At 43.1% G+C, this 142679-nt stretch overlaps 9 protein-coding genes and 4 long non-coding RNA genes across 31 annotated transcripts in view; 8 read left to right on the plus strand and 5 right to left on the minus strand.

Annotated features, from left to right (window-relative positions):
* Positions 1 to 2731, plus strand: part of mdm1 (Mdm1 nuclear protein) — a 9818-nt gene extending 7087 nt beyond the window's left edge. For 2 of the 3 annotated variants that reach the window (XM_077004995.1, XM_077004996.1), the window contains 4 exons: positions 425 to 558; positions 974 to 1205; positions 1925 to 1993; positions 2347 to 2730. In XM_077004995.1, coding sequence (XP_076861110.1) covers positions 425 to 558; positions 974 to 1205; positions 1925 to 1993; positions 2347 to 2459 — 548 coding nt within the window. In that variant the 3' untranslated portion in view covers positions 2460 to 2730. Of the gene's footprint in view, positions 1 to 424; positions 559 to 973; positions 1206 to 1924; positions 1994 to 2346 lie in introns of all 3 variants that reach the window. The other variant, XM_077004997.1, reaches the window with a different exon arrangement.
* Positions 2732 to 4066: 1335 nt separating this feature from the next.
* il22 (interleukin 22) lies at positions 4067 to 5856 on the plus strand. Its single transcript, XM_077004499.1, has 5 exons — positions 4067 to 4505; positions 4595 to 4660; positions 4746 to 4889; positions 4985 to 5059; positions 5389 to 5856. The coding sequence occupies exons 1-5, from the start codon at positions 4362 to 4364 to the stop codon at positions 5479 to 5481; spliced, it is 522 nt and encodes a 173-aa protein (XP_076860614.1). The 5' UTR covers positions 4067 to 4361; the 3' UTR covers positions 5482 to 5856.
* A 3780-nt stretch (positions 5857 to 9636) lies between these two features.
* il26 (interleukin 26) lies at positions 9637 to 12505 on the plus strand. Its single transcript, XM_077004501.1, has 5 exons — positions 9637 to 9990; positions 10128 to 10175; positions 10497 to 10637; positions 11075 to 11149; positions 11429 to 12505. Exons 1-5 carry the CDS (start codon positions 9823 to 9825, stop codon positions 11546 to 11548), a joined length of 552 nt encoding a protein of 183 aa, XP_076860616.1. The 5' UTR covers positions 9637 to 9822; the 3' UTR covers positions 11549 to 12505.
* Positions 12506 to 19889: 7384 nt separating this feature from the next.
* LOC143514144 (uncharacterized) lies at positions 19890 to 43630 on the minus strand. Of its 4 annotated transcripts, none has more exons than XR_013130769.1 (4): positions 43498 to 43630; positions 25350 to 26026; positions 24947 to 25152; positions 19890 to 21516 (listed from the first exon to the last, which is right to left on the minus strand). It is a non-coding gene; the product is annotated as an uncharacterized LOC143514144 (long non-coding RNA). The 4 variants fall into 4 exon arrangements; XR_013130767.1 differs by lacking the exon at positions 19890 to 21516 and adding an exon at positions 24700 to 24845; XR_013130766.1 differs by lacking the exon at positions 19890 to 21516 and having other exon boundaries at positions 24700 to 25152.
* Positions 23982 to 25495, plus strand: ifng1r (interferon gamma related). The gene is made up of 4 exons (XM_077004998.1): positions 23982 to 24448; positions 24852 to 24914; positions 25022 to 25222; positions 25368 to 25495. The coding sequence occupies exons 1-4, from the start codon at positions 24332 to 24334 to the stop codon at positions 25461 to 25463; spliced, it is 477 nt and encodes a 158-aa protein (XP_076861113.1). The 5' UTR covers positions 23982 to 24331; the 3' UTR covers positions 25464 to 25495.
* Positions 30528 to 32373, plus strand: ifng1 (interferon gamma 1). 3 transcript variants are annotated; one of them, XM_077004502.1, is made up of 4 exons: positions 30528 to 30749; positions 31295 to 31375; positions 31578 to 31778; positions 32077 to 32373. In XM_077004502.1, the coding sequence occupies exons 1-4, from the start codon at positions 30636 to 30638 to the stop codon at positions 32203 to 32205; spliced, it is 525 nt and encodes a 174-aa protein (XP_076860617.1). In that variant the 5' UTR covers positions 30528 to 30635; the 3' UTR covers positions 32206 to 32373. The 3 variants fall into 3 exon arrangements, with proteins under 3 accessions (XP_076860617.1, XP_076860618.1, XP_076860619.1); XM_077004503.1 differs by having other exon boundaries at positions 31298 to 31375; XM_077004504.1 differs by lacking the exon at positions 30528 to 30749 and adding an exon at positions 31078 to 31166.
* Positions 43631 to 47832: 4202 nt separating the features above from the next.
* On the minus strand, positions 47833 to 62846 carry LOC143513773 (uncharacterized). The gene is made up of 3 exons (XR_013130649.1): positions 62770 to 62846; positions 49481 to 49635; positions 47833 to 48833 (listed from the first exon to the last, which is right to left on the minus strand). It is a non-coding gene; the product is annotated as an uncharacterized LOC143513773 (long non-coding RNA).
* Positions 51657 to 52487, plus strand: LOC143513772 (uncharacterized). 2 transcript variants are annotated; one of them, XR_013130647.1, is made up of 3 exons: positions 51657 to 51788; positions 51888 to 51921; positions 52065 to 52487. It is a non-coding gene; the product is annotated as an uncharacterized LOC143513772 (long non-coding RNA). The 2 variants fall into 2 exon arrangements; XR_013130648.1 differs by having other exon boundaries at positions 51658 to 51755.
* A 6914-nt stretch (positions 62847 to 69760) lies between the features above and the next one.
* dyrk2 (dual-specificity tyrosine-(Y)-phosphorylation regulated kinase 2) lies at positions 69761 to 87969 on the minus strand. Of its 8 annotated transcripts, none has more exons than XM_077005004.1 (3): positions 87640 to 87966; positions 77798 to 77928; positions 69761 to 74467 (listed from the first exon to the last, which is right to left on the minus strand). In XM_077005004.1, the coding sequence occupies exon 3, from the start codon at positions 74444 to 74446 to the stop codon at positions 72875 to 72877; it is 1572 nt and encodes a 523-aa protein (XP_076861119.1). In that variant the 5' UTR covers positions 74447 to 74467; positions 77798 to 77928; positions 87640 to 87966; the 3' UTR covers positions 69761 to 72874. The 8 variants fall into 8 exon arrangements, with proteins under 8 accessions (XP_076861119.1, XP_076861115.1, XP_076861120.1 ...); XM_077005000.1 differs by lacking the exon at positions 87640 to 87966 and adding an exon at positions 78729 to 79007; XM_077005005.1 differs by lacking the exon at positions 87640 to 87966 and adding an exon at positions 78889 to 78907.
* An 8114-nt stretch (positions 87970 to 96083) lies between these two features.
* On the minus strand, positions 96084 to 99997 carry LOC143513774 (uncharacterized). 3 transcript variants are annotated; one of them, XM_077004507.1, is made up of 6 exons: positions 99743 to 99997; positions 99114 to 99171; positions 98841 to 98961; positions 98358 to 98557; positions 98075 to 98197; positions 96084 to 97104 (listed from the first exon to the last, which is right to left on the minus strand). In XM_077004507.1, the coding sequence occupies exons 2-6, from the start codon at positions 99167 to 99169 to the stop codon at positions 96483 to 96485; spliced, it is 1122 nt and encodes a 373-aa protein (XP_076860622.1). In that variant the 5' UTR covers positions 99170 to 99171; positions 99743 to 99997; the 3' UTR covers positions 96084 to 96482. The 3 variants fall into 3 exon arrangements, with proteins under 3 accessions (XP_076860622.1, XP_076860623.1, XP_076860620.1); XM_077004508.1 differs by having other exon boundaries at positions 99852 to 99936; XM_077004505.1 differs by having other exon boundaries at positions 99114 to 99997.
* A 1161-nt stretch (positions 99998 to 101158) lies between these two features.
* On the minus strand, positions 101159 to 114990 carry cand1 (cullin-associated and neddylation-dissociated 1). The gene is made up of 15 exons (XM_077005008.1): positions 114850 to 114990; positions 112427 to 112570; positions 111533 to 111687; positions 111244 to 111367; positions 110388 to 110644; positions 109179 to 109284; positions 108298 to 108443; positions 107056 to 107348; positions 106776 to 106917; positions 105071 to 106564; positions 104708 to 104803; positions 104421 to 104590; positions 104172 to 104336; positions 102540 to 102647; positions 101159 to 102440 (listed from the first exon to the last, which is right to left on the minus strand). The coding sequence occupies exons 1-15, from the start codon at positions 114915 to 114917 to the stop codon at positions 102216 to 102218; spliced, it is 3693 nt and encodes a 1230-aa protein (XP_076861123.1). The 5' UTR covers positions 114918 to 114990; the 3' UTR covers positions 101159 to 102215.
* On the plus strand, positions 114201 to 119410 carry LOC143514147 (uncharacterized). Of its 2 annotated transcripts, none has more exons than XR_013130771.1 (4): positions 114201 to 114372; positions 117002 to 117119; positions 117769 to 117944; positions 118118 to 119410. It is a non-coding gene; the product is annotated as an uncharacterized LOC143514147 (long non-coding RNA). The 2 variants fall into 2 exon arrangements; XR_013130770.1 differs by lacking the exon at positions 114201 to 114372 and adding an exon at positions 115166 to 115298.
* Positions 119411 to 125110: 5700 nt separating this feature from the next.
* Positions 125111 to 142679, plus strand: part of grip1 (glutamate receptor interacting protein 1) — a 187332-nt gene continuing 169763 nt past the window's right edge. Inside the window, exon 1 of the mRNA XM_077005013.1 lies at positions 125111 to 125525. Within this exon, the coding sequence (XP_076861128.1) occupies positions 125468 to 125525 (58 nt within the window). The 5' untranslated portion in view covers positions 125111 to 125467. The remainder of the gene's footprint in view (positions 125526 to 142679) is intronic.

Raw genomic sequence — 142679 nt, forward strand, 5'->3', positions numbered from 1 at the left:
TATTTCACACCCGTTGCACAGACATGTACCACTAACCCAGCATTGGAAGACATAAAATAGCAAGCTAGAAACAACCTTGCATCCACAGGCAACTGGTGTATAAAGTATATAAAGGTTAAATTCTGGGTCATTTTTGCATGGGGAACAGAAGCGGGTATGACTATTATGCCAACTTGGCCACTGGCAACCTATGTGCTTAAATTCTTGTTTGACTTTGGCATTTGTTTCACTCTGACTGTAAAGGTTATCAGAAAAGAGGCAGATTAAATTGGGTCCTCGGCGTTTAAGTCTTGGGTTGGCGTAAATGGTGCTAAATGTTACAGCATTACGTCATCACATGAACCGAATTTAGGCATCTGTTCCCATTATTTGGTCCTCACGATGTACATGCACAGAAATAAATCAATGTTGTTTTTCCAAATAGGAGGTGCTGTACTAGTTTCTCCTCCAAAGACAAATTGTAAAAGGAGAGAGAGGAGGAGTGAACCACCACTGGGTAAAGTCCATTCACCATACAGACATCTTAGCCATGGGTCACCTCCACAAGCACACAGCAAGGTACTCACCGCCCTCTGTACATGTACCAAGAGTGATGATAAAGTTACTCCTGAAATGTCATTAAAGCCGCTGGAAACATTCTTAAGAACATGTCTGCAAAACAGCCTTGAATGTGTGATGGATATCAAAACACAACTCTAAAAGAGTTGCACTTTGTGACTGTCCTGGACTTTGTAATCAGCAAATATATGGTGAAACACCATCTGTATGGATGCATACAGCACATAGAAGGGTGGACCCAGCACTAGACATGCATGTCTTTCTATGGAAGGGCCTTTGGAGATTACAAGTCGTAACACTGGTATAACATGGTTATGCCTGTAACTCTACGAGTGATAATATGACGCTGGTATAACACGGTTCTGCGGACATACATTAGATTAAATATTAGATCCTTGGGTGCTCCATCCCACAGGCTGAGAATGGGGCCCTGCCGTATTCTGCCCAGGCTGCAGGGATGGCCACTATAGACCCACTGCCCCTGAACGAAGACCTGTGTGCAGCTGACTGTCCTCCCGACTCCCCTGAGCCAGCACCAGTCAGACGACCTCACAAACGAGCAACCAGCTTCTCGCCCTCAGCCGCTAGCTCACCGCAGAGCAACAGAATCCAGGGCACGTTGAGGAACCCTGAGTTTCAGCATAACGGTACGATTCATGTGGTTTCGAACTCCGGATTTCTGCAGTAAGTGAATATGCCGGTCACAAGGTTGTTCACCTGAGCGCTATTACATCACCGTGACCGTCCCACCACGTGGGTGGTGCACAGAAGCCAGACGACCAGAATGGTCATAGAAACGTGATAATGAGTCATTTACCGTCTAGGCGAAGAGAGAGAGGTTAAGTTACCGCCACTAGTGTCGAGAGAGTAAACGAGGTCAGTCTCCCATCCCTGCACTCGGTTTTTTTCCATTAACATGTTAACATGTGATGTCTTGTCTTTTTCCATTAATGGTCTACCTCTCCGTGCATTGTGGGTCTTAGGCTATCTGGCTGAGTTCAAATCTGGTTCAGTGTCATGCCCGTGGGGATTCGTTTTACGTCATTCTCTGAACAAAAACTTCCATGAAAGGTCCTGTAGTGGAATCCCCAATTCAGATTTTTCCCATCACAAGGATCATTTTACACATTTTAGCTGACCCACTAAAACATAACATCCAAAGCATAAATTGTGGCACAGATACCGTTTGCTCTTAACAGCATTATATACATTAACAATTAACAGAGGCTGTATACAACTTTTGCTTAATGTAATGTAATTTAATGTACATAATAACTTCAGCAGATATACAGTATTATTTGAATTACATTATCTATGGACCACTCCGGAATAAAATTATCTTGACTGTTGTTCACCTTTATTAAAGGTAACCTGGGATTACAACGGTCAGGGATATTTTTGCTCCCTTCAAGTGATTCTGGCGTGTCCGACAATGGTAAAACTCTCACTGACATTATTACCCTCTTCAGCATGAAAGAGTGCGTATAAAGCCATCTCTAGCTAGTGATTAATTTACTAAAGAAGATGTCAGCATGTCATCACAGAGGTTACACATGAAACAAGATTCTGGTTGTCTTCCAGAGTGCAGAGCAACCTAGTTTAGTCAGGTTTTATACTTTGATGTGGTTTGCATACCACAAAAAATACATTTTAAATACGAGAAATGAAAGGACACAACTCTTACGTTCTATATAACCAAAGCTTTAATGCAAACCTTTTTTTTGTTGTTGGAGTATTTCAAACTGTTTTAAATAAACATTGAATGACGTGATTCTTTCCTTAATTTAGATGACAAGATGTCTGAGATCTCGTGCAGGTCAGCAACCTCCTGCCTCAGGGCTGCCCGGGTCCTGGACCGAGCTCAGAGGAGGAAAGAGGACTTTTGGGGGAAGAGCTGTTAAATCAAAGCTCTGAATTCTGCAGTGCACACGGAAATTGGAAATCACACCTCTGCAATAGTGTATGCATTTGTAATTGGTCTCTACATTCCATTAAAAACCATGAACAAAATATTGTAAAATAGAGGATAGAAATAGCAATTTTCTATTTGATTTACCCTTTGATATCACCAGAATATCATGGACATATGGACAAACTAATGTGGCATAGTCAACGTTTGGATGATTGCTTTTGGCTTTTTCTTCAATTGTTTATATGAAGTTTTTTTTTAAGGCCTTTGTACATCACTAAGTGAATAGTATTGTGCTTTAATTTATTAATTTAATTATACATATATATATATATATATATATATATATATATATATATATATATATATATATATAATTTTTTTTTTTTCAAACTTTCGCACTAAGACTAATGATCTAGACAAAAATTATATATACAACATAAACATACAAAATCCAATTTCTACTAAATCTGATTTCTACAAATCTTTGGACATTTCTACATCTTTATATAGTATGTACAGTACATCTATATACTGGCAAAGTCATGAGCAATCATGGCTTCATTCACACGGGGCCAAAGGCTTCTTCATTTGATCCAACCCCATAGAAGAGCTACCGTAAAACAACTTGCAGAAAAGGTTCACGCTGGCCGTGATAGGAAGGTATCAGAACGTAATGCATCCCAGTATACAGTGCATGGGGTCACACCGATGTGGACAGGGCTGCCACCCCGTCGGTCTGCCCCAGGAACCAAGTGGCCTGACCTCTTGAGTTACATATTCTTTAACATCCTATTAAATCTTAGGTCCTGCCATTTGTGTGGGTGTTATTTTGACAAAGGTCAAGTACTGCCATTCAAGGAAATGGTGTCCTCTAATGAACAGTCCTCTTTCAGCAGGATGCATGTCCAGGAATGGTTTAGGGACCACTACAGAGTTCTCCAAATTCTCCTCAACTCGATCTAGTCTAGAACCTGTGAGATGTATTGGAAAAACAATTCCAATCCAGGGAGGCCCCGTCTTGCAGCTTACAGGACATAATGTCTTACAGCTACTAATATCTTGGTACCAGATACCACAGGACACCTTCAGATGTCTTCTGGAGTCCATGCCTCGTAGGGTCAGACCTTTTTGGTGGCCTACAGAAAATTATTAATATTATATCTGATCATGTTGTATGTTGTACCATATATTCTTAATATCATTTCACACCTATCCTGATATGAACGCAGCCTTTATAACTGTTGGTCTTGCAAACAGACGCGTCTAACGACGTCACAGTGACGTCATGTTACACGTTTCAATAAAGCTTGAACAAATTAAATTTTTATTGAACGTCTGAAGTTTTGAAATAGTTAATATGGCACTCTTTCCAGGACATTATACATCTCTTAGCAACACCGCACTGTGAAGAAGAAAAAAAAACTCCCCCACTTTGGAACTGTACACATAATAAAGAGTCTGTATTATAACCATGTAAGCATGAGAAAAGAAATCATCATGGGGAATTCACAGGAAGTATCCTGCCTATTGATTGCTTCAATATTCCAACGGCACTAAAATGTCAGCAGTAATAGGAACGTTAGCAGCTTCCTTGTAACAATAGGTTTCAGGAACTATGGTGTAACTAATTCAAGTCGCAAATTTCCCGTCCCGTCTAATAATCCTTGTCAGCGATTACGTGTCAGCGACTACGATTAAATGAATATGACCTGTTGGAGTAGGTGCGTTGCGTCGTCTCAAAGAGATGATACCGCAGTGACGTGGCTATCAAATCTGGGCCAAGGCGGGTGGATATAAAAGCTACCTTGGTAAGCCAGAGTACAAGAAGACAATCAAGACAGTCGGCTCAGGTGATCTATAAGAAACCTCCAGAAGCTAAACCTTTGGAAAGATGAAGTACATTGCACTACTAGCCGTAATATGTTCTTATTTTTTGAGTGGAATTGCAACACCAGTTTTGCGCACTGCGCGCCATCGTCCTCGTCCTCTGGACAACTCCGAAACTTGGAACAACGTGATTGTGATGGCAAAGCACGTAAGTCTGGATGGCGCTATAACTGAGCTACAACTTTCACTTTCCACGCCTTGCAGTTTTACTCTTTAATTATCCGTTCTGATGTACAGGCGCAAGCGAGAGATCGAGATCACGAGACCCGCTTGATCCCGGAGATTCCAAGCGGTAAACTTAAAGTGAGTGTGCAAATAACAGTGTAACAAAGCAGAATAATCAATAGCATCTTAAAAGCACGTGAGTACATAACTGTTTTGTATGCAGGCTGGGAATGTTTGCTGCATCAACGCCAGGATCTTGGATTACTACCTCAGTGACATTTTGCATGTGGACCAAGCGGAGTATCCACGTCTCCATTTAGTGAAGCCCGATCTGAAGAGGGTTGCTAGAGACTTGGAACCACACTGCGTAAGTATTCCTAACATAAATACTTTATAAACTCGTGACTCCCAAACCTATCCAGTGTCCAATAAAAATGCATATTTTTTATTTATTTTCCAAAGAAGTCCATCCAGGATGACAAAGAATACCTCCAGCAGTTCACGCAGAACCTTGAAAGGGCCGGAGAGATGTATAAGGTATTTTAATCCTTATAATTAATCTTTACATTTTTATAACCATTACAACGTGAATTCTCTAAGAAAGTTATATATATATATATATATATATATATATATATATATATATATATATATATATATATATATATATATATATATATATATATATATATATATCTTATTACTTCCTATATATAATAAGATATATTATATATCTTATATATATTTCTTATTTCTTTCTCATATATATATATATATATATATATTTTTTTTTTTTTCTTATTTTTTCTTATATATAACTTTCTTATTTTATATATATAAACACACTTGTTGCACATTTGTTTCAGAACAAACTTACGGCCACGAACAAGGCAATCGGGGAAACTGATATTCTCTTCCACTACCTCTACGAGTCCTGCACCTCTACAGATGATGCATAGACTACCATTTCTGTTGAAGTTAAAAAAGAAGTTTGAATTTCGAATTTTTGTGTTGTTTTATTTAATATGCAAATTGTTATTTATGAAGGCTCTATTTATTTAGTATATTTATTGTTACATGAGCAAATTATTACATTTTGTACTGACAGTAAACTCACACAATGTGTGAGCTGTGTTAAAAGAAATGTGTCCAGGTGTCCGTGGATATGACTTAGACTGACCATCCACAATCACTGGAATGTAAATGCATTTAAAAGCATTATTGCTTCTTTTTAAGTTAAATTGGTACTTTTTAATAAAGCTTAAATTATTTTTTTACAATTTACTGTAAACATGTCCATATTTATTTATTTGCATACTGGCAATAAACGCTTTAAAAAGATAAAAAATGTTGTGATGTGCTCTACTTAAAATGATGTAGGCTAAATTGATTAAATACATCTGAAGTGGAAATGACGCTAACTCCAACAAAGCGTGCCTGGATTTGGTGCATCTGAGATGCTCTGGAACCTGCCATGCACTGTATTACAAAGGAATTTGATTTATCCTCACTTGGAATGTTGTTATAGTATCTTGTTCTATAGTATAGGTATAGGTACACCATTTAGATACACTATATTAACTATATAATAACTATATTATTATGATCACTAGTTATTTTGCCAGAATTTACAAAGACAATTATGAAACATTCTGCAGATTGCATGATACACATGAAGAGCAAGAGTGAGAATTTTTCTTTCTAACACTAATCACAATGTACTCTTCTACTGGACAAACATGCAGAAACATCCCATTTGCAGTTATCAGGTCAAATTATCAAAAATTACAACAAGAGGAAATACAGACAGTGTAATCATAGACAAAGCTATAATCAAAATGGTCGTAAACACACAGAGATGGACAAATGGTAAATATGGCTTAGATCGAGATAAGGAAATTAGCAGGACTTCAAAAAGAACAACAGGGACTTCTTGAGTAAATACACTTAAAGTGCACATGCTGAAAAGCAGGTGTGGATGTCAGTGTGTTGGGAGGGGTAGTAAGGAATACGTCTCAGTGGCACAAAATGTTTATATAGTTTAAATTGGGACGATCCAGTAATAATGCCTAGAATTGCCATGCTGTTATTAAAGGACAGTATTCTTAAGTTGGTGGACTTATTTTCCAGGTGTTTTAAGGTAGAGAGCATTGTTATGGCAATGGTATTTATTGGAGAGGTACAACATCCAGAGAAGATCTATCATGGCAGACAGGGAGAAATAGGAAGAAGAAAGAAACCAGGACAGTGGTGGTTCTTTTAAACGCATATTTAAAACAAAGACAGCCTGAAGATATCAGGGAAGATGTCTGCAAACTGGTCAGCACATTATTCTGAAATCACACCTGTGAATGCTTCAGGTGTGGGTGCCTTGAAGGATTTTCATATAAACATGGACAGGACTAGCGTGCAACTATCTTTAACTACAAATGGTTTCACCACCACCACTCCGTATTCTTCTGTAATGTAATCACACCCTTGTATGGGTAGCACTGGCCCATAAGTGAACAGGGTGTCTGTGGAGAAGACTGAAGGCCACAATCACACCCAGTCAGGAGGTAAACATTTGTTCTGACCACCAAACCAAAGTGCTAGTTCCCTGACACAGCAGCCAGAGCACACGTTCACCTTTACCTTTACGGACAGGTTACTGTCTCCATCCCACTACCCTCCTACGTAGGGACCATCTGTCATACAGCCACCCTTCGATCAGGGGGTGCACCCTTCATCCCCAGCCTGAAACCACACTGGGTTTTCTCCATCCTCTCACAGCCCAGAGGGTTCGTTAAACCTCGCAGACATTTCAAATGACCTTTTCACAGCAAACCATTTCTTATACCATTTGCAACAAATGGCGACGACCGTCTCAAAGTGTTTGCTGTCCACCTGACCAATGAGCCAGAGCTAGCACACATTTCCATTCCTAAGTCTCTGTCATATTGCCGAATAGCCAATGGTGTAATTTCCTGTTTATACATGGAGATCAACAGTGTGGGTGGACTGAATTCAACCAGAGCCATTCAACTAGAATGGGGCAACACGACACCTACGTGACACCTGAGCTAGGTAAACTTCCTTGTGCATGCCTGTGTGAGACGCTGGAATGCCCAGGCTGATGAAAGGAAATGTACTGTGTAAATCGCCTTGAGCTTGAGTGTCGCAGGTTATTATTACACAAACACAGACAGGAACTTTCCGATCACTCAACTTTTCTATATATAGAGATAGACATACAAATATATATATATATGCTATATATATCTATAGATATAGTATATATATATATATATATATATATATTCTATATTATATTCTATATATATATATAATATAGAATATAGAATATATATATATACTATATCTGTGCTATATATATATATATATATATATATATATATATAAATATATATATATATATATATATATATATTCTATTCTATATAAATCTATCTATCTATCTATCTATCTATCTATCTATCTATCTATGCATATGTTTTTCTGGTTCAAAAAAACTCATGCAATAATGATGCAATTTAATATTACCCAGAATCTTCCACAAGAACAAATCCTGGTTTAAGACACTGAGACTGGTTTTAAAGCACACGTAATGATGTCTGAATGATGGGGCATTTCACCTCATACATAGTACTGGGCATAATTTATATTCCTCTCCAGGAAGTTCTTCATAACATTAATCATTTAACACTAATGAGTGACATCATTTTACACAAATGAGTGACACAGAAGAAAAACTGGAATAAGGGATATTACCAGCACACTGTCTGTAACTCTGTCCATATTTTGTGTTATGGGAACAACAGTAGATGGAAAATTATGAAAAATTATGCAAAGACCTTGATATATAAACATTTTATAAATATAAACAATAATATATTGTTTATAATATAGAATCTGAATCTGAAAAAATTCTGTAATATAAACATTTTTTTCAAAGAAACCTGTGATTTTTGTGTACGTAAAACAACTATTGAAGTCTTTCAAATCCTCGAAATCATCAACCATCAAAACCCAGCAGTTTCATCTGCCTTATACACAGTATATGATCTTATTTCACACCCTACTGACATATTTTTCTGAATCCTTTGGAAGGATGCTCTGGTTGGAACCATACGGAAGCAGAAACCTGCAAGCTACCAATCTGGGTCAGATGAAGCCCTCTGTTGAATCTAGTAGGTGTTGACCTGGTTTGAGAAAACAGCAGAAGCTATAGAAGCCCCTTGCACAATCACTTTTCAGAATGCTTGGTTGTTCAAATGGAAGGAAAATCTGGTAAGAGGGGTTTCAGATTTGAAATGATCTGTGCTTATAAAACACACAAAAAATGTATTCATAATAAGTATGTGATAATTTCTTCAGTAAAACCGAAGGACACAGAACACTGGACACTGAAGAACTTTGAAGAAATGTAACATGCAAAAGATATGTAAAAGATGCAGTTTTGAGTTATATTTTAAATATCATATACTAAGCACAAACTACCTACTTAATAAGATATGAGGCCATACAATTGTTGTCCTATGTAGCCATACTGTGAACTCCAAGTCCCTGACAATATGTAATAATTAAATAATAAAAATTAAATCAAATAATTATCATTATAATAACAATATAATAACGTTTGTTGTTATTCCACTTATTCCACTTGTAAATCTTAAAGCAGACAACTGATTCAGTTTACTCTGCATGTAAAAAATAAAATAAATAAATACGAAAAGAAAAGGGTTATTCTTAAAACTTTCTACATCCTCATTTTTGTACCAGTTAATAATGCAAATTGATATTTAAAAACTCAATACATTATAACATTAAAAGGGAAAATGGAAATCGCTCAGTGTAAAAACAGATGCGTAATAATATTAATAATCACTTTTTTGCTTTTGTTGTTATATTACTAAGGCATTTCCCATGATCTCACGTTTTGTAAACGCTTTGATCCGTCACAGTTCGGAAATGTAGGCTAGGGCGCACGTAGTGCAAACTCCAGGCCTACTGTAACCTAGATTTGTTCCGTCCGGTAATCAAAACGCAAACGCGAACACATACAATGTTTAACCGCAGGGCCGCGAGTCGTGAAACTTCACACTAAAATCAAATTAAAGAAGCTATCTTCAGCACATCCATGTACACGCAGCAAGATAGATAGGGCGTTAACTACTGTGGGAATTTTTAAAAGGTTGGGCTATATAAGGTATGAAAATCGCCAGTCGTTTTCAAAATACCCGACAGTCTCTTCTCAGTGTTATATTCGACTTTACCTAATACAGCACAACTCTACCAGAATGCGTTTGAGGATTTTAACCCTTCTTGTCTTCACTGCCCTGCTGCGCAGTTGTCCAGGTGACAAGAAAGCGAAATGCGCGCAAGTGGATTGCCTAATGAGATATATCTCTTTACCAATGATAAAGGACATGAGTAAGACTTTAAAAACCATCAACAAATCTTTACAAGTAAGTAGAGAAAAGCATCATTTCATAATAAGCTAAATAGCCTAAGTAATGTCACTTACAGTAATAACTCAGAACTAATCTTCATTTATATAGAGTGCTAATGCTAAAACATCTAAAACTAATGTTTATTTCTATAGAGTGAAAACAGACGCCACGTAAGATATTTACCAAAACTGTATATAAAGGTAAGGGTATAACTAATACAAATTTCAAATGTATAGACCAAAACATTTTCAGGATTACAGAATTTTTTTAAAGCACGGAACAAATGGAACCCTAATCCTAAAATATAAAAGCTACTGTACATGTACATGTACTGTACATTGCTACATGTAGCAATAATTTACATTGATAATTAAAATGCACATTACTTTAAAATGCACAAATTCACACACACACACACACATACACACACACACACACACACACACACACACACACACACACACACACACACACACAAAACATTTTAGTAGTGGAGCATTGATGAAAATTTTACTATGCAGAAAATGAATATTGCTGACATCAGCAAGATCCTGGAAATCTATGAAGACTATATATTCAGGAAGCTGTGGACAAGTGATACGGATGGCCCCAGGAGATTTATACATTCTTTCCGTACACTCAAAGATAACGTGGAAAGCTGTGTAAGTAATCATTATGCCAGAACATTACACCAGAGTTATGCCAGAACTATGATTGGCCAGGATGACCACATCCAAACCTCTGTCCCTCTTAACTAATACACTTGTGATTACGGTTCGTTGTAACGGGTTTTGGAATCCAACCACCTGTCCATGGATGCAGTGCAGATCCATTCACAGATCCATTCACAGATCCATTTACAGATCTATTCACAGATCCATTCACAGATCCATTCACATTCATTCACATCCATTCACAGCTCCAACTTGAACTGATTCTAGAGTTCTTTCTCCTTCTTTGCACTTACATCTCAAACCACAGTTTACTAAACTAAAAGACTGATCCAGAGTAGTAGGTGTAAATGTGGTAAGCCTAGTGCTATATAAATATCTGTCAGACCATGTGGTGTTTATGGATGGTCTATGTCCTGTTCCATTAGAAACACAGAGGTCCAGCAACATTCAGTAACCACGCAAGGAAGAAGATCAAAGAAATGGAGCAAGACTACCAGAAGGTATGACAGATGTTGTCCAAATGGTGTTTTAATGCCTTTGTAGTGACAGGATTTAAAATGATTGTGTTTTTAATGAATATGATCAGTAATGGGCATAATATGGACATGTTGTGTATGTCCATTGAAGGAGCAAGTAAACTGAAATGCAACAGGAATTATTACTGATTATTGATATTACATTCATGAACTTTTATTTTTTTACATTGTATCCATGATTTTGGGCTATGCACATGTGAATTAGCTGTTGCATCGATGACCGTGTATTTCTGTCTGTGGTAGCTGGAAACAGAAGAGATACTGAATGCATTACGGGACTTTGAGATGGTGCTGCACTGGATTAGTGTCTATATCGACAAAAAGTTGTCGCATAGAAAATGCCAGATGTCTTCTTCAAATTAACTGGAAACACAACATTCACACATCAGTGCACAAGCGTGCACATGCATACACCTCACTGCAATATGTGAACTGCCCTGGTGCAGAACTAGTTGTTAATTTGAATTTTAAAAATGTATATTTTATTTAAAATTTTATTTAAAGTGTAATAACGCAGCACTTCTAAATATGACTTAAAATTACTTCTTCAGAAATTGCAATAGTACGTTTAGCATTGAGCTGTCTGTTACTCCCACCCACTGTCAGGATATTCATAAAGCATGCTGTCTCAGCTGTGTGGATAACTGAATTATCCAGCAAAGGTTATTAATGGACAGTCCAGGTCTAAATTCATGTGGATAACCGAGACGGTGTGTGTGATCAATAAACCCTAGTCGCATCAATCACATTTATTGCCATAAAAAGGAAAACATCACATACCACATCACGTGGAACATCAACTCAGACCATGGCAGAAGTTGATATGACTTTAGCAGTTGTGGGTTTTCACTCAGATGTGTAACTTTGAAGGCAGTGTCCTGATGAGCCTATGTGCATGAAGTGACAAAATGGAGCTGTTGTGTTGTTATTGCTCTGTCAGTGTTTTAGGTTTATGCATTTTCGCATTTTCATAGAAATATTTCATTACTGTATGCATATTTATTACCTCTAACATGATAACTTATTTGTTTTTAACTTATGTTATTTATTATATCAGCAGATGTTACTTTTTCTTAGTTCCTCTTAGTAATATATCCAGTTTAATGTGAATATAAACAACTTACCAGACTAAATGGTTAATCCTGCCCTGTTACAAATTGGTACTGTGTAACTTTGTAAGATTTAATATTTTTGAATACTTCTAGGTACTATATGAAGATATTTATTTGATGAATTTAATGGCATAGCGTTCATTCAAATAAAGATTGCTTATCCCATGACTAAACATATTGTGTTTTGCTTACCATTGACCCAGCATGTTAATGTAGCTGTAAAGTACATGGAATGTACCCAATTTAAAAAACCTTAATGAAGTTGTCATGTAAAAAGTATCTGTCTAATTAGGCTGTGATGGAATAATCTTTATTAAAAATGAAAATGCTTCTGCAAAGTAGTTTCCAAATCATTCAAAGTCATCAGTGGGTGTTACATAAACTCGATTGTAAGATCGGTTTATAATATTCAAAATCAGTAGCTATACAGTTCATATAAAACTTTGTGAACATTTGGGCATTATGTGGATTTCTGCAAGAACAGGTGGTATATTACGATTCAGTCTTCATTTAAGTCTTAATGACAACAGATATTGGACATGTTGTTTAATAAAATGGAATAATCTAAAGTAACAATGTGTAAAGTTAGATATTTCACTGCCTTTCTTCCGCTGCTTCAGATCAAGGGTACTTTTGAACTGTTTCCTTCCCAGCAAGCTTCAGCAGGAAGGAGGACAGACTCGGCCATTGAATGAATGATGTTCAATTTATATAATGCCTTTCAGAATACCCAAGGTGCTTTACAATTTTTAACACAGGTACAAGTCTCAGACAACCAATCACACACACACCGGCGAGAAGCGGCAGCCAATTGCGCACAGCATACTCTCTACTGGGATCCAGGAAGGGGAGAGAGGACAGACCCTAGTGACAGAGCACCATCCACCACTGGGCATACAAGCACACACACACACACACATTCATGCACCCACACTCAGACACTGCTTTTTATTGAACAGAGAGACTCAGACTCAAGGAGAATTTGTCAGGGAATCAGGGAAGACTAACTTACCTAACCTCCATGTCTTTGGACCGTGGGAGGAAACCGGAGACCGCGGAGGAAACCCACGCTGACATGGGGAGAACATGGAAACTCCACTCAGATAGGGACTTGAACCCAAGACCCCAGTGCTGAGAGGCAAACGTGCTAACCAAGCCACCATGCTGCCATTCTGAAATAGCTCATTTCTTTTGAGTTTCTTTGTTCTTTGTGTACTGTGGTGTTTAGACTATTGTCTACCTTTACAAATCACATGCACTCTCACATTCTGCAGTCACATTTCTTCCCATCTATTGTAAGCAGGTTCAAAGCACTGTATTCTGTTGAAATTGCTTTACAGATGTAATGATGCTATGGGTTCTGTAAACAACGCTGTGTACGTTTACTGAAAAGTGAAAGTTTTATAATGACCAGCGGTGTGTTGCAAACAAAAGGGTTGTAGTGGGCTTCTGTGAGTTATCTGTAAAACATGAATAATCACATCTTACTAACATACAGTATATGTAAATTCAGAAAGAATATGCAAACATTTTGTGGAAAGATTGTAAGCATCTTATATTTGACTAACATTCGACCAGCAGAAAAGAATCAGAGCATGGGAACGGAAGTACAGGAGGCAATTTAAACAAGGATAAAGTTATAGAAAACATGGAAAGCAAACATGTTGCAAAGGCAAGCCCGAATCACAAGACCAGAACCAGAACAGCACACGAACCCCAAATGTAAAGATCTACACACAAACATACTTAAAATCCACAACCGACAATGAACCTAAGAAAACACACGGCTTAAATACAGAGACATAGGTGAACTCAGTACAGGGCCATGAACAAGGAGGCAGGTAGACGAAACTAAACAAAAAACCAGGAACTGGAATCAAACTGCATCGCCATGGCCACCATGACGCCATGGAAACCACGACGCCATGGAGCGAAATCATGACTCATGACGATGTTAGGGACTCCTCCCTGTTGAAATACACAAAAATACAAGAGACCTCAGGCCTTTAATTTGTATTCATCTGTGAATAACACTCACAAGACACAATGTTCTCTAATATTCTAGCACCTATTGCAGCAAAGCAGCTTGCAAAGCAGCAGGCCGCGAGGAACCAATGCACTCTTCTCAGTGGCATGACACAGTTTCCTAAAACATGAGGAGCAGATGTCCAAATCTTAGACATCAGGCCATAATATATATATATAATAATATTGCAAAACCTGAACTGACTCGATCGCCCTGTTCACCTGACTGCATTTGCTTATTTTCTCAAATGGCGCCACTCTCACACCCCCCATGAGCAACAGTCGTGACTGCGGCCAGGGCCACCACCTTTCAGCCACGTCACACACATGGACACCCTCCTTCGCTTCCATACTGAATACATACACCTGTTGCCAATCACACCAGGGCTGTATAAGCTCACAGTTTTGGCTTATTGGGGGTTTTGTTGCATTGGCCTACCTGGTTAGTTTAGTTTCCATTTCTATGATGTATGTGTCCTTTATTTGTTTTGATTAGTTCTTTAATAAATCTGCTGTCGCTTAACTTCTCAAATCCTGTTCCCGTGACATTTGTGGCATGATTGTGGGGTGAGTGAGTCAGAGACCAAGGCACTACAGTTTTTCACAGTTGATTTGGTACATTTCTCACATCATGGTTTACATTGGCATCACAACTAGTGCAACAGCAACTCAATGAAATACCAGCAAAAGCACATACTTCACTCACAATTCTTTGTTTGTGCCTCAAAAGCTAATACTTAGGTCAGTTAATTTGTCTAGTCTGTGTGTCTTATCTAGTCTGTGTGCCATTGCCTATGAACAAGGCAGTCAAAATACTTAGTCATGTTGTCAGTGCAACTATATGTCACAGTCAGTACAGACTGTGAGTATATTCTGATGGAATCAGATGGTATATTCTGATTTCAAGAATGCTGCACATTCTGTGGTATATCAAATGAAAAAAATACGTTTTATTTGCCACCCCTATGAGCTACTCTTGATAACCTATATGGCAGACATGTATAAAGTATTAGAGACCCATACTTGAGTAAAAGTATAAGTAGCCTACTCTATCAAAAAAGTGACTTGAGTAGAAGTTAAAGTGTTCTTAAAAAGCTTTACTTAAGTGGAAGTAGTGTTCAGAAGTGTTCAGCATTTTTTGTACTTAAGTTTTGCAAGTAGTTTATTCAAAAATGTATTACTCAAGTACTGAAAGTAAAAGGTACCGTGTGTACACGGTATTGTGTTTTGTATTAATTTTAAAAAGTAGTCAAAGTTTGATTATCAATTTTTTTTATATATCACTTACAAATCAAAGCCGTCAAAGGCCACAAATACAAGTGTTCTGTGTGTAAAAACAAGTAGCAACTTAAAAACTGGGCTTAACACTTCGTACACAAAAAAACAGATAACCTATCTCCTGAAGCAGAAGTACAAGTTATTCTTAATTTATCTAACAAAACGAGGTGTATTTTGGACGTAAAATCCATCCATTGGGTTCACAGTAGTGAGCCTACTGTCCTGCGTTCAATAAATGCCCTTACCCTATATAAACACTACACTATAAAATGGACACATGATTAGTCGGCACGAAAAGTACAGACGAGGACTAGGGCCATACAAATAAAATAAAATGGGGTATTGGAAAAAAAGGGCAGCCAGAATTCTGAATTTTTTTCTCACAATTCTGACATTAATCTCACAATTCTGACTTTTTTCTCATAGTTCTGACTTTTTTCCTCACAATTCTGACTTTAATCTCACAATTCTGACTTTTTTCCAAGTACCCACAATTTTGAGAAAAAAGTCAGAATTGTGAGATTAAAGTCAGAATTGTGAGATTAAAGTCAGAATTGTGAGGTTAGTTTTTCTCAGTCGATTTGGTTCATTTCTCAGATCAGAATTGAAATTCTCAAAACAGTTCATTCAGTCTCCACATCTCCTTGTCACTTGTGCACATCATAATTGCATTTCTCTTTGTGTTTAACATTTTCCAAATGCTTTTGTACATATTGCAAATGGACATGGGAAGTTGTCTGTTGTTTTTTACATTATGTGTTGCTTATGTCATGTTTATCAAAATGTGTTGTATGGATTGGCTGTTGAATTGTCTTACCCTCCCAAACATTTAGTCTTTAGGTCATCGCCTAGGTCATTATATGCAAAAGTGCTGAACATGTTGTCATAATCTCTACGGCATCATTTTACATTTATTTAGTTGATTTTTTTGTTACATTTTGGTAATTTATCCTAATTTGATTACATTGTTTGCAAGTGAACATTCAGTTACAGAAAGAAAGGGAATTGGTGAAGGCTTAGATCAACCAATGGTCTCAACCACAGGTCAGAGGTGCGTCTCATGAACCTTTACTGTAATTGGCAAACATTTATAGACGCTAAACATGGCAGTATCACAAAGTCTCATAATGGAAAGGTCGTGTATAGGGTGAACAGTCAATAGGAGAAGTAAGACTGTGGTGTAGAGGGGTAAGACTATATGGTGTAGATGGGTAAGACTGTATGGTGTAAGGCTGAGGGGACAAAACAGTGAAATACAGTAAGGGCAACAATTGTGGACCATGTTTTACATGTAAGTAATGGTCTCACAATGGCTGAAGCTGGTTGCTGGGTGCAGCCGAATATTGGAAGATCAACTGTGTCTATCGTTCAAACATTTCATAATGAAAACATGTATGTAATTCAGAAATGTGCTCTCTGTTGTAATGCTGCACATTGACATACTTTCTGACATGTTATTCATTTTTTTTTTTTGCATTTTTGCATTCTTATACCATATAGGATATCAAGACTAGCTCAGTGGTAGCAGAGGTTCCATTTTCACACAGCAAGAGGAGGCTGTATGTGCTCAGGTTGTTTTGAATGTGTAGAATAAGTTTCTAATTTAGCAGTTTTTCCAGTCAGTTGTCTGTCCTTTCTGAATTTCAGTCAGTGTTTTTGTCAACAAATTGCAGTGCGAACAATACCGTCAAACAATATTGCTGTAAAAATTTGATTCCAGTCCAGTGTCTTGCTATCAGTCTCCCACATACAGTCATGTGTAACTTTGTGTTCCATGTAAGTTTGTATGTGTGTAACATGTATTTGATATACCACAGAATGTGCAGCGTTCTTGAAATCAAAAGCATAGCTAGTTTCCATCAGAATATACAGTCTGCACTGACTGTGACTTATAGTTGCACTGACAACATGACTAAGTATTTTGACTGCCTTGTTCATAGGCAATGGCACACAGACTAGATATTCTGATGGCACTGACAAATTGACTGACCTAAATATTTGATTTTGGGTCAAAAACAAAGAATTTTGAGTGAAGTATCTGCTTTTGCAGGTATTTCATCGAGTTTTGCTGTTTGCACTAACTGTTTTGAGAAATGCACTAGTTGTGATGCCAATGTAAAGCATGATGTGAGAAATGAACCAAACCGACTGGGAAAAACTGTATACCACAAATACCACATACCAACCTCTTGATATATTTGGTAAATTCACCACCTCGCCTCAGGGGGCAAGCCCAAGGTGCCCATTAGTTTATAAATGAACAGATTTAAAGTGGGGAAATTTTGTACGTAACGAACGTAAGTTGTTGACGGGGGATAGCAAACGTAAATTGTTTAAAAATGGACACAAATTAACTATTATATCGCGATCGATCGATCGCCGGTGGTTGGCGCCAGAGCGAACTAGTAACTCATTGAATCATAGATATGGATCAGAGGCAAATAAACAAAATTTTTTTTTAGGCGTGAGATATCGGATGTGTGGCGTGAGAGCGTGTGAAGATGGTCAAATGCGTGTGTCTCACGCTCAATGTGTGAGAGTTGGCAACCCTGTAATGAAACAGTTTTGAAGTTCAAATGTTACATTTTTTTTCATTGTACACCTGTTGTAAATGGTACACTTGTTGCCCTTTATTCTTTATTGTTATAAATAAATGTTAATTTCTAATCCCTTTATTCTTTTGACATGATTACAGTATGTAGGCTGGGGTTAGGCTGGGGGGGCCTGGCTTTTTTTGGACTTGAGTAGGGGGGGCTCCAAGGAAAAAAGGTTGGGAACCACTGACCTAGACAATGTCCTAAAGACTAAATGTTTTGGAGGGTAAGACAATTCAACAGACAATCCGTACAACACATTTTGATAAACATGACATAAGCAATTTGCAAAATGTGAAACACAGTGTGCACAAGTGACAAGGAGATGTGGAGATTGAATGAACAGTTTTGAGAATTTCAATTCTGATCTGAGAAATCAACCAAATCCACTGAGAAACACTGTAATATACCAGATAAAATAAGGGTCAGGGCAAAAATGAAAACCTGTCTGGGGGCAGGAGACCACCAGTAGATGTTTCATGGCATTAGTCGGTAAGCAGGCTAATGAGAAGCATATGGGATGCGCACCTGTGGGAATTAACTGAGAATGAAACAGGTGAAAGGTGATGGAGATCATACTAGTAGGTGATGGGTAGCTAGGAAATAACTGGAGTGTGTGATTGGTGGATATGTGGGAGCTAGCCTGGTTTGAGGGCATGACAGTTCTCCTTCATAGGTCCCTCTAAGAGCTTGTTGCTAGTTTGACTGGGGCCTTCTCCTGATGCTTATCATTTATATGAGCTTCTAGCGATCATGTGGCTCACTTTTGCTCATCACTTGAAAGTGAAGTCATGAGAACTTTGGTAATGCTAGATATCTGTAATTGAAGTCCGTTGGCCTTAGAGTTGTCCTTTGTTGTTTTTTTTAAATATCCTATCTGTTTCAAATAGCACTGAAGAGACAGTGGGAGGGTGGAGTCAGACAGCGTGGGCTGAACTAAAAGAGCCCAAATGGATATCTGACAAAGAGGACATTCCACTGTAATATGTCAAAGCACACTTGCTATCTGTGGCTTTGTTTATCATCCACATGAGGGACAGAGAACCCAGTTCCTTTTCTCGTGTCTATACTGTTGGGATGAGGGTAATGGGACCCAGACACGTCATTTTCTAGCACTCTTCAAGCATCCGGTGGCTAAATGAACCATTCGATGCCACAACGGGGGTTCTTTAAGTAAGACGACTTCAATCTGGAGCCGTCCTGAACCACTCTCAGAGCTGAAGCTTCAGTCTAGGTGTCTTCCCTTAGCACAACGTTAACCTACTAAAACACTGTTGATAAAGATTCTTAGGAGCTGTATATATCAGTCTACTAAAGTAAATTTAAAGTAAAGTTTTTCTTTTTTGCGATATTTGGGAAAACTTTTCCATTCAGGTTTTTTTTTTCTCATTTTCAAAAATCGTAAAAATCGGGGGATGGAAAACCCACTACAGACTTTATAGCTGCACATGCTGCACCTTTGCTATGCATCCGTGTATGTGTCATCACTGATGACACTATGAAATGAAACTAAAGTGCGTAGGCCCCTTTACAGTGGAGTGGGAGGTAGCACTATCTTTGCAGGTGCAAGCATGAGGGGTAACCATCCCCTTTAAAAAGAGGGGAAGACAGAAACAAACACCTACACAAATAAACCATCCATTTTGCATTACACATATTTATTGACAATATGTTACATCTGTGTGGTACTTTTAAAATAGATCAGATGATTAGTGTCAAAATGAACTGCTCAAACTGATGGCATGATTACACATATTTTGGAAATGTCACAGAAACCACAGTCTCTGTGGTGTGTGACTGTATAGTTCTCAGTTCACAAAATAAAAGTCACTGTCACACATTGTTTGACAGCAGTCTGGGCTACATGTGTACTTAATACATGTATTTAATTAAAATAAAATAAATTAATTACATTAATTAATTACATTATTATTAAATTTGTTTCATGGGACTTTTACTATTTGTATGAGTAGGAGTAAACAGCATAGTACACCATAGACAACAATTTATGATAATAGCATACAGTATAACCTCTGTACATAAGAATCAGAAAGAATCAAAGTTGTTTGTAAAATATATTGTCATGATGACTTATTAATATAGCTCTCCTGTTTTTCTCAGTGAAACTTAGCAATGAAATGTAGAATTGATGGTTGTCACGTTTTGTTGCGTGACTGTTTGGACTGTCTCCCTCTAGTGGACAGAAATGTTCATCACTTTCAGTTGTAACTTTTTTTTTTTTTACCTTGCTATATGAACCGAAGTTTACTGCAATTCGCATTCTGAATGAAGATACAAACACTTCCGTCATCGTGCTTTCTTTTGCACCGTTTGATGAGAATACAACCAACAACAAACTGGACTAGTATTTTAGCTCAGGTCACACTGAAATGCATAATGTATCAAGTATACAGATATGGAGGGATGCATAGAAAATATGCAAGCATCTGTTTCTTTAATGTTTAATAATGTATTGGTGCTGTTGACTAGTGAAAAAGTTGTCAATGCAAAGATTATTAGAAAATTTCACATTACAATATAAAGTATTACAAAATAAAGGCACAATCTAAGACACACTGTGTCCTACATGACTCGGTGTTCCTAAAAGTCACTGCAAACTGAAGCAAAAATGCCAACCCAAATGCTTCTCCAATGCCAACCCACAAAGGCCAGTTCTGGTGCAGTAAAAGGGAGCAAGAAAGTGCATGTGCACACGCACGCACGGACGCACTCACACATATATGCACACACATATGCACACACATACGCGCACACGCACAAACTCAAGTGGCTACACAATTTTTTTAACCTAATATGTTACTTCGTTTTCAAACTAAGTATGCATGCAAATATATTGTTATCCTTATCTTATAAAACAAAAACAAATAACAGTAGGCCTAAGTATTTTGCTTCCTTTGCTCAAATCATGCACATACCTTCATACGTTTACATTTAAAGATACCACAAAAAGTAACGTCTGTCACATATAAAACAAAAAAAGTATAATACTGATAAATATGTATTTTATATGAAATTGCTTGTAATGCCACTAAATCATCTAGATCTTCTTGCAATGCCACTAAACCATAGCGTGTACTGGTGCGTGTACTGGTGTAGTATGCTCGTCGTCGGACTGACGCTAATGACCTAATGTTGTTCCACTATGCAGCGTTCAGATGTTCAATCCTCCCTTTCCTCGTAGGAGTATAACAGGCATGACTGAGTCGTCCCACCTGACGCACATCCCACGTTTATGAAGCTGTCTCACGCGCGGAGCCGCCTGACCACAGCGAGCTTGCTGGAAACTCCTCTCTGCTCTGCTCTGCGGTGAGAACAACCAGACAGGAAACCCTTATGTCACTCACTAGTGAGGCAGCCCTAGGACTGGAGCAGAGTCATGCTTTTCTCCACTACAGGGGACAGATGCCTGGTGGTAGTACAACTGCTTAGGAAATGGGTGAATATCCGTTATTCGTGGCTGTTTTTCAGCTAAACACTGTAAAATATGTGCATTTTTAGAAGCTTTAACCATTTTCTTTTTATTTATGGCTGTCAAACACATACACCATAGTTTTTTTTATGTTCATTGTAGAGGCATCATTAGAGAATGCATAAATGTGACAGCTGCTGTTGTACTACTGATTATTTTTAATCAGTACTCTAGTGCTCTAAGTAAATCCCATGTGCAGGCATTAAATAGGTAGGCCTTCCTCTCATTAGCCAAACATTAGCCACATTTCTGGTTTCTAGTGGTTTGCAGTCTTTTGGTTCATGCTGCTGAACTCAGCTGGCCCAAGAATACAGTGCTGAGTTCACCAATAAAAATTAGCACTTCTATCTACAACATTTTGCATGAATGCATTTCCTATGATATCATTGCTCAGTACTTTTAACAGTGCAATCCTGTGATATATTGCTCTATTTACCCCCCATCATTGGCGCAGTAGTCTCTAAGGAGCAACCTTGAATTCCCAGACATGGGTTAGTTAAAGTCTTTATGATAAAGAAAGATAGACATGCACATCATAATCTTACATTTACCTTTTTAATTCACACTGTTCCATTAAACCACACTAATCACTGGCGTATGTATGTGGCCTTACGTATCAGCTCTTCCATTTCAGACAATTGTGGGTTGAGGGTACACATTCTATGGAATCACTAAATACTAAATAACTAACACAGCACCTTTTCACACAGGAGGGGAATTCGTAGTGCAAACATATGCACATAGTGTGGTTATTTTTTTCTTCAGGTTCTTCTCAACAAGTGTGGTTACCCGTCTCAACAAATGGTACAAGCTGCTTACATTTGATTGTTGGGTAGGTGCTTTATGGACTGTTGAAGGCTTTAAAGCATGTGTTTAATAGCTAACACTGCATTCTAAGGGAAGACAAATGTAGACATAACCAAAGCCAAGATTTTGTTCCTCAAGAGTTCAGTCAGACTTTCTAGTATCCGTTCCATGGTCACTGAACACTGAATCAAAAAAACATACATAGCAATATTTAGAAAAACATAAATATAACTTGAACAGTACTAACTCAAAGCATTGCCCAAAGCTTACCGATCTGCCACTGATACTGACATTGATATGAAAGCCAAAGGACCCACCGTTACCACACGGTGGTTTATGTCATACCCCAGTGAGTACTCTGCTGGACCAACTCACAAGTATCCACCAATCACATGTGTGATCACTGTCACCTGTTTGCATCTCTCTTTTAAAATTCACAGGCCCCTAATGCTGAGGCTCTGCTTTAGCCTGCCATACTGATGCTTCGCTCTGGCATCAGTGACGCCAAACACTCATACTGTCATTTTCTCTGTCTTTGACTGTTTGCCTGAATTTTGTGTGAACTGTTCGTTCACCCACGTTCATTGTTTGCACTTGCTCCTCGCTCCCTAACTTTCCCTCTCCAGCCATGATTCAGAATGCACCGGTAAGACTTTGGGAATAATGATCTCTTGCTTCACCCATTCTAAAGAAGCCGCATACATTTTTGTACCTGTAAACGATGTACATGAAATGCACTGAAATGATCCAAAAGTGAAAGTATCATAATAACCGCTCAGTCAGCTGACAAATTCAAAGCCCTCCAGAAATATGTTTCACTGAAAAGACCACTGCTATTCAACGTTCCATTTACATGTTAAAGTGAATAAATAGTATGTTATTCATCCTAAATGTATTTCACCTAAATGCATGAATTATATTCATTCATTCATCTTATGAACTCACTTAATCCATGTTAGGATTGTAGGGGGTCAGAGCATATGCCAGAAGTCCAGATTGGATTGCAAGGCAAGAACTGCTTAAAATAATCTCAACAAATGTCCACACCATCATATGTTGCATACTGTAAATAATATGATCTAAATACATGATGTTTTGAATATTGAAATACAAACTGCAAGGCATAGTTTCTAAGAAACAATCACCTCCATCCCTCCCCCTCACCAGCACCAACTCTCACCACTCTGTGTCATGCTTCAGATGTCTCCCACACTTATCTGATCTTGAGATTAAAGTGTCTAAGACCAGAGGTGACAATTCTGTCTGTGTAAATTACATATGCTTGGTGAGGCAACACCCTGAGATCATGCTTTATGTAATATAAATCCATAAATCAACATGCAATACAATGTGCTCGGGTTTTGTCACACATGCTTGTCTATCTCATTGTACAGTGCTTTTCATATGCTCGCAGCGTACACAGGAAACCGATGGCTATATAATGATAATGCCATGTTGTATTGTTTGTTTTAAGCAAAAGAACAGTTGACCTAATTGTCAGTGGTTTTTCACAGAAATCCCACGCTTCTGAGCCCATACAGTGACAGGGCAACTGTGCCATCTGACTATTTATCCTTCTTTCTATGAATCCTGTTGAGGAAATCACCCATGTTTGGGGCTCTTTAGGAGCAATACACCTCTGATTTAAAAGAAACCTTCGTAGACGAGCAGGCCACAGAAACCCCAAAACCCCAAGAGCAACCCTTGCCGCCTCCATAAGTCGCTCTCTTTCTATATAAACCCCCTAACCCACTCTACTAAACATCATTCACTTGCACAGCCTCCTTGTTCTTAGGTAGCAACAAAGCGCACATCTGCCGTGAGGAAGCCAGCACCGAGAATGGATTCTTACTTCGGTCTCCTACTGACGTGCGGACTTATCGTCGCCTCGCTGACAGAAACGGCTGGACGCTCGCTTAACGTCGACAATGATGTCAAAGCTGTGTTGAAGCATTATGTGAGTATTTTCTTCTGAAGGGGATTGCTGCTGTGATGTGATGCCTGTGTTCTGTGCTATGAGGGAGACGATCTCAATGTTCTGTTTTATGGATCAGTAACACTGAGTAATGAGTAGTAATATTAGGTTTCCAGCTTACACCTGCAGCCATTACCAGTGATGACGGAGTGAACGAGACCCCATGTCCAATGTTCAGGATGCTCGAATCGAATGATTCTTTTCACTGATCCACAACAGAGTCTAGAATGAATTTTGAAACAGATCAATTTGGTGATTGGTGATCTTTGAGAATACAATCTGCTTTCACTTGTACTCAAATATAGAAGCGTGAGTACCTTGTTACATGTGGGAAACAACTGTTTGTGCAACTGTTCTCAGACTTCATGTTTTCTACTTTCTGCAGAAATTAACAGGCCCAGAGTGGGTGGGAAAGGCAGTTTTCAGTCCTTATTTGGGGAAAGTTGACGTAAGTTTGGCAACCGTGCCTGCAGAACATACCTGAGAAGGCTCACGGAAGGAACAACAGTCCTGAAGGGAACATGCGTCGTGATGTCTGTTCCTTTGTCTCATCAGGACTCTTGCACTTGTGAGAAGCTGGTTCTCTTGAGTATGCTGAACGTTTACACGGACATCTTTTCGGACATGATGACCAAGTCCAATGACAAGAAGACTGACTTGGAGAACCTCAAGAAAAATGTGACCTTCTTGAAGGCCAGCAGATACACCAAAGAACAATCAGTGTGGCAGCAGCTTAGAGACATTGAGGCCATAGAGGTATTTTTGATACATCAGTCCAGTTTTACGCTACATGAATTACGACAATACCAAAAATTTATATTACAATATAACAGTATGTTATGTTCAAAGGGGGATTGCTATAACCAACAATTGCAATACTTACATTTTTGTTTTAAATCAGGTGACCAATAGCACGATTCAAGGAGGAGCACTGAACAACTTTCTCTCCGTGTACGACGCAGCTTCAAGAGCTGGACAACAAATGAAAAAGACTTAGATGCCGTACATCGTACACCGTACCGTAGGAATTCTGCGTAGAAACAGCAACAGAGAAACAGAAGTCTAAAGCCTAGTGCCTTTTTGTTATCTTATTTATCAAACTTAATTTAATTGCTAATAAAATGTAATTTAACATATTTATTGTAAAAAAAATGCACAGCACTCTGTACTGTAAATGTACTTGACTAAATTCACTGTACTGTATCACAATAATTTAAACTATAACTTATTATGCAGCACAATGCAATGTTCAGCGTGATGTGTTTGGTTAATGCGTATCTAAAATAAAAGTGAAAGAAATCTGGATATGCTGAACAAACTCTTTGTGATCTGATTTTGTGCAATGCTTTGGGCATTCAGTATAGAACCAGCGACACGTAAACATAATAAAATAAGATCAAGGATATTCGTAATGCCTGGAGCATCCTGGATCAATGAGGCAGACGCATTCACTGAGTAGAGCAAGGTTTAAAAAGGGCAAATCCACCATCGTAGTCACGGTCACGGTCCAGGGTCATTGATTATAGAGAAAGTTCTGTCACGTTTGGCTCCGCCCCATCCCTAGACACAAAACAAAAAAAAAACAGGAGTCTTGAAGACACAAAAACAGAGAGAAAACAGGACAAGGGAACAAGAACAAGTGAGCTGAGTATGTGCAGGACTGCAGACATATGAACAGGGACTAACACAAGATATAGCCTTAGTCTCATCCTCCCTGGTGGAGTCCATACAGGTCTGAGAACCAGGTAGTCCGTGAAAATGGCCACGTGTGGCTATCCCAGAAGCAGGCCGAGTGGTCTCCTGGGCAGGCCCCTCTCTGGCCTTAGGTCCAGGTGACAGGCCACAGGAACATCCCATCTGGGCCACGAGAACAGGAGATCCCTTCTGGACCACGAGAACAGGTGCAGGCCCCAGGCGGGCCCCAGCAACAGGTGCAAGGCCTCTTAATTAAGCCGGGCCACGTCTGGAGGTCTCAGGCGGGCCTTTGGGACAGGCAGGGTGACTGCAGGGGTGAGCCAGGCAGCAACTCCTGTGGAGACATCCAGGGGACATTGCAGCCGCTGGCCTGGTGCCCTGTTGAGCGGAAACCACTGACATGGCACCCTGCTCCCGGACCTGGTGGGTATGTCTCTTACCCCCCCCCCACCCCAAAAATCATCAGCGGAGGGAGTTTGAGGGATGCAGCGGCGATCTCCTGCGGCTGCGGGGTTATTATGTAACCAGAACAGGTGACAGAACTTAACAAAGAGACAGGGCAGGAAACGAGCAGGAGGGACAAAAGACGAAGACCAGAAGGTTCGGTGCCAAACGCGACAATATCTAATACACCAAAGCGATACTAGCATTTATATCTCTGGGGAACCATAGGCCTATAGCATCATTACACTTCATGACTTGATTAATTCACTCAAGTTTGCCATTTCAGATTTCTTCATAGGTACAAATGAAGAGATTTCATGAAGAGTTTTCATTTCACAAGTTATCTGTGAGCCTACTGTGGTAGAAAAAAGTGCATGCTCCCCATTCATAGTAGGAACTTTTAACTGAACATGCAGAGTTTCGGGGAAATTATGAATCAGAGTTTTGTTCCATCACACCTAACTGATGCTACTATAGGTTTGAATAATTTGACAAGGTGTTTAGGACTACAGCCAGATTGGATTGAAATTACACCCATGGATATCCTGAGGGCCAGAGCAGGGCCCCTCTGATTTAAAGAAAATGCTTTAGTATTTCAGATAAAAGTTTCTCTGGTTTCATAATGCTCAAGGCTTAATGGATAATGGATAGAAGCCATTCTTATTCTGTCCACTGGTGTGCCTTGAATGTTCTAATTTAACATGAAAACATCCCATAAAAAATAGTGCTAGAACTTACAAAATCTAATGACATTAAAATCTAATGTTAATTAGGTTGTGAGTAAATCTAAAACACAGGAAGACTGCAACCGCGAGCTCCCTATTGGAAAAGGTGTCTTGTGACTTTTGGATCTAAAATCACTGCACCAACAAAAATAACCAACGAATTGTTCAGTGAAAAGCTGAAAAGAAGAGACACCGTTTTTTTCAGTACTCAAGATGTCAACTTTAAGCACTACAATAAAGGAGAAAACTCCATGGAATATGGTGTTAAGCAATACGTTTCTAAAAAAAAAAAAAAAAAAGCACCTGTAGCACATTTCAGTTACTTCCCAGGATGTAGCTGAAACAGTCAGAGGTTGATCCATTAGTGTCACTTCATTCCCTGTCTTCATGTGTTATCATTAGGCAGCGTGTAGCAGAACTATTTATAGCTTTTTGAATTAGAGTCAATTCAGAAGTCTCAGCTCGTGTCTGAGTCCAATCTGGAGTCAAATCTGATGTTTCGAGTCTCCTTCATGTTTGTTCCATTGCTACTGCAATGCTAAGCTAACAAGTGTATTGTTTAGTAACCTAGATGTATAACAGTGGGGTTAGGCAACAGGGTGGGGTAGAGTTAGGACAATAAACACCTTTCCTTAATGACTCAAGGCTCATAGTAAAGTGAAATCTGAACCTTATTTTCTTGCAACTCTAAGTCACGTACATGAGTAGCGTGTGGTTGGTATAATCCCAAATATGGTCAGTTGTCTGAACAAGTCATCAGATTACTTTTAAGAAAATGTCTAAAATTCTAAGAGCTGAGAAGAGAAACTGAAACTATGCGGCCTGTGTAAAGCATCATGGGGCTTGAGGTGACTTAGAGCTTACCAACCCTATAGCAACTCTAAACCCATGTATTTCAGTAGCTGACATGCCTGCGGAAAACCAGCCACACCGAAGAATCTCCAGAGTTGAAGGTGACGCAGAAAAGCACTGACTGCTCAATTCCAGGCGCAGTTTCAGAATCAGCTCAGGTGCAGAGCCCAATTTCCAGCCCAGCTCAAGTTTCTCCGATATCCTGGAGAGATGACGAAGTGGGAATGATACCCTGACTCAGGTTTTTTTTTTTCCATTATGTATGTGCCACACGCCTAATCAAAACCTTTCAGTTGAATTCAGATGTAAATCAAATTGCATCGCATTATTCCAGAACTGTATAGCACCAAGTTAGCATTATCTGTGGTATTATATAAACTCTCAAGATGTTGTACCCTTCACAACATCATTGTCTGACATGATTTTCACTTTCTACTACACTGCAGTAGCATCACTAATGTGTTGCTAAAACCTCTATGCAACCATGTGGTGCTAAAACCTCAGAACATCCTTTACTGAGTAACACCAGCACATATTCCAATCATGTGAAATAGCAAAGTCCACTTTTGCACTCTTTAACATAGGGTTATGAGGTTGTAGGTGTAGCTATTAGAACATACAACAATATGACTTTTTCAATCATTTCTTGGGATTCTTTATAGTTTTGATTGTTGAGTCGAGCAGATTTCTGCATCACTGAATGCCATGCAGGTTTGGGTTTTAATGTTCACACCTGTTGGTTGACGTCTCTGGGTAAAATCTGAATTGGAAAAAAATGCAACCGAATGCAATTTAAATATGCCCGATCGATACTGACACAACTACCACATATTTAATGTAAAATAACAATTTTAATGATACTGAGGCAAAGACTCTCAATGTTGGGAGAGATGATGTTAATTATTGTGTAATTCATGTCATACATACTGCCAATGTAAAGGCAGGTCAACACCCATAGTGATCAGTGATGGCTTAGTTACTTTGAAAAAGTAACCCGATTTCTGATAACTGATTAATCCTTTACTTAGTTAGTTACTGATTACTTGATTTTAAAAGTAACTACATTAGATAAGTTACTTTAGTAGTTACATTCAGCAGCAAAATAAGTTTCTCCAATAGCCTTCTCACTTTATTGGAAGTGCATTTTAACAGTAACAATCTCCTAACATTTAAATAATGTATCCCCTGACATTACGTTTGTGTATTATTTGTAAATGTAAAAAAGCTATTTGTTGGGAAACGAATTACAGTTACAATTTCAAGCATTTTCAAGTAGGCTTACTTTAGCCTAAATTCCAGCACCTTTCAAACCTGGAACACAACGCAACATTAAAATTCTTCAGGTAAATGTTCATTCCCCTGTTTTTGAGGGGTGTTTCTTTATACTAACACATATTGTTATGGACAACACTGCAAAGAATGACATGTAAAACGCGCTCTCGCTCTCACAGGTTCGCGCGCAGTGTGCGAAGTCGAGCGCTACGGTCAGATGCAAAAGTATAACTGAGCCAAATATATCTATATATTATATATATATATATATATATATATATATATATATATATATATATATATATATATATATATATATATATATATATATTTAGAAAGCAAATATATATATATTTTTTATTAAGGAAAATAAAAATAGTAACGCAGTTACTTGGCTAAGTAACTTCAATCTGATTACTGGACAGGAAATAGTAACTCGGTATATTACTCGTTACTTAAAAAAAGTGGTAAGATTACCTAGTAACGCTTTACTGACATCACCAATAGTGATATAAAGCACATTAGGTGCATATTCAAAAATAAAGCTTTTTGAGAGAGTTATCTCAAAGTGTTTATCACCATCAGAAAATAACGAACTCAAAGTATCCAATTGTCCAAGGGACCGTTGATATGTGTGGCTGTAGTCAGCGATACATGTATGTAGGAGTTACGTCATGGGCAAAATGACCAAGTTTTAACACTTCCACTAGTTCTCTGTTAGGCTAATTTCTAGTAAAAGCTTCAAAGTTGGTGGGATCTTGCGACCCATTAGGGGTCTCAGCAGCTACACACGCTCTACATCATCAGAAAGATACCCAGACCGCAAAACCACCAACAGCTCCACCCCGTGCCATCCTAGAGATTCCAAAAAAGTGGTGTGGTAAAGGTACGAGATGCCGTGCATTATGCATTGTGATTTATAGGAAACTCAACTAAGTCACCAAGCCACAATTTTCACACTTTGGCCCATCTCCTCGCTCTTTTTCTCACTACAGAGAAATCTATAAATACTGTCTCATTCACACAGATAGAGACATTCAGCCTTTGGCAGAGGCAGAGAGAGACAGCAGTGGGCTAAGAGTCAAAAAGAACCGACAGGCGAAGAGAAGGCACAACTGGGTTCGACGAGTCGGATTATCTGTGAGAATTTGGTAGAAGTTTGGCTCAAACTTTGGAAGAAGATGAGGATTGTGCTCTTGGGAATATGCATCCTTGCTTTTGATTGGATGGCAAATTCTGAGGCCTACCTCCCAGAGAATACCAAGAGATACATCAACAAGCTGAATGACCATTATGTAAGTAATTAAAGTGCCATTCACAGCATATGTGAGAACACAAGTTAGACATGATAACACAAAAATACAAAATAACACAAATCAATGAGGTTTGCCAGTCTACTGGATATAAAGTTTTCTAAAAGTTTGCTAAAAGTTTGTTCATTTAGGTTTATAAAAAACAGATGTTAAAATAATACAGGAAGTAGCTTCACCTATCACCCCCAATGTCTGTGAAACCTCTAGCTATGTGGGTAGTGCTTCGTTGGAAGCACATTAGTTTCCAACCTTGTTACACTGGCACTTGTTTACAGGGCAGCAGTCATGAGCTCATACCACAACACATTCAGTAGTATTGTGCATGATGCAGGTCATCAAAAAACCTTATCAGCCTGTACACTAAACTGATGTGAAGCTTGGATGCAAAGATGCAGATTTGTAAATACTAATGACCTTGAAACTCTCTGAGACATTCATAACACCTTGAGAATGTTGGGACTTTACATGAAGTTTACATGATTTACATGATTCTTTACATGAAGTTTACATGATTCTATTCTTTCTAGAAGACCAGCGAAGATGAAAGATTGTATGACGGACATCCCATCTTCCGGAAAAAGCTGGAATACTTGACGAAGAACGCTGAGGTAATCACTTTAATGCCACAATGTGTAATATATTGAAGAGAGTGATTTTGTCTATAGTATTCTATCTGTTTTGCAGGTCTATAACATGTATTTATGATGGACTACCCCTGCCATTGACACAAAACTATACACGTATCATGTCATCCACTTTGTCACAATGCCTACACTAACGCTGCATGTTTTGTCTTGCTCTTGTGTGCAGAGGGGTGAACAGAAACTCCTGATGACAATCATCCTGGATGCATATAACAGAATCTTCACCCGAATGCAAAACGAGACGCAGGATGAATCTGTGCGAAGAGACCTGAAGAATGTAATGGAGAATCTGAATAAGCTCAAAGAACACTACTTCTCCAACAAAAATGACCTCAAGAAATATGCCAGTGAGGTGTTGGCTCTTAAGGTAATTCAAGTGGGAAAAGACTAGTGATTTTTCTATTAATACTCCTAAAACTGTCATACATATGGGAAAAAAGCGTTTATAGGATGAGCCTAAGAATTCTATGGAGAAGCAATGTCTCCACTGCTTAAAAGGAAATGGGTTTTGGAAAGAAATCTTGAGATATCCTGTGTGACATAGTACACTGAAATGACCATAAATGAATTACAATGAATCCAGCCTTTCATCTCTCAGTATTAAAATGCCACCATTTTGATACACATTGATAATAGCCCTGTTCTAACCTACTGTGTCCTTGCAGGAAAGTGACCCACTGGTGCAGCGTAAAGCCTTGTTTGAACTTGAGACTGTCTACAGTGCCGCAGCAAAACTCATCCAGAACCAGAGGAGACGACGACAAGCCAAAAGGGCCCAAAGGCCTCGCTCATAGAGGAGCAGTGGTCTCCTCAAGACTGGTGCAACTGTATTTATTCCAAGATACTTCTTTTTATATTTGTATTTCTAAACCACATAATTTATTACAATTCTTAAATTATTAACTTAAGTGTGTAAATTTTGCTATTTGCATTTACTATTTATTTTGAGAAAGATAAAAATATTGTTTTTTATTATTTGGATTAATGGGTTATTCACTTGCTAAGGCAAGTTTTGTAAGGTCTATGACTGAATAAACTGAAAACATTTATTACAACTTTTGGTTTGATTGCATTTCTTTCCTCCATATACTGTATATAAACATAACTATGGCAAAACTTGTCAGTTTATAGCCTGTAATGTCTGTTAAATCATTATTGCACTATAATCAAATATAAATGAAATATGATGTAACCCCAAAGCTGCCTACTCAAAGCTCGATTTATAGGTGATGTCATCACCTCCACATTTTGCTCAAAATTTGCAGACTTTGTCAGGCTGGGCTGTACAGGATGCTTCCCCAATGGTACACATAAACATAATGTGAAAGTGATTGCACATAAACCTTGAAAGTCCCTACAGGGATTAGTGAACATAGTCCTGACATAGAAGAGTCCGGTCCCGAAGATTTACCTCCATGCAGGATTAAGTTCTAAGCCTAATCTAGCACAACTGCTGCTAACATTAAGACTCAGTTTTAACCTTAAGGCTTTATGAAGCACTATGGGTGTGTAAGAGCGTGTGCTGCATGGCTGGTATTGGGAAGCCCTGCCGTACAGGTCCTGGTTAATGGAAGGATACACGTAAGCACGTAAGGTCCTTCACTTCCTGATCCCGTTAATAAACACACTGCAGAGCCCAAATAGCCCCAAAATATATTTAAAGATTCTGGCTTGCTGTGAAAATCTGCATTTAGAAGAAACAGAATAAAAAGTAAATCTCTGGAAACTCCCTCCCGTAATGTTACACGTGAAGAGGTGCACAATTGACAAACTTTTGAGCTGATACAACAAAATGGAAACCACTAAATAGTAGGGGGTTGTACAGGCAGGTTAATACCTCATCATGTACTGCACCACAGAGACAGCAGAAAAAATATCTGTAAGCTTCACACCCTAAAATGAGATTTACTGAACAGAATCAATATACAACGGATCTGAACCTCTACCAGACATGAAGGGAAAAGTGCATTAAGGTGATTGTTCCTAGCTGATACAGAAGCATTAATGAATTACTGAATAATTACTAAACAATTACATATCTATGCAAATAGCTCTCCTACATGTCTATAGTTTGCACTGTGCTGCATAGAGAAAAGAAAACAGACAATACATTCATTTCACTTTATTAGTACTTTGCATACTACTTTATGTGCTCTTAAAAGTGAGGTCGTCCAGGGAGTTCGCTGATGCACAAATCATGGTGACTGTCTAGTAGTGGAAAAGTCAGGCAGACTAGTAAATACCTTAAAGTTGTAGGCAAATCTCCATTGTTGTAAGGAATGCCACCTGATCTCCACCTAACCAGCCTCACCTGACGCTCATCACCACACCCCCCTGTATCTCTACTTAAACGCCCACATTCCACTTCCTAGTCGCGAAGTATTGCCGACACATGCCCCGTACCAAGCCTTTCTATTACCTGTCTGCTTTCCTGTGTTCTGACCCTCGCTTACGTCCCCGACCTTGTCTCCTGCCTAGTCCCTCTGTACCTCCTGACTTCTGCTCCCCCGGTATGACCCTGGACCGTCCTGACCCCGTCAAGAGAACGCTTTTGCTACTAGTCCTAGTGCTAGTGATTCACCTGCCTGTTTCTGTACCAACGTCTCATTTCAATAAAAGCGGTGTTCTTCCGCATTTGGATCCCTCTCTGCCTGGTCAATACGTTACAATTGTAAGAGATTTTGCTTAGGTTTTAATTTTCTTTGAGTACAGAACAATATCTTCTCTCTCGTATCCAAAACAGATAGATCAAAAAGATTTTATTGATCGATCTGCATCAATTGGGATTAATGAGTTCCAGAAGCACCAGAGTGACCTTAAAATCAAACAGGTCAAACGGGAGTTAATTGCAACCCAACCGGCATGCTTCACTTCAGGCAGGTGAAATTAATACTCTGGCTGCTATGACCGCTCTTTTGTCCGGTGGTCAGGACACGTGTTTATCGCCTGTAGGACCTGGACTTGACACCTGGGTGGGGTTGATGCCCTCTGCCTTCACAACACCTGGTATCAGTAGTGGGATTTTGCTGCCACAGCCAATGAAAGTGCTCTAGTGGTTAAACAACCCGCCCCCTCCCATGAGGGGATGGTTTGAAGCCATGCGTAAACCCTGGTGAAGCAAATGGGCGTGGCCCCGGATTATAAAGGGCTGGAGCAAGACGGACTCGTCACAGAAGGTGTGAAGTGCAGGTGTGTGCAGTCTCTGAGTATCGTAACCGTTATCTGACATTGTTCTATAATTAGAAACTAGGGCATCCTGCCAAGAATCCCATAAATGGCTTGACCTCAATGTGCCAGTCATAGTGCTGGGGAATCATTCGTTTTCATTTTGCCACAAATCAACTTCTACTGTCACAAATGAACTTGACATGTCTGCTGCAATTGTGCCTCAAGGAGAGAGACACAGTCTTCAGTAGACCAAATATATAGCAAACGTCATGTTTCATCCAGGTAGATGTTCAAATACGGCATGCTGCTGTTGGAATGGAGATGCTGACAGGTTGCAAAAACAAGCAGAAAAGGTCAAGAGGGAGAATGAGATGAGCTGATGTCATCAGTAGGAGTCGGCATAAATTCAGTGATATGGGGGAGAGGGAATTTGAGAGAGAATCAAAGAGAGATGAAACCAGTGCCTCCTTTCCACTGCTACAACCACACAGAGGAACAGGCCTTCACTGATCAGATCAGTCAGACAGTCAGACTCAGACAGAAGCAGCGACCAGTGCAGTACATCAAACAGTTTCTAGTGTTACTAGCTGTGGCAGTAAACGTGTGCAGAAATGGAGCACAAAACTGAATCTTTCACAACTACCAGATTTTGACCTACTTGTCATAGAGAGACTCTGCAATTTTCTGCTCTGACTTAGGAATTTGAAAACACTCCTTCTCATCTTAACAATCTTCATACAGTAAGTTGCACATGCATTTGAATGGGTCTCGGAGATTCTGTCTAACTTAAAACATAAGAAGCATTTAAATTCTCTATTAGTCTTGGCATTATCAAATATGATGTTCTACAAAGAGGGTAAACAGAAAGGGTGGGCGTAGAGCGCTGACCTCTGGGGCAGGGGGACCTGGGACACTGCTACTGCCAGATTTGCTCTTGCTCTATGAAAATGCAGTCATGTGACGCGAACATCTGAGCATAAATGATACTGAGCCTGATAGATTTTCCAGAACCATTAAAGAAGGTCTAACTTGAGTACGACTCTATATTTCCAGCAGAGCAGCTGTCTCAGAGCACAAAGTTTGAATAAATTTCAAGCAGATGTATAACGATACAGTCCAGGGAACGCTTCAACTTAAGACAACATAAGAGAGTTCAAACATGCAGGTAGAGAAAGATGAATGACCCATGCACCGCACTGCATGCAAAAGCAACAGTTTACTGACGTGTACACGTATGTGATTGTTCCTCTCTGAGTCATGACATTAGACCATGACGAGGACGCCATTTTTGACCAGCCTGAGCGCATATCATGAGTCACGCACTAAGTTCTTGGGAGCGGCCACGAGGGGGGAAAGACAGTTTTTTTGAGGCAAGCTGTGAACTGTGGCCCCAACACCTACTTCCTTCAAGGGCTCATCGCCACGGATTTACTTGACATTATGAGCTACGCAGTTCCATACTGACTGATTGGGTCTCTGCCATCTACAGAGTGAAGGAGAAATATGCGGCTTGTCTTAAAAAGGTGACAGTGTGGTGGGTTCCTCGTGTCTTTTGTGTTTGGACACACACACTTTTGGGCAGATATGAGGACAGCCAGTTTATTTGGATAGTTCATTTCAAAGCAAGGGAACACAGGTACCGTATAAAGTGCACACAGGTACCGTGAGGAAAATGAAACTTAGTTCTCTTCCTAGCACTAAGTAATTACACGTAGCATGTGGACAGTTTGCAAGGTGAAGGGTTTTCATCATTCCCCACTGATGTCGAGGTGAAACTTCCTCTGTGAATTCCTCTGACATGGACCTGGGCCGCGCTTTTGACGGGTTTGACGGGTGCGGGTTTGTCTCATCTGTTGCGAGGTAACTGAGAAACCCCCACCCCTCGTCATTTCTGGTAAGTAGCAGCTGATGAGACTTCCGATAAGCGCGGCGTGATGCAGACCACAGACTCAGTGCTCCCCTGCACAGCGCGAGTGCAGGCAGAGAGAGACCCATGCCACTGCAGAGACGCCTGACCTGCATGCCTCTCTCGAGCTGGTGGGCTTGGAGCAGACACCCGGGAGGCCGTGAGGGAGGCTGTGCAGTATTGCAGCTTTCACACCAACTAGGCTTTTTGGTGGAAAATGTGTCAGCTACTGGGGGCTGATCTGTGAATTCACAGAGAAATGGAAAGTTAAATTCTGAGGATTCTTTATTGTGATTGCTCTATGGCAACAGAAATGTGATTCTCCCTGATAAAGGCCTGTGTGTGTGTGTGTCTAGACTCAGCAGTTTCTTTTTAACTCAGAAGCTTTCCTACATATAAAGTCAATCACGAGCAATAGGCCCCTAGGACGCTACAGGAGAATGAGGGACAAATGTGGGTAATTCAGGTCAAGAACACCCAAAAACATGAACCTAATCATGCTATAGTTTTCTTACCACTCTTACCAATCTTACCACTTTGGCATTTAAGACTGAACTTAAAACACACTGTATAAACGATCCATAACCAGTCAGGGTTTCTGAACAGAATCGAAATCACTGGCAAGTGGCCCCGCTTTGTGTGTCAAAGGTGTCATGACCCAATTTCATGTCTAAACAATGTGTTGATGTTGCTATGATAAAATTATGAAGCTGTTCACACTTGCTAAGTTTCTTTATTAACTCACACTACAACAGACGGATTAAATTATAAGACAGCATGGTAGCTCGTGTGTGGGTATCTGTGTATACAGCTTGGTGCTTGTCTGAAGTTACAAAGAAGCATTGTGGGAGTTCAGAAAGTTCATATTGAAGCCCCAGAACAGAGGGAGCGAAACATGAAGATAAAGATCAGAAACCAAGGAGGTCTGTATTTGTTGTATATTGTATTGTACATTGTACTGTAAAAACAAGAATACAGAAAATGGAACAAGACAATAAAATCACAGCAAGATAGTGATGATCTGCTTGCTTCAGTGAAATGCAAGCAAGCACAGCTGCAGGTCGATGATGATGATGACGATGATGACGATGAGGATGATCTGTGAGGACGTGAGGAGGGTCCGGGCGTTGGGATGAAGGGGTGTTGTTGTGGGACCTGCTAAATCCTGTGCCTTCTTATCGTATCATGACCTTATCGTATCAAACAAGCTTTGGCATGGACAAACAGACCTGGATTTGAACATCTACAAAGATCAATTCTCATTTTCTATTGATTATCCATTCAGGTTCTTTCACTTAACCTCAGTGTTTCAGTACATTGTTTGTCTTTGAAGACCTAAGAATAAAAGGTGCGTGTTTGCAAATGAACGTGGCTATTAGTTGCGCTCAAACCAAAGAGGCTTAGTTTAATGTTTTGCTCAGTCTCCCAGCATCCTAACTAAAACTTGAACATACATTATCAGCATAAACATAACTCATGCGCTTCACCACTTCATTTGCATATAGAAAAAAGCAGAAGCAAACAGGTTTCCATAAGCTGTCTTCTCATAACAACTCACTTCCTGTGCATTTTCAGTTGCAATGCACCCTGCGTGGTTGTGAAGGTGTGGGGACAGGGCAAGGCAATGAACAAACCCAACACCAAGACAAGAAAGGTTGTGACAGTCTGACACAGTCTTCAGTAGGTGCTGTGAAGTGAAGTGAAGTGAAGTGAAGTGAATGTATGATCACACAAGACAATATGATAAGAAGAGACTGAGGCTCTCTAATGAGTAATGGCTTGAAGCTGATGTGTATATTCATGACACATGAAATCTAAAAACACACAGGTATCTAATGGCTTGACTGTCCCAAGCACGCTGTCTCTCTGTTAGATTTTACAATGTCTTTCTGTCAAAAATGAAAAACTCATCATAGCACAAGAAGACGTTGGGAAATACTGATGATTCAAGTGCTCCATATACCACCCACTGCTGAGTAAACTCTCTCTCTCCCTCTCTCTCTCTCTACCTCTCCCTCTCTCTCTCTCTCTCTCTCTCCCTCTCTCTCTAACTTTCTCTCTCTCTCTCTCTCTCTCTCTCTCTCTCTCTCTCTCTCTCTCTCTCTCTAGCACTCTACAGCCTGAATAGAAATTTTAGCTGAAACTTTAGCTGATACCTTAGCTGAAGTTCAAAGGTTCCTTGTCAGTGATTTGGTTATTCCTGCATCTACAGTGTACACGCGAGAGCCCTTGCATGCATACCATGGCCATGAGAGTGGTACTGTTTTAAAACAGGCATTCCTGTCAGGAATCTATCATCTTCTAAATACAAGAGTCTATGTGTCTTAGTTTGATGCACACAAACAAAAGCACATGCACTCTGAGTCAAAAAACACTACAGTGCTCAGTATGATAAACATTTCAGATGTCTGCTGATAGCCTGAACATCTTTACTGCTTCTAAAACTAAATATACATGAGTTCTGGAAAAATCACCTGTAATTACAATAATTCTGAGATAACTGTGCAAGTACGTTTTTTCTGCTTTAACTGTGTGTCACTGTGGTTATTCTCAAAAAGTGTCTGCTGGTTTGTGGTTGCTTCCGCTCGAAGTGACCTGGACATGGTCATGGTGTTGGTTTTTTAAAATAGTTCTTACAGTTAGTAAGCTCTCAAGGTCACTAGAAAGGGCCTGGTGCGGAGCAGAGGACAGTGTTGAATAAGGGTATTTCCACTCACTGCGTGTTCTTCTGTGAAGACAATGCTCAAGGAACCTGACAAGAATATCCAAAACCAGTCAGCACAAGACAGCAAAGCCTGCCAAAAGACCACACCCGATAAAGCATCATGGCCAGCTCAGTTTTCAGCATGTTGCAAAAGCGCATGAGTTATTTGAATTTCAAAATACTTTGTGTAATATCGTCTTTCGTATGTGTAGTGCCATTGGTGTGTAATGTTTGTATATAACGTTTTGTATGCTTAGCGTAATAGTCTTTGTAAGACGGGAAGAGTAAAACGACTACCTTCACTGTTTAAATTGATTTTTGATTTTAAATCAAAATAAAAAGCATAAAAAATGATGTCAGCATTACAAGAGGATGTCAGTGAAGGTAACAGTATGTGTGGGTTAACTCATGCATGTTACGGTTTCTCTCTCCTCTTCTAGACTACAGATGCTTGGCCATACAGCTGTGAAATACTGAAGCTATAAACACTGTAAAACAAACACTCAGTTGGATGCAGCTCTGCCTATGGCAGTGTTTCTCAACCCAGGCCTCAAGGTTCCAGTCCCAGCAGACAGACCCATGGTTTTTGCTCTGACCAAACTGTGAAACAGTCAGGCAGACCGTGACTGGGCTGAGGAACACCTAGTGCGTGAGAAGGTTCCTTACCATACATTTCATGCTCAGCAATCTTCAAAATGTTCACAAAAACAAGGTCACAAGAACACATGCATAACAAAATCATAAAGCCAACATGCAGTCTCTACCACCATTGCCACACAAGTGTCAATTTAAAATATAATAAAAATCACTAGATTGCACAGAAAGCCGTTGATCTATGAATAGTTTATGAAATCATATCTAGAATGAAAACAGCTGTTAAGGTAGGGGCTTTCCTCTGTTGGGCCACTTCTGCTTAAACAGCATAAATTACTAGTATGTTGTACTACTAAGTTTAATATGAGATTACTTTAATACACAAGGACTTACCCTGGACCTAATCATGCTTGTCAACATAAGTATTTATGGGGCATGTTTGTTAATTTACATGTATTGAGTTTTTTTTTTTTATTACACTTATGGTAATACCTTTTTGTTTTCATTTACGCTCTTTTCTGGCTTGTCTCTGGGATACAGAACCTTTGCAGGTACTTAGGGTAACAGTAAATTAGCTGTACATTTACCTAACTTTTTTTTACTTGATTGAAAATATCATTGAAATATCATATTACTAAAATGTAACAGCTGAATTCAGTTTATCAGTAACTTTTACTTCAACAAGTGCTGATGTCAACAGTTCTGAGGTTGAAACATAAAGGTAAACTCTGCCCTCCAGTGGCCAAACGTGTGTACAGATTTAGGTTACGCACACGATCCTGGTAAAGACCCTCTGTCTAGCGTGTTGTGTTTTCTGATATGCTGATGCATTTTCTAAGGTTTTATCTAGACACCTTGTACTTAAAATTATATATAGACTGGGACACACCTTACTGTCATTCCAATTTATACTTCACCGTGTGTATTCAAATGAAATTCCGTTGCTTTGGCTGATATCGTTCAGGATAAACAGCAGCAGTAGTGCAGGTAGCCCAAAGTATCTATAACAAAGTATTACAACGTATGGCAAGTAGGAAGAAGCTGTTTTTGAACCTGGCTGTTCTGCTATGAAAAACTGCATAACCTCCTTCCGGAAGCCAGCAATGAACAGTCCGTGGTGGAGGTGTGAGGGGTCTCTGTTTATGATATATACAGAGGGTCTATGTATATATATTAATATATTAATCTATACAGATAACACATGTAAAGTGTTACCATCAAGGCAACTGAAACATTCATATTTTATGCAACTATTTGCCCTTAATATTATGTACTACACTGTGATTTAGCAATTATAGAATACAAGAAAAAAATGCTGCTTATACGGACTTGTTCTTTGCCATGCCAATGACTCCCCCTGGTGGGGAAGTGGAATTAAACCACACACAGAACACACACATTTGTTTGCCCTTCATACGGCCTCACTGCCCCACCCGACACCACCAAACGTCAAACTCTGCATTCACACAAGTCATATATCCTCTGTCTGTGGGGTGTAGAATCAGACAGACCAGTGTTTCTTTTGTAGCATAAGTTAGGTTTGTAATGAGCATCGCCATGTTGGTGCCGACAGTAACAGTACAGTAGTGGGAAAATGTTGGCTGGTCAAACGTGTCTGTGGAGCCGTCCTGTGGGATGTCAACAGCATAGGCTGGTGCTGGGGGTGGGTTGATGGAGGGAATGTTTTCCTGTTGTTCAATGATACCTTGATTCTTTATATATTTTCATGGATACATTGATGGAAAGGCTTTTCAAATGAAAGTGATGCAACCAGCAAATATACAGAACTATGCAATTCAATAATTGGTTGCCATCAAGGCCAGTTTCCTTTCTCTAGAATTCGAATCCCATTCATAAAACAAGAAATCATAACTAAAATAACTACAGTGAAAAGAAGCTGTTGTTTTTGTACTAATATATAAAGCAATGCATGTGCTGAATGGGAATTTGCGTGAAAAGGAAGCACCTGCTACTGTCCTCATGAGAGCACACATCCCCCCCCCACCGCCTTGGGGGCCTAGCTCCTGACCTCACCTTGAAGGTCATCTCCTCCTCGCCATCTTCTGCCAAACTTGGGCCTCCCAGGCCATGCATGTTCAGCTGCACAAAGGCTGCTGTTCTCAAGCCTGTCTCAGGTGCACCAGGACTGAGACATAAGCGCCCAGGAAGGCCAGCACAACTTGCACATGAGATGAATGCGACTTCTGGTGGTTCTGCGTTTTGCATTTACAGAGGTCCTCCCCAGATTTCAAAGCCAATTTTACTGTACTCTCAAAATGACTTCAGCAAATACCTTGTAGCTTTTAATTAACTTGCAAATACAATGATCAAGGATGTTTTACACAAATATGGACTAAGAAATACTAATACAAAAATCGTGTCAACAATAGAAAGGCATAGCTTTTAATATTATAAAAGCCATGAAAAATGTAAGGCTTATCATGATTGGAATAGCATAATAACACCACATGTGATAGGCCTCAGTAATAATAACTACTGAAGCGGACTTTGTCATCCCACATTCCAGACGAAGCATTACCTGAATACATTGAAACCTTCTTATAGCTTAACCCCAACACAGGCTTGAAGAAGCTTTGTAGATTCTCTAGCTTAATACACACAGTGACAGTGACACACTGTATGGGCTAAAGCTAACAGGCTTTTTTTGTACAATGTTCTCTTTATGAAATTCAGCAGCCTCAATGTAGGAAATATTAGAAAAACTTAATTTTGCAAGCTCCCTCTGAATGAAAAATGGCCATTATAAAATCTGATTGGTCTAAAGAACTAAAAAAAATGTTGCTAGCATTACCTTTTATTCAATTGCCGACAAACATGTGAATAAAGTTATACCCAAGGCAGCTATCTTATGACAGACATTCCAAAAATGTTCTAACCACATCATGAAACGTATCCAAACACACATGGACAGACTGACACGGATGGATGGATGGATGGATGGATGGATGGATGGATGGATGGATGGATGGATGGATGGATGGATAACTTATTCACTAAGAGCCTCAGAGATCAATATACAAAGGGGCAGAGCAAGTTAGCAAAGCTGCTTGCTGCAAAGCTCCCCCTTTGCACACCTTTGCAAAACAAAGCCACATGACTCTTGCTCATTAGGTGAAAGGGGAAGAGACAGACACAGCCACACTCCAGACTGTACTTGGTCCCTAAGCCCTTTAAGCAAATCAGATCATAGAATCTTTGAGTTAAACAGTGACAGTGGAATCACTATGGCAACAAGATGCAGATGAGCTAGCAGGGCCGAGCACTTGCAAAACAACGGGGAGGATCTTTATTGAGCTGGTGAGACCAGAGGATGTAATAAAGCCCATCTCTGACCAAGAGAGCCTGCATATTCATTCAACATGTACACAATAATTGACTGTTGATCAATACAGCATTCAATACAATACATTCAATACTTTATTCCTGGTACAGGAACGTAACTTGTATTTCCACTGGACCTGAAATAGTTAATTAAAAATGAAAAGAAAAAGGATGAATTTAGAAAAAAGATCCCTTAGTCCTCTTCAGCATGACTGCTGAGACAGTTTCAGAGTTTGCCTTAATCCGACATTTTAGGCGGATCTCTGATCAGATCACACCACCACATCAAAGCATTGAAGGACAGGAGGCTTGCTCCATAAACAGAGGATAACATTTCAGAGCTGTCAACAGGACCTTCAGAACATCACTCACCTGATAAGCCAGCGTGGTCCGGCGCCGCTCACTGTATGACAGGAGAAGCTGGTGGATGTAAACGGCCTCACCTGGGCTGCTGCAATAACCCACAGGAACTACTGGTGTTTACAGCCTGCCTCAGCCTGCACATCAACCAGAAGGCAACTGCGGGTGAGGTTAACATGGAAAACGTTGAGCATTATAAAATACCAAACCACCTACACATGCAATGCTGCAGACTTCTTGTTTTCATGGGCACAGACTGAAAGAACAGCATATAACTACAATTAAACAATAACAGCAAATGCTATCAGCTTTTATTCTCCTAATTGAGTAGTTACCACAGCATGTGCAATAGTACACAGCATGTGGGTGTACTTAAAATGGTTTTAATGTTCCCGTCTGAATTAAACTGATTTGTGACTCTCTGTAAATATAAAAGAGGAAATAAGCCAGAAGTGAAGCTTACTGTACCACCTCACAAGAATGGCAAATGTGACAGATTGTATAACACAAATGGACTTGAATATAGAATAATTACAAATCAAACTTCCACTCATTCAAGTGTAACCTACACCACACACCTCAAGGGAGATATATAACACTGCACCCAACGAGTTACCTCAGACACCTTACATGCACACTTTAAGGGCCCAGGGATACAACAGCAATTTGAGATTGTTGTTGCAGCACTGACACCGTGCAAACATGGGCCGGGCTGTACCCAGCGGTGGCGCTGTACCCAGCGGTGTCCCTGGGCCACAATCACAGCAATGCCCTACAAGCAAAAGAAGAAACAATAACTGCTGTTATGAGAAACGGTTATAAACAGGTTCATTTAATGAAGCTCGGAGAAAACCAACCTGTTTTAAAAACGATTAACATAACAACCCACCCTCAACCCCAAATTGCACAGCAGCAATTATATTAAAATGCAAATCTCCTTTTTCTGGTAATCTGCAAATAAAGCGTTTGTTTGTTTGCTTGGTATTTACAAGGTATTGTTTGTTTATTTACAAGCGTGTCCCACCCAGCCTAGAAGTAGCCAGAAGTGCTACAGGTCTTAATCCAACCAAGCAGGGGGGACACCTGATACGGCCAATTAACTGTCACTAATGTCTGATTACTGAGATCAATTGATTACACAGGTGGAATCAGGTGTGCACCTGATTCCTGTTTAGTTGGGACGTATGCCTGGAGCCGCACCAGGCCCTTTGCAGATAGCATTACACACCTCGGTTATAAGGCCCACACAATTTGAGATCTTAGTTGCTTGTTTACGTTAATTGCCGTCTTGGCGTGGGTGCTTTTTATCGGGTGAATTAGTTCACCACAACCTTTGGCAACAATTGTAAGCCCTTGAATATTGCATCATGGCATAAGAGGCTCGGTTCTGTGTAAGTCTGCTGTTTAACGGGCCCCACTCTGGACCCTACCATCCATGATGCCCATCTGCTCCTCAGGGTGAGCTCATTAGCACGGGACCCTCCAACCACCTCTTGCAAAGCCATGGCATTCATAATGTGCATTTCTAGAACCTTCCTGTTTTTCATTGGGTTTTTTTCCTTAGAATATTTTTTGATATAAAATATATGTATATTTTTTATTTGATCAGATCAGAATATTGTTATGCAATATTTTCACACAATTCTATAATGTGTGCACAGAAGAACTGATGACAATGCGACTAAGACAAGATTCAGACCGACAAAGCTTTAGGTGAAAGTGAAATCAAAAAAGCTATTGCAGCCCGTAATTGCACCGTGTATTACCAAGCATAGGCATAAGTGTTAGCAATGAACTTCCTTCAGCCTTCCTTCCTTGAGCTCTGGGCTTATCTGCCTGAACATCATTAATTATGAAGGCTTTTCTCTGGGTCAGCGCGTGGAGTTTGTTCCCTGCGCCTCACGTGCACACCGTAATGTGATCCGCGCGTGACGACAAACGGCACGCATGACAAAGGAGAGGCGTGCTGCTCCTCGCGTGAGTAAAGGACACACGGGGTTGTTCAGTTAATGCGTGACACAGCCCGGCACTCTGCGGCGCGTTTGAAGACGCTGCCGGTGTGACGTACTGCGAACTAAAATGACAAGGGAGCTGTAATCGAAACCTCCGCAACGGAATTCTGAACAAATATCGGCGTTTGTGGTTGTCGTGCACTCTAACCTACTTTCACTGATATGTGCCTGCACCTCGTAGCATCAGCCTGTTGCCGGGGGGTGGGGGTGGGTGGGGGGTTGTTGGAGCATAAGAATGATTCTCTTAGGCGCTCATCATTTTGCTCCAAGATGAATGGTCTAATCCCGACGACACCAACACAAGCTGTAATTCATTTCATGCACATAGATGAAAGGGGACACGCCGTACTGTAATACTGCAATAGGCTCACATCCAATACATCAGGACGGGCATGTAAAGAATGGAGACACCCAATACTCCTGGCAGACGAGAACACATATTACATTCATAGGTACACTTAACACGCCCTTCTACAAACTTATTTTGAAGTGTTGGATTATCTGCAGAACAGGCACAGATTCCACTTATTTTCAATTTTAAATGATCATTTTAAAGTGCAGGATAGCAAGATGAAAGCGATATTACAATCGTGTTCTAAGAGTGCCTTAAATGTTTCAGTGACATACATGCTGAAACATAAGACATGGCTGTGTTTGTGCGTTGTCATGCTTGTTTTGTTGTTGTTATTGTTGTTGATGCAGCTGTTTATTGTGGCACATATATCCCCTGTGGGTCATTCAAACACAGCATGAATCATTCAGATGCAGCTTCTGTTCTCTTTCTGTGCTAGTCGCTAGGTGTCAGCAGCACAGACATCAGACACTGCCTCATTGCATGAGAAAAGATACATCTGTGTACAGGGTCTGTGTGTGTGTGTGTGTGTGTGTGTGTGTGTGTGTGTGTGTGTGTGTGTGTGTGTGTGTGTGTGTGTGTGCATGTTTGGTGCAAATGTTTCATTTCTCTTTAGTATTCGATAAATATAGATAGAAAAAAAAAACCAGTTGGGTTTCAGTTGAGGGCCTTGAACACTGGTGCGTTTGTGCGGACGTGTTTAAGTCCAGATGTACTCGCTGTGTTCTGTAGTGATGGGAAGCTAGAACTGTGCTCTAGAACATCACGTGCCGATCTAGGGAAAAGGCCAGCACGTGATCCTTCCTCCAGTGGTCAGGAGGACACGAGAGAGTAGCTTGTTTCTGATTCCTGACTACAAAGATCACTTTGGATGGACATAGCATTCCCAACTATATAAGAATCCATAAATTATATAATATCGTTTACATATAATATTATAGTATAATAGTGTGAGAAAGACTGGAAATAAGTTAATCACAGTGGATTCACTGATAGATGGATACTACACCTAAAGAGCATATTATATATTCATATCGACAGCACAGTCTGCAACTTACTTTGACACATTTTACGATATGAAACAGATTTTATAGATCCGTATCAGCCCAAAGTAGTGTTAAAAAATGTTTACGCTTTTGACATATTGTTTGTTGGTTGTTTAGACTGATGTGTCACATTATATCTAGTGCTTAAAAAATAGAATAAAGGACTGGAGACACCTCACGTCTATCAGCAGTGTAGAGAAGCATGAGCTGTCTCCGTAATGAGCCTTGGAAGTATCAAAGTCTGGTAATTGAGTGGCAGCTCCGCTCCAAGGCTTTGGCAGGCCTGCTGGCCCAACGTAAATGGAGAGCAGAGAGGGGGAGATGGGTGAAGACAAAGGCTGGGTTTCGTTGGGAATCTGCCTCGAGCCAAGAACCGAGCCTCCATGACCAAAACTATGCGAGGATATGGCCCAGCACACTTTATAGCTCGCTGAAACACAATCCCGGGGAAAGGCTCTCTGGCACTCCACACACAGGGTCTGCACTTACGGGCGTTTACAGGCGTCCAGTGAGGGGCCTGCGGTCTCCCGACCACATTTTCTCTCTGGAGCATCATTCACGCCGAAAGACGTGCAGCCTTTCTGCAGGTACCCAGCTGGTCTTGTTGTGGGCCGTGGTGGGAACGCCTTGCAGGAAAGAGAAGGGGGTCTTCTCCATACTGAGTCCCAACATGGGTCCTGGGTGCTGACTCCATCTCTTTTTTGACCCTGCTCTATTCTGAGAGCCATCATCCATTTCACATTCATTTCTCAGGATATTATATCCACCCTGGAACTGGGGCAGGACAGCTCAGAGTCAAATTTCAACTTTGAGTTAGATTCTTGACATTGACTTCTCATGTTTATGTTAGGAGTATACTCAGAATATCATGCAAGCGTGAAAACGCTCACTTTTTTTCCTCAAATCTAAATTCCAGTAGCACTTTTTTTTTCTCAAATAAATCATTCCAATAGCAATCACAGTCATATAAAGTTGTATCATTAGAGTGATATGATATCGAGATATTACATGCACTGATATCTAGAAGCAAGCGGTTTGCACTACAAATACCTCCAGCTCACGTATCCATCCATGTTGTCTAACTAAAGCCCTCAATAACCTTCCACATGCACTGTACATACAGCCCAGGTTGAGCTGGATACCGTAACCTGCACCAGTGTCCATGTCATGGATTGCCTCCGTGGTCTGTCTACAGGCTCCTGTGCTCTCCTCTGATGACAGTACACATTCTGTTACTCCACCACTCAACACAGTCTCATCCTGTTTTTTTTTTCTGGAATCTAGTTTGCATATTGTTTTTATAACATGTCTCACTGTTTTACATACATTCACCCATCATTGACATTAGTTGTAGTTATAGTTATAATACAATACAAATTACAATATATGCACAATTTCAATTATCCTCCATGTCCACATCAAACTTATAACACCAGATTAGTATATTAGGCATATGGTATGGTAAATGGTTAATATTGTTATATGGACTCTATCTATAATATAGATATATCTAATAGTGATAGTAGTTAGTGAGTGTTTATGATGTGTTAAAGTGAATTCTCAATTGACTTATCGTAATTACAACAACATTGTTATTGTAGCTTTTTTGTCCGCTTAATTCAGCGACATTGCAAACCTGTAAAAGTAACATAACAGGAGCACAGAAGAACACCAAATCATTGAAGAACACTGAAGAGCAATGAAGAACATTGAAGAACACTGAAGCTTTGAAGAACTTGAAGAACATTGAAGAACACTGAAGCATTGAAGAATACCGAAGAACAATGAAGACCACTGAAGAACACTGAAGCACTGAAGAACAATGAAGACAGTTCCACTAGCTTGGCCGACTTCCAGTGATCCTGGCAGAGTGAAGACCGCTCTGCTTGAACACCACTCCCAGCACCAGGAGCCAGGAAGCAGAGCTCGGCAGCCCATCTGTGTGGGAGAGCCACAGCTCATCATTATCTCATTCCAAGCATCCTGCCTTTGAATCTCCACTGATTAAGCACAGTGGTGAATACAGATTAATTCCACAAAACTCCTTAAATTCTTAAGATGTGCTGAGGGAACAGAGGGTAAAGAGGAACACCAGGTCAAATCTGAACAGAAAACATCAGATAGCCAACAAGAAATCAGTGTTGTTACTGCGACTCCTGCTAATTCCTCACTGAATTTCATGGTATGATTTCCTCACAATAGACTCTTTGGTGTAGAACACTTATACTGACAGAGAATGAAAACCACACTAAAGGGCCAAGGAGATAAAAAATACGTACCTACCAAATTTACAAATATTTACAAAACACAAGGGCATTAAATTAAAATGTGCTTCGAAAAATTAGCTGTCATTGGAGTGTTTTATCAGTGCAGATTTGTTATGGAACAAAATTCATTTTGTAAAATAACGTGACATCAGAGTATATTCCTCATTCATTACTGCACAGTGCCACATGGGTGAACTAAGGTGCTACTGTATGCTGCATCAGATCATAAAATTATATGATAGTGGCACCAACAGGCCCTGGACACAAGAGTCTCTTATTATTGTTAGTAGAGATAAAGACGTCATTGTTACTTATTACCTGATAAGGCAGGGTTTGTTGTTATGGAATAACGGCAGTGCAAAGTGCCTTCTGCTGTAACAGGAGGACAGCAGCCTATCTGTTAGATGTACGTAGAACAAAGACATCTCTCTTTATCCTGTCTCTGAGGACAAGAGACACTAGGGGATTTCTGTCTACAGTAAAGAGAGAGAGAGAGAGAGAACCTTATAAAAAAGTACAAATAATTGAGGGATGAATTTAGTTGTATTACTGTAAATAAGATAATGGCATGTACAAACTGAAGGTTTATATTCCAATGAAATCATGCTATGAACCAGTAAACGACGATAGCTAGATTGTATTGAGTTTTATGTGATTGTTATCTACTGTGTTATTCCCAGTCCTTTTCTTAGTCAATATGTCTATGAATCAGCACTTTTCCCACTATATTGTCAATAATGTAAAATTTTCAAATGAATGATCTCTGCTGTTTCTAAAAATTTCAAGAAATATTTTAAAATATATTTCTTAATATAAAATAACATAGCATTTATTTTCCCTCTTATGCTAGTTTGTGACCATTTTTGCCGTTTTATACACAGGGATTAGCATTTATGCTCTCGGAATATGCTAGCGGAGTTAGAAGGCCTATAACAGAAGCATCAAGCTGCTCAAGTTGTTGATAGCCAGCTGGCTAACAAACTTCCTAGCTTCCTAGCCGGTGTGTGTGTGATTGGTTGTCTGTGATTTGTACCTGTGTTAACAATTGTAAAGCGCCTTGGGTATCCTGAAAGGCACTATATAAATTGAACATTCATTCATTCACAACAAGTAGTTTATAAATTTGAGATTGTTCGCAATAAAATGTAATGAGGAAAATTCATCATGCTAAAACACTGAGACAATGCTAGAAACAGGTAAATAAACACCGGTCACATACGTGGGCGAGTGGTGAAATTGCTAGAGAGCCTCAATAGTCTGCTTTATGAGGATGGGTGTCAGTTATAACGCTGCCTACTTACACAGCTGCCTACATATTTATTGCCTACATAGGTAGCTCACTAGTTTCTGGGACAGACCCATATTGTGTGCATGTCCTTGAAAAGTCACTGACTCTTTGAATGGAGGCCTCTCTTTGACACTCTTTGAGGTGTGTGAAAGTACAGAATCATATTTAGCAAAAACGTCAGGTGGAGAAAACTCCTCTATTTCTCACATAGAAATTCTCCATGATAGCATAAAGACATAGTTTGTGGGTTACAGTGAGCCAACGGTCTAACGTCTCTGACAGGTGACTGTAACGGAAGCCTCCAGAGACGCACCTCCAGGGACTCCGAAAGAGTCGGAGCACCAGAAAGTGAGCTTCTGTTCCAGTCTTACACCTGCTACGATGGCAACAAGCCTATTCCTGAGCAGGAATGGCAAAGCAACTTTATATTTAGAGGTCTACTGTCATGAATTCTTCCTTCTGACAAATGTATGAAAAATGAAAAAAAAAAGTCAAATGTTTCACAAGCATGTCAACAGTTGGAAGTTGGGGATACAGGGCTTATTTTTGCTGCTGTGGAAGATACTTGTAATAACGACTTAATAGTTGTGATAAACAATACTGATGGAGTCTTATCTGTATTATTGGAATATAATCCACGTGATGCAATCTTCGGTACTCATTTCCTATGTAACGAGATTATTACACCATCATTTTTTTGTATGGTAACTGAGAAAGACTGGCACAAGTGAAGACCAAAGCTCAAACTGTGAAACGTTAGAACTCACTCGGTTGATGATAGCTCTAAGAAGTAAGATATAAATAAATGCACAGCCATGACACATGCTTATGGAGGCTATGGATAATCTGGTGAAACAGATGATGATATTTTTTTGTGAAGGCAGCTGTGTCATTGGAATCGTAAGTGCGAGGTTTTGAATTGTGTCTGGTGTCAGAACAAAGCAGGACGGCATGCCGTGTGCACACCTGTTGTGAATATAATAATGTTGCATCCTCGCATGCGTATGCATCTGCTGCTGTTATGCCTGATTCCTTTTGAAACGTAATCTGGGTTGAAGAGCATGCCAGAGCAGTTGCTTCAGGGGGTTAAACAAGGCTGAACAGTGCTGTGGTGTAGCCATTAGCACCCGTTCACGGTTCACGGTCATGTTCCAGCCATGCGACACCTTTGGCTGTTGGTCTGCATAATCAGTTAGCTGGACTTTCATTGGCAGTAGAAAGATGCCAAGCACCAGCTAATGGAATATCTGTATGCTAGTGTAGTAAAGCTGGGAGGTTATCCTTCACCTCATACAGAAGTGCTTTGTAAGTCTCTATCCTTCCTGTGAGAATGGATAGGTCAGTGTTGAGAATACTATCTATGTCAGAATACTAGTACAGTCCTAGAGTAGCTAGAGTAAACAATACAGTAAAATGTGTTTTGTTTGTTTGTTTCAGTGCATATTTATGTGCTCAGTGACTCAGTGAAGAGGTGAGCCTTAAGATTTTATGTTGATCAAATGTGCTAAGTCAGTGTTTCAGCTGGATAGTCAGGGGACTGCCAGGGGAAACCCATCCCATTGCCTTCATGGCAGGACAGAGAAACGCTTTGACGCATCTCTTTTTGCTCTAAAGCAAGCAGCTACCCCTGTGCCAGTGGAAGGAACACAGCTCGGGTGTGACGTGGGAGTACCTGAAGGAGGTTAAGAACAAGCAGTGAAGATGCATTCTGGACGATCTCCGGGGCTCCGGTGGTACAGAGAGGAAGGGCTGCAGGGAGGGACTCACTGTAGAGACGCAAAAGAGATGCCTGACGCTTTGTGGTCAGAAGTTTGAGAGATGTGCTGGTCATCTTTATAAACACTGGAGTGGATAAAACTGTTTGGCCTCCCAAACTGATGGCTGTGCTGTAAATACTGTAACCTGTAACAGTGGGAACTACAATGACTGCAATGAGTGTTTCACATGTTCGTGCAAGATTTTTCCAACACATTATATTCCCTTCACTTTCATGTACCCTCAGGCTCGTATGTGTATATCATAGTAACAGTGAAATACAAGTGCTCATATTGTATAGAATGACTCTTTGTCCTTTGTATCTGACACACTTTAAACCAGAGGGGGAAAGAGTTAAGGAACGCATGAGGCTCCATTGTACAGACAGAAATAGCCCTGCTCAGAAACACACTTACTGGGTCCTGCAAGCATAATGTACCCAAGCCTTGCGAAGGCACTGCTACGTGGAAACCTAACCAGTCCACTGCTCGCTGTACAACTGGGACAGTGACATCTGCGTGTTATGATGAAGCCAGGATTAGTTTTGTTAGGATTCTGAGATATCCTCTAATCCATTTGACCGCTCAGTGGTATCATGTTACTGTTGTAGCGTATGGGCAAGCATCCTCCTCCTGGTTCGCTGGCCGACCCCATTGAACTCTTATTACAGACCGTGTGTGGAGCCAAGTCCAGGCTGAATTAGATTGGCGGACAGAATGACCTCGGTCTGGCAGGGTAAGTGAGGTCTTGGACAATGTCTATCAAAAGCCACAAGAAACGGTTTACTTCATAAAGGTTTACAGTTTTCCTATTCAGATGAAGTACAGTATATCTACTCTGCTTGATCACTTCACGTCACTATAAGTGTACACAGCTGTTTTCAAAACTTACTTTGTTACAGAATTTGTCCTTTTCTTTACAAATAAGAGAAACAGGCACATTAGAAGGTTCGCACTATATTTCCAAAGCTTATTAAAGCACTGCCAATTGCATAACCATTAAGCGCAAACATGAACTCTTGTGATTCACAAGAAGGAAGGTGTCAATGTTCCAGACTCAGTCTGACACCATCTCCACATGGTACTTTCCAGACGATAAACTTAGATCATGGGCGTGCGGAGCTGCATGCAGCATCAGATATGGCACACGACATGCGGGCTTTACTAAGAGCTAAAACCTACAGGCCTCTATGTGCCACACGTATCACATGCAAGCGAGCAGGTGCCACAGGTGGAGTAAAGGGCAGGAGAGGGGTGGCACTAACCCGAAAAGCTGTACCAGTAAATGAATGGGCATTGTGTTAGAGGTGCCTACAGACCTGCGTCCCCGCGTGTTTGGGTCACAACGGGCCTACGAGAGAATTCATATACGATGGCCGGTAGATTCTTCCATTAGCCCCAGCTGTGCATAGAGAATGACCTGCCAGTCCCGATCTTTTCCACCGCTCTGAATCAAATTACTGTGCAGGAAAATAGTCTCAAGCCACAGCTCTTACACATCAACGCATAGTGGGGTGAGAGCGGTTTGATTTTTCAATATTCTTTATTTGATTCTTCAATTTTGTTTCCCAGTGCATAATATTGCACAGACATGACCTTTTATGCCAGTGTTAAAAAGGCCAAAATTTTTGACCCAAAAATTGACCTGGACATATCTTGAGATAATGATTCAGATGCTGTGTCAGACAGGATCAGGCTATCCTATGGCAGTTCAAAGTATCCTTGACAGCCCATAAAGTGAACACTGTCATCTATCCCAAGGCCACTAAGTGTATCTAATGTTATAGGGCTGAAAGGGGAAAAAAGAAAAAAAATTGAAATGTTGTACCTTTCACCTCCCAAAGCTTTTCTAGTCTTGCCCTGGATCAGGGTAAGTATGAGCCGCTCACTGGGAGCATCATAGGGGCAAAGGGGTGGGAAATAGCTGTCAGACTCTGTATTATTCTGGCTATGCATCAAGTCAGGCTAAATATACTCTTGCTGTGCTATCCTGGGAGGGAGGATCTTTGTGGAATAATCCCTGTGTTGTCACCCGATGCCATGTTAAGGACTGACTGTAAAGGTCTTGGCGTGTAAGACAGGTCCAGTGTGGGACGAGGTCATTCTACATTCTACAGACTGCAATCGATGGCTATTCTAAATGTGCTGGAATGGGCCATTTACCTTCTCAGAAGTGCATGATGAGGAAACAGCATGCTAAGTCAAGGTGCCTGTTTGCTCATATAGACATAGTCGATGTAACTTTTGCAAAGAGACGCACGGTTCCAGTGTAAAACCGACACCCTGTGTGCATGTCAGGGACGGAGAATCTGGGAGAGTACGTTGACTTGCTCTTGCAGTGGATTGACTATTCCTGCATCTGTGTGACATGCGTCTCTTGATACACTTTGCACTTTTTATGCCTCACAACACAGTGACGTGGCCCAAATTAGGGCATGAAAACCTAAACCGTCTCTCTCTTCTCTCCATCATTTCAGTGCCACGAGTAGAGTGACGCATGTGTGTGTGTGTGTGTGTGTGTGTGTGTGTTTTTGTTCTCTTGTGTTTTTCTTGATGTTATTTGTTACCTTCTGTTCTTGACTGTGTACAACATGCTGTACTGCACATTTGAAATGATCTCTATAAATAAACCTCACTTACATAATATGTATTTTGCAGGAGAGCGACTGGCTGATGTTTGATATGCGTCATATGTTATAAATAAGCAGAAGCATGAATAAGACCTGACGTAGAGGTACTGAAACGCTCTCCAAAAATCTCTCCAAAGGGGTAGGTAAGCTTAAGGTATGCATTCACCTCCATAGCTAGTGTAGCATACACCAGAAGTGTGATTCACTATTAGTAGTCTCATTGCTAACTTGTATTTTTAGAGGTCACAATCAATGGTGCCTTTGCTTCCAAATCTGAGAAACCGCAGAAACGAGACCTCTTTGGTACAGAGCTTTTGCAGATGTAACCACCAGTATATATGGCCACTGCATTATGCATTATGAGGAGCAAAGATGAGAGTAGGGGGAACTTGGAAATGGAAGATGGAGCAGTTAAGTGTTAAGTGTGCTTGATTCAAATGAAATAAATGTTAAATGGTATGTGCTTTCAGTCCCACTTTGCACAGAAGGCTGATAAATAAAGAAAGCAAAGAGCACTTGTGAGAAATAGGAGTGCTTTTTCAGTTTAAAGCTATAGACACTGACTTAAAGGAGTCTTCCTCGTAGACTGAGGCGTGTTTGGACAGCCTCGCAGACCGTAATCACCATGCACCTCTTCTATCGTGACTCAGGTTTTTCCCTCTGATGCTACAGACTGATTAAACGTCTGTGGGCGGTTTTCATCACGTCTGTGGCGTCTGTAACTGCGATGACTTTTACTGGGACTAAAAGCTTAGTGCAGCAGAAAAGCATCACTCAAAAACGACCTCAAAACACACAGATGTACGTCTGGTACGGAGGTCACGGTGTGTTGACTAGCTTCTCAAATCTGAAAGAACACAATCGTTTCACCTTTTGGCCAGTCGTTCAAACAATGGCAGAGACGAGCACGACTTTGGAATTGTTCAGATCCTGCTGCAACACCACCTGTAGCCAATGTTTTTTTTATCATTCTAGTTTCATTAGCAATTAGCAAAGGACAACAACAATCAGTCTGGAGATTTAGGTTGGATCTAGGTTATGCATATGATTCCTGTAGCATCTGTCCCAAACCACCTCATGGTGTCCAGCTAGGGCAGGTGATATCTGGGATGGAGAGGGATCGCTTTACCATTCTGACATGCAGAAACATTCCTTGGCTCCCTTTACCAAATGTCAAGTCACTCAGCAAGGGGTCATTTGGAAATGATAGGTAATAACTACACGTCTTAGAAGTCAATGGTGCATAATTGTGATAAGTGAAGTAAGTACTTTCATTTAGTACTTATGTGTCGTCAGAAAATCATCGGAAAAATGGAAGGCGCGGCAGGTCTGGCAGGTCCAGAGGTGTGGTGGCGGTGGGTCCGGCAGGTCCAGAGGTGTGGTGGTGGTGGGTCCGGCAGGTCCAGAGGTGTGGTGGTGGTGGGTCCGGCAGGTCCAGAGGTGTGATGGCGGTGGGTCCGGCAGGTCCAGAGGTGTGGTGGTGGTGCCATTTTGTGTAAGGGATGGTGCAGCAGAGCCACCAGCCTTTATTTCATAGATCGAGAGAGGGGGGCTGTGTGGGGACACATCTGTGATTGTGGCTTGGTGGCTAGAGCCTAGAGCATGATTGAAAAGAGCATTAATATCCCAGACTGTACTCAAACTTCCATTCAACTGAATGACTATATACTGTCTGAAGAGGAAAGACTACATTGATGCATAGGCAAATTGAACTGGGATCTGAATGCATGCATGTGAATGCATGACTAATTTTTACACTTGTTATTGACAACAAACTTGCTTTGAAAAAGTGTTGACTTTGTCAAGTCTGTGCACTGCCAAAGAGCTTTGTCAGAACAGCTTTAAAAACAGGTCCAGCCAAAATCTCTGTTCAAGAAGACATAGATGCATAATTTCAACACTTGTCTCAAAGCCTTGAGGCTTGGGACTGCATTAAACGTTCCGTTCTGTGCCAGATTAGAAGACAGCTAATGAGATTAGCTCTGTGTTGCATTGCTGTCTTGCTGTAATGACATAGCTAAAAGCGTATTCCTGAGAGGGAGACCCAAAAAATCTTCCCTCCTAGCAGACAAAGAAAGCAATTTGTGAGAGGCCACTTGGTCACAGATCTTTGTTATTTGTGATTAAATTAGTGGGTCTCAGCTATTGTCCAAATGCAGGCCATGGTCACCCCAAGAAAACTACGATTCCCAACTGAACCTTTACTTATGATTCAAGAAATATCACAGGTTTCCAAAAGCAAAGATAACAAGATCATCTAGTTTGATCTTTTACACAAGGTCGTGTTACAAGGACTCCTCACCAAATGAATGCTCAGATTGCAGTTACTGTGGTTACCTGTGGTAACGTTACATTTTCAAGACCATGGACTAGAGCGTTTCATTTTACAGTCAGCATATCCACAAGTCTAAACACTGAGAACATATTACAGGTCCCACATTTTTTTACTCTAAAAATTCACTCCTACTATGTCCTTTCCAGACCATTATCACCAGTCTCTGTGACCTCTCTTTAATGACGTGATCATCATGATTCTGTCACATTATCTGATTTGTTAGGTCACACACAGTTTGCTGGCTGGTTTCTATTCATGTAACAGACTCACATTTCTCAAGTGAATAGAGGGGGTGGTAAATCCAGGCCGTTAATATCTGTACTCGTTGAAAGACGGGCAGCACTGAGTGACATACATTTACAGTGTGACTCAAGAGCATGCGTGCCTCTCTGGGTGTACTTGACATATAGAATTCCTGCTCAAAGAGCATGAGCGTAGACATCTATTACAAGCAACAGGCAAACTTCATATCTGCAGGTGGTAAAATGTGACCTGATGAGAACTCCTATTAAGACAGGAATTATCATACATGCAGTTTAATGGTCACGATCCAGGGTTTTATGTGAAGTGGATATAACCAAGTAGAGCAATCACGAAATAATAATAAAAAAAAAAACAACATCTCTGCCCACAATCAAATTAGATCCGGGGGACGCCAAAGTGACAGACAACGAAGGTGGCGAAATCTGCGCTCTGACCACAGCTTGTGCAGAGAAGCACAGCCCACAGAAATGAGAGTCTGGGGGAAAAGGACTGGAACTGTGAGCATCAAAATGAGCTAGAAATGAGATGCAGCCAACAGCTACAGAGCGACCAGATTATTAGCTGAATGGCTACAGAGCGACCAGATTATTAGCACAACAGCTGTCGCAGAGCGTGGTGATGGTGGGTGGGGGGGGGTCGTAGGTTTGAGGAAGTGGCAGGTCTGAGATGCCTGAGCCTCTCTGTGTTTGTCAGCATTGTTCACAGGGGAGGACTGTTTCTTGACAACTCTAGGCTTGGAGAGGAAAGGCTTTCATCTCTCTTTGACAGCTGCCTGTTATGAGGCTCAAACTGCCCCCCGATGCTCCCCGAGGGACCGGGGCAAAACCAGCAGTGGTAATGGCACCAGCTGCACCACTAACCTGCCCACCCTCTCGCCAGAGCAGAGATTTATATGTGCATGAAATTTAAAATTTCACATACTGCCAACAGCCTAAATAGGGCTTCTGGGTTGTGGGCGGTGGCAACCTGAAGCCAGGGCCCCATGGTGCATGCCATGCACAAATCAAGTTCACTCCCCTATATAGACAGCACTAGCCAAGCCCAGGGAATGAGAGGCTATTTCAAAACCTGTTAATTAATGCTGACACCTGGGCCATCGCCTGTCTCTCCGTGACCATCCACATGGAGAGAGAGGACGTCATCTTTTCAAGACTATGTCAGACACTTAGCAAGTGAACGTCAACAAAAGAGTTTTCATCACCACCACAGTGGTGATGGGCAATAGAGTGTGAAGATGCTTGATTAAAACTGAGCATGTGGAGAAGGAATGACACCTAAGACATTCTGTGATGTAATTGTAAACAGTTGTGATGACTATATACACAACACTATGATTTCATAGAGGAATAACAAAGGAATAATGAAGTCAACAGTATGGCTGCACTAATTTAACGATTTTCCATCATAACAATCAGGTAATCAAAAGGGTGAAAGTGAACATAGCAATGAAAGCCAGTAACAATATTAGTCATTAAGTTGTTTTTTTTTTCTGAGGTATTTTTTTCTAAGTGGCACTATTGTAAGTGCAGGTATGCAGATGTAAGGTTGTTCAGGAAACTTTCAAATAGCTTAACCAAATACCAATTTAACAGAACAGCACAAATAAGGAACACAAAATTCAAGCACCCTTTCAAATGATTCGATACCTTACAAACGGAGCTAAGTTTAATTCCAGATTCATAATGAACCACTGATTTTATTTCATAATAAACAAAACAACATTTCACTGTAAACAGAAATGGCATCTGATGGCTTTAGAAAAGACACAAAAGCAATAATGGCATTATAGATTTGCTGATGCTTATTTCTCTCACTATGTCAGCAATGGCTTATGGAGACCCCCACGCTGATCAAATATCTGCCCCGAACTCAAGGTTAGCTCATCAGGACATGTCATCACTCTTTGAACTTTTCCCTGTTTTAAACCCTGACACATGATCCATGCACACTTTCTCCAATCCCAACCACCATTGGCATCTCTTTCAATACCTTAAAATCCAAGAAAAACATCCATCTTGAACAATTTTAGACAGAAGCCTGTGGGGGCAACTTAACACCATTTCATAGTGCATCTCTGACAGACTATAAGGAAACAGTTGTATCTTGGTCCCAAGACCAAGATGTGAAATATTCACATCTCTTGGCATATAATTGTTTCATCTTAACATGGTAATATAATTTATTAAATGGTAGGTTATATTTGATCATGATCATTTGTCTTAATCTTTATTATTTGATTTTATTTGATGTTCTATACAGGGATTTAAATGCGTAATCTATTACTTATTTCTCTGGTCATTTTTCAACCCATGCACTACATTATACCACAGTCCCTGAACTAGTTAATATTCAAATCTTACTAAGCTCAAAATTTCAATGATTTTCTGAAAAAAAAAACAGAATCAGAAACACTTCCCTACCCAGAATATTCAGAGGAGCAGTAATATAGTCCCAGACAAGTAGCATGAGCCTTCTGTCCTTTATCTTACATAGTAATAGCCAACGAACTGTGAAGAATACTGCATTGGCTCTACTGGGGTTTCTACATATGCTGTATTTATTTATGAAATTAGTTCTACATTCTCCCATGGAAGTCTACAAAAAGTAAGCTTTGCAACATATTTTCCTTCGTAATACCACTCTACTCAAAGAGTAAAACTTAAAGCTCAAAATGTCTGGAAATGCCTGGACACTAAATATTTGGAAATGGAATGTGTGGAAAACATCCTGCTTCTCTGAATTTCCCCCCCCCGAAGAGCGTTTGTGTAAAGGGTACGCATGCAAATGTCACTTCCACGAGATGGAGACACAAATGAGAAACATGAACATGACGTAGAAGCAGACGTAGAAGCAGACGTAGACGTGAGAGGTGGTGTCAGGTGCGAGAATGAATGGGCTTTAGTGAACACACATCCAGCACACCTGGCACGTGGCTTCAGATACAACTCAGAAGTCATCTACTTCAATGACCTCTGGAACAGAAACTGAGGAGCGCTCATATAACTAAACCAGAAATAAAAGCACAACTAAACAGACAAGAATGAAATTCTTGCAAAATTGCAAAGTCGTCTTACATGTACACAAAGCAGAGAGTCTGGGAAACACTGCAGCTTAAATCCACGAGGAGACTGGGGACACATCGAAGGCCAGCTGATGATTGACAAGAGCTAATGATAGTGGACATGGGTTACCTGGGTGGAGACACACACACACACACACACACACACACACACACACACACACACGCACACACACGGGGTGAACTGGGTAGGATTGACTGAGACAGAAATGAGCACATGGTGTGGGTAAACAAACACTACACAAGGCCCAGCTAGGTTAACCAAACAAGAATGAACACAGAGGCTCCTTGCTCACTAATCTCTTCAGTGGGGCGGTGGCACGACGGGGAAACCACAGCAGAGATGTTGAAGGTTGCAGTATTTATGGCAGGGTCTTCAAGCCTCTTGTACTGGAGGATCAGGACTCTACACAGCGTCTTTTCCTCACACAAACACTCTGGCTCATCCTTTCAGATACCAAGTTGGCCCAAAGCAAAGCTGAAGTGGTACGGTCTGAGATTTTGAGTTTGAAGTGGTGGTATTTCATCAACAATCATTGGATTTTCTCTAGTGAGTTCAAACTCCAAACAAAATTCAACCTGTTTAGTGAAATTATGAGGTGCTGTTTAGCGTTCAGATGAGTAACTGAAGACAAGGTAGTACTGGAATCCCTGCTGGAAAGTTATAGTCCCTGTCACTAAGGTCTGGAGATATATCTATCTTACAAGAAGCAAGTGAAGACAGCTCCTACTTGCTGATGTGGTACATTCGGACTAAAACCGACAGACACTCGTAGGCACAGTGAGAAAACGGGCAGAACTAATAGTAAGCTACAGAAAGAACCAAACAGATGGCAAAACAGACAGACAGTAGGAGTGAGAGTGAGACAGATGGGACCGGCCAGCAGAAAGAGGCGTGGGGTGAGAATGTCAAAGCAGGAGGTGACAGAGGCAGAGTGCAGCTGACCCAGAGCTAGGGGCCAGTCCCGGGGTCTCCCTGTTGACCCTGACCCCGAGCTCACATGTCAACAAAACACACAAATACGTTACGTGCATGCATGCATGTGCACACACACAATATCTGCCCTCTGTCAGCATTCTTAGGGTTGGCAGGACAAGGCAGTAAAGTTATTCCCCACTGCTTGAGCAGAAAGTAGCACTCGTGACCTCAGGATCACAGCGAGCGAATGAAAGAGTGCTGGAAGCAGAGAAGCTTGTCACATGGCTCCGTGACTGATTTAACTGCAGCACATGGAGGAGGCCTTAAATGTTGGGGAGACTTGTCAATGAATGCATCAAAAAGACTAACCAAAATATATTCTTTTCAGTAATTGGTGTTTTGAAAAGACTCCGAGCAAGAGCAAATGGAAACATGATATCTCGTGGATACTGCCCTCTATCCTCTACCACCAGTCTTTTGGAAAGACATCTGATGACTGTATGTGCCATTTTTGCCCTAAAGTCAAAGTTCATCTATTTATTAGCACAGACAAAATGCCTTTAGACTATCTCAGTGTGTAGGTGTTAACTTTGTGTGTGTGTGTGTGTGTGTGTGTGTGTGTGTGTGTGTGTGTGTGTGTGTGTGTGTGTGTGTGTGTGTGTGTGTGTGTGCTTGAGTAGAGGTGGGGGAGAAGTCACAGATGTTACAGGCAGCACTCATGGCCTCTAATGTGTTTGTCTATGAAAGCTCCCAGTAAAGTTTTGGCACCAAGCCACACCAACACCCAAGCATTTAGACTGGCTACACTGATTCATACAGGCATCTCTGGGTTAAGAATCAAATGAAGCCTTCCCATGAACACTCTCGAGAGAGAGTGCATTAAACCAATACAATATATGATCCTCTATTAAACCATCAGTATCTATCCAAGAGTCTATCCAAGACTCCTTAAGAGTGACTAAGGAGAACTACTTTTTGCTAATGAGAGAAATCATGCTTATTATTATTTAACTGTATATAATCATTATATGTACTTAATATATATAATCAAATTACTAAGTACAAAATGCCAGAGACCAAACCATACAACCACAAATTTCAAATAAGCATTAAGGCACAAAATAACAAAACAGAAACTAACATCTATTAAAACTGTTTAAAGAGCAGAATTCTTCTAGATGTATCATTCTTTCCAATAGCTAGTATCTGCTTTTGATGTCAACATTTAGCGTTCAAATTTTTTTTTACTGATTTGTAACTTGATGTTCCGTTGTACAGTATGTAGTGTAGATAATCTAACCTTGAAGTGAACTAGATGTACTACAATGGAACACTGACCAGTAAGTGAGATCCAGGCTAAGAATAGAAGCGTCATTCAGTGCAGGCCTTTGTACAGAGACAGCTGCACACTGTTTGTTCTGCAGGGACAGGTAAACACTAATTTGATTTCAAAATACAATCACCAAGGCAACCGAAAACTGACAAACCGCCAGAGTCCCAGAGTGCTGAGAGAAACGATACCCTGAAGAATGAGGAATCCAGCAATGGCCCTACAACATGTTTGCAATTATTCCACTAATTGATGTGCACCTTGAACAATAACGCCTAGAAGCAATTAACAGACAACAAAAGCACACCTCAGAATCCTTAGGACACAAAGGGTCTCTTGGTAACAACAACACGTTACAAAAACAAATATGTTTGCTTTCCTGACATTTACTAGAAACTTGGCATTGGGGTCTTGTAAAAAAAAACTGCGGCAAGAGAATCAAGCATGAAATAATTGGACAATGTGAAAAACATCTAAATGAACCATGTATTTCAGACGGGGACAAGCCGTCATTGGTAGCCATCATCAGAGGTGGGCGTTCCTGGTTCAGAAAGTAAAAGTCCTCATCAAGATTTTGCTCAGGCTTCCTGGATTGTGTTGATTCCACTAATTTTATCTGGCTTGCACTAATTAGAAAATCCAGCAAGCTTGAGTAAAATCCTGGGAAGGAGTTTTGATGATTAACAAGAGCTGGAATGCCCAACTATGGCCATCATATGCTAGGTTACAGTCCTGGTGGGTCCTGTTTTATTTGTTTGTTTGTTTTCTTATTGCCTTATGATTGGTGTAAGCATGTTGTTTCATAGCCTCAAACTGGCCTATTCATTCGTTGTTTTTATATTACCATGATTTTAAAGGGTTTCAAGTTTTTTTTTTTCATAGACCAGGGCCACAAAAGTCCTAAAAACACCTATAATCAGGCCCTGTCCAGGCCCCAGGGTACTGCTAGGGGGGGTTCTAGGACGTAGTCTGCATTCCTTCAGCCACACTACAGATATGTCACATGACAGAGCAATTTGACTTTTAACAGTACAAGCAAGACGATTGACATCTGACGAAAAATATTTACGTAGAACAGAAGCACTAAACGAATACCATGTGCTGACTGGCTGTCAGATCCCACAATTTGGCCATGCCTTTCAACTGGTTTTTGGTTTATTTTCACCAGTATTTTTCTGCAACAAAGACCAATGACTGCTTTTGATTTGCTGCGAGGCCGCCATGCTGGGCTGAGTAGATGTGAGCATAATGTCAGATTCCTGCACTTCTGGAATAACGTGAGGTTAAGCATGTTGTTTTACGATCAACAGCTGACGAACCTAAGAACACATGATAGCTTTTGTCTTAATAAAGAAATTACTCAGTGACACATGAATTGGCCTAGAAAGCAAAAAGCGATGTTGCAGATTTATAATGAAACACTAAACATCACGAACAACAGTGATGCTTGTGAAGATACATCTGGCTGCTATGACTCATTTTCATATAAATGCTTCAAAGAATTCCTTTCATACATTTCAGTTCTTTCTAGCATTGTTGGCCCAGACAGCTCAGGAGATAATGACAGTGTTCTAATAAGGATGTCTATAATAGCTACACCACCAGGTGTTCACCCATGTGTTATAGAGCCAGTTATCTCAGCTGCAATCACCAGTCACTAAAACGGAGAAGAAAAAACGAAAAGACCATTTGTGGTCTCCTAAAAGCCTGCAATGTGTTTGGCCCACAGGCAGTGGCGGACTTAGCAATTTGGGGGCTCAAGGCGAATTTAATATGTAAACATTAAATATGCGAGGAATAAGTTAGCTAATCAGGGGGCCCCTACAGTGGGTTGCAGTGGGAGGAGCCCAAGGCAGTTGCCTAGCCATGCCTCTATGCAAAGACCGCCTCTGCCCACAGGGTCATTATGAAACTCATAGTACAGATTGTGGAGAAGTGCTAATTATTACAAGAACCCAAAGAGGGTTGGATACATTCACATGGGCGTCCGGCCCATTTAGGCTTGCCTTACCCTCACTGCTTATGTGTGTGTGTGTGTGTGTGTGTGTGTGTGTGTGTGTGTGTGTGTGTGTGTGTGTGTGTGTGTGTGTGTGTGTGTGTGTGTGTGTGTGTGTGTGTTGTAAGCACACTGAGCAGTCACAGATGTTCCAGTGTCACTGCCAACAGTGACACTAGTTAAATGAAATGTAACTAGCTGGCCCTCTGATCTCCTGGCCATGGTTCCAAGTTGCCCTTCTCCTGGGTGCATGCATGCTAAAAAAAGCCACCCTTCAACTCAACTGACACAGCAGTTCCTGCAGATCCCAGCAGCCCCCTGATCCCGGCCTCACACATTCCTAATATGGTGAGCAGCCTGGCCTGGATCACTACCTTCTCAGGTTCTTTGGAGAGTTAATGACCCTGTCACCGCTTACCCCTAATGATTTGGATCGATGACATTCATCAGATCTGTAAAAATATTAATAATGCATCAGATTTCTGGACCCCAGTTTGGATTCATGGCTTGATGCATTTGTTCATTTGTTCGAGGCATTACAAATCTAATGCTTTATTGCCATTATCTTAATAAACCTTATGAAACCACATCTCATTTTATCACAAGAGAACACAAAAACACAAAAGAACATGGATATAAATGTGTATATGGATGTGTTTCCATGGATTTAAATGTATATACGGATACATGCATGTTCTTCTTTAAAATTATATTGTTGTAGCATGGTCAAAAAATGCAATCTTGCTTCACTATGTTCTACTCACAGTGTTCTACTCCAACACGGGATCAGGACTGAGCATTATCATCTTGATGGGGATACAGCTGTCCCCATTTCTGTTATGGAAGATCACCTGCTGCGGACAAGCCTGCGGCAAAAGCCCTTGTGAATCTGGCAACCCCAGTGCAAATGCCCCATGTACACATTGCAGAATTACAGATGAATGTCCTCACTTCCAATGTGTCGTTGGAGTTCATTGCAGAAGAACCCATTGTAGATATCTACAGAAGCTTATGCAGCAGCAGCTCCTTTGAGGAATCCAGTCTCTGAATCATGAGACAGGTGGATGTTTAGAAAGGCTGTGCCTTGTGAAGTATGGGCACGTTTGTCCTGGTGTAACTCAAGATAGTTGTGGCATTACACTTGTTTTAAAAGCCAAGCGATGAAAACTGCTGGGTCAAGAAGGCCGAACTGAGCTAATGTAAACAGATCCTTCTATTGGTGGTATGATGTTCATGGAAGAGAACTGCCTACAACAGTGTGAATAAATTTGAAGGAAAAAAAAAATATGCGTATTAAAATAATATACAGTTACAAGACTAGAACTTGTTCTAACCGGTACTTCAAGTCACACTTTATGCATGAGGGCATGACAGGCATGGTGCTACGGGAGGTGACAATTTCTAAAACAGATGTAAGGTGTATAGATAGGAATCTGTGTCCAGCATCGGTTGGCTGGATGGGAATCTCAGGATGGTATCAGGTGATATCTAACCACTAGAATTCCCTGGCAGGGTCAGTGTTTTAGCAGGGATGGAGCAGCATTAAAAGGATAGAGAGAATCCATTAGTCAGGTACTCTCAGTATCCACTCTCAACTGACTTCTTAGAAAGCCTGAGCTTTGCAGAGCTAAGCTATCGTACCATGTGGCTAACAGGCAGAAATGTAGCCTGCACATGACAGCAAGGCCCGCAGACCCAGACAGAGGCAGGAAAACACAGGCACGATAGTCACATATGGTGAAGGGAGATTTCAGTGTGGCCTGCAGCAAATGCATCAGGAGGTGAGAGCAGGTCTCTTAATCAATCAACGTAAAAGGGGTCATAGATCCATGAACGTGAAAGGTCAAACATAGTGTTTGACAAGTTTGTTTCCTCAGTGTATCTAGAGACATGCAAGAGAAGTCACGGAGCTGCCTCCTTTTCACAGCTTATGTCACAAACGTGATGGCTCATGTCACGTAGCTGGTTTCTTTTAGGATGACTGTCAAAGCAAGAGAAAAGATACACATTTGACCTCATTGTTTACAAAGTTAACAACCTACCTTTTCTTACCCTAATTAAAAAAAACTTAGATTCTTTAAATATATATGTCTTTATATGTCTCGGTTAAATGTTTTGGAAAAAGCATAGCATCCTTTTCCACTTGATCACATGTATTTATGGAGGAAGCTCAATTCCACTAACTTTGTCCAGCATCCAAAGAATAATGGTGAAGTTGATTGATTCTAAGCAGTGTCCTCCTGGGTTTTCTGCATGAAGTGAGTTACTGCCAGAGCTGAGTGATAGATGAGGATTTTAGCCTTCCAATAGCTTCTCTTACTATATCACCTCTAGTCATTATCTGAATCAGTGTTTTGAAGAAGGCTAAGTGGTTCCCAAATAGCACAGCTGGCTAAGACGGTTGGATTTTATCACTGGGACACATCCTGTCGATGCCGTACATAGCAGGGAGTCTGAGGGAATACGATTGGTTGTGCTCTCTGAGGGGGCGGAAGGTCTTGCTCTCCTGTTGGTCTACATCAGTTCTGGCCAACCCTGGCTGTCTGTCAGCTCACACACACAGAACTTGTGAGTCAGTGCTCTCAATGAACAGCATGGGGAGATACAGTTGAGTTGCCAAAATGCATTACTATCTTCAAACATCTGCAATACTGAATGCCTAGCTTGTGGTTTTCCGTCACACAATCCAAAAAAATCCCTCCCTTAGCTCAGGTGCTACGTGTTATTGTCTTCTACCATTGTCTTTGATTGGACTTGCCTTGTGTCTTATGTCTCTGTGTTATGACATAATTGGAGCTATCTGGTTTTCCTTCCAGGGTTGTGCTTGGATTTCCAAACACCTGTATTACCAGACCCGCCTTGTCCGTCCAGTACAGCAAACAACTACAAGCACTGGCAATGATTGCCTATTAGGAGATTTGCCTTTTAGTAGACCGCAATGCATTCACACGATACAGCAATCAAGGTAATATGGGATATATGCATATTTGTCCATATTGTCCAGCCTTGTATAACAGCCCAGGATATTTCGTGTCAGGTGAGCTAAGATTACATGTTTAGAGAGTGACGTTGCCTCTTGCTCTGGGGGACATCACTGTTCCTCCTTTGTTGCACTCTTTCACTGTAATGTGTATTCCTCAGCATTTCAGCCCAGATGTCATCAGCGCTGTTTGTTGACAAGGGCCTGTCACGTGGTCACGTGGTCACGCGGGCGTTCTTCCCACAACAGTTCACTCTGAAGAGGGGTCAGGATGAAATGGGAGTGATGTTATGCTGCTGGTTTACATGTGTTCTTTCTGTACAGTTTGATTGCAGTGTAACACGAACCTGAAATACTCACCTTGGCTTATTGTAGACCCAGATATGTGTTTTTTTTTCTGACCACACCATGAAAAATTGCTGCTAAATTTTAGATTACAATTTCTAATTCAATTCAGTTGCTAATAATAGAATAAGGGGGCCCTTTACACTCTGCACATATTACATCTTCATATTCTCTTACATACTCTTGTGGAATGTGAGGTTTCTCAAGTACGCTTTGAACTGACGGACTGAACTATCCAGTTTTTATTACAACTGAATTGAAAAAGAAGCATGTGAGAAGTAGAATTTCCCATCAAAAGGTCATCTTTAGAGGAACAACTGGCCTGTGGATTTTAATAACGACATGGAAGCATAGGTAGTTTTGCAGCTCACAAGATCACCTCCTCAGTTCAGAGTGCTGCTGAGTCATTAGACCTTCCTCTCTCCAACACAACACAATATATCAAGTCTTGCTTAAAAATATCCATTATCTTTTTCCTGAGCACAAGCTTCACCTAGTAGGCTAACAATCATGCAATTTTTCGATTTATATATGTGCTCTTCAGGTTAGCACGTGTCTTTAGATGCCGTTTAAACTGTATTTTCAATTTGGACCATCAGCCGATTCTGTAATTTACACGGGCATCTTCAGATTTCTAGTTTAGTTTTTACCACAAACATATTTCTGAGACAGATGAATCTTAGAAGATTTTGTCAAAAGCTACAGGGAGTGGATGTTTTGGCCAAAGTTCTGTAGAAGAACTCATAATTCTGGTTCTAGAACTACCACTGTAGCTTTTATTCAGCTGCTGGGCTGTTGAACTGAATCATCCTACTCTAACTTACTATCCTGTTGAGCCTGTTGAGTTTCTACTACGGTATCTATTGGCCACACTGGAACCTCCCATAATGCCATGCTGCGCTGAAGGTAAGTACAGGCTGTATAGCTAAGGAACACATGACTAAAGCCGTTAAACATGTGGACATAGTCCTGCCTTTGCAGATGAATTCAATACATAATTAAAAGCACATCAAACTGTCACAGTTAGCTAGACTATGAAAATCTGTTACATTTTTCCTGCAAGCTCTACAATGGGCTGTCTAGATGAAAAGGGTTTCTTTTTGATGTTATTTTTGCATCTCAGCAGGCATTTAAGGTCTCTTACATAACTGTCTAACCCCGTGCCAAGAACATAAACAGTCACAATGAATCATACCGAAAGTCACAAACCATATAATGTACACAAACCAATGTGTACTTTATGTAGTAGAAAACTGACTCTCTTGTTTCCAGAAGTAGAACTTTATTCACTCTTTAATGATGAAGCTGATCAAATAATTAATAAACCACTGTCATTGAGATAAAATATAAATACTTATGAATCAATTAAATACGTTAGCATTAAAATTAGTGAGTCTATTGCTTGCATTAAAAACTAGACCTCAGATAATGGACTTCCTGAGGAAATGTGGTGATGGGACAGTATCTTTTGTCCCTGTATTTTCATTGACTATGCTTCAGTTGTTTGGAGATTTGTGTTGCAATTATACAGGTACATATGAGGCCACCTCGTGCTATTTTTCCCCAGAATATGACACAGCTGTAGCTAACAGCTGATGTGTATATTGGCCATTGCATTTGAGAGTCACACTCATCAGCCAGTGAAGTGATTGTCAATGGAAACATAGCTTTGTAAAGATTGACATTAAAATTCTTTAATATTAATATTTTTCGGCCACAACAATAAAACTTAACAAACGATTACTAGAAAAAAACTTTACTTTCAACAGCTGTACAATACATACAGTATCATAAAACTGGCCGCCAAATTTAAAATCCACTACATATCAGGTGTAGTGTTATCAGCAGCATTTCACAATGAAACATTATACATATGTACATGTCCACACGGTATTCATAGTCAATTTCACATATGTACAGTACACTTCTATGGTTGAATATAAACGAGCCAACTTTGTTCCTTGTTTAAAAGATATTCTTTTTCAAAAAGGACTGAATAAAGTTGACAGTGGACAGCTAGATTCAAGATCCTGGGATAACATTTTGACGAAAAGTAGCAAAAATGTACATCCTCTCAACACTGTAACACTTTTTCTTTCAATCTGCCCCGGCTCCGCTGTTGAAGTATCAAACGCCAGGCTGAATAGTGACTTGGGTTCTTTTGGGGAATCAGTACTCACTACACTGATCATATACGTACATCCAACCATGTCAAGCAACAAACGTTTCGGAGGTATGCTACGTCGTTCAGACATTTCCAAAGGTGGAATACCTCAGGTCTCCCTAGACTACCTTCCTTTCCTGTCTGAAGATAAGCACGCTTCACATATGGCCCTTGAGTGGCAAAAGTGGAGGGAGAGCCTCTTCCTCGGCTCAGCAGAGAAACTGGCTTTTGTCTTCCTAGCCACAAACATAGAAAGGAATGCACTTTGGTATATACCAAATGCCCTGGGTTAATAAATTACAAAGAATATCACAACAGTCTGAGGTAAAATAGTAAAATGAATTACTTCTATAGTAATAAAATGAAGCAAGTGTAACCCCTTGAATTCGATGTTAAGACAAGATGGATGTGGTAGAAAAGATCCATTTCTCATCCATTAAAGAGAAACAGGTGTAGCTTTGACGTGGTGAGATATCCCTGTTGGCAAAGGGTTTCTGAGTTCTTATCTCAAATCATGGGACATAAATTTAGCATGTCTAAACTGCATATAAAACATTTCAATTGTGCAGCCACCCTCCTCTCAGATCCTAGTACATGGGTTCAGAGAGGCTCTTTGGGCGATGCTCAGACAAGTGCAAGAGAATCAGCATTATAAAGAGGATCTTAATAATTCTCTATTTTTCTGTACATCTAAAAAGCAACTGAGTGGGATGGTGTGGGGTGGTGGGTGTCTGTATTGGACAAAAAAGAAATGGCATTGATAATCAAAGGCACATTGTATTAAACCTAAGGGCACAATTATTCCCCACCACTGTTAATCCACAAAACAGCAAACACATATAAAGTACAATGTGAACTGCCCACTGATGTCAGCAGGTTGCTGTGCATTTGCCAATATACTGTGGGTGTCCAGACAGGTCTGGACTGGGCAGTGTGTAGCAGGCAGGGTACCATGCCAACCAGTAGCAGGGGGCATCAAGTTTTGCGTCGCCACTCAGCAGCCCATTGTCCGACCCTTTTCCTCACCCCCCACGCCCACGTTTGGATGCGAGCGAAACAAGCAGGTTTGCTTTTTTCCTTTGAACAGAGTCTTGAAGTAGTAGCAGAGTTCTTGTGCATTACGCCATTAGTCACCCCACTGATATCAGGCCAACAACACACATCCAGGCCACAATTTCTGTTTATATTAGCTCTTCTTTGAGAAACAATTCAAAGAAATAAATAAGTAAAACTTTTAACAAAGCTTTCCGACCCCTGTCAGTTCATTTTTGTTTACCTTATTGTGTCAAAAATGCTACAAAAATGGCCAGTATTGTGAAATATCAATTTTTGATAAATTTTTTTTTCATTTGGGTAAAATGAGATTCAATTTAAAGAAGGGAACAAGCTTTTAAGAATTTAAACTCTGGCCACATGCTAGCAAGTCCACACTAGAAAGCTAAATATAGAAAAAGCGCTATGTATTCCAGAGGGTGAGCTCCGATTACAGATGACAACCGAGTGAAACAACTTCAGCCCTAGTTTAAAGTGCCCTTCTCTGCCATAGTCTTTTCATGATAGTGTTAATACTGGCTCAGATTCAAGTAAATATTGTCTTGTCAGTAAGTGATTAGCACATATATTTGTAACTCACCACAATACTAGTCTCTTGAAGGGAGAATTAGTGATCCAAATGAACTTCAAACCTATTGCTGTAACAATTTCGTTCACAACGATTAGTTACACGACATCGTTTTGTTCCATGAGCGCAAGCTTTTAATAGTTAAAAAACACCCTTTACAGAAAAACAGTAAAGCACCAAAGGATTTCCCCTCAACAGTACAACACCTCTTCCAAAAAATAGCTTATAGTTACATACAAGCCTGTCACTCAATGCCGAGAACAGCTTCCTTTCAAACTGCAAATTCTCCTTTTAACTTGCCATCAGCCTGATCGAAAGCGAGTCTCTTTTTTCCCTCAATTCAAATTTAATAAGGAATGTCAAGAGGATTTTTAGGCACATACCAAGTCATCTATCGTGTAAACATTGTTTTCTCCACCTTCTGCCTCCTAACAGTCGAAAACATTCACGTTCCACTACGAGTTTCAAGTGTCTTGCTAAGGTCTTCAAGTAAATGTCTCACCCTACCCTTCTGCTCACAAAACCAATACCTTGTACATAGACCTTTCAATGCTACAGAGCTGCAGATACCGTAGCTTTTACTGACGTTTAAAATCCTCGTTTATTAATGCACTACTGATCTGAGAGTTTATAGAGGTAGGGACTGAAAGCCAGTGAGTATACATATCAAGCCAGAATTAACTTCATAGTTTCAAGTCTGTTTGCCTTCTATGCTACGAGTTGCAGGTAAGGAAACCAATTACCAATTCATTAGTAATAAGCCTGTTGGTATTAAGGTTCCCTGTAGCAGAGAACTAGAGATAAAAACTTAAAAGGATTGTTCCCTCTTTCTAGGCCATTTCAGAATTTCTTTTAAAAAGGTGTTCAACATAGAAAGGTGCTACGATACTGTAAATAAGTGGTGAATATGCATTAAAGACTCTGTATTCCTAAAAATTCTCACACTTGTGAATGCTCAGCTATCCACAATTTTAATTTTAAAGAACCCCCCCCTCAAAAAAAAGCACTCAACTGACTAATTTTGGCAACACTGTCCTTTGCTGTATATTCCCATTGGCATCAGTAATTTGTGCCAAATTAGTCCTTAACTTTGAGGCTGAACCTGATGTGGGAGGTAATTTGGAGATGGACGTTATAGCACCTGTGCCCTCAGTGTTACGCTTTACGGTGGTTTTCTCCCCGGTGGGAGGTTTTGGCAAGCGCCGTCTTAGCCACGGGTGGCGCAGGGCCTGACTAGGGGTCATCCGCAGGGCTGGGTCCCATTCCAGACACTGCTTGAGGAAGTCCAGAAACAGGGGGTCATCGCAGCCCTTAAGCACTGTTACCCAATCCTTGCTCCCTGGCGGACCTCGAAGCTTGCCCCTGCGTGACCGCCCACCATTCAACGCCACTGTGCCGTCTGGTAAGGTCGTGACTGTGCAATAACGGGGGTATCCCTTTGAGCTGACAAAATTTTTGGCTCTCTTAGATGAATCCAACAGCTTTTGGGAGGGCATGCCCAGTAGCTCTATGACACATGCTAGCTGGTCCCCTTCATCTTCCCCAGGCAAGAGAGGGTACCCTGTGAGTAATTCCGCCAAAATGCAACCCAGGCTCCACATATCAATTGGCATCCCATAACGTGAGCCCAGAATGACTTCTGGGGCCCTGTAGAACCGTGACTGGATGTAAGTGTAGACCCGCTGGTGCTCGAAGCAGCTGGAGCCAAAGTCGATCACTTTTATCCCACTACGGCCCTGTTGCTTCAGCAGAATGTTCTCAGGTTTGAGGTCGCAATGAATGATCCTGTTTTTGTGCAAGAAGTCCAGACACTGCAGGATGGAGTGTGCAAACTTGCGCACCAGTGGCAAACTGAAACCCTGAAACTTGTTTTTCTTTATGAGCTCATAGAGGTTCATGCTGAGCAGCTCGAACGTCATGCAGATGTGGTTGCGGAATGTGAAGTTCTCCAGCATGTGGATGACGTTCATACTGAAGTCTTTGTCCTGCTTGCGCAAGTGCTCCAGGATCCGGATCTCCTCAGCCGCCTGCCGGTGGAACCGCTTCTCGTTGCGTACCATTTTCAAGGCCACGTGCTGGTGGGACTTATGGTCGTATGCCTTCACAACTTGCCCAAAGCTGCCCTTACCAATGACCTTCAGAACCTCGTACCTGTAGGCTATATGGTCATGGGGTACATGGATATAGGAACCCTGATCATCATCGTAACCTCCATTGTTGGAGCCCCCAACGACACCTGGGCGTTTCTTAGCATTCGGGCCGACAAAATAGATTTCAGGGTAATTGAAAAGCTCTTGGTGCTCAAACGTTGTCAGCTTGGACATGTACTGCTTCATGGCCTGTTCAGGAGTCAAAGGGGCTGGCTTAGGCTTGCCATCAGTAGATTTGATGGAGGAGGAACTGCCCTCCCTGCATTGGCTACTTTCTTGTTGCCGCTCCGGCAGGGACAAGCCTGCTCGGCCAGCTGGCGTCAGGCCATTCGGCTGCGTAGTCAAAACTGTCCGCTTATTACGGTTCTCCTCAAACAGCTGCTGAACGTGGATCTGCTGGTGGGCTCCGACGTGCAGATGGTCGTTCATCGCGTGCTTATTGCCTCCAACCTAGCGAAAGCACAACCAAAAGGTATCGTTAGAAGATTCGCACAAGAACTGTACAAGAAATTCATGTAGTAGCAGATGAAGAAACTTGGCATCATACACTATAGATCTGAAGAAGGAACGTCTTGACTTTTTAGGTCGTATAAATCCTTCATATTTACTCGATATCTCCCACAGCTTTGATTTATCTACTTGGGTAAAACAGTCACAATAAGTTAACAATAAACTGCCGATAATCTGCTCGAGTATACAAATACTTTCCTAAGAAGACACATTTGGAAACACCTCAGAACACAGCTTGCTTTTTTTAATTAATAATTTTATTTTCATTGATGCTCCTGAGTGCACTTTTCATTAAGTTACTGTATCTTAGGAATTGTAATTACTTCTTTTAAAAATGTGCTTGTATTCACCAACACTGGTACAAAGATATGGTATGTTTAGCACCAACAGTAGTACTTCATCTACATGCTATACATCTGCAGTCCTTGTACTGAAAGCAAAAGTAAACATCTAAAGCCAAATGTTATGAATACATAAATTATTTACAGATTGCCACCCCAGTTATGTTTTACTGGGCTGTGCCCTCATCTGCCTAGACACAGAGGGTTTTACCACTTATAGAGCTGAAAACAGACTGCAAAGCAAGCATGAAATGCCCTGTTCACATCCTATGATTTCACAGTACCAGCCCATAATGCCCGCAAATCACATTCATTAATAATCATTTTTCAGCATTACATAATAGGCCTGAGATTTTTGCGTCCATGTTTTTATGATGCAGGAAAGACCAATTTCCTCAAACATAGCAGACATCCATAGTAGACAAATTTATATAATAAAATTATACACACTGCAACGTATTTGTACACTGTGGATTTTGGATTTCCCCCAGAAGTTCTTGTGTTTACCAGAGACGCTAGGCTTGCCCGTCCTGCCTTCCTGAAGCTCCCTCTGACAAACTCTTGCTTCCTTGATAATGTGATTGTCTCTGTGACTTGTTTTTATGATGACATCCTGTTGCCTCAGTCAGAGGTCGGCCTCTGCATGGATCCCTTGCACAAAGAGAGTGAAACTCTCCAGTCTCTTGAAACTGAATGACCTGTCCCTGGTCTATTATACCTTAATGAATCTAAAGGTTCATTTTTCATCTTCGTTTGAGAACATTAACTGTCCTGTAGTGTTAATCTCAGGCTTTTGAAACACTTACAAGATCTGATCCTAAAGTGAAGCAGGGCATGAGTGAAATACATGAGTCCTCTCTACTACTGATCAGTCCAAACCCCAGATAACAAATTCTGGTCTTTCCTCATGCCTGATGAAACATCAGACGTAATACTCAGCTTTCATTTTTAATCCAAGAGCCAGTGACAAACACAAACTGAAGCCAGATATTCTTTCTTTGAGCCATATTTGATGCCAAAAAATTAGAATAACCTGCACTACAGAACAATGTATAGGGAGATCTTGGGTCTACTGTATGGTGACACACACACACAATCATAAAGCACAATATCATGCTACTGGCATCAAATCTGCTTAATATGGCATGGTTCACAATATATCTTATGACTGGAGCCAATTATGAATTTGAACAGAACATCAGAGAATATAATTCTCTGATTGAGACCAGACTCTGAACAGGTGGGGGAGGGGGAGGAGGGTCTCAGGGAGACCATGATTACAGACAGCTGCAGAGAACACACAACTGGAGCCAAACAAGAGAGAGAATGTGTCTCATGGGTGCAGGGGGAGTGACAACTTCAATGCTCTACCTTATTTCTGTCCTCTCTGGTACAGTACAAAATATGAAACTTGCTAACTGACCTCTGAAAGATGTAGGACTGGAGGTCAAATAAGGCCAAAGGTATTGAAAAATCGTAAAAAGAAAGCTACCAGGCATTAGGATTCATAAATGTAGTAACTAATAACATTGTGGGCACAGAAACACTTTTGACCTTTTGGTCCATGTAATAAAGAACACTGATTCACAGGCTTAGCCCATTCACATATAGCACAATTAATCATTTCCTTAATAATTTCAGAACACCACCTTAACTGTAAATAAAACATGCTTCTAACTTAACAGACAACAGTCGATGATTCTTGTAGTTTGTATACATGCAGTAACTTTCTACAATTGAGCAACTACTTTAGGAGCTGTATTTACAAGCCCAAAAGCTCTTTATCATAATTTATATGTGTTAATATAAAACTATTATTTGAGCCTATCTATTACTACACTGTGATGACAAATAATGGTAGAATATTTAGTTTAACAGTAAAATCATACTAGATTCTAAGATGTTTTTCCAACCACACGGTTTTTCCCATAAGCAAGTAAGATATGAAAATACTGATTCATGCCAAATAAACTCTTTCTGAGCACCAAGACATAGCCAATCCCTTTATGTTTTTGACAATAGTTTAAAAGATATAGATGTATAGGTACTGTTGCAAATTACAGTTTGCAGAGAAGCATAATCAAGGATGCATGCGTTTTTTTTCTAGCAATTCTGGCACACCTGTGAGATCGGTTAATTAAGTTATTTGGCCTTGTAAGCTGACTGGGGCTTCTGTGTGTCTATAATTACCTGAATTTGAATGACAGCTAAATAAAGATGTCCAGGCACTGTGTCTATATTGAATTTAAAAGGCATGAATCCAAATGCAATTCGATTTGTTTCTGTCAGCTTTGTGTAAAATACAGCCAGGAATTGTTGTTTAACATGTTTCAATGCAGAATTGGAAAGTCGTATCTACTTAAACATTCCATTTCATTAGGACTAGATTAATATTTTATAGCCATTATTTAAAATATTGGTTTGTGAAAATGATCCCGCACCAGACAAAAGGTCAGTTTCGCTTATCTTATTGCTAATCTAGCATACATTTTCAAAATTCACATGTTATGCAAATTCACATTAAACGCATACGTTAAAACCATTTTCAAGCCATTCTTACAAAATTTTCAAAAGCCAAATTAAGCGGCATTTAATCTTAATCTACACCTCACGTGACACTAGTAGCCTAACCCAAGTCTGCCTACAGTCTCCAATCACAATTAGGATAAACAAATTCGGAAATTTAGGCAAAATAAGTTGGATACAAGCTACAGTTCACACGACGTGTGAAAATGCATTTTATTTTATTCGCGGTGCGATCAAGTTGGAACCCCGTTTTTTACAGCGACGGGCCCTTTAACGACAACCCCTAAAATAGCCTGATCGGCCAGCCAGTTTAAAATCCGGTTAGACGACGAGCAGTCGTCGTAAAAACGGCAGTGTTACTGTATCTAATCTATTACACACGTAGTCTACAGTGTATCCCTACCGTTAGGGAGTGGGTGTTCCTGAGGGGTGGTAAAGTAACGGGCGATGTCGGGTCAGTCCCTGCTCCAGTCCGGAGACCCCCGACGCCGATTCCGGGGGAAGACTGTAGCTGGCAAATCTCGCCCCCTTTGCCTACGGTCCAATGAAGCAGAATTACAACACCGGACACGAACGTGCAGATGTTACAATGTGGCACACGACAAGAATTTACCTCAGAATTGTGGCCAAGCGGCTACAAAACGTTTAGAGGCGCTGCCCATCCTAAAGCAGCAGGTCAATACATTTAGGTTCAGGCAACAGTGTAGTAACTGGCTATCAGTATCGTGTTGGTCGCTTAATTTAAACAAGGCAAAGTGTTCAAATTGGTTGTGGAATAAAACTGGACCCCTACACGGCGAGGCAGAACCTATGTAGGAACAACAGGGTCGCCTGCATACATGTTTAACGAAGGAGAACTCATTGAACCAAACGAGCACAACAACAGACCTCCAGATTATCCGCGACAGATTAACCTGGCTCCAAACGCTACTTTTGCATAAAACACACACATACATATTCGAGGAACTGAAAAATAATACATAATGTTGTCGCTGGAAAGCTCAAAAGAGAGAATAGCAATAGCTAGGCTACTGTAGCCTACCTCCGTTTCCAAACAGAGAAAAACCAAATGTAAAACCGCCTGGCTATTAATCCTTGTGTTGTGGATGAAACCGTTTAGTCCAGATAAGTAATCCAACATTAAAAAAACCCCGTGGCGACCCGCACCACAGAGAAATTTTGCCAGTTTCCCGGCCCATTGAAATTGGACTTTAGATTCCTTACCAGTCGGGTAGACAGCAGCGCAGGGTTTCTTAGTTAACATGGCCGCTAGAGAGTCATAGAGAAAAAGGCACTTCAGAAAACCCCCTCCACCCCCTCCACCCTGTATTCACCAGCTCCGCTTCTCCAATCAGCTCCATCCACACTCGCCTTCTCGACGTGTGCCGCTAACACCAGGGCCGCTTCCTCACACACGGGGCCAAGTCGTGTTACCATCGCTTGGAGACGCTTTTAAACAAACACAAAACACAACAACGCTGCGCGGTGACCCACCGGTCCAAACCTTCACGCACAGAGAACTACACGGTTCTTAGGTTCGGCTCTCTTATTGTAATAGCTGCATTCTCCCGTACTCTGAGACTACAGTGTAAGCCGGTATGGGTGTTGTCGGGCTTATCTATCACCCTTATTGGCCTCCACCTCGTTCACCCCCCCTCCACCTCCACCCCCACCTCCTCCCCGGGCTGAAGGCGAGACGTGGTTGGTTTCTGTGGGTAAACTGGCAGCGCGCTGCGAGTACGAGTCTGATGTCCCACGTGCTCCGTGCCTCATCTTGCCGGTTTTTCAAGAGATGTTACAGAGTGGCTATATGTCAAATGACTAATGCATGGACAACAGTTATCTGGGTTTCACGCGTAGAACATAATTGTTTCCTTTAAAAATGTGAGTTTAAAACTATTTATCCTATTGACCAAGTTATTGGCACTCATCCTCTGAGTTGTCTCTGCTTTTGCTGGTTCACCACACATCACAGAGCATTATGTGCGCACGCTCAGAAAATGCAACTAACAATCACTGTCCACTAGAGGGTGGGGTTCAATTTAACAGTAGGGCAAACGTTCTGGTCCTGTTGGTCTTAGTTTGGCATTAAGAAAGAAAGAAAATGTCTTCCCTTACCCAAAATGTTGCTCATTGGACCAGGTTTTACAATGAGACTAACTAAAGAAGCAAAAAAAAATGGACACCCAGCATGTCTTGGCTGATCATGGGAGACCAATTGAGCAAATTAGATTTTCTGTCAAATGATCCCTTTAACAACAGGCTGCTTCTCTCCTGGTGGGTCACGACACAAGGCCTGTACACTTCCTCATGTGAAGTCCTAATCACGGCAGTGCATATGATACCACATGTAGCTGCCATTATATTTTCAGCGGATGGCAGCTGTCATAGCCTGTAGGAGTTTGCATGGATGATGGTTTATCAAAGAACTATTACAGCAAGACCAATAATTCACTAACAGGGAAAACATGGCTTTAAGACAAGTGGTACACGGGTTAATCTGTGAATTTAGATGGTCAAATAACCACCTATGAAACAGTCAACAAGCAAATTATACAAATAGACATGGTGCTGGATTTTGCAATTAATTAGGCCAATCATGTTTTAATATATGGCATAAATTCCATTACATTAAAATGATAAAGTTGTGAAAGTGACAGCCTATGTACTTTTGTCACTTACTAACATCAACAGAAATTACTTAGTATTTAATAAGCCAGAATTTTTATAACATAACTAAGTCTGATACACAGATAACTAAGTATGTGTATATTCTGTATATTCTGCTCAGTAATTCCTCATGGACAGCCACTCCCTGTTCAAGGAAGCAGACATACGTAGTGACCATACGTAGTGACCATACATAGAGCCACGTGTCAGGCTGCAGTCAGCAGGGAGTGAAGCGTGCTGGGATGGTTGTCGTGGCATTTGTCACTGTGGTTACTGGAGAGCCTCGGCGGGCACTATGTGAAGAATTGTGCCACTGATGGCAGCGTTGGGATGTTTGCGCCAGGACACATAAACAGGGGCGATCAAGAGCTCCTGTCTATCTCACCTCAAGGCCTCGGAGTCTGTGGCAGTGAGCTAGCAGCCCGGGGATCTCCCTGCACTGAGGCACAGGGGTGTGAACCTCCCCCAGGGTAAAGACGTGAGCGGACCTGCAGGCTTGTGATAGGTTTACGATCGTGAGCTTAGCTCCCAGCTTGAGGCTCAGATGGTGCAAAGCTCGGCCATTCAAGTCACACTGGTTTAGTTCATTACTAGACCGTCACAATTTTACAGTCCTCAATGTTCTCAGCATACATCATAGGTAATTGGTGACTCCGTGTATTGCTTTCAAAGCATTTTCTAAGAAATCTCCCATCGAGCTATTTGTTCCCTCTGCCTCACCTCTCTCTGAGGGAGTAGCTGATCTTTAAGGGGTGAGTCAGGGATGCTGTCTCAGAAGCTCCAATCACAGCCTGGGATCTTTAGGGGGTGAATTAGGGATGCTGTCTGAGGAGATCCAATCAGAGCCTGTGTTGTTTTTTCATGTGCCTTCTGCTGACACTTCCTTTCAGCATCGTTCAGCGGAGGGCTATTAAAATCACACACCCTCCCTCCCAACATATGGCTGTTTGGGCTCGGTCCATTCCAGCTCATCCGCTCAGCGTCTGCTGATGGTGTGCGTGACGAGAGCACCAGCTCTCTCTCTCTCTCTCTCTCTCTCTCTCTCTCTCTCTCTCTCTCTCTCTCTCTCTCTCTCTCTCTCTTTAGTTTTATTCCAAATACACAAAAAAAACGGCACAGCAACCCACAACGTCTTTCCTGTAACAAAGCCATTAGCGTAGAGGAGGACTCAGCCGTTGCTCTATATTTAGCTGCAGCGTTTTCAGAGATGCTGGCACTTTCAGACACGAGGATGGAGGTGGGAACACGCAGAGGTTCCGGCCCAAGCCGGATCAGTCCGTGGTTTGCAGTCACGCTCGGCGAGGCAGGTGAACGTGCTCGTTAGGGGAATGTGCAGGAAACATGGGAGCTTCGCTACAGTCTCTTCCTCCGTGCCTTCCCTTCCTCATGCGACGTCACAGCACAGATTCACAACAGTTCCAGTCTGTATGAAATGCAGGGTTCACCGCCACCCCAAAGAGATTCAGCAACAGCAGACAAATCCCCCAAAACTCTTTAGAATGGGTCAGGCAGTGTGCTACGTTTTGGTTACCATTTAATAAAGCAATTATATCAGAATTTAGAATGATCCTAGTCCGTTTTCGTAAGCAGGCAACATAGGGAATTATGTCATATATTTAAACATCTCTGTATCTTTCCAAAATGTTCTGACCAGCATGAAGCACCTAGGGGCATACAGATGTATAGAACACTTCATCCACCAACTACCACACCCTCTAGGTAATTGTCCTCTTGCTGACACAAAGGAAGTCAGACACAGCAGTCTAAAAGCTTGAGTGAACTCTAATGATCCCTGTGGCATGTTCTCTACCCATAACCCCCGATGATTAATTAGGCTGTGTGTAACTTTACCTGTTCTGCTGCAACAATAATGAAGCAGTGTGACAAATCACCTCGCCTGAGCCCCAGAGACAAGGAGCAAGACGCTACACCTGTGAATATGTACTACACACCAACACCCACACACACGTCTACAGTAGCCTTGACACTCAGGCAACTCTTCCATTCTGCACCTTTGGATATTCAGTTCACAGTAACAAATACTACAGTCCTTTCTCTGCCTAATTATATAATAGTCAGTTATACAGTACATTTAAAACCCCCAAAAAGAATAAGCCATTAAAAGGCAAAAAAAATCTGTCTGAATCAGGCACCAGCAAGGTTAATAAATACCGTACTCGTCTGAAGTACACAAAGCTCAAAAGGTAGCAGCTGTCTATCCAAATACATGTGCTCCTTCTGTACAGAGAGCACTTACAGGAACACAAGAGCTGCTGTGTGAAGCAGTGCTTTCGTCCACTTTATAATGGGATGAGTGTTTGGAAGAGGCTTTGTGCTGATTTATCATTTGATCTAGTGCCATCCCTCCCCAATCAATAGGGAAAAATCAATAGATATCCATCTGGAGAACCATCTTGCAAATCAACACTGCTAACATGTAGTGATGTCTGATGAGCAAATTAAAATGGTGGAAGGTTACATAAGAACTGATTCATTTTCATTTGCTGGAGTATATTTGCATGCACACACACTGCCCACACAGCCGGCCTGAGCAAACATAAACATGCAAATGCACTTTGCTCACACACCGCTAACACAGGAAGAGAGGGAGAGCAGGTGTCTGAGAGATGTTGGGAAGGGGGAGGTTCTGAGTAACATTCGTGTTTTCTTACATCTAACAAGCAAAACCTGATCCCAGTCATGCCACTTTGTGGAGTTGTGTGGAACTGCTTGGAGTTGTGTGGAACTGTGTGAAGTTGTGTGGAGTTGTGTGGAAATGTGTAGAGTTATGTGGAACTGCGTGGAGTTGTGTGGAACTGTGTGAAGTTGTGTGGAGTTGTGTGGAACTGTGTGGAGTTGTGTGGAGTTGTGTGGAACTGCGTGGATTTGTGTGGAACTGTGTGGAGTTGTGTGGAACTGCTTGGAGTTGTGTGGAACTGTGTGGAGTTGTGTGGAACTGTGTGGAACTGTGTGGAGTTGTGTGGAACTGCGTGGAGTTGTGTGGAACTGTGTGGAGTTGTGTGGAACTGTGTGAAGTTGTGTGGAACTGTGTGGAGTTGTATGGAACTACGTGGAGTTGTGTGGAACTGCATGGAGTTGTGTGGAACTGTGTGGAGTTGTGTGGAACTGCGTGGAGTTCTGTGGAACTGTGTGGAACTGTGTGGAGTTATGTGGAACTGTGTGGAGTTGTGTGGAACTGTGTGGAATTGTGTAGAGTTGTGTGGAACTGCGTGGAGTTGTGCTGAACTGTGTGGAACTGTGTGGAGTTGTGTGGAACTGTGTGAAGTTGTGTGGAACTGCGTGGAGTTGTGTGGAACTGTGTGGAGTTGTGTGGAACTGTGTGAAGTTGTGTGGAACTGTGTGGAGTTGTATGGAACTACGTGGAGTTGTGTGGAACTGCATGGAGTTGTGTGGAACTGTGTGGAGTTGTGTGGAACTGCGTGGAGTTCTGTGGAACTGTGTGGAACTGTGTGGAGTTATGTGGAACTGTGTGGAGTTGTGTGGAACTGTGTGGAATTGTGTAGAGTTGTGTGGAACTGCGTGGAGTTGTGCTGAACTGCATGGAACTGCGTGGAGTTGTGTGGAGTTGTGTGGAACTGCGTGGAGTTGTGTGGAGTTGTGTGGAACTGTGTGGAGTTGTGTGGAGCACGGTTTTATGTCCACTGATTATATCACTGAACTGAGACTCCTGCCATGATCAGTCTGTAGGCCTTTTGTCTGTCAAACATAAGCTTACTGTCAGCTAGTTATTATGTTACTTATATAACAATAAGTAACCTTCAGCAGGAGATGTCTGCTCATACACTCCATTGACTTTCATTCAGAAATTCAACAGCTATTTCACTGGGGGAAAAACATTGAGAAAAACTAGGCTATTAGCATTTGAAACGCTAAATATGATTCAAGAGAAAAGGTTTCTTTATAAGAGTTTAGGTGTTTATATATATAAAAAAAAAAACATTACCATTAAAATTTTTATAAGCGAATCAATGCCTAGAAGGAATGAGATTTAAATCATACGGTGATCCCTAGAATATTTTGTCAGTGCTAATATGAGCAGGTTAGAGGGACAGTGTTGAATGGTCTCAGGTGGATGGAGCAGTTTCTCTCTGCCATGCTCAACACAGACTCCTTCCTCCTGCAGCACATCGCCCATGGCTGGCGAACATATTTATGTCCGTGGCACTGGCATCTGATCGCCCACACTCGACACATTTAGCAGGGTTTATTTTCGTATATGTTTGTGGTGGGAGCTGGTGGGAGCACTGAGAAACTCCACTTGAATCAGCATCGTTGACTATTTAGGGCATTGGTGAGGGCGGTTCAGGCACGCAGCATGTGAGAAGGGTGGGCATGCACTGGTTCTAAGACCAGAATCACCTACACCACTGAAGTAGTGGTCAAGCTTCGAACTGCTGGGAGATGCCTTCTTTGACGTGTTTGTTGGATGCTTATGTGTTTACGGTCCAAACGATCTGATGGAATTTTTAATGTGTAAATATGAAAATATGACATTATCTTCAAATAGTAGGCCAATTGGAAGCTCCTGGGAACCTTATTGGCTTGTGGATGAAGATGGGTGGGATGTTACTGGGATGTCATAGGCTGGAGGAGGTTCGTGTGTCTTCATTTGAGTGTATGCAGGATTCGAGTGACTCAGAGCCTTAGCCTGGAACTGGTGGAAAATTGGATTCTTACTCTCTCCCTCCCTCCCTCCCTCTCTCTCTCCTCTCTCTCTCTCTATTTCTTCCTATTTCTCTCTCACTCTCAAATCTTATCCTTGACCATTCACATAACCAGTCTGACCATGAGGACGTGGTTCCTGGGCAGCGTTCCATGCAGGAAACCCTTGAGCCCACAGGCATGAAGCAGCGTCCACACACAGCAGCATAATCACAGGGGACGCAGTGGGTCAAGGCTCAAAGCAAGAAGACACGTACGGACATGTTTGCACAGGCAACCTGGGACTCAAGCTGACTGCTCATCCACACTCACTCAGGTTCTGAGATGATACCTATTTCTTACACCAATGGTTCTCAAACTTCCCGCCCCCCTTTTGTAGATGAGATCCCCCCCCCCCTTCCCCCCTTCCAATTTGCCTTGCCGTGTCACCCTGCAATAGCTCTGCACAGCCCCTTGGGCTTCATGTACACCCCCCACTTTAGGAACCAAAGCCTTAATACTGCCTTATAAAGCAGCGCTGGCATAGTTTAGCTTTGGTTGGTGCACACTATATAAATAAAGTGATTATTTCCAGGAAAACTGCCTATTCTGCTGCCTTGGGTTTTTCGCAAATTAAAAGTTAGAGATGGCCACCATTTGGATTTTGATACAAACCATCAAACTGGAATTGACAGCTAGCACAGGCATTTGTTCTGAACAGGTATATATAAAATGGTCTTCCCAAAGCAGTGAAACAAATGGCTGGGACTGACACCAGCCCAAGACTGTGTTGCACAAATAATCCGTTGCCCGGCAACACCAAATCTCCTTTATCAGTAGAGATGGATGGAGCTGGTGAATAGCTGATCAGTGGTTTGGATCCAGCACCAGTGAAGGTCTACAGAGTGAAAAGGAGCTGAATTTAAGTCTGGTTATATTGTTACCATGATGGGATCAAGTATAACATGTACAGTAACAGCCTACTCTTGTACAGCTAACTGTTGTAGCACTGTTTGTTGTAGCACTGTTGTAACTGTTTTCTTTGGACCCAAAAGTATGATCGCAAGTTTAACTACAGAGCCATTGACAAATTAGCTTATTATAGAATAATAGAAAAGGCATGTCATCCAATCAGGTATTAGCACTGTGGGGGAGATGACACTGACAGGAGGTGGGCGTGCGTTGCAGACATGAGAAAGACACTGGACACTGGACACTGGACCCCCAGTGGTGGATACTGCATCTCCTCCAAACACTCCCCGAGCATTGGCCACCTGTCACTCTTCAGTTACAAACACCGGACACCGTGCTGGTATTCTCCTCATGAAGTGGAGATGAAAGAACTTGCCGAGAACAATATTCACTCTCCAGTAACCTGGGTTCATGTGCTTCAGTGATCTTAAGAGAAGTTCACCCAGACCCTCTGCTGTTCTCCACACAAATTAGACTATAACACACAGTGGGCTGTAGTGTCGTGTGCATAATATTCTGTGAGTTACAAACCTGGCTTTCATAACCAATGATGTAGTTATTATCCATTAACATAATTCTATGATCATTCTTGTGAATTACTACAATGTTAGACACTATTTCAAAATAATGTATTTAGAGGTATTTAAATTCGTAATTCTTTTGAGCATACCGTTCTAAGAATGTTTAAGTTTGTTAAACTCTGTTAGTGTGTTACGAGGCTTTAACCACAGCCAACATTAATCATTTACTATACGTTGGCAAGTGAGGGTTGCAGTTTAATATAAGACAGACAGTGTTAGTATGAATAGCTATATCCGAACTTGTTAAACAATCAAAATGAAATCACAGGTGTTTATTTTAATCCCATTTACTGCTTTGTTAGGGCCAGTTAGACTTTTACTCTCACGATTAAGGAATTCAAAGGGCAGAAACAGGGAGGTTGATGATTAGCAGTGTGTCCCCTGGTAGGAAGTCTCAAGACCCAATGACAAGCTGCATGTCCAGCACAGTGAGGATGTACCCATGCATTAAAAAACACTGCCCAGTTCCTCACACTCAATGAGTGAGACAAATGAGTGAGACACAATGTCTCCACGAGGAGCAGCCTCCCTGTCACGAGGGTCACCGGAGCAAGGGCGCCCACACCCCAGATTACGATGTGTCACAACAAGCTTTCTGCGGGTGCAAAAATGCATTTCACTTCCTCGATGTTTTCACCTCTCTACCACCAAGACTTGCTAGATGATAAATCATGAGGTGTAATTTTGGTCACAGCTGAAAAATGATTACCGTCATGTAATTGGCTGATGTTAAGAGTGGGTGTGGTGGTCTGTGTGTGTGCTCAAAGGGTGGGGCTATAGCAAACGATCGTTTGCACCAGACAGTTGCCCTCAGCTCACTTTTACCTTGCTCTGTATTTCCTAATAAGTAGAAGATATATGGAAATTATATTTTGCAGCCAAGCATGATTTTGAGATCTCTCATTTGCACGGACGTCATTTAATAGTGATTGCAAAGAGGAGTGAAAATTTTGCAGTAAAAAATACTTAGCCGGTGCTACTTTATTGAACCAGAGTAGTTAAGAAAGATGTTCGTGGCTGGAATTCATTCTTGTGCTCAGTCCTTTATCAATACAAAACTTTGTCTCATTCCCACAGATCCTTCTTTTCCCGGGAGAAAAGTATTGACCTCAAGCTCCATTTGTATTGTAATCTGGAAACTTGGAGCTGACGCCATGGCTTTAGAAGGCTCCTGTATCTCCGCTGGTCAGGCAGGTTCAACCCTGCTTCTAGCACCCCCGAGGTTGCACGTTCATCTTCCGGGGAGCAGGCGTACCGTCGTACTGATCAATACGAGAGTCACTCTGGATATCAACATCAGCCAAGGGCTGCATATGTACATATGTCTCCTGTTCTAATGAAAAAACAAACAGCGTCTTACCTTAGGAGAAGTCTGGCACCCTTGATGATCTCATTAACAGATATTAATGGCAAAAGATATGAACACAATTAATCAGGCTTTGCATTAATATCCATAGGCAATATTAAAGCAGCTCAACAATCCACTTGGTTTGCTGTTTCTGATTAGGTTTATGCCACTGCCAATTTCCAGTCATGATAAATATACATATTAAAATGAGACAGCTGAAAGATCCACACGTCCGCGGTTTCCAGTGAGTTAGTGTCCACACGCCGCTCGCCCGGTGGCTGTAATTATGAAGAGCCTCTAACTCGGATCCTTCTGCAGAGCTGAAAATGCTCGATGCTAAGTGCACGAGAGATGGCCTAAGGCATCAATACAGAGAAAATGTGTGACCAAGCAACATGTAATATTGCACCGTTTAATAATTGATGGAGTTGAAAGAGTGTGCGTGTGTGTGTGTGTGTGTGTGTGTGTGTGTGTGTGTGTGTGAGTGTGTGTGTGTGTGTGAGTCATGGTAAGGCTTCTGAAAAACAAGAGTAACTCTGTAACCTGCTTATTATCATTTTCAAAAGTGTACATTTTATTAGTCAAGTATTTTCCTAGTTAAGAGATCAAAAATAAAATGCTACACAGCTTGATAATGTAATGGATTCATAGTTTCAGGTATGAATGTTCACACAGAAACGGCAGCAAGTGTAAAAGCTTTTGCTAATCCCTTATCAAAATGAATAAAAGTGTCAAAAAACAGATCAACTGGAGTTGATCCAGTTGGAGTATATTATAGCTGCTGTATATCAGTGGAGGAATCCTCTCCTCCAGTGTAGTAACCATACTTCTCTGCCATTGACAATCACTGGTGGTTGCTGCTTACCACAGAAGCCCTGAGTGAGGAAGAGTCAGGACACCTATACCATAATACCTTACCATAATACCTATACCATAATACCTTACCGCTTTCCTTTGGTTGACATCTGCAACTTCATCATATTCACTATCTGAGAGTCTTGTAATATGATTTGCATGGTCAGCCTTTGAACAATGGACACTAATAACTGTGTGACAGGAAAACATTCAGGTTTTGTTAGTGAAATGCTCATGATTGGCCAGGATTTCACATCAACCAAAAACGGGGGCTTCACGTCCGGAGACATGCCCCATTCTCCATCTCCTCCATCATCCTCTTTTAACTGTAGATCAAAAAGAACAGAGTGAGCAGAACTTGGACAAATAAATCCTGCTACAATCTGGCCGGAGTTCAGCAGGACATCTGGCCATTCGATGGCTGATCCAGGAACAGCTGTGCGGGTGAATGAAAACAAGCAGTGCTTCAGTGCTCTCATTAGTTTGTGCTACACCTTGTACTGCCCGTAGTCCAAGACAAACACCAAAGGCCCAGGCAAAGGAGACTAGCCAACCGTCTGGGTGTTTCCATGAAGCCTCAGAGAGGCAGTAGTGTTTAGGACAGCAAATACGACCTCACACAAATGGGTCATAAATCTGTATGCAGGTGGTCTGTATAAGCCAGGCAGTCATTTTGAGGCAAAGCGTTAATCGTTCTTGTACCGTCGCCAGTTTGTTAGCCAAAGCAAATGGCAGGTATCCTGAAACGGGCCTGGAAAGCTTAATTCCACCTCAAGGGAGCCAAAGAGTCATTCATTCACACTCATTCATTCACAAATCCAGTCTGCTACTCAAATGACGACATTTAAAGGTAACGTGTCACTAAGGCGTGTAACTCCATCAAGACCTTGTTCTTCTTCTGACACATTTGGACGTTTGCTTTGAAATACTCAGAGTAACACCCGAAGCCTACAGTCCTTACCGTAATCTTCTATGGAATCAGGTGTGCAACAGAGTCCTCTTTAGCTGCACATTTCACAACAAAAACCTGGAGTTACTTCTATCTGTTGTAATAACTACATGTTTCTTTCTTTCTATCTTTCTGTCTTTCTTTTTTGTTCCGTTATCACATTCAAAAATAGTCCACAAGATGATGAAGTCTACATCTTTCTCCATCTCCATGCCATCTGGGTCCATCTGTGCTGCTAAAGCAGGCACAATATTAAGGCTGGGGGTCTTGGGTTAGATAGCCATGCACATGTGTGTGTGTTCGCATGGCACAGATGGATGCACTCCATGACCAACATGTCCAGTATTTCTGCCCCAAACAGACTGCCCAGGCCTTGACCCGCACAGGGACATGTCCTGTCCTGCGTCTCTGACATCATCAGCTTACACAGTGAGGCGGTGAGTGTCTAAGTCCTGGGTTATCTCCCTTGTGTTATCTCGCACTGGTGCCTCACTAACCTTGGACATGTGTGAAGACTCAAATGAATTAACTCAATAAAAGTCATAAAAAAACAAGCATTTCTTCATCAATGAACTATAAATGATATATGGATTGGATTTTTACTTATACAGTAGCTATAGTCCAGATTCATTCTTTAGTGTTTTTCTATTGATATAATTCATAAATAAACAGTATTTCCTCTCAAAACATACAACTACAAATCACAACTATGCTCTGTTCTCCTCATGGCATGCCATCAATGTGTGGTAGCCACACTGAAGCAACTGCTAAAGGTTCTGAATGTATTATTATTATTATATGGGAGGGCTGCAGTCCATTACTGACAGGCCCTTGTCAGCCCCTCAAGGTCAATAACCATGTCAGTCCATCGACCTCTTTTCCAGACAGTAGAGATCAGCTGGGAAATTGTCTCCATTGCGCTGAGCGGCATTCCGAGTTCCAGTCCCGTGTGCCTTCCCGACTCCATCCACGAATACCGCGCAGTTCCCAGAAACCCCCCCGTGTCTTTTGGAGGTGGAGCAGGGGCACAGGTGATCCCGTTTTTAAACAGCAGCCAGTTTTCACCTGCTGTTTTAGCCTACGTGCCCTCCTCCTGCCCCCTGTGTGTGTGCGTTAACAGAGGGCTCGGCTACCTCCAGAAACAAATCGCTTTATTTTTGGCAGCCGTTCCGCGTGGCAAGGCGAGACGGAGCGTTAAATCTGCCCAGCTGTCCCTTGACCTCCGTACACAGCAGGGCTTTTATTCTGGGTGCAGGGGGGTGTCTTTAGGGCTAGGGCTAGATTAGCTTACCTCTGCATGGGCAGTCTGCCTCCTGCCTGCCTCACACACACAGACACACACACACAGACACACACACACACACACACAGGAGCACTTACTGGCTGTGTCAGAGTGGTGGCGCTGCAGAGCCAGTAGCATAACCTCGGTCTGCATGCCGATCAGCGAAGTACACTACACTAAAATCTTGCCTGGACTTTCTGTCATCGTGGCAACTGCTCAAGATGCTTTGTTGTGCAATAAGGATGCCAGAAGGTCACCAGAGGAGGTGAATGTCTTAGTCTCGGTCCATGCAGTGGAGAGATGTAATAACTACGCCTGCCTGCATCTTGGGGATTTTCCCCACACTGCTCAGTTACCTTTTAAGGCACTTACTCATATTTTCCACTGGGAGGTGTAAGGAGCTGGGGTTTTTTTTTTCACTTAAAAAGTCCATTTGTTCTTTTCATTAAATCTTTATTAGTCCTTGCTGTCCTACATGTGACATCTTAGAACTCCATGACTAAAGCTCTAAGATCCAGATATCACAAAGAGTCAAAAACACGCTGTGTAAAAATGCGGCCTGTGTTACAGTCTGTGTCGGCGTGTCTCTCTGGGGCACCGTGTACCCTTACTGTCCATTTGTCTGGAGACATGAAGAATTATCCCATTAGTGTCTCGGCTGCCCTTGGAGACACATTACTGTAGCTAACTGGTGAGACGTATACTAGATGTCTGCAGCATTATGGCCAAACGTTTAGTTGATTTTGTCTCTCAGACCTGATTGGGTTATGTCCCGCATGTCAGCGAGTAACTCTCCAAACAACACCCCAAACAAGGCCGGCTCAAGCTCGTCTCCTACCCAGTGCAGAAATATTTGGACAGATAACATGAATGTAAGCAGCTGTTGGCAGACTCTTTAAGGTCATGGGGACACATCCCGCCAGCAATCTGACAGAGCAAACAATTAATGAGTTCGATATGCAGGTCTAGAAGGGGAGCCAGTGTAGAGCCCATAAATGAGAGGTCTTTGATGACAGACCCAAAGACACCAGTCAGACGCCAAGAAGGCAGCTGTCACAGAAGTGAGCAAAGGTTGTGTGGACTGTAGCGTCAGTCATAAAAAAGTAAAATCTCCTTTTACAGCTGACAAGGAAACTCAATATTATCTTTAGATAAGGATGTCTGTTGACCTTCGGGGTTTAGTCAGATTTTTCCTTATGCTCAGTCATGTAAATACGGGTTTGTTTATGAGAGGTCATAAGAGGTCTTTGGGAGTGTCCGCATTGCCAAGCACATGTGACCCCACTGCTCATGCTAACGCTAATTAAGCCAGGACACCTCAAACGGCCCATAACGCGCCGCTATCTCGGACGGGTATTTTGGGCTGGTGCTAAGTCAAATTCACAGAGTGGAAATCAGCTCGGCTGCGTTTAAATTGGACGCCTGAAATAAACAGCGCTGGCAGCCCACGCTGGCCTCGGGAGCACCGTGTCGGTGCGGAAGTGGCGGACGGGGCATCTGCTGACGGGGGCAGGGCCACTGGATCCCTCCCTGTCTTGGCAAAGGTTACTACGGAATGAACTGAATGACATGGGCTCCTAATATGGACCCCTGGAGAACCGAAGCCAAGCGAACCCCCTCACCCTGGCCTCATCGCAAGAGCTCGGATTTCACCACAACACTGGCAAATCAAACGTGCATTTTTGGAAGTCTTTTTTTTTTTTTCCTTCACATCCGTAATTACGTAATCCACGAGCGACGAGTGACGCACAGGGAGACGCCCGCACTCATGCCACGCCCGCACTCACGCCACACCCGCACTCGCTCTTGCTCGATCCCTTCGGCGAAGAGTCCTGCTGGCTGTTCACAGGGCCGGCAGCGCTGGTATCACAGGCACCTGTACCTGTGCGTCACACCACAGGACTGTTGGAGTGCAGCAGCACCGTCAGCCCTCGACACACTTTGTCTGGATCCTCCAAAGGGCAGACAGGGCGGACGGTCTGGGCTAACACTCATTATGTGCCCTGATTCACGGGGCAAGCACTGGCAGGCTACGGCCGGCGGACGAGCTGAAGGTCAGGGCTGAGAGGGGAAGAGCTGTCTGCTTTTCTGCCAGACCTTGGCCATCTACTCCTCATTCTATTTTACGGTGATACATTACCAAAGGAGGCCAAAGGCTTATTAGGGCTAAGGAAAAAGTTTGCATGGCATCCGTGTGATTTCAGCCAGGCATGCGAGCCGAAGCATACTGTACATATCTGATTCCAATGTGCCCTGCCCAAGAATGGGTCGAATCTGAACGGCTTGAACCAATGGCTGCAGCTTGGAGGAGATTAAATGCCTAATATGGAAAAGGAGCTGGAGATTCTGCCATGTTCCCGGCTGAGATGGGGAGCTGTGAACATGGACGGGAGAAGCTGCAGCAGCGTGTAGCAGTCTGTCTTCACTAGGAGACCCGCCACATAACGCTGTGGCCCTGACGCCATTCAGGAAGCGAGTAGGCGCGGAACTGTACTGTCCCCCCACCACGGCGGTCAGGGCTTACTGCGCACCTGAGGTGGCCAACGTACTGCCAAACTGCAATGAACACACTCCCACAGAGCTCCCTGTTTCTCCATAGCAGTCTTTAAGGAGAAGATGATGTGGGAAGAAGAACAGAACTGAAGATCAGGAGATGCAGCGAGAACAGAAGTATAGATGAAACTATTGGCAAGTTTGTCTGGACCTTTTTGAAAGTAGCCTGCAGTTATCACTGATGTAAGGTCTTCCAGTAATAGAATGAACACTGACGTTATCCTCACAAACTGGACTCTTACTGGTAACTGAGGCAGTTGTTTGTGGCATTGCTGTGCTTGCGGTTATATATAGAGAATTCCACTGTCATATCGACACGTTGGAAGATCTTAGCATGTGCAAATTAGAAGCTGCTATTCCCTCAGAGAGAATCGTGTCTGTATGATGGAGCATCCCTTGAACAGGTGTTCTGTGCTTTGGGTGTGTGTTTGCGTTTGTGTTTTAGGCAACAGAGAAGGTGACATCACTAAACACACAGCAGAATGACCTAGACAAATGGTGAAAGCCTTGATGAAAAGTTTCACACACTCACACACACTCGCATGGGATCAACACATTAACCTGAGTGGTGGTGGTGGGTCACACACTAATGGCCTCTCCAACAGCCTACAGTCAGAGTCCAGACACACACTCCTGTGTAGGTAAATATGTAACAAATATGCTTTGGTCTGTGTTCACACAGAAATAGCTCTCATATCCATATGTTCCACATAACAGCTGCATATTTTCAGTTTTAAAGAGACTAGACTGGTCATTGTGACAACTCCTTGAGCTACATTTACATTACACTGTTGGACAACTCTGAGACGCACATGAAACACAGCGTTTACATTTAGACATCAGGCTAGAGAATTAACATGTGATATCCACATTTACCACTTAAACGGACTGAGTTAATTTAGTTGACTTGGTCCATGGCAGTGCAATGCTTAGATAATGTAATATTAAATGACAAAATCTGGGAAATATTATTTAACTTATTAATTATTTGAATGGAGACTAAAAGGAAGTCTATCTGAAATCAGACAGTGGAATAACATTTATCAGGAGGACTTTAACAGTGTCTGATTCAGGAGCTTCTGCCTTTTTCAGAACGGGTTTACACACAACAGTAGGCCTAGCTATTCTGATGGACCTTCTCTTCACACAGAGGATCAGGGTTACAAATCTTTACTCTTAGCAACTGTCAACATTGCACACTATATACCCTATACTGAAGTTTTTATCACTGAGCCTCTCAACAACTTGAACACACATTACTTCCAGGATGTCTTGATGAATATTTTACCTCTTTTCTACATTTGTAAGAGATTCTTCACCACCTGTTTAGACAGATAGGGGCCTCTGTTCAACATGTGTTCTATGCTGAGATGGCATTTACGTTGGCAATGGTCTATGAAATCTGAACCTGTCAGACAGTAATTTGTCTCAGACACCACGATTAGCCCTTTTCCACGAAGTAAGCACAGTTTGTAGCTTACAACACATTTGGCTCACTACTGACACTAGGGGCACTAAGGCATTTAAATCTGGTATTCAGCAATGTGCTTTATTAACAGTATCCAAACCCGTAAATTAAATACAGACGACACGACATGAAATTATGCTGCCATCTTGTGGTGGATACGATACATGGTTTCGTATGTATCAGCGCCAAAGGGAGGCAAGCCTGGTCGATGGTGACCCCTAGTGGTGAACTATCACTGCTGCATCTCCACGACTGCAGCTTTAAAACGTGCAGGAACTGGTTAAACTTTAAAAACATACATATTTAAGATTCATTTCTAGGAATTCTCTACAGAAATATCCATAAAGGTTGGGATATTCAACCTGTGGATAAACTGGGCTCTTTGCTAGAGCACTTATCTGGAGACATTACACAGTGTAATCTATTACATTTTGTTGCAGACACTTTTATACACACATGGCCAGTGAGAATATTCAGTACGTATTGAGACAGAATAACACAGTCCGCTGCTAGACCGCGGTCACCGTTATGACGTCACATCTCTTTAAAGGTTCCCATCCCAGCAGACTCTCCCGATTTCCATTTTCATACCTACTCATCTGTTTTTCTGTTGTTTTTTGAGTGCATAGTCTGCAGTGTCAGCTGTGTGCAGGAATGAAGATGTTTTGTTGGTTCAGGAGGTAACACAGAGGCCCACGCAGGGCTCCACACTAGGTAATACCTCACCGGCTAACTGGAGCGTGAAACCAGGGGTCTCTTCCACACACACACGACACACAGGAACACAGCAGGGGGCACAAGGGCCGGCATTCTGGGTCGGAGGCCCTTGGGCTAAGGAGGCCTCTTACTGCGGCGTGCTGTCTGCTCACTCAGTGCCTGAAAGCTTTGGTACTGTGGGAGGGGACAGTGCATGACCCATTAAGGGCGGCAGTGAGAAATGCGAACCACGGGTCCACGTGGCGAGATTTCCTCATCAGGAGATGGTACGATATCGGAGGACATGGTGCCTGTGTGTTTTAGCCCTCATGCCTCATGGCTCCGTGTTGATACGGCAGTTAAGAGGAGAGTCTTTAATTAGCGCTCTGCATCACAGGGAGTCTACACGCCAGCATCGTGTCGTACACCATGTCGTGCAGAACATCTTCAGAGTCGTTTTGAATGAGTGATCATTGCATGTGTATTCCAACACCAGGACTTCAAGTCCAATAAGCTGGTCTTGAGCAGAGCCAGAATGACTGTCATGTCATGCTCTCCCTTGACCTGTTACGCAGATAAACCTGACGGTGTTAATGGTCAGCATCAGAAAAATGAAGACATTTTAGACTATATTTTTATTTGCCCACAGAGCAAAACGTCAAAATTAAAAAAAAAAAAACACACAAACATACACAAAAATTTTATCATTGTAAACAACATACAATTAGACAGTGACTTACTGCAGAGCTCAACAGACTAATGAGTAGTTGTACATTTGCAATTAGCAATCACTGGCATGACTAATTTTCTCAACATGCCAACCTGTCTGTAAGTACGTTCCAGGCTCATTAGAGGCCTTGGTCAGAAAGGACATGTCCAGTGGCGGCTCCAGCACTGAGCTGGACCTGACTCAGCAGACCACACCCAGTGTGCTGTGAGCAAAAGGAGACTACAGCTGTTTCCAGTGAGACAGAGGATCTGATCCGATCACAAATTCCTGAATCGTGATTCCAGAAGGCAGACGTAATCATCTAGCAGGAACATCTGTGCGTTCAGGCCAGGTGCCTCTGCTCTGTGAGGTGCAGGTGTTTTGGCGAAGGCGTGGGGCGGGTCATGGTGATCCTCGGGAGCCGCCTCCCCCGGGAGTGGCAGAGCTCGACGGTGCGTGAGCCGGCCGGGCCCTGGGGCGCGGGAGGTGCAGCTCTCGCGTGCGGGCGGTCGGGCCTCAGGAGGACCGGGGAGCGGACCCGTGACGGCTCCGTCCCGAGTGGCAGAGGCGAGTTCAGAAGCTGGCGGCACAGGTGCTCCTGGAAGCCGGAGAAGGGCTCCAGCAGGCCAGGGTCTCCCGCCAGGGTGAGGTAGCCCTCGTCCAGCAGACGCTGCAGAGCTCCACGCTTTGGCACCTGGGATGTCATCAGCACAGGCTTCAAGGGAGGAGGAGCTCCGCCCGTCCGCCTGGACTCTACCATAGTGAGAGGGGGGATGGACTGTGCCACTATTTTCCGTGAGGGGATTCGAGGAGCCAGGGAGACTCGTGGGCACGAGACCGAGGGCTGACACCGACTGCTTTCTCCAATTCCCGCCATCTTTCCAGAACGATCACAGGGAGGCGCGTTGGAAGGACAGCCCAAAGTGTGAAGGTGCCCATTTTGACCTGTGTGGGCATTATCTAGTCTTTAAAAGACAACAGGCAAAAATGACTGTAATTAAGACAAGTAATAACCCATCAGTGCATATAAAATAAGAATCTGGATACTAAAACACAGACTGTAATAGATGAAACACTTTACACAAGAATGTTGTATGTTGGACTGACTGCCATTTTCAGACGATCATTTTGGCCATAAAGGACTAAAGTGTGTGAAGCCTTGACCACTGAGTGTCTGTGTTCCAGTCGACCAATCCCAGTTACCCTGTTACCCAGTTACTTGACTTGAAATGCTGCTGCTCCCTTTGGCCTTTCACACAAACAGAAGCCATCTTAAGAGGCAGGACACTCCCTCGTCGCACAATTTCGGCATCCCAGCATTCACTCTGCTGTGTTTAATTTCATTTTCCCGAGCCGCTTTAATTCCCTTTGATTATTGCGGCTGCGGGAGCTGATAACTATGGAAATCCGCAGGCCTGGCCTTTGCTGCTCCGCCCCTCTCCATCCTGACTCTTCTCTCAGTCTGTCTCTTCTCCGACTGCTCCACCCTTCACCTCCATCTCCAGCGAGCTCGGGCTCCGTGCCGTGGCGAGACTAACCGGGCTTTAAATCATCAGCGAACCGTAAACGACTCGCGTGCGTCTGCTGGGCGAGATATCGACCGCGCTCTCTCAAACTTGCACTTGAGAATTTGAATGAAACAATGTTCTTAAAGATGGAGTGAAGTTCAGGCCGGAGAGAGGGCGTTTAGGGTGCGATAGCAGAGGGGAGGTTTCCAGCTGAAGAGAGAGAAGGAATTTGCTTCCTTCTGGGCAATTGACGAAGTTACTGAACTACAGAAAAGCGCTGGTGTATGTAACCCGTGCGTCATGAAACCGGGGGCGGGTCTGACCAGCTGCGGGGGTTAGAGGATTAGTGCGGTACCATCTCGTACGGTACCAACTTCATCTCAACGTGCTCGTGGATCGCCTTTTGGCCTGCGCAAGGTCGGCGTACCTGCGCCCTGCTCGGCGTGGTGGCCCCTCTTGGGTCTTGCGCTCCCAAGAAGTCTTGTATTTGATGTCAGGAAGGAAGGCCGTATCTCGAGTGTACGCAGTACCTTCAACAACCAGAGTACACCTGTTGAGACATTTCATCACGAGGCTTTTAAACACGAACTGTATCTTTTGTGTGTTCCATCGTTAATGACAGAAAAATTCATGTTGGGTTGAAATTATGACCTTGAGACATTCATAGCAAATTATCGCATATGCTGCAATGTAAGAAACTGATTCAGCACCTTGAGGTGACAAGCGGAGTGAGTGTGACGTCAGGGAGGATGTGTTCCCTGGGCAGCCTGTGTGACCTTTTGACCTTAGTGTCAAAGGCTAATGTGTTAATCACAGTGGGCAGGCTCTTCAAACTCCGAGTGTCTTCTTCATCGTCCTCTTCCTCCTGATGAGGCCCTCTAACGTGAGGGCGTGGCTTGCTAGTCACATCCTCCAGATCACATGAAAACGACGGTTAAATAAATCAAGCGCCATGTTTTATGGCCCTAGCTAGTCATTTTACGTCCCGTGGTGACGGCAGATGAATATACCACACAACAGGATATGTAAGATATTATTACAGTATTTTACTTCTACTGTAATTACGCTGTATTTCATGTGTCATGCCTAGGCATAGCTTGGTATTAGTGTTAGTTAGTGCCATGTAGGGTCAGACATTTACAGGGCTGTTTAATAAAGCTGTAAGCCAGTCTCCAGGTCTTCTCTGCAGTTACCTTGCGCTTGCGGTCTGAAGCAGGTTCGGAGTAGAAGGACAGTACTGGAGATACCTCGCCAGATGGGCAACTTTTTCTCGTCCTTCCACGCCGTGTCTTACGGAAACGTAGCTCAGCTGGCCTAGTCCACAAGGCAAACAGGCTACCGTAAATTCATCCTACCTTTTGGACTCACATAAAGCACAATCAGATGCCTTGGGCATACAGTATTGCTGGATGGAGTGCTGCTATACTGGACTCTTTGGAAGAATCTGATCAGATGTGATCTCTTACCAGCCCCCAGGTTCACCCATGACGGCGTGATTATCCGTGATGCCCATTCGAGGCATTCCTCATCCGACATGAAGAAGAGCAACAGCTTACAAACGTGTATTATTGAGATATATATACCTGACAAACTGCTTCCTTCTCCTACTAATTCAGAAGCACTTTGCTTATTTGCTTGCACAGCTGTTTGGAAGCTTTAGTGCTTCAATATATAGATAGATATATATATATATATAATTAGTTTTGTTTTTCTTGAGCAACTATTTCTCCATTACAATAACCAGCATGAGTTCTAGAATTCAATTTGTATGGGAATGTATTAGCATATAGATGGGTAATTGTTGCATTGATTCAAAGCGTGCACTGACAGAAAATATATTCTAAGCTATTGCGTTGATAATTTGTCCTCTACAGATTCAGGAGAACATTTTTTACTCAATCCCATGCTCAAATCTAAATTAATCCAAAGTACAATGCACCATGAAATAAGTTAGCGTATGCCTGCTTTCAGTCACCCCGTGACGTTCTTGTTTCATTTCAAAACTTGCAGTACATGGACAGAAAGGAACCAAACAAATTCAGAATCAAACATTCAAAATCAACAGGCACAAAATGTTAGCTGCTATTTTTCTTACCACTGCTCTGAGAAACTTCTTTCGTTTCAGAGTCTCACAGAGAAAAAAAAAGTTGTTCCCTGGCTGCTTAATCCAGGCAGCAGAAGAAGCAAACGTCTGTGAAACATACCTGTCCCTGCTGTGCTCTCGTCTTCACTAGGACGTTTGGTGGTGAAGTGGACATTACCCTCACCACGCTACAATACAAGCTGGAGCCAGCAGACTTTCTGGCTCCTGATTGGTTGGTCATTCTCATGAAAGACCCCACACGGAGCTGTTGGGAAATTCCTGCCTATATGATTTGCTGTAGGAACTTTTTAAGTAATTTAAACAAACAGTAAGTTTACTGTGCAGCAACATAACCGGGTGGACAGTAAAAGATTAAATATTTTATAACAAATATACTTTTTTTATTTATGGGATTTGTTGGTTTAAAATGCTCAAAAATACCCAACAGGTCATGTGATGCATGTGAAATATAATGAGCAGTGTTTGTGTGAATGCTGTTAGGAGGTGAAGCATTAGGCGTGGAGGTGCAGAACTCAGACAGGACCACACCTCCTCCAGGTGTCTGAGGCGGCGACAGGGCCACGCCCATCTCTGCAGCCTCTTGCTGCGGTCTGCCCCAGTGAAGACCTTCACAACCACCACCCTCAGCAATCATTACCTTAGCCATTCTCTCCCGCATGCACACACAGACGTGTACATGGTTCAGATGGCTGTCGGCTTCCTGTTGGGCAATCGCTACGCATGGGACTCCTGAAACAAAGCAGCCAGGAGTTAAACATAGAGCAGGAGTGTGTGTGTGTGTTTTAAACGCACTATTGATTCCAAGTAATTCTGTTCCGTTCCAAGCTGAAGGTGGTGCCATGTTTGATTTTTCTTCACAGAAACAAAAGCAATTTCAGGTTTATGGAAAAGAAAAGAAAAAGGTTTTGATAGTGCTGACAAACATCCCTAATCAATGTCCCCAAACCCTTTCACTGCCAGAGCGTACGTAGACCGCATTGCTGTATTCCACCACCATTGCTCATAATTCACATCTTGGCCTCCTGTAATTGTGTAAAAGAAACTGTAATTACTCCAAAAGGAAGTGCAATCTGCATTTGGGTTGGACAGGCTGCAGAGGAAGGGGAGTGTCCTAGTGACTCTCACACCCAGGAAGATCTGTAGGGCCGATGAGGCTCACTCAACATGCACCAAAATAGGCCTTCGGGTTCACTATGACGGACGAGTTTACACTGGAATGGACGTTTTATTCTGAATGAAAGCAGAAAGTGACCGTTTAAATCTGTTAATAGCTCAGAACTTTTCACCATCACACCTGTAGTATACAAGCGCTTCATCTGGACATATGGAGCATTATCAAGTTCTGTAGTAGTTCAGGCACCAATTTTGGTCCCCAGGGTGGAGTAAGGGGAGACTGGACCACCACCCTGCATGTGATCAGAGAGTGTTCGCCACTCACTTTATTTCACATCCGTAAGGAAATAAGGTCCATACAGAGCAGTTATTTCTCATAACAAGACTAATTTCAGAGGTTGCATCTGTATGCTTGAGCCAAACAGAACTATTATCAGGTAGAAAAAAAAAAAAAAACATCTTACACACACACCGAGTGTATTTAATTCACTGGATGTCTAATACATGCTCTTTACACCATGTAAATCTGCAGAGGATGGGAATGTGGTCATTTAAGGTCATGGAAGGGGTAAACAAACCAGTATTCACTCATCCAATTTCATCCTCTAGCCACAGCACACTTCTTTAATAGAGAATTTTTAAACAGGTACATCTCTCTGGGAGCCCACAATCGTGCCGGCTAATGATCTAGACAAAGCAATGAGAGACAACACAAGAAATTCAAAATTGTACAAAAAAAAAACCCCGCCCATTAATTCTGGTCTGATAAGAAAAATGGGAACATAGAAAACAAAAGATGGTCTGTAGATCATCTTAACTGACTCTATGCTAGACCTCACGCCCATCGATCCAGTCCAGAAGGAGAAGAGCAACTGTACCCACTGGTAACACCAAAGTTTACTCAGTCTGTTTCTATGCCATCTGTTCAAGTCCCTTAACACAGCAATGCTCAAAAGGTCTGTGTGCAAGGAGCTACCTGGGGCGCCTCCGGAATCATCACACTGGAGCTAAATAAAAGGGGAAAATGAAGAAAAAACTAATAAAGGAAAAGAAAAATGTAAAAATGGTGTGTGTGGGGGAGGGGGGAGAGATCAAGGAATGATGATCAACCAAAGCAAAGTCTTCCCTATTGAAAAAACAAGGAACGTGGTGAGAAGCTCTGAAGCTTAAGAGAATGCATCCTTTTTAAAGATTTTTCTCTCTCTTTTTTTTTTTAAACCTTTTTTCTTGGTTTTTAGCTTTTCTTTTTCCCCCTCCTATAAGTGTTGATTCAGTGCAATGCATGGAACAATAAAGGGGTCCCCCTTGGGTTTTCTTGCAGCGTTTCTGATCGACGCATGTCGGGCGAGCTTTAACTGGTGTCCATGGACTCCATGTTGGCCGAGGAGGAGTCCCGCTGGATGCTGTCGAAGATGGCGGCCAGCTCGGGGTTGGAGCTGATCTGTGACTGGAACTCGCTCATCAGAGGGCTCTTCTCCGCCTCGGGGATGGTGAGCAGGGCGGCCACAGCCCGCATGGCTGACCGCTTCAGCTCGTCCTGCTTCTCGAACTCCTGTTTCACGGAGTTGGCCTTTACCTGCGAGGAAGCAAAGGCAGGGTTAGGATGCCACCAGGACCCATCCCCCTGCAAATGGGCGGGGCCTGACTCGCGCTGTGGGCCAGCGTTACCGCTCACCTTCGTCGTGCATGTAGCCCGGAGCGGCTCCACCAGCCGGTCCAGCCTCTGCAGTACAGCACTGGGACACAGAGACGACAGTCTGGCCAGCATGAGGAACGTCAGCATCTGCAAAGATCAAGGGGGCGGGGAGAGGTCAGAGGTCAGCATGGGTTAAAACAAGAAATTTTCATTTGACTGAAAATCTTTCCTGGCAAAAAACAATGCCAGCAATTACTGAAAATGTGGTGTAGTTGGGACACAGACTCTTTTGCCTAATTCTACACAACAAACACATTTATAAAGTATATTAATCTAAACATCCTGTGTAAGGAGAGAAGGGAGAATCTATGAAGCGACAAAATGCAACGCCTAAGCAATAAATGTTTATATAATGGAGGTATCTGGGTGTCCTCCTCAAATTTAGTGAATCCTGGTGAGTTTTAAAAGGTATGAAGCTCTCTTGTTTTTATCAGATTCACTATCCCAAAAACATAAGCAGTAAGATTACCTGCTTTAAGTAGGTATGTTACAAAAATATTAAAAGTCCAAAAATGGCAAATTCACGCCATTGGATAGAGCCTTTATATAAACAGAACAACACCATCCATGTTAAGACTGGTTTAGAAATAAAAAAGTAATGACATTTTAAATGGAAGAAAAATGCGCCTTTTTTCTCTGACTGTATTAAAGGTAAATGAAGAAAAGTCTGTGATCGGTAGAGAGATTATTCAATATAAATAACGATAACTTCTATATTTCACTACAAATAAAAAAAATTGAAATGTAGTCACTTTATAGTATGGACATGACATTATAATATTCAAAATGAATGAACGAATGAATATTTAATGATGAATCTTTAAATTAATAAATAAGTCAGGTAATCTTTATGGTGAAATTTAACTACATTTCTATTAATATTCTGAATTAAACTTCATCAGAATAAAGATAAAATACTGAATTTATCTTGCATCTACCTGTGAAGCTCTTCCGACTTCCGATGTCTGAAATACAGGGGGTCCCCGCGTTACGACGTCGATCCGTCATAAATCGATTTTCGGTGTAAAGCGGAACATACGTACACATTGTACACAAATAACGTACTGGACGCAGTTATCATATCCTAACACCTATCCTGACACCGTCCTCCTCGGTCCCGAGCTGCGTAACCGTGTATTCTTCCGCCACGAACACTAGGTTCCGTTTATGAGGCAGAACCACTTAAGTTCAAACAAGGCTTATACAGTACATGGGAGATGTGTCGAAACACAAAAAATCGTAACTTCGTAACCTGGGGACCGCCTGTAATAAGGTTTATGTAGATTAAATCGGAGCAACGTCTTCGGCATGACCAAACAAGTTGAAAACATAAACTTGACCAAAACAAACTGAACTTAGGCTGGAGGGAGGTAACTTTGCTAGTAATGTCCAAAAATCAGAAGGTGTGATGACCCGCAAGTCAATCAAGTGACACCGCTGTCATCCATCCAGCGCTGATGATCCAGTGAGAGGATCATATTCCGGCCTCAAAACAGATAGCACATGCGCGTGTGGTTTATGATTTGACGGATTTTTTCCCCCCAAAAAAATCAAATGACGGAAAGCTGTTAGCTGCGAAGGATTCGCAGCCCGGGGGAGACGGTCACTCACCTTGATATCGTAATGGTCTTTGAGTCCGTCTTCCACGTGGTTTAGAAACTCAAAGATGTCCAGTCTGTCGAGACAGCTGTCTAGAAGCGTGTACATGCACTCGAACGCCGCCTTTCGGATATCCAGGCCGTCGTCCACCGTGTGCTTGAACGGGCCCATCTCCACCTAAAACGTAAAACAGCAAACCTCAGCGACCTTTGAACTTCCAGCAGGGTCGGCGCTTATGTGGGGCAGTACGGGCACACACACCTCTCTGATCAGCTCTTTGCGCACTTTGGTCTCATTGTACAAGTGAGGGAGGACCGTGTCCAAGAGGTCCCGGATGAGGGAGGGCTTGTTATGAGCCGCTGAGTTGAACGTCACGAGGGCCACTCGTCGCACGTTGAGGTCCGGGTCTTCCAAAGTTTTCAAGAAATCACCTTAAACAGTTCAAAAAGAAGAGAAAACGATGACATGCAGTGCATCGAAGGTCAAACTGTGGGAGTGGGAGGCCAGAGGCAAGTGGGAACAGACTCTGCTGACTGGAAATCACTTACCTATGCAGTTTTTCAAGAGGGGATCAATTGTCTGTGGGTGGTCTGAAATTGTGAACTTTACAGCGGTGACTACTGAGCTTCTGGCATAAGAAGAACCTGGAAAGGAATAGACCGTTAAACAAATTCACACAGACACAAACCGAGATTTATATTATTCCCACCATTTTCCTACTACTGGTAAGTGGTATCGTTTTGTAGCATTTCCTGAAATGCTATTTCTATAGTACTACAAAGAAGCTCAGCCCTCATTGTACTACGGCTTTCAAGTAACCCAGCTCAGCGGTCCTCAGCGGTCCTAACCGGACAAAATGGGAAGTCCCGGACCGATGGCTTCCGTACCCCCGGAGCGAGGGTGGCACTCACCTGATAGCAGGTAGCCCTTAAGCCGGGGCAGCAGCGTCTCCGGGTCTATGAGGGTGAGCTTGCCCAGGCACTCGGCCACGACGTTGCGTGTGCCCTCCTCTGTACACTCGCAGTGCTTGAGCAGCAGCGTCCACACGCTCTCCACGTAGGGCTTGAGGCCGGCCACCGACGCAGAGCTGATGATCTCCTTGAGCGAGTGGAGGAGGAGGTACTGGCGCTTGGGCTGGCCCGTGATCTCCTGCAGCACGAAGGGCAGGTACTCGGGAAGGTTCCCCACGCTGATGCTGCCCAGCGCGTACGAGGCGGCCGACTTCACCTCCTCGCTGGCCGAGGAGAAGGCGTCCAGGATGACGGTCTTCAGCTCGGGCTGGTTGCTGAGGTCCACGTGGTGGCCCACCTCGCCGAGCGAGAGCAGGGCGAGCAGGCGGATGGAGTCGGTGGAGCGAGAGTTCTTCACGTCCTGGATGAACTGGCCCACCACGGCGGGGCCCTCCTTGGGGCAGGCGCGCGTCAGGGCCGCCACGCACTTGGCGATGGAGTAGTAGGACTGCTTGTGCGTGAGGGCGGTGCTCTGCGCGTACACGGGGCCCGTCAGCATGCGTAGCAGGTCCATGTAGCCCAGGCTGGCCGTGCCGGTGCCCACCAGCGCCTGGAAGAACTCCAGCATGGCGCTGAGGGCGCCGCCCTGCAGGAGGGGCGAGCGGACCAGCGCGATCAGCTCGCCCAGGATGGAGCCGCCGATCTTGGACAGCGAGTCCGGGTGCACGCGGGCCAGCGTGGTCAGGAAGCTGATGGCCATCTGAGACACGTGCATGTCGCTCTCGCTGATGAGCGGGGGCAGCTCGGCCAGCACTGCGTCGATCATCGCCGGCGTGACGCAGTCGCTGTAGTTCTTCACCAGGATGTCCAACGCCGCCAGCGTGCTCAGCTTCAGCGCCCGCTGGTTCTTCCGCAGGAACGAGGCCAAGATGGGCACGGCCTCGCCCAGCACGGGCCGCAGGTCGATCTTCAGCGGAGAGCCGGCGATGAGCGTCAGCGCCTTCACCGTGGTCAGCCTCGTGATCTCGTTCTTCAGACGCTCCAGGAAGATGTGCAGCGTCCCGGGCAGGTCGGCGCCCAGACGGTCCCCCAGGTTGCAGATGATCTGACCCATGCAGGAGATGGCACGCTCCTTCACCTCCTGGTCGATGTCGGCCGCCTTCAGACGCTTGATGGTGCAGGCGAACAGGTCGCTGATGTAGGGCGAGGCGTCGAAGGCGTCCGTCTGGTCCAGCGGGCGGATCACGCGGACCAGCTGCTGGGTGACCAGCAGGGCCTCGGACGTGATCTTGTAGAAGGGGTCGCCCACGCAGGCCACCACAGGGGGCACCAGGGCCTGGACGTGGGGGTGGAAGACTTGGGGCTGGTGGTTACACAGGATCACGTATAAACAGGACAGCGCGTCAATCTTCAGATTGGAGGAGCTTGATTTATCGTTCAGAGAGAATATGATTCCTAGAAGTAAAAAAACAGAAAAGGGGAGAGGGTTGCAATGTCATATTACTGCTCACAAATGAAAACCTTAAAAAAAAAAAAAAGACTGATATAAGCAACAGCAGGCAGATGTCACATGTTTTTAAAATCCTCCTCTTAGCAAAATACAACAGCCCAATGCTCATCTGCACGGTGGAAGCCGGGCGGGAGCCCCGTCCTGGGTGCCACGTACCTGGGATGAGCACGGGGACGTGCTGGGTCAGGGCTCCAGGCAGCACGTTGACCAGCTCCGTCAGCATGTTGAAGCAGCACTGTCTGGTCTTCACGCTCTTCTCCTTCATCTGTTTATGCAGAGCTTTCACGATCATGGGCACCTGCGCGGACGGCAGAAGCAAGCTCGCGTGAACGAGGCCGTCGTCGTTTGAGCAGCGGCGACAGAGCACGGACCAACGAAACAAACCGAGCCGGGCCGTCGGACCTAGAGCGGGTGTGTGTGCGAGAACGCGGGTCACCTGACTCTGCAGCATGGTGAGCGGTGTCTCGCCCTGCTCCATGGCGTCCGGGTCGCACAGCCAGCTCTGGGCGGGCCGCGTCTGCTTGAGGAGGGACAGGTAGGCGTGGAAGACGTCGGCCTTCACGTTCTCCTCGCGCTCCTTGAAGCGAGCGGTCAGCGCCGGCGACACGGTGCGGTAGAACTCGGGGAGCATCTCGTGCCGCGTGCTGACCACGGCGTCCAGGCACTTGGCCGCCGCCCTCCGCACCTTCCAGCTCATGTCGTCGTCGTCGCTGTACTCGTCGTCGCTTCCTGAGGGAGACGCAGACTGGGCCGTCAGAACTCGGCCTCGTCTCTACAGTTCAAACCAAACTACCGACTTCACACACCAACGACATCAGTTTAGTACGTACAGCAAGAGACACATGGAAGTGTTTATGTATTCCTGCTATTGTCAGACAAGCGTTTAAAAAGTAACTGATTGAGAGTGGAAAACTGAGATTGTAGTCTTGTGAACACTTGTATGTGGATCCAAGCGGCGGAAAGACAGACGGACAGCGCCGACTACAGCCAGGCTCATGCCAGCCGGTACTGCCGCCAGCTAGTGAGGACCTAGCGTGTCGAATCACGGAGGGACACAAAGGAGCAGGAAGGTACCAGGGTTGCGGGAGAAAGAGAGAGGCTGGCACAGAGAGCGCTTCAAGCTACAGAGATCAAACGGAGTCGGAGGCGCACTCCAGCACTGTTCCTCTTCAACGGGAACATCACCGCCGAACACGCTCATTCTCCACGCGCTTCTGTCTGGCTTTCAGCTTAAACGCTACCACACGGGCTCCCACGCGAACCTTCCTTAGGACTCGAATCACAAAGGAGACGGTCCTCTCTTCCAAAAAGGACTTCCACAACGCAAACACGTAGGACAAGAGTGCTTTTCACTTCGCGACTTGAGCATCAAACAGACACGCGCATCATACGCTCTTTGGATGTGCGAGAAATCACCCACTCGACTCTCGAGGACCATGGTCAGCCATCTCTTCACCAGAGATACGACTCTGAGGAGAAGAGACTGCACAGAGCTTCATACGCCAGGCCCGAAAGCTTATTCCAGAGGCTGTAAGACCAAGCAGGACTACCTTCAATTCGTCTCACTGAAGAGGCACTTCGGATGTCATGCCAACGGGGGTGGTCCATTACGCAGCATTCCCTCCCCCTTGTGAGTGGACACACCCTCCCCATCAAGGGCCGGCCCCCCCTCCCTTACCTTGGTAGTCCTCGTCCACGCCGTCTGCGTCCATGGCGTTCTCATCTTCGTCCTCGTCATCATAGTTGTAGTTGGGGTCGTAGGTCAAGTACTTCAGACAGATGTTTATGATCGTGGGCACGTGGGGGTAGACTTCTTTCGGACACCTGGGAACGAGAAGGAGAGGCTGCCAAGTTAATGGAAACGTTAGCGGCGGCAACAGACCCAGACCCGGCATGCGCGGAGCCGAAACGCCCTCATGTTCGGAGCCTGTGCTCAGCAGGACTCCACCACGACCCGCTCCCTCCTCCCCAGCCTCCCGCTCATTCCGAATCCCCGCGAGCTTATCTGAGACAACCAGGAGCCGATAATCCTCAAACGGCAAACGAACACCCTCCGTCCCACCACGCTGCTGCAGCACCGGCACAGAGTGCGACTTAACCCCGCAGAAAACCCCCGTTACCAAAGTACTGAACCAAACAAACAGAAAAGCCTCATTACCAAAAGTACTGAACAAAGTACTGAACAAAAACAAAAGCACAGTACAGAGCAAAGGACGGGGTGGCGGAGACCGGTCTCGGCGACGGGAACCCAGCAGAATGGGAGCGTGCGGATAAGCATTCCTAAGCAGGGGTCCTCACAGTGGAATTCTGGGATGCGAAAAGATGCATCACTCAGCACACAGTGCACCTCCGCAGGGTGAGAGAGGAAAATAGACCTTCCGACGAGAGCAGCATGACTGAACTTGCTGGACGAAGTTCACACCCACTCTCACCCACCGCTAGCGCGTACGGTTTCCCTGAGCCGCAGGGTTCTGACTGACACGTGCGGCCCTTGACGGGACATGCCTTCCCTCGATAGCGGGAAGACCTGCCGACATACAGACCTCCCGACATACAGACCTCCTGACGAAGGACTCGAAGGCTTGGATGCAGTACTCCCGCAGTTCATCGTCATCAATGTTGCAGAACTTCACCACCAGGGGAATGATCTTCTCCAAGTACTCTCCTGCAGAGGGAGGAGATGGGGAGAGAGAGGAGTGCGGGAAGGAGGCGGTTAGTGCTCGTTCAAAGCCTCAGCACGCTTCACCCGGCGGAGCCGAGCGGCGCCTAATCTATCCACCAACACATGGACGGCGGAACTTCACATCAGAAAACTGTCGAAAATCCACAGACTTTAGAAAAGTGGCCTGACAAGGGCTTCTTGTTCCAGCTCAGCTGAATAAACGATTTCTTAAAAGATGTCATGTTGGGGGGGAAATAAAGGGGAATGGAGAGGGGACATAATTAAAAGCAGTAGCGAGAGATAAGAGCCCAGCAGCTTGGAGGACGCGTCTCTCCAGTAATCTCGCACATCTTAACCTCCGCCGTCTCATCAAGCGGAGGCCGTATTTGTTTGATGGGTGGAGAGGCGTACGAACTCCTCCAACCTAAACAGCCCCGTGTTTCATCTCCATCACGACGGTCAGGCCCCTCCTCGCCTCACCGGGCGTGCGCCCGCAAATTGTGCACGCACACACACACACACACACACACACACACACACACACACACACACACACATGATTTTTGCTGACAAACTGGGTCGGCTACCTATGCGAGCTAAATTAAGTCTGTGGAAGATATTTCTGGTGCTCTATAAATACGCAATGAATTGTGGGAAGAGAGAGAGAAAATAAAAGACACACAACAGCAGCAAACAAAACAAAGGCAACAGTCAGGGAGGGCAATGCCAGCCCACCGGAGAAGACCTCATTATTCAGGACAAGCAAAGAGAAAGAGTCTGGTGAGGCCTCGCTGCAGGAATGGAGATGACTCCACCAATCAAATGAGGCCTCGCTGCAGGAATGGAGATGACTCCACCAATCAAACGAGGTGACGCTCTGATGAACAGCCGACAGGGCTGACACGGAGCTCATGTGTTGGGAGCCGTTTCAGATGACAAAGAAGAAAATTTAAATATATAAGTTAAAACCTTAGTTAATTCTTCTAAACATAATTAAAGAGACAATCTGGGACGTGTGAGGAGAGGTCGGAGTAAGCCTGCTTAACGGTTATCGGGGCTTGCAAACGAAGCTGCTTCGGGGTTGCGAAGTTCGCCTCAGGACTCACCGATTCTGTGGCCGGCCTGTCGGCTGATGGCGGCGATGCACTGGATGTAGGTGCGTGTGGTGGACATGGAGTCGTTGCGCGAGAGCTCGGCCAGCAAGTGCTCGATGAGGTCCACGAAGACGAGGTTGCCACAGCTCATGACCAGGTGGCCCAGGGCAATGATGGTCCTCTTGCGGACGGCCAGCCGAGCACTGGTCAGCTGGGGCAGCAGGCAGCTCAGGATGGAAGGGTGGAAGTTGACCAGCAGGCCTCCTTGCCTGGAGAAGAGAAGGACAGCAGAGCGTTCGAGAGCAGCCCAGGAACCCCCAGATGATGCAACTTCTCTGCGGCGTCACTGGTAAGCGGTTCAGTCACTCTGACAGGCGTACAGGTGAGGCGAGCGTTACTGTAATTCAACAGGAACGCTTGAAGGGTTGTGTCTGGACACGCACACTACTTTAACAGCTCTGGGAGGAGAAGACTCCTAAAAGAATTTCTAAAGACTGCAGACACAAAATGATTTTGCTTCTAGAAGCCTTACAAACTCTTATTACTGACCAATTATTCACACCCCTCTCTTTTCTTGCATTTTCTTTTTCCAAAAGCATCTATATGAAGAGGCCAGTATTTCAGTAACTGCTTGAGAAAAATTATTCCATATGCCAGCATTTACTAAAATGGTTAATACTGACAGCTGGAGTTTAACAACCTTTTAATAAAAAGGGCCATTTATTTTGGCGTCTAACGTACTGCAGGTTATAAATAGAGACATATGGGAATGTAAAGGACACTGGATATTGTATATGAGCACAGGCAAACCAGTAGCTGCGAGTGAGTGAACGGAGTCGAACCAGTAACAGCTCTGGTTTGAGCGCACCTGCACAGCATGTCGGCCATGATGTCCAGAGCCTCCAGCTGCACGGACACGTCCTCCTGCTTGGCGATGGCGCTGGTCAGACGGCCCGTGATCTTTTTGCACACGCTGGCGGCGAGGGCGGAGCCTGCGGAGAGAGACGCACCCGGGTCAGGCCAGCCCGTCGGAAAAACCGCAGTGGTGCGCGCGCTGCCGGCCCTCGAAGCGAGAAGGCTTGCGTGAGGGCGGTCAGCTGTGCCAACACACGGGGGGTGTGGGTGGAGATCACGAAAACGGGTGCGTGGGGCTTTACCGCTGGACGCCGGCGGCAGCTCCCCGATGACCGTCTTCAGCCCGATGCTGGAAATGTCCCGAAGCTGCTCTTTATCTGATAACATGTTGGTGCACAACGTGTCCACGATGGTCTCCACCTGGTACTCCTTCACTTTGCTCACAAGTGGGCCCAAACTGCAACGCAAACCACCACACTGTGAGAGCAGCAGAGTGTCGTAGACTTTTTATACACCCGCGTCCAAGTCACTGCCGCTATACATCCCAAGGCCTTGGTCAATAACATTGTAATACAGCTTGCAGAAAAGAGGATGAACTCAATCTTGCTCTCTCTCTGATGAAAAATAGAACTGATTTAAAAGGGCAATACGAAAAATGTCTCAACAATTATTTTCAGAGAATAATATGTAGCATAATGTGTCGCAGAACCATTCAAATGAGTCAGATCAGCTCTCACTAATATGCTGAAACCTACTTGAGAAAACAGGAAGGTCCGTTAAAGGGCTCATTCCACACGTCATGTTAATTAGAGAAGGGCACACTCACTCACACGCAGGTAGTTCAGGCTAATCAAAATCATGGTTACATTTTTGACTAAACGCATCAGTAAACGATGCAGTAGAGAAGAAGCATCATTGTGCCACTCAGCTACCTAAAGCAATACGAAGTTCTTCCGGGGGGGGGGGGACTTTACAGAGACGTTGCCTTTGAATGTTTGTGTACTACACTTGTTAATATACATGTACTGTTGTATTGCACTGTATTTGTATCCCGTACATTAAGTGTGTTGACCGCATGGAGTTCATTAAATATTTGGGCGATGAATCAAACAACAAGTAATATTTAGTTTAATAATATTAGACCCTATGAGAGGTACGCGTTTAACCGTGTCTGCAGTCTGAAATGTTCACCATACCATTTAACAGCCAGGTTCTGAACTTCCCCGTTTTTGTCTTCTAGAAGCTTGAGGATCATCTTCACCACTTTCCGCTCACTGTCATCATCCAACTTGATGGAGTCTTTCTGCAGCTCCGACATCAGGTCATTCGTGGCCATGAATCTGCAGGAACACAGAGCTAAGCAGTCAAAAAAGGGGAAACATCTCTGCATCTTATTTTGACTCTAATGCCTAAAACACAGGGGAAAATCTTCTCTGTGTAGCACCCTTAAATTCTTGATCTCTGTGCTCAGTGGATGGGATGTGATGGAGAAAAGCCAAACTCCGATCCAATAGCACTTATAGCACAAAGGAAAAAGCTCAGCAGAAAACAGGTTACGTTAATGTTTGGCTATAGAATAACAGCACATGCTACTGGTCCCTGAATCTGATGATGGGTGGCACTCGAATTTTAAACTACATGGAATATAGTACAGACGCAGCATCTGTGAAGGTACACGGCTGAAACACGTCTGCCTCGCATTCTGCGTGTCATGGCTTGGTTGACTCATCATAATCCTGTTTGGAATGAAAGTGGAGTGGATTAGCTTTCAAACACCAATCTTGCCTCTCCGTGTGAACATTAAATCTGCAGTGTGGGGGGGGGTGTCACCCAAGCTGCGACACACACCTCCATCAAACGGACGCATACGGGCTAAGTGCAGCTGCCCAGCGAGCACCATCATGCCAGGGGATCTCAGAACTGGGCAAGTATGGTATATGTGCATATGGTGTACCACCACATAAAGAATGGCTGCACAGCACCCAATCTCCCTCGGTCACTATAAAACAGTGACAAGCCCTCCCCCCAGTTATATAGGAATCGACATTAAACTATTAAAGCAGGACAGACATCTGGAACACATTTAAGACACCTGTCTAGCTCACATCTACAAACGTAATGGTACTTCCAGCCCAAATCTATGTTTAGGATTGCAAACCTGTAACCATCTCAAAAGATGTTTTCTCCTGTAAAACACTCAACGGAGCATTCTGTCATAGTGTCGGTCCTCCTACAGCTCACCTAGTAGAGCAGGATGAGCAAGTTGCTAGGAACACCAAGGCCAAGGGTTCAGTCCCCAGGTACTGTCATAAATATCTAAGGCACTCTGGATAGGAGCAAATGCTGAAAAATGTGAACGTGTGTAGCGTCTGTTTCACACCAGACGGTTTGCGACTGTCCAGAAAGCTGTTAGATGATGCAAAACAGAGATCTCGGTCCTTCAGTCAAGATGGCACATATATGATAAAAAGCTCCAGCTCTGGAAGATATAATGTTTTTGTGCAAGAACCTGTTGTGACAGGGTGTGATCATATGCGATTCTTCAATGGTTTAACAAATGTTCTTTCAGATTTTGCATTACATACATTGCTTTGATCTTTTCAATTCCTGACACCTTACATTTCACTCATGTAACCCCATAAAATGGAGAGACGTATTGTATACACGTGTGCAACGAATATGTTAAACTAGGCACATCAGAACGGCAAAATGACAAGCTACCAGGACACCTGACTTTACTGTATCGGAACAGTACCAGGAAAAAAATGTTATTTGGTTCATTACCAGAAACGCAAAATGTTAAGAGAAATATAGCTGAAAGTGTCTTAGTTATCTAGCCATGTAGTGTAGCTATCTATGACAGAAGCACACAATAGTTTTCCTTGCTCATCTTTTATTTCCACCAAACAACACTGTTGCTCTTACACACAGCACTTTAAACCCAGTTACCCCTGCGCACCGCTTGCTGGTGCAGAACCAGAACCAGAACCAGCTAGCTAAGTTGATAAGTCAGCTGGCTAGCCATGCTAACCACTTAACGGCAAGATGAGCAGCTAGGATACGTGCTGTCATACTACCGGCCAACACGGATATTTTAATAAAAACGACAACTAAACATGCGTTATATGAGGGTGTCGGCTAGGTAAGCGCACAACCCGTCGCGCTGGAAATAAAACAAATAAATCAGCTGGCTAGCCTAGCCGCTAGGTGACTCGCGCGCTAATAGAGGTTGTTAGCTAGCGGCGCGAGCGATTTTGAACGCAGCGCGAGGACAGTGACCGTTAGACTAACCAGTTAGCAGTACGGTCAATATCCGACTAATATAACCGTACGGGGCACAACGAGCTCCGGGGACAAAATGAGCTTCACGTTAAACGTGACAGGAATTCGAGATACGAGGCCACGAAGCCGTGAAACGACCTAAACAAACACCGGGATGATTTGCGGCCTAGCTAGCGGCGGCTAGCCAGACAGCCTTGCCCAACTTATGCGGCGTTAGCCGGGCCAGCTGCTCGGAGCGCGGTGGCGGTTTCGTTCGTTATTGAGGTCGTTGAAGATGTGAAAAAACTCAAACGGGCGCATTTTATAACCCGCTCCGGGCCACCGACCACACACGTACCTGAAATCCTTGTCGCTAGAAGTCATTTTCTCCAGGAGGTTCGAGATGTGGTACGAGGCGCTCGCCATGTTTGCGGTGTGCCGGAGGAGCGTTTTGCTAGCGGCCACTTGTGAGTGTCTGGGCCACAATTATCCCTCCAACTTTCTCACGTTTATTTCTGTTGGCTGCGGAACAAAAAAACGCCCCCCGATTCTCCACGACTCCCGAACTTCAACTTGAGGCCCGGGCGGTGATCAGCGGCTGAAAGGTGTGAAGTAGACTCTCATCCCGTTGAGTCTGGGTGTTTGAATGGAGGTCCTACTTGGTTGTGCGGGGAGGGCGGAGCTGCGGGTCCGGACGCCGTGGTTCGGTTCGGGAGGTCGGAGTTGAGACACGCGTCTCTGCCCCGGACGGCCGTCAAGAATCACTCGACCACGGTGGACTGCGGTTCCGTGATTGAGTCATATATTGTGAGAAAACACATGTTTCTGCGTGGCTGATATTATTATATATATATATATGGGGTCATTTGTAACGTTTGGCTATGTGAATGGGCAATAATAACATATGCATCAATGTAAACAAGCTTATATTGCTGTTTCATTTATGTTTTAATTTTGTTACATTTAGCTTGAAGCTTTATTTTGAATTGACAGATGGGGGTCAGAGACATTTTACTAAAATAGTAATATTACTTCACAAATTACAAAAAAAAAACTAAAGACACACGTTGATACACATTGATACATCAATATTTCTGTTCAACTGCAATGCACATTTCCAGATTTCCAGGGCCAACCCAAGGCTCGAATTAGGGGCCGCTTAGGGGCCCCAACAGAACCAAGATATCGTGATGAGCTTATTCATTACATAAGAATTTATTGCTGAGGCGGTGGTATGAGGGGCCCCAAATGAAATTCTGCTAAGGGCCCCATAAAGGCTTGGGCCGGCCTTGCAGCACTGGGTAGTCTATGTCCATATTTATGTACCCTACGTATTTGATAATAATGACACAGTATGTATCACATATGACTTCTAGTGAACCATGTCAGTATTAGTGTAATTGTAGCCCATTTTTGTTGTTAGACTTCAGACTGAAATTCTCAACAATTTGAGATTAAAACATTTAAAAATGTGGCTTTCAAGTACACCACAGCTTCATTAGCTCACGCCTGAAATCGAATATGGTACAATTTTCTGGAAAATTCTCTGTTCTATGACTCATGGCAAACAGGAGTTCAATTAAAATAACAATGATACCTCTGTAATTAGTGCACAGCAGACCCATGCAGTGGAAGAGCTTTCTCTCCTGCTTTCAAATCTAGCTAACATCTCACAGAATGCATGGCCATGATAGCTACCCTGTGACTAAATTATTTTGGCATATATAGTACTGAATTTACAAAAAAGACTAGATAGAATGTATTTTTAAAAGTCAGTGAAGTAAATGGAATTTATTAAAAGCGGTCAGATTTCTAAAAGTGGCATTTGATTACACGCTCATCAATCTGGTGGAATTTTATTTACACTGCAACGAGAAACCAATTTGTCATCGCCCCTTTGATAGACAACAAAATAGCCCTTAGATACACAGCAAAAGCATAAACAGGAGATTGAAAAGTAACTTTAATGGTGTTGTGAAAACATGATCATCAGCTAAAAAAAAAACAATGACCGGAACATAAATGGAACCAAAACATTATATTGACTTTTCAAGCTTTATCAAAAATATAATAAATTAGGGCCATCATATGTCTGACAAGTTGCATGAATAACATGAATCATTCATAACCTTGGACTGGACTATCACAGTCCTCATCGGTAGGCAAAAATCCAGCAGGTGTCAGGAGTGTGTGTGGGTGTGCATGTGTGTGTGTGGGTGTGCATGTGTGTGTGTGTGTGTGTGTGTGTGTGTGTGTGTGTGTGTGTGTGTGTGTGTGTGTGTGTGTGTGTGTGTGTGTGTGTGTGAATGAAGGAACAAGAATTGTTGCAGTGTAGAGAATACATATATATCTATCTGTGCAATATGCTTTGCCTAGGATTATCTAAGCCTTTTCCAGGCAATCTTGTGTTTAATGGCCCAATTCGTGTGGTTGGCAGAAGCAGTGATGTGTGATGGGGAGGACGATGCATGCCTGCAGTGTTCACATAATGGCCATGTTTTCTTCTGTAGGCATTAGTGCACAGATGCTTCTAGCAAACCAGGACAAGGAGGGGAGCAGATAGACCTGACCTCATTTCCGCTAAGGTGCACAAAAATGGCAACCAATTTGCGGAAGCACTCTTATAAGGTACTGCAAAATAGAAATGTATTAATAGTGTTTATTCTGCTGGTTAGGTACTATTTACTCCTATAATTCAATGGTGGTTAATTTAAATTTGTGTTTAAAAACCCTCTTAATTATACAGAAAGAGAGTGTTACTCCATATAGTTGAATGACAAAGAGAATGGGGTGATATTAATGTAGTTTAATGATGCACTTTCTGTTTACAAAATGGCCTATCACAACTATCACATGGTAATAGTCCCCATCTCTAATAATGCCTCATTCCCTCTCACTCTTACATTCTTTCTGTCTGAAGTTCTGAAATTCTAGTTATACCTATCTTGTCTTTTTCTTTATATACAACCCTTGGCTTGCAACTAATTTCTTGCACTTAAGTAACTGTCCATCAACAAGCTGCTTCTTTCATCAGTTAATGTTTAACAAATGTCCTGCACTGGCTACCATTGCTTATTACAGATGGACTTAAGTCATTAGAATAAAAGATCTTAAAATATATCAATTAAAATATATTCATGGCACACATTGCGATTACATTATTTACTCAGTGCTGGGGGCCTTAAGGCACAGTTCCCAGCGAGCACCGTGCATTAATGAGCATTCATATGCATGCAAGCATTTTAATGCCTCATTCATCTTCACTTTCTCCAACAAGCCTGCTGATTCATATGGAGGAGGAGCTGGGCTCATTTCATTACCCCCTCTTCCCATCTCACCAAGCCTTTATCAAGGCTGACGCTGTGTAAGGAAACATGACGCTGGCTATATTCCTTTGGCAAGGAGAGAATAAAGGAACGCCACCCCTTGATGTTTACTTAGTCATCACATACGGTAGGTCAGCCATATGCTTGCTACATTTTAATGTGGCTGACTGTATTGCCTGCAAATGCTTTTTATGAGCACCTCTTAATAACTTCTACTGTTATGGTTAATATTATTGCAGGAGTGAATCAGTCTGACACTGCAGTTCAGTACTCACCTCACTCCTCTCTCTTCCTCTCCAGACACTTGGTTTACAATAAGAAAGAGAACACGGCTCTTTGGGGGAGTTTTTTGACTGGTGAGGAGTCTGTGTGCATGTATATCTGTCAGCATATGTATGTATGCATGTGTGTGTGTGTGTATGTGTGTGTGTGTGTGTGTGTGTGTGTGTGTGTTAGAAGGATGGCTCGCTGCAGATGTTCTTGTTGAATAATGGATGCTATAAACATAGTGCACAGTGGAGCCTCCCCTAGCTCTCCGACAGCCCCTATGGATTGCGTGCTCTCCTAACAGGACGTCTTCATGGCTGTGCATAACACTCATCAGCTCCACTCGCCTGCTGAGTGTTAGCGGACTGCGCACGACTTCCCAGTGTGCTATTTAGCCTCCCTCTGCAACCATCAACTTAATCAAAATGACATTAGTCCATGATTTGTTTAGATGCCTTCACACTTAAACACGATGAATGGCATTAAAGCGTTTATGTGATGCAATCACGATGCAAAATCAAATGTTCAAATCGTTTCCAAATTAATATTCAGTATTCAACAATAGTCAAAACTGAGCCTCGCGTTGGTAAACAATGGCAGACACTTTTGATGTGAGAAACACTTGCTCCTGCTCTTGGTCTATTTGTTATGATATCTCAGTAGTTTATTTTACTTGGTTATTACTGTACCTTTGCTGTACTGCACAGTGATGCGTTCCAAAACACAGGAGCAGAGCAGCGATTACAGTCTTCCAAAAATAAAAGTCACTTTGCATCCCTTCATTACTCAAGTAATAGAGATGATAGTGAAATTCATGTAGTCTCTGCACTCTGTTTTCCATTACCTGCCATCATTACATGCCTTTCAGGAGATTCAGCTATTGTCTAATTAAGCTTTACTCTTAGCCAGCCCTCTCCTGTTCACAGCACATTTTGCTAATTAAGAAACTAATTCACATTAGATGAACAAAGCCTTTGTGTTCACAGTAAGACCACATGCCATTTCACCACTGCCGATGATTTAACTGAGGTTGAAAGAGGTTCGTTTTTATTGCAAAACAGAATACTGCTTTTTGTTCCTACTGTTGTTGTTGTTAACAGCATTATATCCAATTTATATTAACCCAGTGTTGTCTGTGGCATTCATGTTTTTAGAAAGGCCATTTAAACGGCTCCTGCAAGACTTTCCACATTAAAATAAGCATGTTAACCAAGACATCAGAATGCATAGTCTGATGGTGGCGCTGTGATGGTGGTCTGGTGGTAAGGTTTCTCACTTACAGAAATATAATATCACATGGTCCTTTCCTGTTTACACAACACAGAAGCAATAAGGTTATAGGTCAGTGAACTGCAAACTTTTATATTTGTGCTCTTTTCCTAAGTTTAATGAATGACATAGCACACAGACATTTGGAAGCACTCCAGAACAATTCTACCTGCAGTTTTTGGTGATGACATTAATTCTTTCAAACATGTCACACCTTTGCATATGGTATTTCACAGAGATGCAGGTGGTTCCTGCCATTTAATCAGAGATCTGAGTGTAGAGATGTTCATGGTCTGATCTGCAGGTGTTGCCTCAGTAGATCCATCAGCCTGCTGCAAAAGGAAATCTTTTCTAATCACCTATTTTAGTTAGCAGGACCAATGATCGATCCATCATGGCTATGTGTCCTTGATATCTGCAATGGCTCTAATAGGCCACCTTAATCTCAATGGTGTCACAAATGGTTGTTCTGTGCAATGAATGCATGGCAGACACACTTGTGAGAAAGACAATTTCAGTAGCATTAATGATTTCATGAAACCAGTGAAAAACACCCTGCAGCTCATAACTGGACTTTTCTCCAGATGAAATGTGGGACATGTATTGAATTATTGCATTTATTTGTCTTTGATAAGTCATCAAAGAGAACTGGAGGTGAACTAAAGATGATAAGATTGTAATTATTTTCTTCTCTCCTCCTCATAGTTCTGCTTCAGGGTCTAACACTTTAAACATGACTAATTAGGTCTGCATTAAAAAGTTTTTTGTTGGAACATAAAACAAATAGGCTGTAACACTACATTACATAAAAAATACATTTTTGCACTTTATGACAATTTTATGACATTATAATATTAAAACAGAAAGTTAAGGTTCCCAGGTTATCCGTGGAACCAAACTGCACCAAGATTTCCAACAGCGCTGGATTTTTTATTTAAGATTACACTGTTTTCATATCATAGCATTCATTTATCAATGACTTGGTAGGCAACGCTTTTGAGGTCTAGTGATTCATATGTCTCAGCATATACTGCCACCGGCATTGTTCGTATCATCGTACATTCAGTCACGTGGAACTCATGACTCAATTTATTAGACAGTTCAGAATAAAGTTCTGGTGCCAAGACCTCACAGGCAAGTCTTTTGTTTCATGCACTATGGGCTGGGTGCCACTGAGAAGACAAATTTAAACAATACAAACTAAATGGTACATTACTAACATTTAGACTGTATCTGTCCTGTATTCTGACATTGATTCATTTCAGTTATTTAGTCTGTTGAGTTTTATAGACATATGATACAGGAGTACCAAAAACTATTCTAAAACATATACATCTCATCCGACATAAAGGTTTTTGTAAGCAAGAGTGTGCCTGTAGATTTCAACAGCCTATGTTACTTCAAACCAAGTCAATCACATACATTATTGGCTGAAAATTAGATAGAACAAACAATAAATGTATTTTAAGGTCATAGCCTATCCCACAGGACTGATGGCTTGGGCAGAAAGCAAACCGAACCCAAGCTCTCTGTCTGACCTTGATTCCCTCCAGTTATTACTCACTGCCTGACTGATCATGGAGTCTGGGCCTTTGCACTCTGTGGGCGTGCACATCAAATTACTATTACAGAAGAGTGGATTCGCCACATCAACACAGAGTTTTAAAGGCTTGAAGCACTTTCACGTCTTTTGACATGTGGCAAAGGAAACAAAGCTTTGATAAGCAGCTGGTGCAAACAGGACATTGAACTCTGAAGGTGCGTAATACATTTACGCGTCTGGAGAACTATCTCTTTGAGATAGCATCATTGGACATGAAGCGAATCAAATGCCGATGGGTGAAAGAGGTCTGGGAGCGTTGTGCTGTATCCCACGAGCCAGCGCGAGTCCAGCGCGAGCCCTGCACGAGCCCTGCGCGAGAAGAGGCGCTGAGTCTGCACCACAGCCTGCAATCTGACTGGCGAGCCCAACACAAACACCCGTCATTGCCTCCAGATCTCACCACCACCGCCAAATGGTAGTTTAATCCATGGAACATCAGGATGTTTGACAGGCCGTATACAGCCAAGCATTTCGGATACACATACATATGTCTGAAGCTTATGGATTGCTATAGGTGATATCACAGGAATGCTTAAATATATGAACTGTCATTTCACTGTCAAAAATCAATCTTTATTTATTTTAATGGCACTGTTTCCATTATTTCCTACTATATATGTCATACTCTATTCACAACAGTGGGTAGCAAATGAAACATTTAATAGCTCAATACAGAAAAAAAAAAAAACACACTGAAAGACCAAAACCTAAATATGGCACGACCTTGACAATAAGCACCTGAGAGGTGATGCACATGAATCTGATGTACTGCTAGATGAGGGTGCCTACCTGCCCTCCAAGGGCAGAGGGGGTGAAGGAGAGCGGGAAGAGTGCTGTTAGACAGGCCGAGGGAATGCCGCATGCACTCATGTGCGTCCTTTGTCAGCCATCTTTCCGACAGAGGGACCTTGTGAATGCTTAGGCTTTTTTTTTTGGCTCCCCTCCAATCACTGTCTCTGCTGGTGCTGGCCCCGCCCCCTCCCTAAGCGTTTTAATGTTGGTCCCTCGCCGCTCCACGCTACCTGCACAGGGGCCTGCCAACTGACACTGGTGTTTTATTCCGCCACACAAACAAGTAGAGTAATGGGCACTAAAGCGCTGTGATTGAAGCAGAAATCACATTGCGTTTGATTGCCCTGAGAGACTCGAAGCTCTAGCACTAGCACATGAATCACTTTGTGTCAGGGAGGCAGACAAGCATGGTAGAACAGGGCAGACCCCCAGCGACAGAGTTGGGCCGGTCCTGCTCTAAGGACTATATGCTTCAGATCAGAGCATGAAACGGTCTGTTGTCAGTCTTTCTGCCTGCAATTTATTTTCTTTCTTTCTTTCATTTAGTGTTAATTCTTCTCTATCTCTCTCTCTTTCTCTCTCTCTCTCTCTCTCTCTCTCTCTCTCTCTCTCTCTCTCTCTCCCTCTCTCTCACTCACCCTCCTTTTCTTTAGAGCCTTGCTACTCTGACTTCTAAAAGGGGTTAGATATAGTGCACCACGCCTGCAGTCAGGTGTTAGGCAGAAGCAGCACAGGGGACCGGGGCGCCGTGGCCTCTGCGAACCACGCGTCTGCTTAGCTAGCGCGTTCCTTATTTAAAGGTCAGAATCGTGAATCAGATTCGGCGGCGAGACTGCTATTAGCATTGACAGCTGAGAGCAAAAATGCCATCATCCTTGTCACCTGCATCATTATGCAAGGCGGGTTACCGCAGTGTCATGACAAAAGGACATCGCTGAAACAAGCCGCCAATATAAATGGCTACTAATTATTTTTCTATAAGCAGTAAATGCTTGAACAGAGGGACCCATTCACACATCATAGACAGGCCCATTTCTATTTTTTTCCCTGTGCCTTTTTACCACATTTAGCTGTGGCAAGTCACTGTGTTTCTGTACTCTGCCACCCTGCGATCATGGCACACCACCTGTGCACAACCCTGTTTTCCGCTAGCTGCGGCTAGTACCTCAGAAAATGGCACAATTAATAACTGCAGAAATATTTTGGAGTCACGGTGGTCATTATCCCCGCTTCTTTCGACTCTTCAAATTCACAGCTGTGACAGCAACAGAAAGATTGTGGCCCTGATGAATAATTGCACAAGAATCTCCAGGAAACAAAAGACTGCATTAATATCAATCAAACACTGACAATAATTGCTTGAATATCTTCCTGTGAAGTTCCAGTGAGAGTGCTTTGTGCAGAAGATAGATGACAAGTTCAATTATCTGGAAGGTAAATGCTAAACGTCGGAAAAAAAATTAGACTGTGACAATATTAGTCTTATGACGAAAAACTGAGAAATAATTTATTGTAACTTTAGGACATGAACTTTCAGTACTAGCAGTCATTTAAGAAAGGGTTATTACGACTTTTAGACTGTGCTTTCAAGGTGGATTCTAAATTGGGACAATTTCCAGAGCTCATTTGATTCTGCTAATAAGCTGCTAATTGCTAATTAACTGTTCTGATAATTATGCATAATGGATAGTTGATGTGCAGAATTTTCCCCTGAATTATGACAGGAGGGGGACTGGCTAGTAAGGAAGGTTAGAGGCTTCTAGAATTTGAAGCACTTTGCTTTTTGATACGTCAGCATGGCCACACAGTCACATGTCGTGCTTCGGTGACAAAATCCATTTTCTCCCCTGCACTCACCTCCAAAGCTCTTCATCTCACCCAGCTGAATGCAGGTGGAAATTTGCTGAAGCTCTCAAAAGGTTGGACGAGCTTGAAATGGGCTGTTGCCACAGACATGCAAAGTAAGAAACACAGAAACGCAGCATACAGACGTAAAACGTTAACATGCCCCGGGGGAACATCATTAGTTCTTTTGTCTGTCAGCCTTCTTGTGGTGTTACTGATGCCTTTAAGATTTAGGTTAGTGCATAACGATGCTTTTTTTTCTCTTTTAGCCTCTGCTAACCATTGCTATTTTGCTAATCCATGTATTACTTAACCATAGGGACCATCTCTATTGCACACCAACAGGAACTGAGGAACACAAATTGGTTGTAAAGCCCTGAAAGTGACATGTTAGTATGGCAGCAGATACCATGGGCGTGCCATTTCCACTAAGCATGCTCCGCCCTTGCCTTAGCCCTTTATCCATGAAAACCAATGACTTCCTTAAACACACAGACATGCCCCTCCATTTCCTTCAGTGCGTCTTGCACCATGTGTCTCTGGATGTTGCCTCAGGGGTGAGTGGTTGGATGGACAGATGAAGGACGGGCGGTGAAGCCGGGACCGCACTCCGCGCCTCCGTCTCCACCCAGCAGGCCTCATTAGGGCATCCCTACACCCCTCAGCGTAGGCTTGTGACCGGAGTGAGAGCTGCCAGAGCCCCTCGGGTGGAGTTTGAAAAGAGAGGGCTGAGAGGGCAAAGCACTGTTGGCAAAAAAGGAACGCTGGTGCACTACAAAGGCCCCCGGAATAGTCTCCCTCCAGTTAGTGACAGTCATTCATGCATCATCAAGCTTCGGTTGCATTGAAAATGTTGGGCGCCTTCCTTCTTGGATGTAAGAACAAAACAGAAATAAATAAACAAGTGATCAAATATCTTAAATCAAACCAACCATTAAATAAACAAATAAATAAAACCTTGGTTACATAATTAGTTCAAACAAGTTATTTAATGATTACAAAACATCAAGCATCAAGCATTTCTGGCTAAATTCATTAAAATTCCTTACAGTCTTTTCTGGTTACATTGTCTAACAGGGTAAAGTTTTATTTACTTCCAGGAAGCATGTTTGTTTTTACGATATCGGCTTATTTACTTCCAGGAAACATGTTTGTTTTTATGTTATCGGCTTATTTACTTCCAGAAAGCATGTTTGTTTTTACGTTATCCATCATAGTCTATTAAAAAAAATACTGACTTTAGTTAATATGTTATTAGACAACATGACTTAATTTGAATAGTATTCACATATATATATATGGTTTTGCACTAATAAAGTAAAAAATGTCTATATATGCAATTCTGTTTGAGACAGTAGATATATTTGATTAAGAAAAAAAAAAGATTTGGCAATTAATACTGAAAAAAATGACATGTATGATGTCAAACCAAGCTGCAGTCATGCAGACCCCGCGCCCCATAATATGAATGAATGAGGACATTGCCTATTCAGCTACAACGCCGGAGCAGACCATTACGGCGCCGTTCACACTTTTCAAATTCAGATTGTTTGATTTATCGCAAAGTACCGAAATGAAATATTTACATTTTCCATGAGTAGATTTTTTAATGAGGTGTATCAATAAAATATCGGCGGTGAAAACGACATCGGGAGGGTGCCGTGCGTGTCGGGGTGTAGTGGCCACCTCCACGGCGCCGTCTGCTCGCCCCTCCACAACGAGGCGGAGGGAGACGCGGCGTTCAATTACACCGGTCACCGAGAAAAGGAGGAGACCGGAGGGAAATGAACGCGAATGGAGCCCGTTCCGGTACCGAAACGCGCCTGAGATTTATCTTTAAGACACTGTGACTGCGAACAACGCTACGAAAAAAAATGCCGGGTTGGAAAAAGAACATCCCTGCGTGCCTACAAGCCGAGCAAGAAGAAGGAGGTAGGCGCTTCAACACCGCGGTTCTGCTCGCGGTTTCACTCGGCTCGGTTCCCCACAGTGTGGTAATGCCGTGTAGAGGAGGGAAAGTTGGCTTATTTATCCTCCCCCCGGCAGTTTGTTACAGTAACTGTCAAGACAGTTGTTGTTTTACGGCCAATTGCTGGTGTGTTTCACACCCTATTGTGTCAACTTTTTTGTTTTATTATCACTTTATGCTTCGGCGAGTGGTTTCGCGCACTGCCTCGCGCGCTGCCTCGCGCACACGGTGTTTACCGGGCCGAGAGGTTCGGTCGGTCGGCACTTGTTCGTCGGTTCGCTGTTCATTCTGAAAACCGTCGTCCTATAGTCAATATCGCCGGTTGTTTTTTTTACGTTCACACGTAGCTCGAGGGAATAGGCTATTGGTTCGCTCGGTTCGGAACCCCGGTTCGGCGGACACGGTGTTAAACGTCTCGGCATGTGTTGTAGAGCTTTGTGAGTCCCCGGTGCTTTACGTCGCCTACGGTCCTGTCCTTTCAGTCGCTACTCGGAAGTTAGCCGGTGTATGTGCAGCATGAATGGCCGTGTTGGTTATTCTTGTGTATTTGACCCATCCACAGTGTTTGGACACGGAAACGTTGGGTTACCGGGTCACTACCGACACTTTGGTCGTTGGTCAACCGCTCAAAAGTATCCGCGGCTGCAGGGCACGCGCTGCAGTTCGCTACAGTCGTTATTTACGCAAGGAGCAAATGTGCTTAAAGCAAACGTGCGCTGCTCCTTGTGCGTTGCTTTACTTTGGCTCTTTAGACTTTAGACAACACGCCTCCACCAGCGCTGAGAATCGAATGAAATGTGATCCAGCAGAGCCATGCACAAGGGGTTCAGATGTAGGACCGGTGTGTGTGTGTGTGTGTGTGTGTGTGTGTGTCAGAGCAGTAAGTAACCTGCACTTGACCATAGACTACAGTAGGCTGTGTTTTTGGGCTGAAAACGAGCAGGTCAGAGCAGGGGCAGTTTGGCCATGCTATATAAAAGTCCATGGTGAATCTAATCTGCACATCATTACCATGAGCTAGGCTTCTGCTGTCTAGATTTTATAGTCATATTGGAAGGATTATCTTGTATTTAATTGGCCTGGTAATCATGTTGCCATTTACAGCTTGTCAAGACTTCTCCACTGGCGTACTAATAGACAAAACTAAGGATTTCTGTTGTGGTAAGCAAATTGTAGATTATTCACCATACTCTATAAATGTTGGTAATGTGCAATCTGCTCATCATTATATGAATTGTGGGTTCTTTGTGATTGATCCATATCGTGTGTATTTGGTTAGTGCTGCGATCGTGTTTCCCTCTGAAGCCCATACTTCACTGCGGCTGTGCAGGAGTGGAGGACTCAGAGATTCACAGGGCAGACGCAGAAATGTGAGCTCTGTCAGGGTTTATGCATTCTGATGTCAGGAAACTCAAATATCTAGAGAACATTTGGCCCTACTCTCTGTTGTATGTCAAGATTTTCCTTGAGTTAGTATCATTACGTGCCATCATAGCCGGTGCTGGTCAGACAAGCTTATTAGCTTTCAATGGCACTGCAGATGTAACAATAGGCCTGCACTGATTCGAATAGCTACACTGTGATCCGAACCATCCAGAATTTAAATACAGTCCCCGCCCACTTTATTAGAAACACCTTGCAGGTCTGTAGAGTCTCCACAGGCCATCTGTTGCCATGCAGTTTGCGGCACTCTGTAGCACCTCATCAGTGAGCAGTTTCTGGCCACCGGAACTGTTGTTTGTTGGATATTTTAGAGTGGTCAACCACTAGGATACTTTTGGGTGGTTGGCTGCTTCCAGCAGTGACACTGACGTATAAAAAGCCCAGCAATCTTGCTGTTCCTTGGGTTCAGTTACAGCAGCTACACGACAAACGGCGTCGGTGCTGAAATGGTCCACCACCCAAATAATGCCTGATGACCAGGGGTCCTTTTCAGAAATGGACCGCAATGAACCACAAGGTGATAAAGTGTGTACAGTGACAGTTATGCTGGAGATGTGCTAGAGTATTTAAGATGTGTAGATCACAGTGACCTGTGGTAGTTAATGTTAATGTGCCAGGCGAGAGTAAATCCATTTTGAAAATAGCAAAGTCAGTGCAACTATTTCTGCATGAAATGATCATTAACATGTTTCCCCACATTGTTTAAAGAGAATGGTAATCATCTTAAGGTTTTTTTCCAAACGGAGCTAATAAATGTTTATCATCAACCTGGTTTTATAGTGAGCTGAAATGGAAGGATACCATTGTTCCCTAATTGCTAAAATAGGGGGGAAAAAAAATCACAAATTAAAATTGTGTTGTATCGTGGTAAAGCAAAAAGCTGTAACCCCAAATTGGTGCAGTCATACTGTTAATTGTTGTATCAGCTCATAATCTATTAGGTAATGCCTTTGAAGATCTGGAATAAACAGTTGCAACAGATAATGGCACTCTATCATGGTACTAATGGCATAAATTTTCATGATGCATACAATGTTATTGACTTAATTTGCTGTTTTCCTTTCCTAATCCCTCTTCAGTGTACTTGTGAGGTGGAGGTGTGCATGGGAGAATCTTGTGTTTGTTCATACAGGAGCTGCTGGTTTGAGCAGATATGTTTAGTAATCAGAAATGTACACCAAACATTCAATGCACAAATCAAGAAATGGCTGTCTGATTAGCCCTAACCAGGAAGTGTGTTGAGAAGGAAGGCAGGGAGAATTACGCTCCTCTGAACGTAATTATGGTGATGCTTTTGTTATTTCTCATTTTGATGACAAACTTGCTGTCATAGCATCATATGCAAAACGTTTCAGAAATGTGAGATTTACGTTGAGTCTGAATGATGCAAAAGCATGCAAAATTTCCTAGATTTGTCACAGCTGCAAAAATAGGCCAAAATCACGCAAGTGCACGCTGTACTAAAAGCACGTCGGTCGGCAACAACCAACTGGCTAACTAGTCACATGAAAACACTCATGTTTGATAGGGCAGAAGCTAAGGTACAGAACGCTATGTTTGCGTGCACAGCCAAACCACGACATTAAGGACTAGGTTAGGGCCTTGCCCCAAGTTAATTTTAGCCCTAAGTATTTAGTGATAAAGGGCATCATCACCGACATGGGGAAAAATCAGATAGCTTTACTGATGGGAAGTTCACAGGCTTTACAGTTTTTAACTATCTTCAGTTACTGCATTACTAGTTAAGTGCAGCATGAGTTAATATAGGACTAAACCTTTTAGGTCACAGGTGGAGTGGTGTAGAAATGGGAGAGGGGCTTAATGGCAGCTTCTCTCCATTTTCACAGGCTTTTTAATTTTTGTCCGTCTTCGGTGCTAGTGTGTGTGTGTGTGTGTGAGTGTGTTTGCCATAATAACGCTGCGGTTTCACACTGAACAGCGTGACGGCGTATGCAGTGGCTAATCCCGGGTGCTGTTAGTACCCAGCATGCAAACCATGGCGATCTGCTGCACTGTAGTCTGCCACTGTGGCATGTAATTGGGTTTGAAGAGGACCCGAGGGGAAGGCTAGATGGGTGAGCGGACCCTCTTAACAAGGCACGGATAAACAAGGGCCAAATATGTGCTGGATCTTCTCAGCTGTGGTACCGAGTTTAATTCTTCTCCTTTGCCGTGGATTTCAGTGGCAAACTCAAGGGGATCTCTTAGGCATGGCTCTGAAATAGTTTGATATTGCAATTGTTTGAATAAGCTGTGTAAAAAAAACCTCAGTTAAACTCTGTTTCTTTGGGTAAAAATCAGTACTATTTGTAAATCTGCTCTTTTCGACTTCAAAAGTGATTCCAGAATACAACGTGCTTATGCTGTGGCTCACTAATGAATTAATTACTGGAGGTGTAGTTTCCTGTTTCACTCAGTTAAATTATGGCTCTTTTCCACTGAATTATTTAATTAGGTTGCACCTGCTGCGTATTTATTTTTTGACCAGTCATGGCAGGTCTATGCACACTGCCCTGGTGTGGGCCCTTCTACTGGTAGAGTGAGGAACTCATTTGCCATCCCCACACTTTAGGTTTGGTTGCAACATGCTCGGTATTAGATGTAAATTATGAAGTGTCTGCACCCGACCAGTCACAGACAGTTGGCTAGAACCAAACCGTCTCATCTGGTTTCTCTCTATAGCCAAATGCAGCAACTGTTGCCACTTTGAACAAGTATAAAACGAAAATACAGTGCATCATGCATCATTTATGGAGGGAAATTTAATATCAAGAACAAGAGCAATTGCAGTTGTACTGAAAATGACAGTTTTCTCCTGGCAGTGTAATATTTAGTAATGAAAGTCACATTTAAGCATCCAAACATGATTATTCCTTTCTTACTGCATTATTGTCTATTCAGGGAGATCACTGTAGGCTCTGCGCTTGCCCCGTCTAAGCGGTTAGCCCGAAAAGCGCTGATTAAATGAGTGATAAAATTGGTGTAGCAAAGGGTGAATTATTGCATACAAGCAGCAACAGCACTCTGGCAGGGATTGAAGAAGAAGTACGTGTGAGAGACCTCGGCGAGAAAACTCCACCTTAAATCTCTTCTTCCTCATGAAAAGGCTTCTGATTAACCCTGCACGGGACACATTAGCCTCTATAGGACCAAATGGTTACTAGAGCCTTTTCAGGCCATTCCAGACTCCTGAGACTGGGTGCTTTTTTTCTCCACAAGAGTCAAGCTGGATATCAGGGCCAGGAAGCATTTGTGGTAGCAAAAGGTTCTTGTCATAATTATGTCGCTCGGCGTCTGTGGTCACTGCATGGCTCTGATAAGATGGATAATTTGGAGTTGTCTGGACCCTTTTTGGTGTTTCTTTTAATGTGTATAGAACAGCACTGGACATATTCCAATGCTGAACACTGATGTTGAGAGAGACGGTACCAAGCTAACCACTATTTGTGCAGAACCATTTAGCGAATTCCTACATCAAGGCATCCCATCCAAATGGTTCTGCCATCGTGAGCTCGGTTAGCTAACCATGTTGAGAAAACCGTGCCAAACCATGTTCATGCAGAAATGCAGTTGTATCGATTACTGTCCACACTCAATGGAAATGAGACTATTGTATGATACAGGTTTTAAAATGTTCGCATTCATAATTGGATCATGCATAGTTGGATGATTCACAGGAATGGACTCGGGCATCATTTGCATTGCCCCAGAACCACGTCACGCTTTGATTTCCTGCATCTCGACTGTGGAAAGTTGTCCTGATTACATGCTTCACTTTTTCTAATTAAGCAAATACTGCAGCTTGAGGCATTGTTTACAAAAAAGAAGAGTGTCTCCATTAGTCATCTCAAGATGAAGGTGTTTTTGTGGGGTGCTTTTGTCAACATTTTTGTTTCGACTGAAAGGTTGATTACTGAGGTCCCTGCAACTTCAGCGGTCTGACTGTAACAGTCTTTCTGATTTCGTCTTTCACAAAAAATAAAACTTGACCAACTCGGGGTTTTTTTTTGAATGATTGCTTTTAGAAAAGAAAATAAATTGCTTTTTTTTGCTGTTGTTGTTTTTCCCCCATCCCTCAGGTTTGCAGTTTGGCTTTGATGTCATTCATGTTTGCAGCAAGTACATACAAGTCTCAATCCACAATGATAATACAGCAGAGTGCATTGTGGGCTCATTTTGCTGGGAGCGAAAAAGCTTAGCCTGTTTTCAGCATATGAACATTGTGAGAAACTAGGTGAGGGGAAATTTTTTTGTTGCTTTGTCCCTAGTCTGTGAAGAATATAATGGCCTTGCACAATGTATTTACTGAGAGATATTGCAGTGCAACTGGTTTGGCCCCCTGGCCTCTTCCTCTGTCTTCTTGGAGACAGGTCATCACCGTTTATCTTCCCACCCTGTCTGAATTCTCCGTCAGTGTTACGAACCTCTGGAATCATGAGTGACCTTGAGAATGTGCAGGCCAGTAGGGTATGCCGTTGAACTGTTATGACTGAATGGGTCCCAATATGTGGCAGGGGCATGTAAGCTGACCTTTGGTCTCTGGGGGTCATGGCGTGCTTCTTGATTGGGGGACTGCTAGCTTTATTGCTCTGGGCATTACGCTTTGCTGCTGTGCGTTTGTGTGACAGGCTTCAATATTTTGCCTTTCATCTGTTAGCATTCACAGGAATGGAGACATGAATTATACTGTTAAAATGTTACCTTGAAGTGCTCAGGCTAGTAATGTACTATAAATCCAAGCAATACGTCCACTAACATGGATGTGATCTTTAACAGGGGGTACTGCATCTATAGCACATAGCACACACGTGATAAATACTTAATTTTTAAAAAAAGTAATAATGGGCCTGAAAGAGTTTTTAATATTTTAAAACTCTTTTAAAACTCCTATTTTAATAGGATAACAGTGCTGGGATGGTAAATAGCCTCTCAAATAACCTCTCTAATTTTCTTTCCAATATTATTGTCAGTAAATAAGTTGGATTGTGAATGTGAGTGTAAACAGAGTGATGTTAATAGGTATCATTCTGTAGCTCTGCATAATAAGATGAAATATAGTGTCACAACACTGTTGTATTCTGAAATCATTTGACTGCAACAGTTCTATATACCATGTAAGCAAACCTTCACTGGCCACTTTTATGAGTTTCAGTTAAAGGGCATTGATGCATTTATAAGGTAATAATACATTTTGAGTGTAAATACACTATAAATACGGTTTATGTAATGTGAATATTTATATATATTTCATTATTAAAAAAGGCAACTGAGATCATGACAAGTTACCATCATCAAGAAACATGTGAGTGGATAGGAATGGCCAAAAAAAGACTGATAGCCTGGATAGAGCTATAGAAAAGGTGCACCTATAAACCAATGAATGTCTGATCTCACCGAAGATTTAGCTGGTTATAGCTAGCATAAAGCTCGATTAGGCCTAACGATAAGTCAGTTTCTAGCAGTGGCAGACTGTAATACAATTCTGAGTCCTAAAAAAATAAAAAATTTAAACAATTTGAAAGCTACATTTGAGAGTCCTGATGTACTGAATTGTCTCCTAAAGTGCGATAATTGAATTCAACTGTTGCGACGTCAGAGACTTTAAAGCCCTATTAAAAATGTAACCTAACCTAGCCGGAAGGCGTTAGCTTCATGAAGGCACGAGGACGAAATCAGCAGCACTAATTGTAACATACTATCCTCTCCATGATATATGGTAAAGGGTCGGAGATTAATGGCGCAATTTGTCACTGTGGAACATGATGGAAAGAAGACCTTTTTGAACTAATGAGCCACAGTACGTAACTGCAGCTCAATCAGTATGGGGAGCGCTGCCATAACCACCCTGCTTTCTCTCTTCCTCATTAATTATGGCTGATAATTGCAACAGTGAGTACATCAGCGAGGACATCTCGTAATCAAAGGGACCCGCCCCTCGCTGGATTTATGGTTGCTCGGCTGCGTGAACTGCGAGGCGTCCACCGGGAGGCCGCGATGCCCCAGGATCGCAGCCTGGCCGTGGTTGTTTATAGTAGCGGAGGTATGTAGAAGATCTGTTTATCTGTGCTTGGCTAGCAGCATTAAGACCTGGCGTGATCAGGGGGTTCAGGTGACCTCATGTCTTTAGCTCAGCTGTGATTAAGTGAGCTGAATGACGTGCGTGTGGTACTGCAATCAGTGAACATCTCCCCAGGAGATAGTGTTTATCTCCACACGACCTCATCAAGGGGAGGAATCAGGCACAGGCAACGTGTCACTGGTTGTTTGGTTTTGTTTTTTTTTCTCCTTTTCTTGAATGTTTTGTGAATAAGATTATAGCAAACAGATTGAACTTTGATAAGTAGAAAAAGACTCTTCTTTCTGTTTAGGAAAATACTTTAGCAATCAGAACTGTATTCATGTGATCAGAATGTAGGCTAATGAATTCTTGCAAAAGTTCTCATTTGAAGATCTACCTACATGTAAGCTAGCATGAAATCCTGCAACATGTTGTCCCAATGTGAATGGGTCTGAGCACCAGCATTAAAGTTCGCGTTGCTCACAGTAACAACTCCATTCGACCCCAGTTGGGTGAGATGGTATGCAAAACCTGACCTCTCTCATCTATACCTCCCTTTAGTGTCAGGAGAGTCAGTGGACCTCTTTGGCACTGTCACAACTGTCGGCTCAAGCAGTTGTATTGATTTTGTTCTGGATCTCTGGGACATTGAGTAATTCTCTTGTCCACAAAAAAGCTGACAGCTAGACGTAGACCATTGGCTTCCACCACTCAGGAGGCCATGCAGATATCTGGGGTGACACTATTACAGCTTGATAAAACTGCAAACGCTAGGTGACTGATCAGGAAATGTTAAGTTGGATAAAGGAATATTCTTGGTCAGTTAAGAAGATTTGCATTTTAATGGAATATTTTACCTGTCAGCTCCTGGTTTTAATGTGTTTAATTAGTGGGCTAACAAATTATGTGTTCAGTTTGTGTACAGGCATGCCCTCAGGGCTCGGCACACAAAGGAACTCACTCGCCCTCCAAACAGGTCGACCTAAGGCCCACGTATGATGTCGGACCCTTAAACAGTCCGTCCTCACTGGGCGATCTGCACACACGGCCACATGAGAGCTGCAACGTCACTGCACAGCTCACACCAGTTGCTCTTTCCTCACGTTCCGTACCGGCGCACAGTTCAGCACGAGATGCCGAAGTGGCCGAGGGAAAACCCACGACGGGAGTCTCCGGTGCTAGTCCTGCAACTCCCCCAGTCTCCATTCGCTGTTAGCATGAGTGCTAGCGCAAAAGTTGTAGCCCTGTTCCCTTTTTGCGACACTCGGGCCTGCTCTTTCCCTCATCAGCTAGAGTTAACTGGGCGACATCGCGGACCACGGGCCTTAGCGTCCTGCCTTCCTTACAGGCTGTGCTCGAGCGCAGCGACTGTTATCGGCAGTGTCGCCAACACGAACGTGTCTGCAGATGGATATCCGTTCCCTTCTGTGAAGCGAATGCGACTGAGGACACACGGCTGCTGTGAGGATGTTTTAAACCAGGAAATGTAAATGGGCAAGCGAAGGCTAATTTCAAATCCAGTGGCCCGAGGAATCCTTTCTTGCCTTACGCTCGCTTGGGAAATGAACAAAGCGGGCCTTCTCCGAAGGGCCCGGTGTCTATCAAACGTTAGCGTGGCGCATGGCCACACGTCTTATGAAGGGCCCGGTGTCTATCAAACGTTAGCGTGGCGCATGGCCACACGTCTTATGAAGGGCACAATAACTGGAAGAGCAGCGTTTGGCTTTGTGCTGCTGGCTCAATGTCAGCCACACGTGGCCTTCAGGCTCCAGATGACCCATAAATGTGGACGAAATCCGAGAAACTGTGCTGCGAAGACGATTGGTCGTCGGTGTATTAATTGCATTTGCCCGCAATGAGCTGGCGAGTGGGAATATCCGTGAACGACTGCTCCTAGCTCGTTTGAAGGTGACTAAACGGAAGCATGGCAGGTTTTTTCAGTTTGCTGACAGGTCAGATATGTCCACACATTACTGCCGTATCTGCAGTGGTGGAGGTTGAGGAGAAATTGGGTCTGCATCCCAAAACCGGTCCGAGGTAGCCTGCGTCCTTTGTAAAGTACTGCCGATAGCGAGCTCGGTTCTGTTCAACAGCGATAGGCATTGTGGCGTCTGCGGAATTACGGCGGAGGGAGAATCGCATAGGACAGAAGGAACTGATAAGACCCGGGCAGGTTTAAGCCTCTAGTGGAACGGCACATCACATGGGCCAGGAGATACGCAGGTGAGGCAGAGCTGGCCGGCACTAAAGACCGATGCAGCCTCAGCATCTGCTCCGTGTGCTGCATCCCTGCGGTAAAAGCCTATGACAAAAGAGCCCAACCTCTGCATGTAAGAGAGGACGCAGCTCGCTCTCTCTCTCTCTCTCTCTCAGGAAACGGTGCCCGGCTTCTGCCGACTCTTCAGTTACAGTAACATTTTCTCCATTTGTAGGGGAAGGTTGGTGTTCTGCAAAGGTTGGTGCTGTTGTCTGAGAGGGAGGCTCCACGCCCCAGTCGGACGAGTTGTGGAGTGAGATTTTAATGTGAGGGGGCAGCTTGTGACTTGAAGGTTGTGGATGCCTTTTACAGAAAACAAGTGCAGTTCAGAGGGGAGGAGGTGTAGAAAAAAAGGGTGTGGTTGTTCAGTCTGGGGCCCGTGCACTCAGCACTGACCCACTTACACGGTATAATGGTATGGGTCTGCCGAGACTGGAAAGGCACTGTTCTACAAATGGTGGTGTTCTTTCATCACTGGAACACGGAGGTATCCTAATGTTATGAACTTTTCAGCATCTTCAGCAATTTTTGTCTTTAGCTTCTTGTACTGTGTATCTATGTGTGAGGGAGACAGAGAGAGCATGCATAAGATAGCCTTGCTGTCCTTTCCATATGTGTGTGCTTTAATGCAATTACTGCAATTTCCTAAGTGCACATCTTGTATGCAAATGACCACAAATCATATTGTGCTGAAACGATTGCCCCCATGACTATTGAATTATCCATGGTGTATTAAACACCACTAGATACAGTACATGAAACTCGGATTCTGAAATATTGCATCTGCGGACCCATATGGTGGCATAACAGATCTAATCCACTCATGCCCGCTTAGTGAGACGCAAGCATTCTGTAAACAACATAATGATGATGCTACTCGATAGGTGGGCCCCTGACAGCCATGTGATCACGCTGTCAGATTGGGGTCAGCCGCTGAGGACACATAGCCGCGACCCTCACCTCCTCTCCTCACCTCCTTACGTCCTCCCCTCACCTCTTCGTCCTGTGTGCTGAATCAGGGCCAGACTGCTGTTTTATCGCCAATAGCAGTTATTAAAATAGGCTCTGGTTAAGATCTGGTCCCACGACAGCCGGTGTTAATGATGCCAGCAGCGAAATGGCCGGGGCCGTGGCAGAGGGCGGTGTCAGCAGCTGCACACGCAGCCAAACTACCCAACGAGGCATCGCCATGCCTGCCAAGGCTCAGCTGCTCTGGGCTGATGACCCGTTATTGCACACATCAACTCCGCAGTGGCTTTGGGATGAGAAGTGGTTTTCTCTCCTGTTTGGCAGTTGTATGGAAAAATTCTGTAAAGAACATGATGTCTTGCTAATGCTCCCAGAGCTAGTCTCTGACTCTTGGGACAAATAGCAAAATTGTAGTTGAGTAATGCTGGCTGATCTGTTAATTGTTAGGTTTACTAAAAGCCATTGTTTTTATGATTGAATAAACCATAGGCAATACACTGCGGCACGTCCTCTGCACTGCGAACAGGGGTAAGTACTGGTGTGACGTTCCGTGCCACCGTTGCTTAACACATATGTGGTGGTGCAAAACAAAGGTCCAGAGCAAAGCCCTTGACATGTAACACCTGCTTTCGATTTTCTCACAAAGATGTAATCTGGCCAGGGGGGCAAAGGATTTTCAGCATGTACCAGCTGCGTGCCCCGTGCACCGAGGTTTTAAGAGTAGCTCGCTGTGCGCTAATGTCCCCTCTACCCAGCTGGTGACTCAGACATTACATGGCTAAGTCGGAACAGTAATGGTTCACCGAGACAGTGGTGGCTGCCAGCGATTGCGTTATTGACGCCGCCCTGATGGACTCGTAGCCTCTACGAGTGACTCACCGTCACCTTATCTGCCGGGGTAGCGTCAACTCTGCGCGAACAGCTGCGCGCCATCGCTGTATCGAGCGGCGAGGCTCGGGCGGCCGTGGCCAGCGCATCTCCGTGCGTTAATCGAGCATCGGCGATAGTGCCAGGACCCCTCCGGCTGCTCTTTACCCGCACGGGGGGCGCTGCCTTAGCGTGGTGTGTGCGGGGCGCCTCTGTGTGCTAACGAACGAAGCTAGCAGGGCCCACGTGCGCAGTGAGCCGTCCTCTGCTAGCTCTCCCTGCATCGCTGCACACAGCACTCTACGTCCCCCCCCAAAGCACCCCCCCCCCCCCCCTTCTACCCACCCCTACTGCACCTCCAGGGCTCCTGCTGGAGTCTGGTCCAAATCCGGACGCTTCCACCTTGTGCGCCCGTATGTGCACGCGATTATGCCCATGCTTGAATCGCGATCCTCGCTCGCGGAGGACGCTTTTGCCTCGCGTGCGTTTGCGCCACGCCGTGCCGCCGTTGTTCCCTGATGACTGATCGTCCTGTCGGGCTGTTTGCCGTGAGCTGCGAGCTGCTCTGGGAGTGAGAGTGATGCCCGACAGCTGATGAGGGGTCTAACGGGACCTGGATCTTCCGCCTCTAATTATTCATCAGGAGAGGAGCGCCGGCTCCGCCCACAGCTCGCCACAAATTGATAAATGCTTAAACAAGAAAGGAAGCTCGTAAATGGTAATAAACAGCCTGGTAAAGCCATATATTTCCCTCCCGGGAAGAGCAACAATGCACTTTGCGCCACCCTCATTTACACTGAGCAGAATGGATTAAGGGGTGTTTTGTAGCATAACTCACTGTGTTTTTAAGGCTGCCTTCAGTAGAAGACCAGTTCAGTGGGCCATCACTCAGAATTTTAGGATGTTTGCCGGTGGTCCGTGAATACTAAACCCGTCATCGTCCACACTCGCGTTGTATATCTGAACCGGATTTCAGTAATTCGTGCTGTTTTCAGTGCACACTTCCCATCAATAGTTGATGTGCGTCCTGTATTCTGATTATTTTGTAAGGTTGATACAGGTCAGCTCAGTGGGGACATTAGTATGCTGCTTCCAGTCTGCACTGTAGCTGGGGTGGGGGCTGTGGGGAGGGGGGGGGGTGTGATTGCTGAGGGCGGGTCAGCCATCTTGAGAGCTTGTGGAAATAGTGGGAGTTGTGTCTTCACCGTTTGTCACTTTCTCTCTCGCAGGCTCTTGCTGTTATGGCTGTTTCACGTCACACCAAAACGTGTCCTGACTAATTTGTGGTCTCCAGCTGTTTCCTGCCTCAGTAAAGGCTAAAGTGAGCATGGATAATAAGACCAACATTACTGAAATTACGCCTTATCACTAGAAGAAATGCTATTGAGTCGTGCAGTTTGAAGAAGAAAAAAAAAAAAAACCACGATCACAATTTCTTCTCTTCAGGATATAACCTGGCTCATTTTAGTGGTATTCCATGCAATTAAATGAATGCAGTAGAATCATCTCCACGAGTTATTTATGGTGGGCTGCAATATAAACAGTAATACTGAGTGTCAGTGTAAAACACTGTAGTAAAACAGCGTTTTGGAGCCGCTGCTGAGTTGCCAGACGGCAGATCAACCAAGATCAGATGATTTAACTCCTGCGTCTCGTGCAGCTGCAGGGCCAGCTCCTGGCCAGTGGAACGAGCCCTACACGCTGTAGTTTCCTGGCTCTCATTTGCTCCTAAGTCTCATTGCTCCAGATTTTCCCCAGGACTTGATGGCCAAATCCTCCCTAATTGGCCATTCCATGCCACGCATGTTCATACCCACAGCTGCGCTCATGTTGGAGAAGCCCGGAGATGAGCTGCAGTGGCTGAAGGGAACCAGTGGCCCAGTGGTGTTGGAGCTGGACCAACCTTCACCCTCTGAAATCCGTCCCCAGGCTTTTAACACTTTGGGGAGACTGATGAACTGTAGGCGTATAGTAGTTACCTATGGCAGCCTTGTAATGACAACTGGTGTCTGTATCAGCTAAAGAGTGGGGAAGAATGAGTATAACCATGTCATAACTTCATAACATTCTATTATACGTGAATGTAATATGTGATTTAAGAGCTGTTAGTATTATGACTGTGTTGTGTTATGAAGCTTCAGTGGCAGAAACTGGAGGCGATATCATCCACGTAGATACTTTAGATAACATTACTGAAGGTGTCAGTAAAGTCTAGATCAACATGGGGTGCAGTATGTTTGAAAAATCCAAACAGCAGTGATGTAAGAGGATTTGTTGACGTTAACAGGCGTTTACCTGTTTAGAATCAGTTCAATCACCTTTCAATGTTCAAGCCTCGTTCCTTGACAGCCGATGGACGTCATTTCCCACAGCTGCCAGAAACACACAGACTCTCAGACCCGTTCTCCTGCACTGGCTCTGTAGCCACAGCTTCTAAACGAGGATGTGACTCTTACACTGAAAGGCGTGGAGCCATCCCCAACAGGGTACGCTGAAATGGACCCACGTGGGAGTACAGTGTACACATTACTTAGCTTTCTGGTTTTTCTGGGCTTATCCTTCTTTGAGCCTTTTGATGCTAACTGGAAGAGTCAGAATGCCTGTAGGGGCTGCCTAAAATATGTTTCACCGCCCACTCCCCCCCGTCCTGAAAGACCACCCTTTTATCCCGTGGAGCTGTTGTGTGTGGTGTTACTTTCCTCGTCTGCGCGTAAGGCGTAATCGGCACCCTGACGTCACGGCCGGTTGAGCCGGCGCGGACTGATGCGGGGGAGAAGCGCCCGCTTCAGATGCTTGTTTTAGAAGCGGTTCAGGAGTTCACGTCCAGAGCTCAAGCTGGCTGTGGGTATCGCTGGGGGCTAATGTCTGGCCTTTCCTGCCAGCGGGGCTCCACGCCAACTTCTGACTTCCCCTCACTGTGGGCTCCCCCCCCCCCCCCCCCCCCGTTTTTTTTTCAGCTGTGCACAAATATGTCAATTACTCTGCTTTGGAAAAATAAAGAGACGAAGAGCAAAGGGGGGCAGATTGAATGATGCCTGATTACTGGGAGAAAACAGTTGCCCTGGGCTCAGCGAGGCATGTAAACCCAAGAGCGTCCGTCCAGAGCGCCGTCTGCGTCACTGGGAGGGAGCAGGCCGCAGTGCCCGCAGGTGACCAGAGATCAATAGTCCTGCTGACAGCGTGCACAGGGAATTAGGCCTCGTGTCTCTTAAATAAGAACACGTCGATGCTGTGTCTCAGAAATTAGGGGCTGGCCTGTCTGTCGGTAGTGGGATCTCAACAGGAGCTTTCCGTTGAGTGGATGGGCGGTTCTGGGCTTGTTCAAACACACTGCCATGCAGAGGGGGCTGTACTGAATTGTTCTTTTAACCCGTATAGGTCGAGATTAAACGGGGGGTTTTTTTTTTGCTCCTTCAGTAATCCCTTCAACATTGTGGAGTTTTTTTTTTTTTTTCTCTTTCACCGTTACTTTCCTTTCATGTCCTGTGTAGAGAGCTGGATTCCTGTATCCCTTCTCCCTGTTAATAAATCGTTCTGTACCGCTGGCTGTCATAACCCCTTTGATCCTTCCTTCACCGAGACATCTTGTGTGGAGAGAAGCGGCGCACCCTGCTGATAATGTCCCAGTAGACCAAGGGCGGCGTGCAGATAGCACCCGGGGGGAAGTCGTGCTCTCCAAGTCGCACTGGTTCAGACGGACTTGGCAGAGAGAGAAACTCGTCCTTTTGTGGTAACGACTCTCCTGGGCACTGAGAAGTGCGGAGATGCATGTGGGGCCAGAGCATGTGAAAAATCCCGACCCCCCAATTTGATCTTTAAAATGCCCTGAGTTCTGTTAAGATGTGTGTGGGGGAGGTACCATTCCAGGGTAAGTGTGGGGGAGATTAAGCACTAATCGCTTTATCTCTGGATATGTTGCCAAGTAGGCACTGATAGATGAGTTGTTTTCATGAGCAGAACACTCACTTCGCAGAACTGTTCAAATTCACAGCAGTGTTATGCCCCTAAAACCATTTTTGCCCCAGCCTAGCTTTATTTTGCCCTCAGTGGGGGTTTCTTTTTTGCCTTTTTTTAAATAAAAACACTTTAGGTTGCCTGTAGTGGAATTTAGAGTTCATAATTCTTTTGGAGACCAGTATTTTTCAGGCAGTATTTCTCTTTGGGCTCCTATCAAAGGCAGCATTTGGCAATTAAAGCAAAAAAGAAAGAATTAAATCCTTTTTGTTGCATCAGACCACAGCTGGACTTAAGTCTTACTGTGGAGACCTTAAATACTGCCACATTAACAGTTGTTTAAATGGCTGAAATGTCATTTCCGAAGGCCTTCTTTTAGTGGACATTTGGCATTTTCGCAAAGGATTCCTAGCTGAGGACAAATGTGTGGTTTGCTGCAGACCCTCAGCAAGACCTTCAGGACAACGCTCCACTCATGCCTTTGGTTGGTCCCAAACTCAGTGCTACAACTTCTCAGTACCTTTGTACTGTTGTGTTGTTTTGTTTTGTAGTGACGTGTATGTATGTGTGTGTTTGTGTTTTGTGTTGTAGTGAAGTACACAAGGTTTCCAGAGAAACAAAGACTTTCAGACAGATGTCCTTAATCACCTGTGCAAGCAAAGTGCTGTAGTGCTTAAAACTACTACATTACACTGCTGTTACTCACCTGGAATATTCTGTAGATTTTGCTTCAAAATCATTTCCTTTCACGGCTGAGGTTTAAGTAATTTTTCCGCCATCTGCAGTTTACATAATTATGGATAATGTTAAAAATGCAATTTGTAATTTACTGCAATTACATCAGTCATTTAGCTGGCTAAACTAAATTAGTGTTTACACAGAAATGTCAAGCTACAGTCTAATTCTCATTAACCAGGCCAGTGGCACACAGTCAGGCCCTGCGTGAAATGCCCCTATCTCTTTAGCAGCCCAACTGCAATCTTGTTACCGCAAGTGAAATATGCTGACACAAGGGCCTTTCTTACACTTTACGTTGCTACGGTGAGAAGCTATAGAGCAGGATGTAATTAACTGGAATTCAGGTTCGTTCATAGATTAGTCCTTTTAGATCCAAGCCCTCTGTAGAGGTTGTAGATTTTTCACTGTTGCCTAACGCAGTTGAAGTGTATGTTCTCTGTTCAAGGGCCTGGTGTTTTCGCTGTCTGATTTCACCCACTCTCATTTTCATTTCTGCAATCAGTGTAATTAGTGCAATAGTCTAATACCAATGTTCTTATCAACCCGCATTGCTACGCTTAAAAGTAGAACTACTACCATATTATTGGACCTTAAAATATTAAATTAACTTATATAATATACACTCTCCAGCCAGTTTATTAGAAAGCCACTTGTAGGTGTCTAGTTAGAGGCCCATCTGTTGCCTTCCGTAGTCTTGTTGGATATCCTCTATTCTTACATAGATATCCGCAGTCCATACTGCGGGACTCTTTTTTTTTTTTTTGGCTGGATATATCCAGATAGCAGGTCACTCTCAGGACAGCAGTGACATCGACCTGTTAAAATAAAACC

The sequence above is a fragment of the Brachyhypopomus gauderio genome, chromosome 5 (assembly GCF_052324685.1).
Source record: "Brachyhypopomus gauderio isolate BG-103 chromosome 5, BGAUD_0.2, whole genome shotgun sequence".
NCBI classification, from domain to species: Eukaryota; Metazoa; Chordata; class Actinopteri; order Gymnotiformes; family Hypopomidae; genus Brachyhypopomus; species Brachyhypopomus gauderio.

Bases quoted from the DNA above. Each gene is read 5' to 3' on its own strand.
- il22 (XM_077004499.1), top strand. From the start codon at position 4,362: ATGAAGTACATTGCACTACTAGCCGTAATATGTTCTTATTTTTTGAGT. The intron at 4,506-4,594 runs GTAAGTCTGGAT...TCTGATGTACAG, and splicing joins TGATTGTGATGGCAAAGCAC to GCGCAAGCGAGAGATCGAGA. The intron at 5,060-5,388 runs GTATTTTAATCC...CATTTGTTTCAG, and splicing joins GGGCCGGAGAGATGTATAAG to AACAAACTTACGGCCACGAA.
- il26 (XM_077004501.1), top strand. From the start codon at position 9,823: ATGCGTTTGAGGATTTTAACCCTTCTTGTCTTCACTGCCCTGCTGCGC. The intron at 10,176-10,496 runs GTAAGGGTATAA...TTTACTATGCAG, and splicing joins TACCAAAACTGTATATAAAG to AAAATGAATATTGCTGACAT. The intron at 11,150-11,428 runs GTATGACAGATG...TGTCTGTGGTAG, and splicing joins TGGAGCAAGACTACCAGAAG to CTGGAAACAGAAGAGATACT.
- ifng1r (XM_077004998.1), top strand. From the start codon at position 24,332: ATGGATTCTTACTTCGGTCTCCTACTGACGTGCGGACTTATCGTCGCC. The intron at 24,915-25,021 runs GTAAGTTTGGCA...TTGTCTCATCAG, and splicing joins CTTATTTGGGGAAAGTTGAC to GACTCTTGCACTTGTGAGAA. The intron at 25,223-25,367 runs GTATTTTTGATA...GTTTTAAATCAG, and splicing joins GAGACATTGAGGCCATAGAG to GTGACCAATAGCACGATTCA.
- ifng1 (XM_077004502.1), top strand. From the start codon at position 30,636: ATGAGGATTGTGCTCTTGGGAATATGCATCCTTGCTTTTGATTGGATG. The intron at 30,750-31,294 runs GTAAGTAATTAA...TATTCTTTCTAG, and splicing joins ACAAGCTGAATGACCATTAT to AAGACCAGCGAAGATGAAAG. The intron at 31,376-31,577 runs GTAATCACTTTA...TCTTGTGTGCAG, and splicing joins ACTTGACGAAGAACGCTGAG to AGGGGTGAACAGAAACTCCT.
- dyrk2 (XM_077005000.1), bottom strand. From the start codon at position 78,831: ATGGTAACACGACTTGGCCCCGTGTGTGAGGAAGCGGCCCTGGTGTTA. The intron at 77,929-78,728 runs GTGAATACAGGG...ATTGGACCGTAG, and splicing joins TGATTGGAGAAGCGGAGCTG to GCAAAGGGGGCGAGATTTGC. The intron at 74,468-77,797 runs GTAGGGATACAC...TGCTTTCGCTAG, and splicing joins GGAACACCCACTCCCTAACG to GTTGGAGGCAATAAGCACGC.
- LOC143513774 (XM_077004507.1), bottom strand. From the start codon at position 99,169: ATGCCTCGAATGGGCATCACGGATAATCACGCCGTCATGGGTGAACCT. The intron at 98,198-98,357 runs GTGCTGAATCAG...ATGTCTCAACAG, and splicing joins ACTCCGCTTGTCACCTCAAG to GTGTACTCTGGTTGTTGAAG. The intron at 97,105-98,074 runs GTACGCCGACCT...TGTCTTTTAAAG, and splicing joins CCACGCCGAGCAGGGCGCAG to ACTAGATAATGCCCACACAG.
- cand1 (XM_077005008.1), bottom strand. From the start codon at position 114,917: ATGGCGAGCGCCTCGTACCACATCTCGAACCTCCTGGAGAAAATGACT. The intron at 111,688-112,426 runs GTATGGTGAACA...TTTGCGTTGCAG, and splicing joins CAGAACCTGGCTGTTAAATG to TTTGGGCCCACTTGTGAGCA. The intron at 111,368-111,532 runs GTAAAGCCCCAC...CTCTCTCCGCAG, and splicing joins GCTGCCGCCGGCGTCCAGCG to GCTCCGCCCTCGCCGCCAGC.